Consider the following 144179-nt stretch of genomic DNA (forward strand, 5'->3'; position numbering starts at 1 on the left):
CTATAAATTCCCTAAAAATATGAAACCACGAAGGGGAGCCACAAAAATACTTTTCCGCCGCCGCAAGCTTCTACCTCCGCAAGATCCCATCTGGGGCACATTCTGGTGCCCTGCCGGAGGGGGGATTCGGACACGGAGGGCTTCTTCATCGACACCATTGCCTTTCCGATGATGCGTGAGTAGTTCACCATAGACCTTCGGGTCCATAGCTAGTAGCTAGATGGCTTCTTCTCTCTCTTGGATCTTCAATACAAAGTTCTCCATGATCTTCATGGAGATCTATCCGATGTAATCTTCTTTTGCGGTGTGTTTGTCGAGATACGATGAATTGTGGATTTATGATCAGATTATGTATGAATCTTATTTGAGTTTCTTCTGATCTCTTCTATGCGTGATTTCATATCCTTGTAATTCTCTTCGAGTTGTGGGTTTTGTTTGGCCAACTTGATCTATGATTCTTGCAATGGGAGAAGTGCTTGGTTTTGGGTTCATACCGTGCGGTGACCTCACCCAGTGACAGAAGGGGTAGCGAGGCACGCATCATGTTGTTTCCATCAAGGGTAAAAAGATGTGGTTTATATCTATTGCATGAATTTATCCCTCTACATCATGTCATCTTGCTTAAGGCGTTACTCTGTTTCTCATGAACTCAATACACTAGATGCATGCTGGATAGCGGTCGATGTGTGGAGTAATAGTAGTAGATGCAGAAAGTATCGGTCTACTTCTCTCGGACGTGATGCCTATATGTATGATCATTGCCTTAGATATCGTCATGACTTTGCACGGTTCTATCAATTGCTCGACAGTAATCCATTCACCCACCGTAATATTTGCTATCATGAGAGAAGCCTCTAGTGTACACTATGGCCCCCGGATCTACTTCACATCATATTTTCAGCCCTACACTTTTACTTTGTTGCACTTTCCGCCTTCAGATCTCACCTTGCAATGAATCGTGAAGGGATTGACAACCCCTTTGTAGCGTTGGGTGCAAGTTTGCTGTTTTTGCGCAGGTACGGTGGAGACTTGGCTTGATACTCCTACTGGATTGATACCTTGGTTCTCAAACTGAGGGAAATACTTACTGCTACTGTGCTGCATCACCCTTTCCTCTTCAAGGGAAAAACCAACGCAAGCTCAAGAGGTAGCACAAGCCTCCTTTGGAAATCACACCCTTATGCTGAAGGGGAAAAGAACAACAACGCTCCCTAATTTTCCCAATCCACACAATTTTTCTCCCTCCCTATGAAGGTGTGAAATGGATGCATAGAACATTGAGACAAGGCGAGAGGAAAACAAACAATGCAACAGGAAGATTAATTACCCGGGAGCTTCATAAGTAACTAAAAAAGTGGAATGAAGCCATACCACGACGGCTGTAACATCCCAAAATTATAAATTTTGGAATGTTAATATAATTATTAGATTGATTGATTGTTTGTTTGCTGAGTGACTGAAACTTGTGTGAAATTTGAAACTTTTCGAAACTTTTGAATGAGAGGGAATAAAATGACTTTCCCCCTTCCCCGGTGAATTCAAATTCAATCTTTTAAAAGCAAAGAGAGAAGATGACATGACTTCTTCAACCATAAAGAATTTGAACGGAGATATTTGCATTGAATTCTTTTGCATTTCCATTCGTTTTCTTCGTGCAAGAAATGCCGGGAAATACTGTCTGTCAAACAGAAAAGAGCGGAGGAACATGACCCTCAAATACCCGGGCATTTTGAATGTTATTTGCACCCTAAAACTTAGAGGGTCATTTGAAAATTATTGGCAAAAGAAAATAACCTTTTAGGCAATTTTGTGACAATAATTTTTTCTAAAGTTTTTATTTTTGCCGTGGAAAAATGCCCATCATTTATATTTTATTTTTCTCATAATTTTAGTATATAAAAACTCTTTATTCCGAATTGATTTGATTTCCTTTTTAACGTTTTAGTTTCCTAGTTTTGAAAATAGGAATAGAATCACTTTTATTAGGAAATAGGAGCTGGCCCAATTAAGACACTTTCCTATTTGGCCCAACCTACATCATCTCCTACCTCCATCTCTCCTTCACGTGACAGAAACTTGCCATCCATGGAGAGGAGAATCCCCACCTTCGGGATTCGCAAAATCCTTTCCTTCCCAGCGCCTCCCGTCGCCTCTATAAGAAGCCCCACGTCCTCCTCGTTCCATTCCCGTTGAAGCCCTCCCCTCTCCTCGCCCCTAGCTCGCGTGCCATCTCGCCGGAGTCGGGACCAGAGAGCTGCCAGAAAATTCACAGGAGCCACCTCACCTTCGGCCCCTGCACCACCCCTCCCTGCCGAGTTCTCCACCACTTCGGCCACCACCTCGCTGCACCACTCCTCCACCACCCCTCCACCGCCCCCTGCTGCTCCTCCCCTCCCCATCGCCACTGCCAGCGAGCAGCAGCACCACCAGCAGTTTTTTTCCACCTCGCCCCACCCCCCTGCACTCCCTCCCCTTCGCCCCCCCTCCCTGGAGCCCCCACCTTCGGCCCCCCCTCCACCACTCCTCCCGCCGTCCCCTCCCCACCCCACCGGCACCCCACCCTTCCCATCGGCTATAGCCAGCCACGGGAGCAGCCCCAACCGAGGTAACCTCTCCCTCCTTTCTTTTTTTACTGGTTTTGTTTTTTTAGTTGTAGCCCTTAGATCCATAATCTACGGTGTAGATTAGGAAGTACATACCTCTTCGGTTTAGATTAGAAAACCAGCGGTTTTTAATTCACTTATTCATTTAGCCAGCAAGTTTTACTAGCCCTCGGCCGTTTGCTCCTAACGTTGCAAGAAACGCCCCCGCAGCCTATCACAACATGCCACGTCTACCCCCTATTTGTTAGCTAGTCAACTTCAGTTTTTCTTTCTTACTTGCAAAAACAGAAAGTTTCTGTTTTGTTTTGGCCACAACTTTTGACCCCGAAGTCCAATGATAGTGATTCTTTTCCCAGTAGCTCACAAATGTCCTGTAGTTTTTAAAAACATATAATTTGTCTATGTTTGAAATTTTCAAATATAAGTTAGATCAGATTTAGTTTAAACCTTGTTTTGCTTATTCCAGGAGTTTAAAAATAGCTTTTAATTTGATTCCTTTTGGTACTGATCACTAGTGATCTTATTAATCAGTGGAAAAAATTTCAGATTTGTTTGAGTACTTTAGCGCACTATTGCATGTGAAATAATTTCTGTTTCAACTCTTTTAGGATTTCGGCTAATTCCTTTTCTATTTTTGTTTTAAAATATTTTCTTTATTATTTCAGAAAGATTATTATTGTTTTGTTTATGTTAGTTAACAGTAGTTTTGCAACAAGTTTTTATTTTATTTTTATTTGTTTTCATGAAATCAATTCTAGTTCCGTAGTAACGTGCAATTGTTTTCACCATTGTTTCAAATCCCGTTTGGGAATACTTTCAAAAACGTTTTGTGAAAAATACGTTATTTTATCTTAGTTAAACTTATATCTTAGTTCCTTGTTATTATTTTCTGTTAGACAAAAACTATTTAGTGTTTGACGTAGTAGAAGACTCTCTAGTCTTATTTGAAGTTTCCTTCGGTTTCCTATTCGCACTCTCTTTTGTTTTGATTGCTAGAATGATTGCTAGTATGAGTGCTTATGTGAATGATATGTTTGTTATATAGATTTCATCGGAGAGTGACGAGTAGTCTATCAAGTTATTTTCTCGAGAAATTCTTCTTCGTCAACATCACCACGCAAGTCACTTTGATCATACTATCACCTATGTTTTTATGCATCGTAGTTCTACCATCCTATGCCCAATTGCATGCTCCTTAGGTACTTGCAAACTTTAGTATAAGTTGTAGTATCATGTGGTAGGAACACAACAACCCCGATACTTGGCCCCGGGACGACAATTTCTTAATGCTATGCTTGAGTAGACGGGTTATCGGTTGAGTGTATATCACGAGTGATGCGAGGTTGATATAATAATCAAGACCGGTTAAGACAAGATTTTCAAGACCTCAGACGCAATGCAACTCTGGGTGAAGGACGGTTGATCGGCTCCCTGGAGAACCCAGTGGATGCCCGGGATGCTGGAGAGGCCATGTCATCCTGCGGAAAGCTTCACCCAGGCTCAAAGAGACGGACGGATATTTTCAAGACCCAAGGCTTACCTGCACAGCCACAAGTCATTATGGGCTCTCGCTTGGTTGGACAACGCGGCGACTCTGGACAGGCGGTGCTAGCAGATGTAGAAGAACGGTAGGAATGGATGGGCACCGACAGGGATTCAGAGGGACCTGTTGAAAGACCATGTTTTGATCATCCGGTCTTCAAACACCCTGAAGTGCGAGGACATACACGGAGGCGATCAAATCTTGTGGGGAACGTGTGCAAAACTCTGCAGAGTACTCAAACCTAATCGATTAGCCGTGTCCACGGTCATGGACGACTTGAGCCAAAGGAACTGAAGTTATCTGGATTTCTCAACACCATTATATATATATTTGATGAGGGTAATTATTGACAACTCGGGTACGAGAATTGGTTGGCGGAACCATCTCGTTAACAACAAACAATGTAGTAACATTTTTCTTTTAGCCCTCTCTTGATGTAGGAGAAAACTTGCTTTTCGCTAAAAACTTATAGCCCCACCTGCCAAATATGCATGTAGAGATAGTTGGTTATTATTTTACTCCTCTCTTATGTGACTTGCCGGCATATTCGATATGCTGACCTACACGGCTGCAACGTCTTATGTTGCAGATATTTTTCTTCGACGAGTAAGAGTACGATTCAGGGTTACGGTCTACACTCAACTTGCCGTTGGTGTTTATTGGGACTCCACTCCCTTGACTGCTTCCGCTGAAATATTTAAGGTATATATCAGTTTTACGCTATTTACATGTGATTGCACTTTGATATATACATTGATGTACTGTGTGTGCCAGCATACTGATCCAGGGATGGCACAGATACACAGAGGCTTGACTCGTTTTGAGTCGGGTCGCTACAGAAATGGTATCAGAGCACATGTTGACTATAGGACGTGACCCTAGAAACTGGAAATCTCTTAGGAAAGGATCTCTCTAAAGTTTTATTTCCAAGAACATTCTTTACCTCTCATCTCTTCTGACTTCATCAAATGTTATTTCTCACCTCCAATAGTTAGACAATACCCTTACCCCTTTGACCTCATGAAAAAATCAACGGAGTTCTACTTCAAAGTAAAGAGGATTTCACCATGCATTTGAAGAATTGAAGCTACACCCATTGAAGACTCTCAAGACCCGAAGAATTCAAAGACCCTGAAGCGTTCGAATGTTTATATGACCAGTAGAAGTCCAAACCCCAATTATATACCCATGTTAGTTACGATGATTTGTGAGCTGTCATTGGTGTGTGTTTTCCGACGGCCACAACTAAAACCTATTCTCAAAAATATTGTTTGTATTATGTGTATCTCCCTCCCTCTCTTACCCGTCTCATCCCCAAAACCTCCACCCTACCAGATGGAGTATGAAGCTGGACTTGTAGTCTCTGGACCAATGACCCAGCGGGAGGCTGAAATATGGATTCAGAACATGGAGAACCACTTCGGGAGCAACTTGATCTCAAGGAAGTATGAAGTGGAACACGCTCTTCAGTACTTTACAAAAAGTGCTGCAATCTGGTGGAAAATGCACCATGCCATACAAGGATTTAGTGGAGCAGAAACTTGGGACGAATTCAAGAAGACTTTGTTAAGATCCCGTCTCATTCGGAAGTGCTATGATAATCTGAAGGAGAAGACTTGGGCATGCAAGATCTGTGGAGAAATAGGACACACCCAGGAGGAACACAAGGATGGATGCACTCATTGTGAAGAAAATCACCCAGCTGAGGAATGCCCAACTAGTCAGGTGACTTGTTTCTTGTGTGAAGGAACCACCCACTACCCAGCGGCGTGTCACATTTACCCCAAGTATGCCTGAAACCCACAGACCCCGGGACTAACTAGGATCAAGTACTATCTTTTTGGAGAAGGAAACTTGTATCAGCAAACGTTTTCTTAGGAGCATACGACAACCTGAGAGTGGTGAAGAAACGATAGATGTTTTGTTCAGCTTGCAGAACCAATGGTTTATCCGAACTTCGTTCGTGGACAAGAGAAATTCTACAATGCTTGTGAGGACGTCCAAGTGTTAGAATACGAGATTCACTAAGCCTTATACAAGGTAATGATTTCAGTGCAACATGGCTTGGCCACCATGCCGACTTACTATTGTCATTCTCTTGCTATTCGGAATGGTAAATCTAAGAGACTTACCCATAGTGAGAGACGACGTCCTTTGAAGCTTTTGTTTGAGCCTTAGAATGGTATAATGAGAGCCCATGTACATGGCACTTGTTGTCACGCATAGGAAATTTTACGGTGAGGATGAAGCCAAGACCCTTCTCTCTGCAGGATAACCACAAATGCTAGACCACCATGAGAATCATCGATAGGTTATTTAGAATGGTCACGAGACTTGTCAGTTAAGAAGACCCAGTGACGGAAGAATCTTATATCAACAGAAGAACCCTCGATTTTGATGGAAACATTATGAATATAATAGAAGAACTTCACCAAAGAAGTTACCATGAAGAATGTGACGAGCGAGATGCCAAGACCCCAGAGGATTGTTAAAAATTTGAGCGACCAGTAACTCTCATTTTAAGTGTGGTAACACCCCACTTTGCAGGAGACTATATTTGTTGGAAGACCCCCCAAACCATAACCTTTTCTTTCTAGCCTCTTCGAATCTCGAGGACGAGATTCATTTTAAGTGTGGTAGTTTGTAACATCCCAAAATTATAAATTTTGGAATGTTAATATAATTATTAGATTGATTGTTTGTTTGTTTGCTGAGTGACTGAAACTTGTGTGAAATTTGAAACTTTTCGAAACTTTTGAATGAGAGGGAATAAAATGACTTTCCCCCTTCTCCGGTGAATTCAAATTCAATCTTTTAAAAGCAAAGAGAGAAGATGACATGACTTCTTCAACCATAAAGAATTTGAACGGAGATATTTGCATTGAATTCTTTTGCATTTCCATTCGTTTTCTTCGTGCAAGAAATGCCGGGAAATACTGTCTGTCAAACAGAAAAGAGCGGAGGAACATGACCCTCAAATACCCGGGCATTTTGAATGTTATTTGCACCCTAAAACTTAGAGGGTCATTTGAAAATTATTTGCAAAAGGAAATAAACCTTTTAGGCAATTTTGTGAAAATAATTTTTTCTGAAGTTTTTATTTTTGCCGTGGAAAAATGCCCATCATTTATATTTTATTTTTCTAATAATTTTAGTATATAAAAACTCTTTATTCCAAATTGATTTGATTTCCTTTTTAACGTTTTAGTTTCCTAGTTTTGAAAATAGGAATAGAATCACTTTTATTAGGAAATAGGAGCTGGCCCAATTAAGACACTTTCCTATTTGGCCCAACCTACATCATCTCCTACCTCCATCTCTCCTTCACGTGACAGAAACTTGCCATCCATGGAGAGGAGAATCCCCACCTCCGGGATTCGCGAAATCCTTTCCTTCCCAGCGCCTCCCGTCGCCTCTATAAGAAGCCCCACGTCCTCCTCGTTCCATTCCCGTTGAAGCCCTCCCCTCTCCTCGCCCCTAGCTCGCGTGCCATCTTGCCGGAGTCAGGACCAGAGAGCTGCCAGAGAATTCACAGGAGCCACCTCACCTTCGGCCCCTGCACCACCCCTCCCTGCCGAGTTCTCCACCACTTCGGCCACCACCTCGCAGCACCACTCCTCCACCACCCCTCCACCGCCCCCTGCTGCTCCTCCCGCTCCCCATCGCCACTGCCAGCGAGCAGCAGCACCACCAGCAGTTTTTTTTTCCACCTCGCCCCACCCCCCTGCACTCCCTCCCCTTCGGCCTCCCCCCTCCCTCGAGCCCCCATCTTCGGCCCCCCCTCCACCACTCCTCCCGCCGGCCCCTCCCCACCCCACCGGCACCCCACCCTTCCCATCAGCCATAGCCAGCCACGGGAGCAGCCCCAGCCGAGGTAACCTCTCCCTCCTTTCTTTTTTTTACTGGTTTTGTTTTTTTAGTTGTAGCCCTTAGATCCATAATCTACGGTGTAGATTAGGAAGTACATACCTCTTCGGTTTAGATTAGAAAACAAGTGGTTTTTAATTCACTTATTCATTTAGCCAGCAAGTTTTACTAGCCCTCGGCCGTTTTCTCCTAACGTTGCAAGAAACGCCTCCGCAGCCTATCACAACATGCCACGTCTACCCCCTATTTGTTAGCTAGTCAACTTCAGTTTTTCTGTCTAACTTGCAAAAACAGAAAGTTTCTGTTTTTTTTGGCCACAACTTTTGACCCCCAAGTCCAATGATAGTGATTCTTTTTCCAGTAGCTCGAAAATTTCCTGTAGTTTTTAAAAACATATAATTTGTCTATGTTTGAAATTTTCAAATATAAGTTAGATCAGATTTAGTTTAAACCTTGTTTTGCTTATTACAGGAGTTTAAAAATAGCTTTTAATTTGATTCCTTTTGGTACTGATCACTAGTGATCTTATTCATCAGTGGTAAAAATTTCAGATTTGTTTGAGTATTTGACCTCACTATTTCATGTGAAACAATTTCTGTTTCACCTCTTTTAGGATTTCGGCTAATTCCTTTTCTATTTTTGTTTTAAAATATTTTCTTTATTATTTTAGAAAGATTATTATTGTTTTGTTTATGTTAGTTAACAGTTGTTTTGCAACAAGTTTTTATTTTATTTTCATTTGTTTTCATGAAATCAATTCTAGTTCCGCAGTAACGTGCAATTGTTTTCACCATTGTTTCAAATCCCGTTTGGGAATACTTTCAAAAAAGTTTTGTGAAAATATGTTAATTTTATCTTAGTTAAACTTATATCTTAGTTCTTGTTATTATTTTCTGTTAGACAAAAACTATTTAGTGTTTGACGTAGTAGAAGACTCTCTAGTCTTATTTGAAGTTTCCTTCGGTTTCCATTTCGCACTCTCTTTTGTTTTGATTGCTAGAATGATTGGTAGTATGAGTGCTTATGTGAATGATATGTTTGTTATATAGATTTCATCGGAGAGTGACGAGTAGTTTATCAAGTTATTTTCTCGAGAAATTCTTCTTCGTCAACATCACCAGGCAAGTCACTTTGATCATACTATCACCTATGTTTTTATGCATCGTAGTTCTACCATCCTATGCCCAATTGCATGCTCCTTAGGTACTTGGAAACTTTAGTATAAGTTGTAGTATCATGTGGTAGGAACACAACAACCCCGATACTTGGCCCCGGGACGACAATTTCTTAATGCTATGCTTGAGTAGACGGGTTATCGGTTGAGTGTATATCACGAGTGATGCGAGGTTGATATAATAATCAAGACCGGTTAAGACAAGATTTTCAAGACCTCGGACGCAATGCAACTCTGGGTGAAGGACGGTTGATCGGCTCCCTGGAGAACCCAGTGGATGCCCGGGATGCTGGAGAGGCCATGTCATCCTGCGGAAAGCTTCACCCAGGCTCAAAGAGACGGACGGATATTTTCAAGACCCAAGGCTTACCTGCACAGCCACAAGTCATTATGGGCTCTCGCTTGGTTGGACAACGCGGCGACTCTGGATAGGCGGTGCTAGCAGATGTAGAAGAACGGTAGGAATGGATGGGCACCGACAGGGATTCAGAGGGACCCGTTGAAAGACCATGTTTTGATCATCCGGTCTTCAAACACCCTGAAGTGCGAGGACATACACGGAGGCGATCAAATCTTGTGGGGAACGTGTGCAAAACTCTGCAGAGTACTCAAACCTAATCGATTAGCCGTGTCCACGGTCATGGATGACTTGAGCTAAAGGAACTGAAGTTATCTGGATTTCTCAACACCATTATATATATATATTTGATGAGGGTAATTATTGACAACTCGGGTACGAGAATTGGTTGGCGGAACCATCTCGTTAACAACAAACAATGTAGTAACATTTTGCTTTTAGCCCTCTCTTGATGTAGGAGAAAACTTGCTTTTCGCTAAAAACTTATAGCCCCACCTACCAAATATGCATGTAGAGATAGTTGGTTATTATTTTACTCCTATATTATGTGACTTGCCGGCAAATTCGATATGCTGACCTACACGGCTGCAATGTCTTATGTTGCAGATATTTTTCTTCGATGAGTAAGAGTACGATTCAGGGTTACGGTCTACACTCAACTTGCCGTTGGTGTTTATTGGGACTCCACTCCCTTGACTGCTTCCGCTGAAATATTTAAGGTATATATATCAGTTTTACGCTATTTACATGTGATTGCACTTTGATATATACACTGATGTATTGTGTGTGCCAGCATACTGATCCAGGGATGGCACATATACACAGAGGCTTGACTCGTTTTGAGTCGGGTCGCTACAACGGCCCAAGGTATATAAGAGGAAGAAGATGAAGAAGGTTTCATGTGTTGTCTACTACAAAATTTTATTCTTATATACTTTGTTGGGCCTCCAAGCGTAGAGTTTTGTAGGACAGTAGCAATTTTCCCTCAAGTGGATGACCTAAGGTTTATCAATCTGTGGAAGGTGTAGGATGAAGATGGTCTCTCCCAGACAATCCTGCAATCAAATACAAGAAAACTCTCGTGTACCCAACACTCCCAATACAGTGGTAAATTGTATAGGTGCACTAGTTCAGCGAATAGATGGTGGTACAAGTGCAATATGGATAGTAGTTATAGGTTTTTGTAATCTGAAAATATAAAAATAGCAAGTTATCAAGTAACAAAAGTGAGCATAAACGGTATTGCAATGCTTGGTAATAAGGCCTAGGGTTCATACTTTCTCTAGTGCAATCTCCCAACAATGCTAACATAGTACAATCATATGATCATCCCTCAGTGTCCATAAAAGTATCACTCCAAAGTTCATAAGTAGCGGAGAACATAAGTTGAAATCGTTGTAGGTAGTAGAACCACCTCAAACTTATTCGTTCCGATCAATCTATTGAGCTATTCCTCTATCTGTCACAAATGGACCTAGAGTTCATACTAAAATAACACCAGTGATACACATCAATTAACCCTATGGTACATAGATACTCCAATGTCACTTCAAGTATCCGTGGATTAATTATTCGACATGCATCAAACAATTTCAGATTCATAATATTCAATCCAACACAAATAACTTCAAAGAGTGCCCAAGATTTATATCGGCTAAAGTAGGACAAGAACGTGTATCAATCGAGATGCATATATTACACCATTGTCACCACATGAGTCTGCAAGTTGACTAACAAAACATATATCAAGTGAACCAATAGAACACCACATTGTCACCACATGTATCCACATGCAAGACATACATCAAGTGATCTCAAATCTAATATTCGATACGACATACCAAAATATCATACAGAAAGATTCAATTCATCACATCAAGATATCAAGGGACAAACACCATATGATCCAACTATATTAACAAATCTCGTGATACATCAAGATAGTGACATCTCAAGAATACGAGATAGAGAGAGACCAGTCACAGAGCTACTCGTACATGCCCTCAGCCCCAAGGTTGAACTACTCGCTCCTCGTCATGGACACTGCCGGGATGATGAACATAGCCTCTGGTGATAATTTCCCACTCCGACAGGGTGTCAAAATAGGGTTCTAGATGAGTTTTGTTCGGTACAGAGGCTCACGGTGGCAGAGCAGAAGTTCTAGGTTAACTTTTGTGTTTTTGGTATTTAACTATTTGTAGGACTTTTTTGTCATTGGGATCACACTAAATGGAGCCACGAGGTGGTCCCAAGCCATCAAGGCATGCCCATGGGGGGTGAGAGTGCCCTTATGGCTTGGGGCACTTGGTGGCCCCCCTCCGGTGGTTCTTCTCTACGGTATTTCTCATATGTCCCATAAAAAATCATCAAAAAGTTTCGGTCGATTTCAAGAACTTTCATTTTCTGCACAAAAAAGCAACACCGCAGTAATTCTGCTAAAAACATGATCAGTCCAGATTAGTTCTAATTAAATCATATAAATTGCATAAAGACCATATAAAAGTATTGTAAACATAGGTGAATATGGCATGTATACTTCATAAATTATCGATACGTTGGAGACGTATCAGCATCCCCAAGCTTAATTCCCCTACTCATCCTTGAGTTGGTAAATGATAAAATAAATAATTAATGAAGTGTGAATGCTAGCATAGTTTACAAGTGTGATCAATGTTAATTCCAATCACTTTTCTAGCATCATAAACAACAACTCTTTTATCATAAAAATTCTCATGATCAAGTAGCAAGCTATTCACATCTTAAAGCATAGACCATAAACTTTCTTGAAAACTAGCAAACTATGTTTTCAGTCATCAAACAACTACAATTCATCTTATTTCCAGGAAGAGTCTATGTAAGAGCTTTGATTTAACAAATTCCACATACTCAACTCTTATTTAGTCTTCCATCGTTGTTAACACTCAAAGCATATTTTTATAACATACAGTTTCAGTCAAACACATAGAAAGATAGGGGTTTATGTTCCGCTCGCAACTTATTTATCTCATGGACAATGTTAACAATAATGAATCATGACCACCTATATTCAACATGATATATGTGTGTGGATCTTTCCCTACCACATGATGCTTGCCAACTAAAGAATTAATAGATTAGAATGGGGATGGACATTATTGACTTTTGCATAAAAGTAAATGCAGGAAAGTAAATACATAAAATAAAAGATAGACCCTTCGTAGAGGGAAGCAGAGGTTGTCATGCACTTTTTATTTTTGGATGTGCAAGCTCTTAATGGAAATGAACATCGCTCTATATTGCCCAATGTGATAGAAATCTTTATTATGCAGTTTGTTTCTTTTATTTCTTCAGCATCACAAGTTTGCACAAAGCTTATTTTCTCCTCCAATAAAAGATCATACATATTTAGGAGCAATTTTTATCCTTTTTTGCACTTGACAACTTACTTTAAGGATGCTATTAAATCCATAGGTAGATATGATGGAGTCTCATGGCAAGAAACTATGTTTAAGGGTTTTTGGATGCACAAGTAGTATCTCTATTTATTATAAATTTTTGGCTAGCAAAAGATCCTAAGCAAGCACCACATGGTAGAGGATCCATGACAATATAACTTCTATGTGAATAAAAATAAAAATAACCATTATATTGTCTTCCTTGTCCAACATCAACTATTTGATAAAGTTTGAAAATAATTAATGGAGCCTCACAATAAGAGAAGATGTCCAAGATAGTATATTTATATGTGAAATATGTCTTCCTTCAATATTCTTTCATGAATTCTTCAAGTGACCAATGCTATCTTTGCTAACTCTCAATAAATTTTATCGCTTATACTTCTTGCATGTGAAGTCACTACTCCCATGGGACAAGCATATGACGCATAATTAATTACACATTTACAACATTCAATGCATTCACATTTTCTCTTAGGATATAAGTGAAACATAAGAGTGAACATGAAGCTACTCTAAAAAATATATAAGTGAAGATCAATGAGTAGTTTAAAAATTAAGTAGCTATGTGATGACCCTCTCTCAATAAATATATTCAGATCCAAGAATTTTATTCGACCAACAAACAAAACAAAGAACACTCCAAGAATAGAACATATCATGTGGACAAATAAAAACATAGGCTCAACATAGGATAACCGATATTTGTTGACGAAGAGTGGTGGGATGCATAGCATCCCCAAGATTAAATGCTTGAGAATTCTTGTAATATTTACTTGGGTGCCTTGGGAATCCCCAAGCTTGAGCTTTTGTATCTCATTCAATCCTCTCATATTCCGGTTTCAACTAAGTCTCAAAAATTTCATCCACACAAAACTTCAAAAGAACTTGTGAGATTGGTTACTACACGTAAGAATAAATCAAACATTCATGTACTTCCAAGATAAGTTGCATAATTTTTCAACATTAGATATTGTATGATATCATTTTCACAATTTATATCTACCAATATAAGCCATGAAAACTCTAAGATAAGTAGATAACAAAACTATGGGAGCAATTTGTCCAAACAAAATAGACTATAGGAATTAATGTAAATAGTGTACTTTTGTAACTACAAAAGTTATGAACCATTAAAACATGATAAAGAATTTGTATGAAAGTATTGTGTATTTTTTTGACACTTTCCACATTCTAGTAAAATAAATAAATTGAAATACTAGAGCAAAAGTTTCTATTTTTACACAGCAAACATCAAACATGCAATTCAAGCATCCTAAAAGGCAATTCTACGAACTTCCTATTGAAAAACAAGGTTATCAATAACAGAAATACAACACTAACAAATTAAAATGACACTCCAAGCAAAACACATATCATGTGACGAATAAAAATATAGCTCCAAGTAAGATATATTGTTAGTGTTAAAGACGAAATAGGGGATGCCTTTCGGGGCATTCCCAAGCTTAGACGCTTGAGTCTTCCTTGAATATTACCTTGGGGTGCCTTGGGAATCCCCAGGATGAGGGTCTTACCACTCCTTATGCTCCTCATATCGGTATTTCACCCAAAACATGAAAACGTAAAATAACACAAAACTTAGCGGATCTTCGTAAGATGGGTTAGTGTAGTAAAGATAGATCATTCACTACCAAGACAAGATTAATAGTTGTTATCACATAATCCCTACTGTATTATATAGTTCCCATAATTTATATCACTAAATATAAGTTATGGAAACATTAAAACAAGCAAACTATGCATGCAAAACAGATTCTCTAAAAAAGAGAACATTCTCTAAATATCTAAACTTAAACTATATTTCCCTATTTTCAAAATTCTGAAAAATAGGAAAACACAGAAAATTTGCATAGAAAAACTTTGTAGAAATGTTAGAATGTTTTGAAAGTCCAGTAAATCAAAGAAATTCTATACTGCACATAAAAGTTTCTATTTTGCACAGAATCAAACTAACATTTATCCATACTATCCCAAAGGCTTTACTTGATAGTTTATGGATATAAAAGACACAAAACATGATTACAACATTATCTTAATCATGTGAACACACAAAAGCAGAACGTGTAAATATTTGGTTGTCTCCCAACAAACGCTTTTCTTTAAAGCCTTTTAGCTAGGCATGATGATTTCAATGACACTCACATAAAAGTAAAGAATTGAAACACAATGGGGCATCATGAAGCATATGATAAGCACATTTAAGACTAACCAACTTCCTATGCATATGGATTTTGTGAGCAAACAATTTATAGGAGCAAGAATCAACTAGCATAGGAAATAAAAGACACAAAACATGATTACAACATTATCTTAATCATGTGAACACACAAAAATAGAAAGTGTAAATATTTGGTTGTCTCCCAACAAGCACTTTTCTGTAAAGCCTTTTAGCTTGCCATGATGATTTCAATGATGCTCACATAAAAGTAAAGAACTGAAACACAATGGGGGCATCATGAAGCATATGAAATCACATTTAAGTCTAACCAACTTCCTATACATATGGATTTTATGAGCAAGCAATTTATGGGAGCAAGAATCAACTAGCATATGAAGGCAAAACAAGCATAACTTCGAGATTTTCAACACATCAACAGGAAACTTGAGATTATTGCAATTCCTAAAAGCATATGTTCCTCCCTCGTAATAATTTTTAGTAGCATCATGAAGGAATTGCACAATATAACCATCACATAAAATATTCTTTTCATGATCCATGAGCATAGAAACAGAACCGTCGGGATCTCTGGTGGTAGGTTGCCCGGCCTATCACGAAATAAAGGGAAATTTCAGAAACACAACCGCCTCGGGGTTTTGGGGGCGTTAAACCCTACCGTCAGGTAGATGGTGGTAGGTTATAACAACCTACCATCCCTAGTGAATAGCAGTAGGCACTTTATCCACGTCAGCAACACCCGATGACCGCCTGCCTGTGCCGTCAACCCTACCACCGAGGGGGGCGATGGTAGGTGGTTATACCCTACTGACATCCAATTTGACAGTCGAAAAAGGGTTCTATTTCGTTGAAGTTTCCGAAAAGGGTCAAAACACTCAATTCTCCCCTCCCCCATGAAGCACCGACCAAACGGTCCAATCAACACACAACCATCGAAGAAATCAACAACTTTATTTTGAGCAAAATCGGCGATCTTTATTGATTGACCAGAATGTTTACAGGAACTGCAACCCGATCATGAGGAAAACCTGACCAAATGTGCCTCCCAGGAAGGAGAGACACACCGAACCTAGCAAGTCTATGAGTATCAACATTAGCTGCTTGAGGTTCAAAACAAAAATTACATGACTCAAGTGCTTGACGATTAACTAAGATTTCCTTTATAATGCCTCCATCTTCTCCTCCTTCCCCATTTAGTATATGCTTCACACACCCTGGCAGTATGAAGCCACATGAACTCTTTGCAATCCAAGGTCTTGAGTTAGTGCAATAGCTTCTCGACACGCTACAACTTCAAGAATTGTCGGATCAACTAATCCTTGTATTGTGAGCACTGAGGAGCCAAGAAACTTACCCTCCTGACTCCTACATACAGCCGCTGCCGCTCCCATTTTGTGATGTGTTGACACTCCTGCATCCACAATAATTTTCACATGCCCTGCCGTAGGAGCAATCCATCTCCTCTGATCTGATTTTACTCTTCGATCAGTTATTGCATGACCTTTTGTATCATTGTCCAATTGGTCAAGTTCAGAGAGAAATCTATTGATGAAAGCCTGTGTTTCATAAGGACTTTGAGTAACATCCTCATGGATCAGTTTCCTCCTTGCGTACCAAACTGCCCACAAAGTGACGTCCATTCGAATAAAATCTCCATGTTTCAGGACTTCCATCATAGCAAACTGCCATGCCTTAGCAGACCCCTCTTTAGTCTCAATCATGTGTTCCAGCAGCTCCGGATCGACCAGTGCCCAAACAGAGCGCACCATTGTACACTCCTGCAGGCTATGGCGCCAAGAGTCCTGGGCACCACACACCCCACATACATCTCTCGTCGACATAATCCTGTTCTTCCTCACATCCTTTGTTGGGTTAGAATTTTTGGCTAGCCTCCAAAGGAACATCTTGATTTTAGCAGGAACCATAACCTTCCATAGAGAGACCCAAGCTTTGCTCATGCTGGTAACTTCGGACGACCCCGGACACCCTTCTAACCAGTCCTCCCTCCTCTTCTTTATTTCAACAATCATCTTATATGCTGACCAAACCAAGAAAAGTCCACTCTTTTCAAAACCCCATGACCAGAAATCATCCATATTTCTAGTACAAACAGGGATTTGTATGATAGCTTGTGCATCATGTGGCAAGAAAACATGTCTTATCATTCCTGCATTCCAACAAGCATTGCTCCGATCCAAAAGTTCTGAGACTAATTGTGGCGGTTGGGCTGTCAAGACATAAAATGCCGCATATTTTACTTCCGTGGAATCCAGTTCATATTCCAAATCTGTGTAGTCTAACCATTGCCCACTCTTCGGATCAAACCCATCTTTAATGTAGTTTTGCCTTCCACAACAAATCTCCATATTTGGGAAGGATTGTTGCCTAGCTCAGCCGACAGGAAATCCCCCCTGGGAAGTAAACATCCTGAAGGATTCTAGCGCTCAAAGTTTCTGAATTTTGTAGGATTCTCCAAGCCTGCCTAGCTAGAAGAGACAAATTAAAGATCTCGAAATCTCTAAAGCCCATACCTCCCATATAATTCGGCATACTTAGACAGTCCCAAGAGACCCAGTACAGCTTACGTTGGCCCCTTTTACTACCCCACCAAAAAGCTTTAATCATGGAAGTGAGGCTCTTACATAGTCCTCTTGGAAGCTTAAAACAAGCCATGGAGTACACCGGAATAGCTTGAGCTACTGATTTAATAAGCACCTCTTTCCCAGTTCCTGATAATAATTTCTCCATCCATCCCTGATTTTTGCTCCATAGTCTGTCCTTGAGATATTTAAAAGCACCATTCTTCGAGCTTCCCACATCAGACGACATACCAAGGTATTTCTCATTTAGTTGTTCACTAGGAACCTCAAGAACACTTTTTATTACCACCTGAATCTCCTCTGGACAACCCTTGATAAAAAAGATGGATGATTTCTCCTTGTTTATTCTCTGAGCCAAGGCTCTTGCATAAATTTCCAACAAACGGGACACCTCCTCTGCTCCGTCATTATTCGCTTTAAAAAACAGCAGGCTGTCATCTACAAACAACAAATGGTTAATCGATGGATCCGATGAAGCCACTTGTATTCCTGCAATATTGGATGACTGAACCCTGGATTTTAAAAGGCACGAAAGGCCCTGTGCTACCAGCAAAAAGAGGTAAGGTGAGATTTGATCCCCTTGATGGATACCATGAGATGGAGCAAACGCATCAAGTTTCTCTCCATTGAAAAGAATATAAAAAGAGACAAATGAAACCATTCCCATCACAATATTAACCCATCTCTGTGTAAAGCCCAGCGTCAACATAATAGCTTTCAGATAACTCCATTCGACTCTATCATAAGCTTTCATCATATCAAGTTTGAGCGTGCAATATCTATGCTTCTGAGCCTTATTACTCTTCATAAAATGCAGACACTCATAAGAAGCAATAATATCATCAGTGATTAAATGACCCGGAACAAAAGCCGACTGCTCCTCAGACATTATCTCACGTAGCACAACCTTCACATGATTTGCTACAACCTTAGAGCTGATTTTATACAGGACATTACACAAGCTTATAGGTCGGAACTAAGAGAGTAACATCGGATTTTTTACCTTGGGTATCAAAACTAGGATAGTCTTGTTGATATCCTTTGAACTCTACAACCCTTCCACTATTCTCAAAACCAATTTAGTGACTGATACATCTCCAACGTATCTATAATTTTTGATGGTTCCATGCTATTATCTTGTCAACTTTGGATGTTTTGTATGCATGAATATGCTACTTTATATCTTTTTTGGGACTAACCTATTAACTCAGTGCCAAGTGCCAGTTTCTGTTTTTTCCGTGTTTTTGACCTTTTTCAGAGAAGAATATTAAACAAAGTCCAAACGGAATAAACCTTGCGGGATGATTTTTTACATAACAGAAGATACGCATGGGACTTGAGAACCAAGGCAAAAGACCCCAGGGGAGGTCAAAAGCACCCTAGCCGTGGTCTGGGGGGCGCCTAGCAGGCTTGTGGGCCCCACGTGGCTCCTTTGCCCTACCTCTTTCGCCTATAAATTCTCTAAAAATCTAGAACCACCAGAGAGAGCCACGAAAATACTTTTCCGCCGCCGCAAGCTTCTGTCTCCGCAAGATCCCATCTAGGGACTGTTCTGGTGCCCTGCCGGAGGGGGATTCAGACACGGAGGGCTTGTTCATCAACACCATTGCCTCTCCAATGATGCGTGAGTAGTTCACCATAGACCTTTGGGTCCATAGCTAGTAGCTAGATGGCTTCTTCTCTCTCTTGGATCTTCAATACAAAGTTCTCCATGATCTTCATGGAGATCTATCCGATGTAACCTTCTTTTGCGGTGTGTTTGTCGAGATCCGATGAATTGTGGATTTATGATCAGATTATCTATGAATATTATTTGAGTCTCCTCTGATCTCTTATATGCATGATTTCGTATCCTTGTAATACTCTTTGAGTTGTGGGTTTCGTTTGGCCAACTTGATCTATAATCCTTGCAATGGGAGAAGTGCTTGGTTTTGGGTTCATACCGTGCGGTGTCCTCACCTAGTGACAGAAGGGGTAGGGAGGCACGCATCGTGTTGTTGCCATCAAGGGTAAAAAGATGGGGTTTATATCTATTGCATGAATATATCCATCTACATCATCTCATCTTGCTTAAGGCGTTACTCTATTTGTTATGAACTCAATACACTGGATGCATGCTGGATAGGGGTCGATGTGTGGAGTAATAGTAGTAGATGCAAAAAGTATCGGTCTACTTGTCTCGGACGTGATTCCTATATGTATGATCATTGCCTTAGATATCATCATGACTTTGCGCGATTCTATCAATTGCTCGAAAGTAATTCGTTCACCCATCGTAATACTTGCTATCATGAGAGAAGCCTCTAGTAAACACTATGGCCCCCGGGTCTACTTCACCTCATATTTTCAGATCTACACAATTACTTTGTTGCACTTTTCACCTTCAGATCTCACCTTGCAAATAATCGTGAAGGGATTGACAACCCCTTTATAGCGTTGAGTGCAAGTTTGTTTGTTTTTGCGCAGGTACATTGGTGCATCATCTTGATACTCCTACTGGATTTATACCTTGGTTCTCAAACTGAGGGAAATACTTACTGCTACTGTGATGCATCACCCTTTCCTCTTCAAGGGAAAAACCAACGCAAGCTCAAGAGGTAGCACAAGCCTACTTTGGAAATCACACCCTTATGCTGAAAGGGAAAAGAACAGCAACGCCCCCTAATTTTCCCAATCCACACAATTTTTCTCCCTCCCTATGAAGGTGTGAAATGGATGCATAGTCCATCGAGACAAGGCGAGAGGAAAACAAAGAATGCAACATGAAAATTAATTTCTTGGGAGCTTCATAAGTAACTAAAAAAGTGGAATGAAGCCATACCACGACGGCCCAAGGTATATAAGAGGAAGAAGACGAAGAAGGTTGCCTGTGTTGTCTACGATGCTTGAGTAGACCATAATTTCCAAGAAGACGAAGAAGGTATATAAGAGGAAGAAGACGAAGAGGAGGAAGACGACCATAATTTCCAAGTACCTAGTCAGCATGCAATTGGGCATAGGATGGTAGAACTACGATGCATAAAACATAGGTGATACATGATCAAATGACTTGCCTGGCGATGTTGACGAAGAAGAATTTCTCGAGAAATAACTTGATAGACTACTCGTCACTCTCCGATGAAATCTATATAACAAACATATCATTCACATAAGCACTCATACTACCAATCATTCTAGCAATCAAAACAAAGGAGAGAGTGAATAAGAATCCGAAGGAAACTTCAAATAAGACTAGGGAGTCTTCTACTACGTCAAACACTAAATAGTTTTTGTCAAACAGAAAATAATAACAGGGAACTAAGATATAAATTTAACTAAGATAAAATAAAGTATTTTTTTCACAAAACTATTTGAAAGTATTTCCAAACGGGATTTGAAACGGTGGAGAAACCAATTGCAAGTTATTAGAGAACTAGAATTGATTTCATGATAACATATAAAAATAAAAATCAAAACTTGTTGCAAACCTACTGTTAACTAACAGAAACAAAACATAATATTTCTTAAATATAAAAGAAAAATAATTTAAAAACATCTAAGGAAAGGAAATTAGTCACGATCCTAAAAGAGGTGAAACAGAAATTGTTTCACAAGAAACAATGAGCTAAAGTACTCAAACAAATCTGAAATTTTTACCACTGATAAATCAGATCACTCGTGATCAGTAGGAAAAAGAATTAAATTAAAAGCTATTTTTAAACTCCCAGAATAAGCAAAACAAGGTTTAAACTAAATCTGATCTAATTCAAATTTGAAAATTTCAAACATAGACAAGTTATATGTTTTTAAAAACTACAGAAACATTGTGATCTACTGGGAAACGAATCAACATCATTGGATATCTAGATCAAAATTTATGATCAAAACAAGATTGGAACTTTCTTTGTTTTGGAATTAAAACAGAAAAAGAAAAAACTGATTTGTGAACAGGGGGTCCACGTGGCATCTTCTGATTGGTCAGGGTGTGTGTGCTGCGGTGACTAACGGACGAACGGCCGCAACGTAAACAAAATCTCCCTGGCTAATATTAAGTGAAGAAAACCGTTCGGTTTTTAAATTAAAAGACCGAAGGGGTACGTGATATCTAATCTGATGCGTTCGTTTAGATCCGATGGCTACCAGGGGGTGGGGGGTGCTCACCGTGGGGAGTTGCTGGAGCTCCTTCTCCGGCGAGGCAGAGAAGGTGGCTGTCGACGGGGATGGCCCTCCGGCGGTCTCCGGCGGCGGCTGAGGTGACGGGGATGTTGCGGAGGAGCTCCGGCGTCCTAGGGGAGCGACGGCGAGGCGGGAGAGGGTCGGGGGCGTCGTGCTCGAGCTCCTCAAGTTCCTGGTGGCGGCCTTACTCCGGTGAGGCGGTGCGGTGGCGTGGGGCGAGGAGCTCGGGTGTTTGGTGGGAAAATGGGCAGCGGTGATGATGGGGGTTTCTCCGATGGTGTTGGCTGGGGCGGGGAGGTGCGGTAGTGGCTGGGGCGTCGTGGAGGATTTCCTACTGGAGCTTGGGCTCTAGCGAGGTATGAGGGCAGGGCGAGGTGGCTCTGGCGTGGGAGGAGGGGGCCGAGGGGGGGGGGCTGGAGGCGGTGGTTATATAGGGGCAGGGGGCGAGTGGAAGGAAGGGGGAGAGAGAATGGGGGGGGGTGATCCCGTGATCCAGGGGGTGGCGCCATGGAAAGGGGACGCGCTGGGGAAGGAAGGGGCACGGGAGAAAGAAGGAAAGAGGAAGAAGAAGGAAGGAAAGAAAAGAAAAGAAAAAAAGAAAAGAAAAAAAGAAAAGAAGAGGGGGTGGGTGCGCTGGGTGGGGAGGAGGTCCCGGTGGGAATCTGGCCCAGAAAAAAAAAGCCCTAGGGCGGTTTCCTACTAAAAGGAAAGAAGATTTCCTGATTTTGTTTCTCTTTTAAAACAGCAAGGCAAAAATAAAAGGAAACAAAATAAAAAGATTTATAGGGGGTATTATATACCAAAATTTTCAGAAAAATATTTCCTACTCGTTTATGATTTTTCCAACACCAAAATAAAAACTTAAAAAAATGTTTTTTTTCTGAAAAATCCCTAAGGCTTTTTTTAAATTATTTTCTCCACAAAGTTTGTGTTTCCTTGGCTCAAAATATATCAAAAGTGCCCCTGGTCATTTTGGAGGGTCATATTCCTCCTCTCTTTCTTGCTTGCATATAATTATTTTTTGGGGTATTTCTCGGGGAAGAAAAATAAAGAAGCAAGGGCAAATGTTTGAAAGAATTCAAATGCAAAACTCCGTTCAAATTCTTTATAGTTGAAGAAGTCATGTCATCTTCTCTCATTGCTTTTAATTGGATGAATTTGAATTTACCGGAGAAGGGGAAAGTCATTTTATTCCCTCTCATTCCAAAGTTTTGAAAAGTTTCAAATTTCACTCAAGCTTCAATCACTCAATCAAACAAACAATCATTCTAATAATTATTTTAACATCCCAAAATTTGGGATGTTACAAACCTACCACACTTAAAATGAATCTCGTCCTCGAGATTCAGAGGGGCTAGAAAGAAAGGTTAGGGCTTGGGGGTCTTCTAAGAAATCCAACTTCCGGCAAAGTGGGATGCTACCACACTTAAAATAAAGATCACTGGTCCCTCAAAATGTTTAACGATCCTCTGGGGTTATTGGCAACTGACTTCTCACAGTCTTCATATCTAATCCTTTGGTGATGCTCTCCCGCTATATTCATAACGCTTCCATCAAAATCGAGGGTTCCTCTGTGGATATAAGCTTCTTCCGTTACTGGGTCTTCTTTAACTGACAGTCTCGTGGTCAATTCTAAATAACCTATCAATGATTCTCATGGTGGTCTACCATTTGTGGTTATCCTGCAGAGAGAGAGGTCTTGTCTTCATCCTCACCGTAAAATTTCCTACGCGCGACAACAAGTGCCATGTACATGGGCTTTCATTATACCATTCTAAGGCTCAAACAAAAGCTTCAAAGAACGTCGTCTCTCACTATGGGTAAGTCTCTCAGATTTACCATTCCGAATAGCAAGAGAATGATAATAGTAAGTCATCATGGTGGCCAAACCATGTCGCACTGAAATCATTACCTTGTATAAGGTTTAGTGAATCTCGTATTCTAACACTTGGGCATCCTCACAAGCGTTGCAGAGTTCTCTTGTCCACGAACGAAGTTCGGATAAATCCAATGATTCTGCAAGCTGAACAAACGTCTCGTCTACCGTTTCTTCACAACTCCCAGGTTTTCGTATGCTCCTAAGAAAACCTTTGCTGAAACAAGTTTCATTCTCCAAAAAGATAGTACTTGATCCTTGTTAGTCCCGGGGTCTGTGGGTTTCAGGCATACTCGGGATTTCTCCACCTTTAATTTCCATAGTGTTTGAATCCATCATATTCTTGGGGTAACCATCATATAATAATAATCCTCAGACTTATTTTTGGTACACACTCCACTCTGTGGGATGCTTTTCGCTGGTGCGTTTACCATGAAAATGTATTGGTTCATCCATAAATCATACTCATTTCATAATCAATCCTTTATTACATCCTTAATTTCTTCTCAAAAAATTCAATTCAAAAGTACTCTATTACAATGCTACCATCCACATTGTTCGGTATGGTCAAGCATTTCTGCCAACTTTATTCATCTATCTCTCTTGGAGGTACTTTAGTTCCACTCAAACTTTCCGAGGTGCTCCTTGAAATCATCCATCTTTTGCTTCATCATGGTGGCCATTAGCTTCATCTCCATCATCTCCGCATGCACTTCACTCAGGTATTCCTGGGTATGACGGAGTCTTGCTTCAAGTATTTCTCCAATATGACGTATGGCTTCCATGGCAGCTTCACGAACAGCATCAAAGAAGGTTGCTCGTGGTACACGTGAAATGAAAAAGTATTGCCCATAGTCTTTGGACAAACTCCTTTCACATGGTGGAGGTGTACTTCCACATACCAAAGTTCTACTCCACTTTCCATGAATGGGTAGCCTTTGTAGACTGCATCTCCTTCAAGATGAATGTGCTTCATCATGTCCTTCAGGATTTTTGGGTAATCATGGTCACTGGTCAGGGTCATGATCGTTTCTGGGCCCTTGAGGAATGACTCGTAGAGAGTTGTCATCTGCAGGTGTCAGTAAATAGGTACTCAGAGGAATGTATATGTCTCCTTGGTAGTTATGGTACATTCCTACTCAGTGGATCCTGTGGGGTTTACCGATTACTACCAAACTTAAATGAATTATACTCATGCCTGCATAGACCATATTTTCTCATATCCTCATAATTGTTCAGAGATCTTTGTTCGAAGAGAAACAAAGCATATAGTTTCAACATAGGCAATCATGAGACAATTCCATTTATTCATGATGTTATTACAATCTCAGGGACTTCTGTTACAAAAAAATTCACTCCATGATCTCATGAAAAACAAGAGTTCTTCATATTACACTAATTGCCGCGGTCAAAACTTAACTACTCCTTTTTAGCTTTCTTCCTTTGTGGACAATCGCTAGCAAAATGTCCCGCTTCCTTGCAACGAAAGCAAATGAGTTCTGACAAGTCTCGAGGCATCTTAGTGTCTGCTTTTGCTCCTTGCGTTTCCGGCTTCCTTCCTGAGCACATGTATTTGTGGTGGCCAAATTCCTTACACTTGTAACATCTGACATGACTCAGGTCTATGTCTGCGGAGATTTGGCTCTTCCGAGGGTACTTTTTCTTCTTTCCGGACTTCTTTATTTTGGCTAGTTCTTCTATTTCAAGTGGATCAAACTCCACTTTTTCCGTCGGGAAGTTTCCCAGATACTCTTGGCTTCCCTTCATGCAATCCTGTGAATAATGTCCTTCTTCTCCACATGAGTAGCATCTATTGGAGAAAAATCTAGTCAGACCTTGTCCATCAGGGTCTTCAATATTTTCGTTCATCACCGGTTCTTCTAGAATCTTCTTCTTGAGGGTTTCCTTCACTGCATCTTTCTGCTGCTTGACAACTTGTTGCACCTTGGGGTAAATGTGACACGCCGCTGGGTAGTGGGTGGTTCCTTCACACAAGAAACAAGTCACCTGACTAGTTGGGCACTCCTCAGCTGGGTGATTTTCTTCACAATGAGTGCATCCATCCTTGTGTTCTTCCTGGGTGTGTCCTATTTCTCCACAGATCTTGCATGCCCAAGTCTTCTCCTTCGGATTATCATAGTACTTCTGAATAAGACGGGATCTTAACAAAGTCTTCTTGAATTCGTCCCAGGTTTTTGCTCCACTAAATCCTTGTATGGCATGATGCATTTTCCACCAGATTGCAGCACTTTGTGTAAAGTACTGAAGAGCGTGTTCCACTTCATACGTCCTTGAGATCAAGGTGCTCCCGAAGTGGTTCTCCATGTTTTGAATCCATATATCAGCCTCCAGCTTGGTCATTGGTCCAGAGACTACAAGTCCAGCTTCATACTCCATCTGGTAGGGTGGAGGTTTTGGGGATGAGACGGGTAAGAGAGGGAGGGAGATACACACAATACAAACAATATTTTTGAGAATAGGTTTTATTTGTGGCCGTAGGAAAACACACACCAATGACGGCTCACAAATCATCGTATCTAACATGGGTATATAACAAGGGTTTGGACTTCTAATGGTCATATAAATATTCGAACGCTTCAGGGTCTTCGAATTCTTCGGGTCTTGAGAGTCTTCAATTGGTGAAGCTTCAACTGCATGATGAAATCCTCTTTACTTTGAAGTGGGAGTCGGTTGATCCTTCACGTGGTCAAAGGGGAAAGGGCATTGTCTAATTATGTGAGGTGAGAGAGAACGTTTGATGAAATCAGAAGAGATGAGAAGTAAAATGTGTTCTTGAAAAGAAGATTTTTGAGAGATCCTATCCTAAGAAGTTTCGAGTCTCTAGGGTCACGTCCTACAGTCAACATGTGCTCTGATACCATTTCTGTAGTGACCCGACTCAAAACGAGTCAAGCCTCTGTGTATCTGTGCCATCCCTGGATCAGTATGCTGGCACACACAGTACATCAATGTATATATCAAAGTGCAATCACATGTAAATAGCATAAAACTGATATGTACCTTAAATATCTCAGCAGAAGCATTCAAGGGAGTGGAGTCCCAATAAACACCAACAACAAGTTGAGTGTAGACCGTAACCCTGAATCGTACTCTTACTCGTCGAAGAAAAATATCTGCAACATAAGACGTTGCAGCCGTGTAGGTCAGCATATTGAATATGCCGGCAAGTCACATAAGAGAGGGGTGAAAAGTAATCATCTATACTATATGCATATATGGCAGGTGGGGCTATAAGTTTTTAGCGAAAAGCAAGTTTTCTCCTACATCAAGAGAGGGCTAAAAGAAAAATGTTACTACATTGTTGGTGGTTAACGAGATGGTTCCACCAACCAATTCTCGTACCCATGTTGTCAATAATACCCACATTAATATTATTATTTGTGTTGAGAATTTCAGATAGCTTCAGTTCCTTTGGCTCAAGTTGTCCATGACCGTGGACACGGCTAATCGATTAGGTTTGAGTACTCTGCATAGTTTTGCACACGTTCCCCACGAGATTTGATCGCCTCCGTGTATGTCCTCACACTTCAGGGTGTTTGAAGACCGGATGATCAAAACATGGTCTTTCAACGGGTCCCACTGAATCCCTATCGGTGTCCATCCAATCCTACCGTTCTTCTACATCTGCTAGCACCGCCTGTCCAGAGTCGCCGCGTTGTCCAACCAAGCCAGAGCCCATAATGACTTGTGGCTGTGCAGGTAAGCCTTGGGTCTTGAAAATATCCGTCCGTCTCTTTGAGCTTGGGTGAAGCTTTCCGCAAGATGTCATGGCCGTCTCCAGCATCCCGGGTCATCCACTGGTTTCTCCAGGGAGCCGATCAACCGTCCTTCACCCAGAGTTGCATTGCATCACGAGGTCTTGAAAAGTCTTGACTTAACCGGTCTTGGTTATTAAAGTATCCTCGCATCACTCGTGATAAACTCTCAACCAGAATCCCGTCTACTCAAGCATAGCAATATGAAATTTGTCGTCCTGGGCCTAGTAACGGGGTTGTTGGGTGCCTACCACATGATACTACAATATGTAACCATAATTTCCAAGTACCTAGTCAGCATGCAATTGGGCATAGGATGGTAGAACTACGATGCATAAAACATAGGTGATACATGATCAAATGACTTCCCTGGCAATGTTGACGAAGAAGAATTTCTCGAGAAATAACTTGATAGACTACTCGTCACTCTCTGATGAAATCTATATAACAAACATATCATTCACATAAGCACTCATACTAGCAATCATTCTAGCAATCAAAACAAAGGAGAGAGTGAATAAGAATCCGAAGGAAACTTCAAATAAGACTAGGGAGTCTTCTACTACGTCAAACACTAAATAGTTTTTGTCTAACAGAAAATAATAACAAGGAACTAAGATATAAATTTAACTAAGATAAAATAAAGTATTTTTTCACAAAACTATTTGAAAGTATTTCCAAACGGGATTTGAAACAGTGGAGAAACCAATTGCAAGTTATTAGAGAACTAGAATTGATTTCATGATAACATATAAAAATCAAAATCAAAACTTCTTGCAAACCTACTGTTAACTAACAGAAACAAAACATAATCTTTCTGAAATATAAAAGAAAAATAATTTAAAAACATCTAAGGAAAGGAAATTAGTCATAATCCTAAAAGAGGTGAAACAGAAATTGTTTCACAAGAAACAATGAGCTAAAATACTCAAACAAATCTGAAATTTTTACCACTCATAAATAAGATCACTAGTGATCAGTAGCAAAAAGAATTAAATTAAAAGCTACTTTTAAACTCCGAGAATAAGCAAAACAAGGTTTAAACTAAATCTGATCTAATTCAAATTTGAAAATTTCAAACATAGACAAATTATCTGTTTTTAACAACTACAGAAAAATTGTGATGTACTGGGAAAAGAATCAACATCATTGGATCTCTAGATCAAAATTTATGATCAAAACAAGATTGGAACTTTCTCTGTTTGGGAATTAAAACAGAAAAAGAAAAAACTGATTTGTGAACAGGGGGTCCACGTGGCATCTTCTGATTGGTCAGGGTGTGTGTGCTGCGGTGACTAACGAACGAACGGCAGCAACGTAAACAAAATCTCGCTGGCTAATATTAAGTGAAGAAAACCGTTTGGTTTTTAATTAAAAGACCGAAGGGGTACGTGATATCTAATCTGATGCGTTCGTTTAGATCTGACGGCTACCAGGGGGTGGGGGTGCTCACCATGGGGAGTTGCTGGAGCTCCTTCTCCGGCAAGGCAGAGAAGGTGGCTGTCGACGGGGAGGGCCCTCCGGCGGTCTCCGGAGGCGGCTGAGGTGACGGGGATGTTGCGGAGGAGCTCCGGCGTCCTAGGGGAGCGACGGTGAGGTGGGAGAGGGTCGGGGGCGTCGTGCTTGAGCTCCTCAAGTTCCTGGTGGCGGCCTAACTCCGGCGAGGCGGTGCAGTGGCGTGGGGGGAGGAGCTCGGGTGTTTGGTGGGAAAATGGGCTGCGGTGACGATGGGGGTTTGTCCGGTGGCGTTGGCTGGGGCGGGGAAGTGCGGTAGTGGCCGGGGCGGCGTGGAGGATTTCCTACTCGAGCTTGGGCTCCAGCGAGGTATGAGTGCAGGGCGAGGTGGCTCTGGCGTGGGTGGAAGGGTCCGAGGGGGGGGCTGGAGGCGGCGGTTATATAGGGGCAGGGGGGCGAGTGGAAGGAAGGGGGAGAGAGAATCGGGGGGGGGGGGGGGTGATCCCGTGATCCAGGGGGTGGCGCCATGGAAAGGGGAGGCGCGCTGGGGAAGGAAGGGGCACGGGAGAAAGAAGGAAAGAGGAAGAAGAAGGAAGGAAAGAAAAGAAAAGAAAAGAAGAGGGGGTGGGTGCGCTGGGTGGGGAGGAGGTCCCGGTGGGAATCTGGCCCAGAAAAAAAAACGCCCTAGGGCGGTTTCCTATTAAAAGGAAAGAAGATTTCCTGATTTTGTTTTTCTTTTAAAACAACAAGGCAAAATAAAAGGAAACAAAATAAAACAATTTATATGGGGTATTATATACCAAAAATTTCAAAAAATATTTCCTACTCGTTTATGATTTTTCCAACACCAAAATAAAAACTTTAATTTTTTTTTCAAAAAAATCCCTAAGGCTTTATTTTTTTTGAAATTATTTTCTCCACAAAGTTTGTGTTTCCTTGGATCAAAATATATCAAAAGTGCCCCTGGTCATTTTGGAGGGTCATATTCCTCCTCTCTTTCTTGCTTGCAAGAAATTATTTTTCAGGGTATTTCTCGGGGAAGAAAAATAAAGAAGCAAGGGCAAATGTTTGAAAGAATTCGAATGCAAAACTCCCTTCAAATTCTTTATAGTTGAAGAAGTCATGTCATCTTCTCTCATTGCTTTTAATTGGATGAATTTGAATTTACCGGAGAAGGGGAAAGTCATTTTATTCCCTCTCATTCAAAAGTTTTGAAAAGTTTCAAATTTCACTCAAGCTTCAATCACTCAATCAAACAAACAATCATTCTAATAATTATTTTAACATTCCAAAATTTGGGATGTTACATCCCCGCTTGGTTTTGCCGTTGAGCATTAAATCTCTAGCTCTGGTTTGGGTTATATGGTTCACGGCCTCTACCACGTCCCCGCCCAAAGGCATAACCCCCGACCTCTGTGCCCCCCAAAGTTTCCTCTTCCAGTGTTTCTCGACATAGCAGTTTCTGCTAGAACAAATTCCCCCCACTAAAAAGTGGTCTCATCATGCTCTCCATCTCCACACTCTTCATGCCAATGGCCAAAATCGCCACAATTAAAGCAGAACGTTGGAAGCTTTTCATACTTAACCTCGTATCTAACTCTTTCTTCCCCTTTTCTCTGTAATGAACCGCTTTATCTTGGCATGAATGTCAGTCTTTACTTTGACCCTTACAAATTCGCCAAACAAGCCGTCTGGGAGTTTTAGTTGAATTTCCTCCACTACACCTATGCGAGCCGCCAAAGCTCGTACAACTGGTTCGGTCAGAAACTTATCTAGGAGGCGATGGTTCTGTGCCCAGACTGACAATTTGTCCAACCTGAAACTTGATGGGCTCTAAATCCATCATACTCCTCCATGATCACTGCCTGTCCCCTAAAGAGCCAAGGGCCTTCAACCATTGCTTTGTTCGAGTCCCCAAGGCATGCGAATTGCAAAGTAAACAAATTCTCCTTAACCTTTCGCCAGACCACTGTTGTGACAGCCCGAGACCGACGTTCTAGAAGATTCCCCTTTTGTTCCGTTTTCGCCGTGTGGCTTATTTTTATTTGTCGCATCATCATCGCATCATGCCCATCATCTGCATTGCATCGACATCCCGTTGCCGCTGGTTTTCGAAACTTGCATCCGCTATTAGTTGCCGGTTCTCTCTGTGTTCGTTGTTGCCCGTTCTGAGCCCAACCACACTCGCACGTGCCCGCTGCATCGTCAAATCCTTGTTTTAAAAGTGTGTATAAAACTTTCTCTGATTGGATTGAAACTTGGCCTGCGGTCTTATTTAGATATAGGTAGGCCGCCTGTCAAATTTCGTCGCAATCGGAGTCCGTCTGGTACCCGAACGGTCGTCCGTAGCGGCACCGTATTCGGTCTATCGTGGGACGTTTTTCGGTGTTTTAAAATTACATCGTCGGGTGCCGTTTTCCGTCTCGTCTCCGGCTAACCTAATCTACACGGCCACTTAGCCCGTCTCGCGTTCAAAACCGTCCGATTTAGATCGGGCGGTTGAAACCGGGGCGAAATTCTGCTAAACCTAGCCCCCCCATTGTTATAAATAGACCCCAAAACCTGCCTAATCTAGCCCCCTCTCTCACGTCCTCGTTTTCCGCGCCACCCCACCAAACCGTAGCCTCTCGCTCAGCCTCTCCTCCACTTCCAGCCGCCGGGCCCGCCCGAGCCCACGCGCGGCCCGTCCCGAGCCCATCTGGACCCGAGGCAGCCAACCCCTGCAGCAGCAGCCGAGCAGGACACTCGCCCTAGCGCGCCGCCTCGCCGCCCCCTCGCCCCCCGCGCCGTCCCTGGCCGCCTCCCGCCGCCGGCCGTACCCCGGTCGCCGGAGCGAGCCGCTGTAGCCAGCCAGCCCAGGCCCAGATCCCGCTGCGCAGCTCCTCTGTGCTGTCCTGGAGAGGCGCTGCCCCGTGCCATGCCCGCCGTGGTCGCCCGCAGTTTCATCCGTCGGCGGATCTAAGATCCCCGGGCGTGGATCCATCGGTTCCCTTCGTTCCTGTGTCGTTCCGTCCACTAGGGAGTCAGCGCTGCCGCATGCAACCCGCCGCCGGCATGGGAGCTCGAGGAGGTCGACTCCTCCCGCTCGCTGTGCCGTGGCCGCCTCGCTTCTTCCCTGGGCCGAGCGCCCCAAGCCCAGCCCCGCCAACCGCGCCGCGTTCCAGGCCTCCCCGCGGCCCATGTCGCCCCAGGCCCAGCGCCGCACCGCCCCAGGCCGCCTCCGCCTCTTCGACTTGGGCCGAGCCCATCTGGTGAGCCGCCCCTCTGCCCGCTATCTTCTGCCCAGAGCGCATTAGAGTATATTGCGCTTGCTGCAGATTCGGCCCAGTTAGGGATTTCGGCCTGAGTAGATATTCCCTATTATCCAGCGATTTATTTAATTTCAGGAGTTTGCTATATATTTCAAACGCGTGTAGATTTTAAACCATGCGTCGGTTCACAATTATTAATATATGAAGCTCATGTAGTTTTTCGTGTAGACTCATAATTTGCAACTTGCATACATATTTGAAGTGATTTGACTTGCCATATGCCTAGAAACGCGTGCTGTCCTAATAGCTTGCTTATCCCGTATTATTTTCGTGCCTGTCTGGATTGCTCGAATCCCATATATTAAATGCTCATGTTTTTAGGGACTCTTTGCCATGTATTTTGGAGTAGATGTTTGCATTTTTGCATGTAAGGTTCCGTCGCTAGTTCGTTATGTCGTGTTTAGGACATATTCTCGCATATTCGTGTGGCGTTATTTTTATTTTGCAACCCCTTATATTATACATGTTTTCGGGGTAGAAAAATTCATAAAATTTAACTGTGCATTTAGTTTTAGCTTTTGAGCAAGTTAGTGCGCGTGATATTTTACCATGTTGCCCTTTTGTTTATTTTGTGTGATTTAATCCGTGCATGATATGAAGGAGTTATCAACTAGAGATTTGTCCTTGGATATGTATGCTAGCCCCTGGTAATTTTGGTTGCAATAGAAATCCATGTTTAGGTGTTGCTTGCTTGTTCTAAACTTGTTAGAAAATAGTGCTTATTTGGAGATGCTGAAATATTTCTAAGTCTGAAATTTGTTATATTTTGTTGCTGTCTTTACATGAGTTTATTTGGTGATCTGTAGCTCTTTTGAGTTTGGTGCAATGGAGTTAGTTGTAGCCCTTAACATTCTCTAGCATGTTGTGAATTTTCATGCCATTTGGAGTCCTCTAGCATATAGTTTTGCTGCTGTCAATATGCCTTCAGATTGAAAACTGCACTATCTAAAACTGATATTTTCACTAAGTCTGAAACTGTGTGTGACATGCCATTTTGTGAGTTCTTTTCCTAGTGATCCATGCTTCCATGATAAATACTATTAGTAGTATGTGGTAGTGCATCTTGCCCTCTCCTGTCTCATGCCTTGCTTGAGCATGTTGGATTTGTCTAGGTAGTTGTTCTAGGGTGTAGAAAATGCTATGTGGCTGATTTTCGCAGATTATGTCTACTTCTTGTTTAGCTCGTAGTTGTTGAACCGTTGCTCCGTTTTGATTGTGTCCTATATGAAACTTGCTTAGAATCTCGTGTAATTTCATAATATCTTGCTGGTTGTATGTTTTGAAATGCTTGTGACTGTCGTTGCACACATATTGCATTCATGCCATCATATCTTACGACGTTCATATCTTTTGAACCGTAGCTCCGTTGGAGATGTTCTCTATGTATAAATTGATTGGAAAGATGGGTAGAATCACGTGAACCTATTTATTTTCTGTTTAACAGATATTTAAATGTGTTAGTTCTGATCTAGACTGAATTATAAATTAACGCATGAGGTCATCTTGGAGATGCTATATGTCATTTCCGACCTCATTTAAAATGCCTAGATAGGTTGATTAATTACGATTCACCTCTTGCCATGTTTAATCACATGTAATACTGCCGTGTACCTAATCAGGATAGAACTAAATAATTCGTATGTGGAGTTTCGTCAATATGCAACTCGTTGCATATTGAACTTCACTTATTGTGTAGTGTTTGATTGTTGTGAATCGACATGCCATGCCTTGCATATATTCAACTATTCATGCATCATATGTGGATTGCATCTTGTCGTGCATGTGCCGTGGTGAATATCTGTGTTGATGCTTGTTGCCGGTTTGCTTCGTCCTGATAGAGTTCCGCAAGCGTGTAGGAATGTGAGGACTCGTTCGACTACATCGGTTCGTCTGCTTCACGGAGTCATTCTTCTTCTCAACGGGATCTCAGGCAAGTTGACCATTTCCCCAAATACCATTACTATCATTTCCATGCTAGTTTTACCGTTTCTATCGCTATGTCTCGTTGCCTACCACCTGTTAAATATCAGCCTCTCAACATTGCCATCAAAACCTTCAACCTGATGACAACCTAGCAAACCACTGATTGACTATGTTACCGCTTGCTTAACCCTTGAATAGTGTTGCTAGTTGCAGGTGCAGTTGCTTCCATGTGATAACATGGGTTCCTTGTTATATCACCCTATTAAATGTTATTTAATTTAATGCACCTATACACTTGGTAAAAGGTGGAAGGCTTGGCCTTTCTAGCATGGTGTTTTGTTCCACCTTTGCCCCCTTAGTTTCGGCTACCGGTGTTATGTTCCATAATTGAGCGCTCCTAACACGATCGGGGTTGTTATGAGGACCCCCTTGATAATTCGTCTTAGATTAAAGCTGGTCTCACAAGGCCCAACATTGGTACTACATTTGCCCAACATAATAATTTTGTTAATACTAAAAAGCATAGTGCGTCATGATCCCGAGGAGTAATTCTACATAATACAGGGAGGACCAGTGCTGATGGTGCTGGTCCAAAACAGAGCACCGTGCGGGGCCAACTCGTGGCAACTCGGGAGATGTCTATCAGGCCACCGTATGCTTCGCTTATCCGTCGTGTCCTGGGAACGAGATATGTGGCTCCTATCGGGATCGTCGACACGTCAGGTGGCCTTGCTAGATTAGTTTTACCTTTGGCAAATGTCCTGTGCATCGGGATTCCGGTGATGCTTTGGGTAATCTCAGAGTAGAGGTTTTCCACTAAGGAGTCCGACGAGATCGCGAGCTTCGTGATCGACGATTTCTATGCGGCTTGTGGTAATTTGTGATGGACTAGTTGGAGCACCCCCTGCAGGGTTAAATATTTCGGAAAGCCGTGCTCGCGGTTATGTGGCAACGTGGAAACTTTGTTTAACACTGGTTCTAGATAACTTGAAGATAATTTAATTAAAACTTCCAACTATGTGCGTAACTGTGACTGTCTCTTTCGTGAGTTCCTGCTCTGATCGAGGACACAGTGGGGTTATGTATGACGTAAGTAGGTGTTCAGGATCATTCATTTGATCATTGTTAGTTCACGTCCGCTATGCGTAGATCATCCCCCTCTTTATTCTTGTACTCGTAAGTTAGCCACCAAATAAATGCTTAGTCGCTTGCTGCAGCCTCACCACTTATCCATATCTCACCTATTAAGCTTTTCTAGTCTTGCTACCTTTGGAATTGAGATTGCTAAGTCCCATGTGGCTCACGGATTACTACAACACCAATTGCAGGTACAGGTAAGGTGATTAAGACGCGAGCGCGTTGATTGTTCATTTGGAGCTGCTTCTTCTTCATCATCATCGATCTAGGATAGGTTCCAGGCCGGCAACCTGGGATAGCAAGGATGGACATCGTTCTCTTTCTCGTTTGTTTTCGTCCGTAGTCGGACCCTGCTCTTCTTCGTGATGTTTATGTATTGTACTGATGTGACTCTGATGTAGCTTGTGGCGAGTGTAAGCCAATTCCATATATCTCATCTTTTCAGTACATGTACTTGTAATGATATCCATTCTTGCGAAACGACGAGATGCGCTTCTATCCCTGACGAGGCCCTCATGCCAAATTAAAGATAGGATCGCATCTTGGGCGTTACAACTGTCCTCGCCAGATTCCACGCGCTTCTCATATCGGCCTAAAGAGCATTAGGACTAAAAGTTCTCTGCGTGTATACCCTAACAATTGCGAGCCACTTCGCGGGTGATCCTTCCTCCATCATCCCCTCCTCCCATATGAAATCGTCATCCTCTTCTTCATGTAGATTTAACCTAGCCAAGAGCTCCTCCGGTGTTTCTATCCCGCCGCCGATTCGAGAGGTGTCTCCTTCGTCCATCACACCGCTGATCGATCGCAGCACCTCACAAGGTTACAGCGATCCTCTGGAGGTAGGTGTAAATTCTGACGCCCGTGTCGATCGATCGCTGCACCTCACAAGGTTACGACGATCCTCTAGCGGTAGGTGGAAATTTTGGCACCGAAATCAGAAGCTCTGCGAAACCCTAGGCCTCGACCCTAGAAAAAAAACTAATTAAAGTTAACAAGAAATCAACAACTGCCATTCCGCCCACCACGTCTTGACCAAACGAAAAGACCACTAGCCCACAACTTGTTGGGTAACGTAGCAAAAATTCAAAATTTTCCTACGCCATACATAGATCTTCCTATGGAGAAACCAGCAAAGAGAGAGGAGTGAGAGCATCTTCATACCTTTGAAGATCTCTAAGCGGAAGCATTGCTAGAACGCGGTTGATGGAGTCGTACTCGTTGCGATTCAGATCGCGGTGTGATTTCGATCTAGTGCTGAACCACGACACCTCCGCGTTCAACACACGTGCAGCCTAGTGACGTCTCCCGCACCTTGATCCAGCAAGGAGGAGGGAGAGGTTGGGGAAGAGCTCCGGCAACATGACGGCGTGGTGGCGATGGAGCGACGAGGTCTCCCGGCAGGGCTTCGCCAAGCACCGTGGGAGAGGAGGGAGAGGAGAAGCAGGGCTGCACCGAGAGAGAGAGAGAATTGCGTATCTCCAATGGCCAAAACCTCCACTATATATAGGGGGAAGGGGAGGGGGGCGCACCCTTTAGGGTTCCCACCCCCAAAGGGTGCGGCAGCCCTAGATGGGAGGGGTGGCCGGCGACCAGGGGAGGAGAGGGGGGTGGCGCACCCCTAGGTGGGCCTTAGTCCCACCAGCGCTAAGGTTCCCCCATCTCTCTCTCGTGTGCCTTGGGTTGGGTGTGGGGGGTGCACCAGCCCACCCAGGGGCTGGTTCCCTCTCACACTTGTCCCTTGTAGCCTCCCGGGGCTGGTGGCCCCTCCCGGTGGGCCTCCAAAACCCTTCCGATGGTCCCGGCACGTTGTCGGTGGTGCCCGAAACATTTCCGGCATCCAAACCCATCCATCCTATATATCAATCTTTACCTCCAGACCATTCAGGAGCTCCTCATGACGTCCAGGATCTCATATGGGACTCCGAACAACCTTAGGTAACCTCATATAACAATTCCCTATAACCCTAGCATCATCGAACCTTAAGTGTGTAGACCCTACGGATTCGGGAGGCATACAGACATCACCGGGACACCTCTCCGGCCAATAACCATCAGCGGGGTTTGCATACCCATGGTGGCTCCCACATGTTCCACGATGATCTCATCGGATGAACCAAGGTGTCAAGGATTCAATCAATCCTGTATACAATTCCATTTGTCTATCGGTATAGAACTTGCCCGAGATTCGATCGTCGGTATCCCTATACCTTGTTCAATCTCGTTACCGGCAAGTCTCTTTACTCGTTCCGTAGCACATCATCCCGTGACTAACTCCTTAGTCACATTGAGCTCATGATGATGTTCTACCGAGTGGGCCCAGAGGTACCTCTCCGTCACATGGAGTGACAAATACCGATCTCGATTCGTACCAACCCAACAGATACTTTCGGAGATACCCGTAGTGCACCTTTATAGTCACCCAGTTACGTTGTGACGTTTGATACACCCAAAGCACTCCTACAGTATCCAGGAGTTGCACAATCTCACGGTCGAAGGAAAAGATACTTGACATTATAAAAGCTTTAGCATACGAACAACACGATCTAGTGTTATGCTTAGGATTGGGTCTTGTCCATCACATCATTCTCCTAATGATGTGATCCCGTTATCAATGACATCCAATGTCCATCATCAGGAAACCATGATCATCTCTTGATCAACGAGCTAGCCAATTAGAGGCTAGCTAGGGACACATTGTGATCTATTTATTCACACATGTATTACCGTTTCCCGTTAATACAATTATAGCATGAACAATAGACGATTATCATGAACAAGGAAATGCGATAATAACCATTTTATTATTGCCTCTAGGGCATATTTCCAACAGTCTCCCACTTGCACTAGAGTCAATAATCTAGTTACATTGTGATGAATCGAACACCCATAGCATTGTGGTGTTGATCATGTTTTTCTCGTGGAAGAGGTTTAGTCAACGGGTCTGCAACATTCAGATCTGTGTGTACTTTACAAATATCTATGACTCCTCTCTAGACCTGGTCTTGGATGGAGTTGTAGTGGCATTTGATGTGCTTGGTCTTCCGGCGAAATCTGGGCTCCTTGGCTATGGCAATGGCTCCAGTGTTATCACAGAAGAGTGTCATCGGACCTGATGCACTTGGAACCACTCCAAGGTCGGTGATGAACTCCTTCATCCAGATCCCTTCATGAGCTGCTTCCGAAGCAGCTATGTACTCCGCTTCACATGTAGATGCTGCCACGACGTCTTGCTTGCTGCTGCACCAGCTCACTGCCCCACCATTCAAAACATACACGTATCCGGTTTGTGACTTAGAGTCATCCGGATCTGTGTCAAAGCTAGCATCGGCGTAACCCTTTATGATGAGCTCTTCGTCACCTCCATAAACGAGAAACATCTCCTTAGTCCTTTTTAGGTACTTAAGGATATTCTTGACTGCTGTCCAGCGTTCCATACCAGGATCACTTTGGTACCTCCCTACCAAACTTATGGCAAGGTTTATATCAGGTATGGTACACAGCATGGCATACATTAGAGAGGCCACGGCTGAAGCGTAGGGGACAATACTCATCTTCTCTCTTTCTGATGCCCTCGTCGGTGACTGAGTCTTACACAATCTCATACCTTGCAAAACTGGCAAGAACCCCTTCTTCGAGTTTTCCATATTGAACTTCTTCAATATCTTGTCAAGGTATGTACTTTGTGAAAGACCTATGAGGCATCTCGATCTATCTTTATAGATCTTGATGCCTAATATGTCTGCAGCTTCTCCAAGGTCCTTCACTGAAAAACTCTTATTCAAGTAGGCCTTTATGCTCTTCAATAACTCTATATCATTCCCCATCAATAATATGTCATCCACATATAGTATGAGAAAAGCTACAAAGCTCCCACTCACTTTCTTGTACAGACAGGCTTCTCCATAAACCTGTATGAACCCAAATGATTTAATCACCTCATTAAAGCGAATGTTCCAACTCCGAGATGCTTGCACCAGCCCATAGATGGAGAGCTGGAGCTTGCATATATACCTTGTTAGCACTCTTAGGATTGAAAAAACCTTTTGGTTGCATTATATACAACTCTTCCTTAAGATACCCGTTAAGGAACGTTGTTTTGACTTTGCTGCCTCTTGAGCTTGCGTTGGTTTTTACCTTGAAGAGGAAAGGGTGATGCAGCACAGGAGCAGTAAGTATTTCCCTCAGTTTGAGAACCAAGGTAACAATCCAGTAGAAGAATCAAGCCAAGTATCGAGAGTACGTGTGCAAATACAAACGAGCTTGCACCCAACGCTATAAAGGGGTTGTCAATCCCTTCAAGATTGATTGCAAAGTGAGATCTGAAGGTGGAAAGTGCAATGAAGTAAAAGTGAAAGGCTGAAAATATGGTGTGAAGTAGACCCGGGGGCCATAGTGTTCACTAGAGGCTTCTCTCAAAATAGCAAATATTACAGTGGGTGAACACATTACTGTCGAGCAATTGATAGAACCGCCCAAAGTCATGACGATATCTAAGGCAATGATCATACATATAGGCATCAAGTCCGAGACAAGTAGACCGATACTTTCTGCATCTACTACTATTACTCCACACATCGACTGCTATCAAGCATGCATCTAGTGTATTGAGTTCATGATGAACAGAGTAACGCATTAAGCAAGATGACATGATGTAGAGGGATAAACTCAAACCAATGATGTAAACCCCATCTTTTTACCCTTGATGGCAACAACACGATGCGTGCCTCGCTACCCCTTCTGTCACTGGGTGAGGTCACCGCACGGTATGAACCCAAAACCAAGCACTTCTCCCATTGCAAGAATCATAGATCAAGTTGGCCAAACAAAACCCACAACTCGAAGAGAATTACAAGGATATGAAATCATGCATATAAGAGATCAGAAGAAACTCAAATAAGATTCATAGATATTCTGATCATAAATCCACAATTCATCGGATCTCGACAAACACACCGCAAAAGAAGATTACATCGGATAGATCTCCATGAAGATCATGGAGAACTTTGTATTGAAGATCCAAGAGAGAGAAGAAGCCATCTAGCTACTAGCTATGGACCCGAAGGTCTGTGGTGAACTATTCACGCATCATCGGAGAGGTCATGGTTTTGATGAAGAAGCCCTCCGTATCCGAATCCCCCTCCGGCAGTGCACCAGAACGTGCCCCAGATGGGATCTTGCGGAGACATAAGCTTGCGGCGGCAGAAAAGTATTTTCGTGGATCTCTCGCGCAGTTTTGGATTTTTCAGGAATTTATAGGCGGAAGAGATAGGGTAGACGAGCCATAGGGGGCCCACAAGCCTGCTAGGCGCCCCCATGGCCGCGCCTAGGGGGCATGTAGAGTCCCCTGGTGGCCTCTGCCTTGGTTCTCAAGTCCGTGCGTATCTTCTGTTCCGGAAAAAATCATTTCGGAAGTTTTATTCCGTTTGGACACCGTTTAAAATCCTCCTCTGAAAAGGGTCAAAAACACGGAAAAAATAGGAACTAGCACTTGGCACTCAGTTATTAAGTTAGTCCCAAAAAAGATATAAAAGGCATACAAAACATCCAAAGTTTGACAAGATAATAGCATGGAACCATCAAAAATTATAGATACGTTGGAGACGTATCAAGCATCCCCAAGCTTAACTCCCGCTCGTCCTCGAGTAGGGAAGTGATAAAGACTGAATTTTTGATGTGGAATGCAACCTGGCATAGTTGTCCTTTGTAACTTCTTTCATGTGACATGAATGTTCAGATCCGTAAGATTGACATGAAAACAATAATACTTCAAGCAAACTAGCAAGGTAATCATGAACTTTCAAAATAACAAGGCCAAAGAAAGTTATCCCTACAAAATCATATAGTCTGGCTATGCTCTATCATCCCCGCACAACTAATTTAAATCATGCACAACCCCGGTATTGGCCAAGTAATTGTTTTCACACTCTTACTTTCTCAAACCTTTTTTCAACTCTCATGCAATACATGAGCGTGAGCCATGGATATAGCACTATGGTGGGATAGAGTGTGGTGGTGGTTGTGAGACAAAAAGGAGGAGATGGTCACATTGACTCGGTGTATTAAAGGGCTATGGAGATGCCCATTAATAGATATCAATGTGAATGAGTAGGGACTGCAATACAAAGGATGCACTAGAGCCATAAGTATGTGAAAGCTCAAAAGGAGAACTAGTGGGTGTGCATCCAACTTTCTTGCTCACGAAGACCTAGGGCAATTTTGAGGAAGCCCATCATTGGAATATACAAGCCAAGTTATATAATGAAAATTCCCACTAGCATATGGTGGTGACAAAACAAGAGGCTCTCAATCCTGAAGAACATGGTGCTATTATGAAGCACAAGTGTGGAAAGAGATAGTAGCATTGTCCCTTCTCTCTTTTTCTCTCCTTTTTTTGTTTAGGCTCTTTGGCCTCTTTTTTCTCTTTTTTTATGGGGGCAACTTCGGCCTCTTTTTTTTATTTCCTCACATGGTACAATGCTCTAATAATGATGATCATCACACTTTTATTTACTCACAACTCAAAGCTTATAACGATGATGACTCTATAGGAAATGCCTCCGGCAGTGAACCGGGATGTGCAACGATCTAGCTTGGCATATGACATTGAAACATCTCGCTAGCTATCTTATAATCATGCAATGGAAATATGAGAGTGACGGCACAAGTCATGAGACGGAACGGTGGGAGTTGCATGGCAATATATCTCGGAATGGCTATGAAAATGCCATAGTATGTAGGTATGGTGGCTGTTTTGAGGAAGGCATATGGTGGGTTTGTGCAGCGGTGAAAATTGCGCGGTACTAGAGAGGCTAGCAATGGTGGAAGGTGAAAGTGCATCTATAATATGGACTCACATTAGTCATGAAGAACTCACATACTTGTTGCGAAAGTTTTTATTAGTAATCAAAACAAAGTGCTAAACGCATACTCCTAGGGGAAGGGTTGGTAGGTGTTAACCATCGCGCGATCCTGACCGCAACACAAAGGATGACAATCAATAGATCAACTATGCTCCGACTTCCTAACATAGCGGTTCACCATACGTTCATGTTACGGGAATCACTAACTTCAACACAGGTATTTCTAGATTCACAAGACCCTACTAACATAACTCTTAATATTACCAAATCCACGTCTCAAAACTAATTGAAAAGGATCAAACTTCTCTTTCTACTCAATGCACATTAAGATGGAAGTTTTATTGTATCCTCTTTGAACACCTATCACCTCTGGGACTACTTTCATAGCACAAGCCAACTACCAAGTTACGCACCATCGTGCTCTAAAAGAGCTAACTGAAGCACATAGAGCAACATTGTCTAGCTTAAAAGATATAAGTGAAGCACAATGAGCATTCTAGCAAATTCACGAATAGTGCATGTCTCTCTCAAAAGGTATGCAGCAAGGATGATTGTGACACAACAAAAAGAAAGGAATCATACGATACAAGAAGCTCCAAGCAAGACACATATCATGTGGTGAATAAAAATATAGCTCCAAGTAATTTTACCGATGGATTGAAGACGAAAGAGGGGATGCCATCCGGGGTATCCCCAAGCTTAGTCTTTTTGGTGTCCTTGAATTTGGCTTGGGATGCCTTGGGCATCCCCAAGCTTGAGGTCTTTCCACTCTTTATCCCTTTGTCCATGAGAACATCACCCAAAACTTGAAAACTTCACAACACAAAACTTAAACAGAAACTCGTGATATCATTAGCACAAGAAAACAAACTACCACCTCTTTAGGTACTATAGCAATCTCGATTTCTATTTATATTTGTGTTAGATTACTGTATTTTCACTTTTCCATGGCTAGTACCCCCCGATACTATCCATAGTTTCATCAAAACAAGCAACCAACACAACAAAAACACAATCTGTCAAAAACAGACCAGTCTGTAGTAATCTGTATACTTCTGTTACCTCAAAAATTATAAAAATTACGAAAGCCTGTGAAAAAGGCATATGAACCGGCAGAAAAAAGAATCATCTCAAAATCTCTTTCTGAGTAAAAATGAAAAATAATTTCGTGAGCGCAAAGTTTCTTTCTTTTTCCAGCAGGATCAAACAAACATCACCAAAACTAGTCATAAAGGTTTTGCTTGGCTCAAACACAAAAAACACAATCATAACAGAATTATGATGGTGTGGACGCAACAAAACATAAAGAAAAAGATAAATTCATTGGGTTGCCTCCCAACAAGCGCTATTGTTTAACGCCCTTAGCTAGGCATAAGGTGATGGAATCACGTATCGTCGTCTTTGGTACTCAAACCATAAGTAGCCCTCATCATGGATTCATAAGGCAATCTTATTTTCTTTCTAAAAAATGCTCCATGCCCTTATTCAAAGGAAAATGAAACATAATATTCCCTTCCTTCATATCGATGATAGCACCAATAGTCCTTAGGAATGGTCTACCAAGAATGATAAGGCATGTAGGATTGCAATCAATATCAAACACAATGAAATCCACGGGTACATAGTTCCTATTTGCAATAATAAGAACATCATTGATCCTTCCCATGGGTTTCTTGATAGTAGAATCCGCAAGATGCAAATTAAGATAGCACTCCTCAATCTCATTAAAGCCTAGAACATCACATAAAGACTTTGGAATGGCGGAAACACTAGCTCCCAAATCACACAAAGCATTGCATTCATAGTTTTTGATTTTGATTTTGATAGTAGTTTCCCACTCATCATGAATCTTTCTAGGAATAGAAACTTCCAACTCAAGTTTCTCTTCAAAAGATTTTATGATAGCTTCGACGATATGATCGGTAAAGGCCTTGTTTTGGCTATAAGCGTGTGGAGAGTTTAGCATGGATTGCATCAAGGAAATGCATTCAATCAAGGAGCAACTATCATAATTGAATTCCTTGAAATCCAAAGTAGTAGTTTCATTACTACTCAAAGTTTTGATATCTTCTACTCCACCTTCAATGCCTTTAGCATCAAGATAGATGGACTCCAAATCATTGGGGCGTTTTTCAACCAAAGTGGATTCATATCCAGCCCCATCATCATTAGGTTTGACACTAGAAAACAAGGATTCAATGGGAGTCACACCAAGCACTTTAAGATCTTCGTGATTCTTATCACGAGAACACGCCTTTCTAAGCCATTCATGTCTAGCACGAATTTGGGCGGTTCTTTCTTTGCTCTCATTCATGGAAACACGCATAGATTTCAAAGTTTCATCCATATTGATCTTGGGAGGAGCACATCTAACTTTCAAAGCATCAATATCACTAGACATTCTATCAACGCTCCTAGCCAAATCGTCAATTTTGAGTAGTTTTTCCTCTATGGACGCATTGAAAATCTTTTGCGAGTTGATAAACTCTTTGATATTACTCTCTAGATCAGAGGATAATTTATTGTAATTTCCATGAGTATTGTTGTAGGAGTTGCCAATGTTATTAGAGGGGTTACTAGGAAAAGGCCTAGGAACATAGTTTCCTCTAAAAGCATTGTTGTTGCCAAAATTATTCCTACCAACAAAATTAACGTCCAAGCTCGCATTACTACTCTCAATCAAGAAAGACAAGGGCATATCATTAGGATCTAAAGGAGCACTTCTACTAGCAACCAAATTCATTAACTCATCCATCTTAGCGCTGAATGAGTTAATTTCTTCTATAGCGTGTACCTTCTTACTAGTAGGTGGCCTTTCAGTGTGCCACTGAGAGTAGTTTATCATGATATTGTCTAGGAGTTTTGTGGATTCTCCGAATGTGATTTCCATGAACGTTCCACCTAAGGCGGAGTCCAAGATATTTTTAGAAGCGAAATTCAAGCCAGCGTAGAAGATTTGTATAATCATCCAAAGACTCAAGCCATGAGCAGGACAATTACTAATCATCAATTTCATTCTCTCCCGAGACTGTGCAACATGTTCATGATCAAGTTGCTTAAAATTCATGATATCATTACAGAGAGAGATAATCTTAGCTGGCGGAAAATACTTGGATATATAAGCATCTTTGCACTAGTTCCAAGAATCAATACTATTTTTGGGCAAAGACGAAAACCAAGTTTTTTGCTCGATCTCGCAACGAGAACGGAAAAAACTTCAATTTAATCACATCATTATCCACATCTTTCTTCTTTTGCATATCGCAAAGCTCAATGAAGAGGTATTAAGATGGGATGCGGCATCTTCACTAGGAAGGCCGGAGAATTGCTCTTTCATAGCAAGATTCACCAAAGCAGCATTGATTTCGTATGATTCTACACTAGTGGCAGGAGCAATCGGAGTAGTAATAAAATCATTATTATTAGTATTCGTGAAGTCACAAAGTTTGGTGTTTTCAGTCATGGTGACTTCAGCAAGAAAACAAGCACACAAGCGAACAGAAAGCAAGCGAGAGAAAAGGGCGAACGAAAAAGGCAAACAAAAAGGCAAATATTTTTGTAAATTTTTGTTTTTCAGAAGTGGGGGAGAGGAAAACGAGAGGCAAAAATTTTTTAAATGCAAGAGATGAGTTTGCGACACTTACTTGGATGAGCTTCACCTAGAACTTGATCCTCCCCGGCAACGGCGCCAAAAATCCTTCTGCTGCCTCTTGACCTTGCGTTGGTTTTTCCCTTGAAGAGGAAAGGGTGATGCAGCACAGGAGCAGTAAGTATTTCCCTCAGTTTGAGAACCAAGGTATCAATCCAGTAGGAAAATCAAGCCAAGTGTCCAGAGTACCTGCGCAAACACAAACGAGCTTGCACCGAACGCTATAAAGGGGTTGTCAATCCCTTCAAGATTGATTGCATAGTGAGATCTGAAGGCGGAAAGTGCAACAAAGTAAAAGTGTAAGGATGAAAATATGGTGTGGAGTAGACCCCGGGGCCATAGTGTTCACTAGAGGCTTCTCTCGAATTGGCAAATATTACGGTGGGTGAACAAATTACTGTCGAGCAATTGATAGAACCGCGCAAAGTCATGACGATATCTAAGGCAATGATCATACATATAGGCATCACGTCCGAGACAAGTAGACCGATGCTTTATGCATCTACTATTATTACTCCACACATCGACCACTATCCAGCATGCATCTAGTGTATTGAGTTCATGACGAACAGAGTAACGCCTTAAGCAAGATGACATGATGTAGAGGGATAAACTCAAACCAATGATGTAAACCCCATCGTTTTACCCTTGATGGCAACAACACGATGCGTGCCTCGCTACCCCTTCTGTCACTGGGTGAGGTCACCGCACGGTATGAACCCAAAACCAAGCACTTCTCCCATTGCAAGAATCATAGATCAAGTTGGCCAAACAAAACCCACAACTCGAAGAGAATTACAAGGATATGAAATCATGCATATAAGAGATTAGAAGAAACTCAAATAAGATTCATAGTTAATCTGATCATAAATCTACAATTCATTGGATCTCGACAAACATACCACAAAAGAAGATTACATCGGATAGATCTCCATGAAGATCATGGAGAACTTTGTATTGAAGATCCAAGAGAGAGAAGAAGCCATCTAGCTACTAGCTATGGATCCGAAGGTCTTTGGTGAACTACTCACGCATCATCAGAGAGGTCATGGTGTTAATGAAGAAGCCCTCCGTATCCGAATCCCCCTCCGGCAGGGCACTAGAACGTGCCCCAAATGGGACCTTCTGGAGACAGAAGCTTGTGGCGGCAGAAAAGTATTTTCGTGGATCTCTCGCGCAGTTTTGGATTTTTCAGGAATTTATAGGTGGAACAGATGAGCCACAGGGGGCCCACAAGGCTGCTAGGCGCCCCCTGATGTTTTTGCTATGTATCCCTTGCAGCGGCGCCAGAAATAGTTGTGTTGACGGCACCAGGAATCCTTCAGCTACGGCTACGCCTTAAGGGACTTCCTAGGCAAGTATGCAAAGGATTTCCCAAGTGGCCTTGGAGCCTTGCATTGGTGTTCGCTCGAAGCGGAATGGATGATGTAACACAGCGACGGTAAGTATTTCCCTCAGTTTGAGAACCAAGATATCAATCCGGCGGAAGAGTATCTCAAGATCCTGCACAAACACAAAAGCTTGCACCCAATGCTATGAAGGGGTTGTCAATCCCTTATAGATTGTTTGCCAAGTGAGAACTGAAAGCAACAAAGTAACAAGCAAAGTAAAAGCGGAGATGTAAACGATGGATGTGAATAGACCCGGGGGCCGTAGTGTTTACTAGTGGCTTCTCTCATGAAAGCAAATAGACGGTGGGTGAACAAATTACTGTCAAGCAATTGATAGAACTGTGCAGAGTCGTGACAATATCTATGCAATGATTATTTCTATAGGCATCACGTCCGAAACAAGTAGACCGATACTTTCTACATCTACTACTATTACTCCACACGTCGACCGCTATCCAGCATGCATCTAGTGTATTAAGTCCATAAGAACAGAGTAACGCCTTAAGCAAGCTGACATGATGTAGAGGGATAATCTAAAACCAATGATAAAAAACCACATATTTTTACCCTTGATGGCAATTGCTTGATGTGTGCCTTGCTTCCCCTACTATCACTGGGAAAGGTCACCACATGGCAGAAACCAAAACCAAGCACTTCTCCCATTGCAAGAATCATAGATCTAGTTGGCCAAACAAAACCCAAGACTCGGAGAGACTTACAAGGATATCAAATCATGCATATAAGAAATCAACAAAGACTCAAATATATATCATAAATAATCTGATCACAAGTCCACAATTCATAGAATCTCGACAAACACACCGCCAAAGAAGATTACATCGGATAGATCTCCATGAAGATCATGGAGAACTTTGTATTGAAGATCCAAGAGAGGGAAGAAGCCATCTAGCTACTAACTATGGACCTGTAGGTCTGAAGTGAACTACTCACGAGTCATTGGAGGGGCGACGATGATGATGAAGAAGCCCTCCAACTCCAAAGTCCCCTCCGACAGGGTGCTGGGAAGGGTCTCCAGATGAGATCTCGCAGAAACGGAAGCTTGCGGCGGCGGAAAAGTATTTTTGAGGCTCCCCTAATTTTTTGCGGAATATTTGGGAATTTATAGGCCAAAAACCTAGGTCAGGGGGCGGCCAGGGAGGCCACAAGCCTGCCCACTGCCGCCTTCCCCCTGGTGGCGGAGTGGGGACTTGTGGGCTCCCTGGAGCCCACCTGGCTTGGCCCAAAAGCCCCCTGGAATTCTTCAGTTCGGGAAAAAGTCATTTCGGAGTTTTTCTTCCGTTTGGACTCCGGTCCAAAATCAGATCTGAAAAGAGTCAAAAACACGGAAAAAACAGGAACTGGCACTTGGCACTGAATTAATAAGTTAGTCCCCAAAAGATATAAAAAGGTACATAGAACATACACAGAAGACAAGATAACAGCGTGAAACCATCAAAAATTATAGATACGTTTGAGACGTATCACCCCCCTCCCCCCGGCCGCGCCTAGGGGGCATGTGGAGTCCCCTGGTGGCCTCTGCCTTGTATCTCAAGTCCGTGCGTATCTTCTGCTCCGGAAAAAATCTTTTTGGAAGTTTTATTCTGTTTGGACACCGTTTAAAATCCTCCTTTGAAAAGGGTCAAAAACATGGAAAAAACAGGAATTGGCACTTGGCACTGAGTTAATAAGTTAGTCCCCAAAAAAAGATATAAAAGGCATACAAAACATGCAAAGTTTGACAAGATAATAGTATGGAACCATCAAAAATTATAGATACGTTGGAGATGTATCAGAAGTCCATTTGCCAAATTTCATAATCATGAAAAGCGGCAATTGCTAACATGATTCAGACTGACTTTAGCTTCGCTACGGGAGAGAAGGTCTCATTGTAGTCAACTCCTTGAATTTGTCGAAAACCCTTTGTGACAAGTTGAGCATTATAAACGGTCACATTACCGTTTGCGTCAGTCTTCTTCTTGAAGATCCATTTATTTTTCATGGCTCGCCAATCATCGGGCAAGTCCACCAAAGTCCATACTTTGTTCTCATAGATGGCATAGATGGATCCTATCTCAGATTTCATGGCCTCAAGCCAGTTGTTGGAATCCGGGCCCGCTATCGCTTCTTCATAGTTCGAATGTTCACTGTTGTCTAACAACATGATCTCCATCACAGGGTTGCTGTACCACTCTGGTGTGGAACGTACCCTTGTGGACCTTCGTGGATCAGTAGCAAGTTGATCCGAAGCTTCATGATCATCATCATTAACTTCCTCTTCAGTTGGCGTAGGCGCCACAGGAACATCTTCCTGTGCTGCGCTACTCTTCGGTTCGAGAGGAGGTACAATTACCTCATCAAGTTATACTTTCCTCCCACTTACTTCTTTAGAGAGAAACTCTTTCTCTAGAAAGGATCCGTTCTTGGCAACAAATATTTTACCTTTGGATCTAAGATAGAAGGTGTACCCAATAGTTTCCTTAGGGTATCCTATGAATACGCATTTCTCCGCTTTGGGTTCGAGCTTTTCTGGTTGAAATTTCTTCACATAAGCATCGCAGCCCCAAACTTTTAGAAACGACAGCTTAGGTTTCTTGCCAAACCATAATTCATACGGTGTCATCTCAATGGATTTAGACGGTGCCCTATTTAAAGTGAATGTTGCAGTTTCCAATGCGTATCCCCAAAATGATAGCGGTAAGTCGGTAAGAGACATCATAGATCGCACCATATCTAATAAAGTGCGATTACGACATTCAGATACTCCGTTACGTTGCGGTGTGCCACGCAGCGTCAGTTGTGAGACAATTCCACATTTCCTTAGGTGTGTTCCAAACTCGTGACTCAAATATTCTCCTCCACGATCAGATCGTAGACAGTTTATTTTCTTGTCACGTTGATTCTCAACCTCACTCTGAAATTCCTTGAACTTTTCAAATGTTTCAGACTTGTGCTTCATCAAGTAGATATATCCATACCTACTCAAATCATCGGTGAGAGTGAGAACATAACGATAGCCACCACGAGCTTCAACGTTCATTGGACCACATACATCAGTATGTATTATTTCCAGTAAGTTGGTTTCTCTCTCCATTACTCCTGAGAATGGAGTCTTAGTCATCTTGCCCATGAGGCACGGTTCACATGTGTCAAATGATTCAAAGTCAAGAGACTCTAACAGTACACCAGTATGGAGTTTCTTCACGCGTTTGACACCGTTATGACCAAGGCGGAAGTGCCACAAGTATGTGGGACTATCATTATCAACCTTACATCTTTTGGTATTCACACTATGAATATGTGTAACATCACGATCGAGATTCATCAAGAATAAACCATTCACCAGCGGAACATGACCATAAAACATATCACTCATATAAATAGAACAACCATTATTCTCTGACTTAAATGAGTAGTCGTCTCGCATTAAGCAAGACCCTGATACAACGTTCATGCTCAAACTGGTACTAAATAACAATTATTAAGGTTTAAAACTAATCCCGAAGGTAGATGTAGAGGCAGCGTGCCGACGGCGATCACATCGACCTTGGAGCCATTCTCGACGTGCATCGTCACCTCGTCCTTAGCCATCCTCCGTTTATTCCGCAGTTCCTCCTTTGAGTTGCAAATATGAGAAACAACATCGGTATCAAATACCCAGGAGCTACTACGAGCGCTGGTAAGGTACTTGGGGAAGTTCCGCTTCCAGTGACCGTTTCCCTTGCAATAGAAGCACTCATTCTCAGGCTTGGGTCCATTCTTTTTCTTCTTCCCGGCAGCTGGCTTACCGGGCGCGGCAACGACTTTGTCGTCTTTCTTGAAGTTCTTCTTACCCTTGCCCTTCTTCAAACTGGTGGTCTTATTTACCATCAACACTTGATTCTCTTTCTTGATTTCTACTTCTGCAGATTTCAACATCGAGTAGAACTCAAGAATGGTCTTCTCAATCCCTTGCATGTTGTAGTTCAGCACAAAACCCTTGTAGCCTGGTGGAGAGACTGGAGGATTCTGTCAATTACAGCGTCATCCGGAAGTTCGACTCCAAGCTGAGTCAGACGACCGTGCAACCCACACATTCTGAGTATATGCTGACTAACAGATCTGTTCTCCTCCATCTTACAGCTAAAGAACTTGTCGGAGACTTCATACCTCCCGACCCGGGCATGAGCTTGAAAAACTAGCTTCAACTCCTGGAACATCTCATATGCTCCGTTTTGCTCAAAACGCCTTTGGAGCCCCGTTTCTAAATTGTATAGCATGCCACACCTAACCAGAGAGTAGTCATCACTCCGCGTTTGCCAGACGTTCTGAACATCTTGGGCTGCCGCGGGAACAGGAGGGTCACCTAGCGGTGCATCAAGGACATAAGCCTTCTTGGATGCAACGAGGATGAGCTTCAAGTTGTGGACCAAGTCCGCATAGTTGCTACCATCATCTTTCAACTTGTTTTTCTCTAGGAACGCGTTGAAATTGAGGTTGACAGGTGCGTTGGCCATTGGATCTACAATATTTGTAAAGACAACTTTTAGACTAAGTTCATCTAATCAAATTATGTATGAACTCCCACTTAAATCGACATCCCTCTAGTCATCTAAGTGTTGTGTGATACATGTGGACTAACCCGTGTCCAATCATCACGTGAGACGGACTAGTCGTCGATGGTGAGCATCTTCTTGGTGATCGTATTCAACCATACGACTGATGATCGACCTTTCGATCTCTCGTATTCGAGGCCATCTCTGTACATGCTAGGCTCATCGAGTCAACCTAAGTGTTTCGCGTGTGTAAATCTGGCTTACACCCGTTGTATGCGAACGTTAGAATCTATCACACCCGATCATCACGTGGTTCTTCGAGACAACGATCCTTCGCAGAAGTGCACACTTAGGGGAATATATTCTCAAAATTTTATGAGGGATCACCTTATTATGCTACCGTCGTTCTAAGAAATAAGATGAAAAACATGATAAACATCACATGCAATCATATAGTGACATGATATGGCTATTATCATCTTTGCTCCTTCGATCTCCATCTTCGGGCATCGCATGATCATCATCGTCACTGGTGTAACACCATGATCTCCATCATCATGATATCCATCATTGTGTCTCCGTGAAGTTGTCACGCCAACTACTACTACTACTACAGCTAACCATTAGCAATGAAGTAAAACTAGTAAACACATGGCGTTGCATCTCATACAATAAATAAAGACAACTCCTATGGCTCGTGTCTGTTGTCACACTCATCAACATGCAAGTCATGAATCTTATTACAAGAACATGATCATCTTATACATCACACATGTAACATCACATCCTTTGGCCATATCACATTGTAGGGTAACGTAGCATAAATTCAAAATTTTCCTACGCATATTCAGATCTTCCTATGGAGAGACCAGCAACGAGAGAGGGGTAAGAGCATCTTCATACCTCTGAAGATTGCTAAGCGGAAGCGTTACTAGAATGCGGTTGATGGAGTCGTACTCGCGGCGATTCTGATCGCGGTGTGATTACATTCTAGTGCCGAACTACGGCACCTCCGCGTTGAACACACGTGCAGCCCGGTGACGTCTCCCGCACCTTGATCCAGCAAGGAGGAGGGAGAGGTTGGGGACGAACTCCAGCAGCACGACGGCGTGGTGTCGATGGAGAGACGAGGTCTCCCGGCAGGGCTTCGCCAAGCACCGGCAGAGAGGAGGAGGAAGAAGGGCAGGGCTACGCCGAGGGAGAGGGAGAAGTCTGCCTTCCAAGGGCCAAAACCCCTCTCTATTTATAGGAGGAGGGGGAGGGGGTGCGTCACCCCTAGGGTTCCCCCTAGGTGGTGCGGCAGCCACCAGATGGGAGGGGGGGCGGCGGCCAGGGCAGGGAAAGAGGGGGGCGCGCCCTAGGTGGGCCTTGGGCCTCCCCTGCGCCTAGGGTTCCCCCCTTCCCCCTTCTCTAGTGCGCATGGGCTGGGTGGGGGCGCACCAGCCCACCTAGGGGCTGGTTCCCTTCCCCACTTAGCCCATCTAGCCTCCCGGGGTCGTTACCCCCCTTGGTGGACCCCCGGGGCCACCTCCGGTGGTCCCGGTGGTCCCGGTACGTTACCGGTGATGCCCGAAACACTTCCGGTGTCCGAAACCATCCGTCCTATATATCAATCTTTACCTCTGGACCATTCCGGAGCTCCTCGTAACGTCCGGGATCTCATCCGGGACTCCGAACAACTTTCAGTAACCTCGTATAACAATTCCCTATAACCCTAGCGTCATCGAACCTTAAGTGTGTAGACCCTACGGGTTCGGGAGACACGTAGACATGACCGAGACACCTCTCTGGCCAATAACCATCAGCGGGGTCTGGATACCCATGGTGACTCCCACTTGCTCCACGATGATCTCATCGGATGAACCACGATGTCAAGGATTCAATCAATCCCGTATACGATTCCCTTTGTCTGTCGGTATAGAAATTGCCTGAGATTCGATCGTCGGTATACCAATACCTTGTTCAATCTCGTTACCGGTAAGTCTCTTTACTCATTCTGTAGCACGTCATCGTGTGACTAACTCCTTAGTCACATTGAGCTCATGATGATGTTCTACCGAGTGGGCCCAGAGATACCTCTCCGTCACACGAAGTGACAAATCCCGATCTCGATTAGTACCAACCCAACAGACACTTTCAGAGGTACCCGTAGTGCACCTTTATAGTCACCCAGTTACGTTGTGACATTTGATACACCCAAAACACTCCTACGGTATCTGGGAGTTGCACAATCTCACGGTCGAAGGAAAATACACTTGACATTAGAAAAGCTTTAGCATACGAACAATACGATCTAGTGCTATGCTTAGGATTGGGTCTTGTCCATCACATCATTCTCCCAATGATGTGATCCCTTTATCAATGACATCTAATGCCTATGATCAGGAAACCATGATCACCTATTGACTAACGAGCTAGCTAACTAGAGGCTTGCTAGGGACACATTGTGATCTATTTATTCACACATGTATTACTGTTTCCTGTTAATACAATTATAGCATGAACAGTAGACTATTATCATGAACAAGGAAATATGATAATAACCATTTTATTATTGCCTCTAGGGCATATTTCCAAGAGTCCCCCACTTGCACTAGAGTTAATAATCTAGTTACATTGTGATGTATCGAACACCCATAACATTATGGTGTTGATCATGTTTTGCTCGTCGAAGAGGTTTAGTCAACGGGTCTGCAACATTCAGATCCGTGTGTACTTTACAAATATCTGTCACTCCACTCTGGACATGGTCCTGGATGGAGTTGTAGCGGCGTTTGATGTGCTTCGTCTTCCGGGGAAACCTGGGCTCCTTGGCTATGGCAATGGGCCCAGTATTATCACAGAAGAGTGTCATTGGACCCGACGCGCTTGGAATCACTCCAAGGTCGGTGATGAGCTCCTTCATCCAAATTCTTTCATGAGCCGCTTCTGAAGCAGCTATGTACTCCGCTTCACATGTAGATGCTGCCACGACTTCTTGCTTGCTGCTGCACCAGCTCACTGCCCCACCATTCAACACATATACATATCCGGTCTGTGACTTAGAGTCATCCGGATCTGTGTCGAAACTAGCGTCGACGTAACCCTTTACGACGAGCTCTTCGTCACCTCCATAAACGAGAAACATTTCCTTAGTGCTTTTCAAGTACTTAAGGATATTCTTTACCGCTGTCCAGTGTTCCATATCAGGATCACTTTGGCACCTCCTTACCAAACTTATGGCAAGGTTTATATCAGGTCTGGTACACAGCATGGCATACATTAGAGAGCCCACGGCTGAAGCGTAGGGGACATAACTCATCATCTCTCTATCTGCTGTCGTGGTCGGCGACTGAGTCTTACTCAATCTCATACCTTGCAAAACTGGCAAGAACCCTTTCTTTGAGTTTTCCATATTGAACTTCTTCAATATCTTGTCAAGGTATGTACTTTGCGAAAGACCTATGAGGCGTCTTGATCTACCTCTATAGATCTTGATGCCTAATATGTATGCAGCTTCTCCAAGGTCCTTGATTGAAAAACTCTCGTTCAAATAGGCCTTTATGCTCTCCAACATATCTATATTATTGCCCATCAATAATATGTCATCCACATACAGTATGAGGAAAGCTACAGAGCTCCCACTCACTTTCTTGTACAGACAGGCTTCTCCGTAAACCTGTATGAACCCAAACGCTTTAATCTCCTCATTAAAGCGAATGTTCCAACTCGGAGATGCTTGCACCAACCCATAGATGGAGCGCTGGAGCTTGCACACTTTGTTAGCACCCTTAGGGTCGACAAAACCTTCTGTTTGCATCATATACAACTCTTCCTTAAGGTTCCCGTTAAGGAACGCTGTTTTGACGTCCATTTGCCAAATTTCGTAATCATAAAAGGCGGCAATTGCTAACATGATTCGGACTGATTTTAGCTTTGCTACCGAGAGAAAGTATCTTCGTAGTCAACTCCTTGAATTTGTTGAAAACCCTTTGCAACAAGTCGAGCTTTATAAATGGTTACATTACCGTTTGCATCTGTCTTCTTCTTGAAGATCCATTTATTTTCTATGGCTCGCCGGTCATCGGGCAAGTCCACCAAAGTCCATACTTTGTTCTCATACATGGATCCTATCTCGGATTTCATAGCTTCAAGCCATTTGTTTGAATCCGGGCCCGCCATCGCTTCTTCATAGTTTGAAGGTTCACCGTTGTCTAACAACATGATTTCCATCACAGGGTTGTCGTACCACTCTGGTGCGGAGCGTGCCCTTGTGGACCTTCGCGGTTCAGCAGTAACTTGATCCGAAGTTTCATGATCATCATCATTAACTTCCTCTTCAGTTGGTGTAGGCGCCACAGGAACAACTTCCCGCGCTGCGCTACTATCCTATTCGAGAGGGGGTGTAATTACCTCATCAAGTTCTACATTCCTCCCATTTACTTCTTTCGAGAGAAACTCTTTCTCTAGAAAGGATCGGTTCTTGGCAACAAAGGTTTTACCTTCGTATCTAAGATAAAAGGTATACCCAATAGTTTCCTTAGGGTATCCTATGAATACGCAATTCTCCGCTTTGGGTTCGAGCTTTTCTGGTTGAAGTTTCTTCACATAAGCATCACAGCCCCAAACTTTAAGAAACGACAACTTAGGTTTCTTGCCAAACCATAGTTCATACGGTGTCGTCTCAACGGATTTAGACGGTGCCCTATTTAAAGTGAATGATGCAGTTTCTAATGCGTATCCCAAAATGATAGCGGTAAGTCGGTAAGAGACATCATAGATCATACCATGTCTAATAAAGTGCGATTACGACGTTCAGACACTCCGTTGCATTGGGGTGTGCCAGGTGGCGTCAGTTGTGAAACGATTCCACACTTACTTAGGTGTGTGCCAAACTCGTGACTCAAATATTCTCCTCCACGATCAGATCGTAGACATTTAATTTTTCTGTCACGTTGATTCTCTACCTCACTCTAAAATTCCTTGAACTTTTCAAACGTCTCAGATTTGTGCTTCATTAAGTAGATATACCCATACCTACTCAAATCATCGGTGAGAGTGAGAACATAACGATAGCCACCGCGAGCTTCAACGTTCATTAGAACACACACATCAGTATGTATTATTTCCAATAATTCGGTTGCTCTCTCCATTATTCCTGAGAATGGAGTCTTAGTCATCTTGCCCATAAGGCACGGTTCGCATGTGTCAAATGATTCAAAATCAAGAGACTCTAGTAGTCCATCAGTATGGAGCTTCTTCATGCGCTTAATGCCGATATGACCAAGGCGGCAATGCCACAAGTATGTGCGACTATCATTATCAACTTTACATCTTTTGATACTCACACTATGAATATGCGTAACATCACGATCGAGATTCATCAAGAATAAACCATTCACCAGCGGAGCATGACCATAAAACATATCACTCATATAAATAGAACAACCATTATTCTCTGACTTAAATGAGTAGCCGTCTCGCATCAAGCAAGACCCTGATACAATCTTCATGATTTAAGCTGGTACTAAATAACAATTATTAAGGTTTAAAACTAATCCCGACGGTAGATGTAGAGTTAGCGTGCCGAAGGCGATCATATCGACCTTGGAACCATTCCCAACGCGCATCGTCACCTCGTCCTTGGCCAGTTTCCGCTTATTCTGCAGTTCCTGCTTTGAGTTGCAAATGTGAGCAACAACACCGGTATCAAATACCCAGGAGCTACTACAAGCGCTGGTAAGGTACACATCAATAACATGTATATCACATATACCTTTAACGTTGCCGGCCTTCTTGTCCGCTAAGTATTTGGGGCAGTTCCGCTTCCAGTGACCTTTTCCCTTGCAATAGAAGCACCCAGTCTCAGGCTTGGGTCCATTATTTTTCTTCTTCCCGGTATCTGGCTTACCGGGCACGGCAACAACTTTGCTGTCTTTCTTGAAGTTCTTCTTACCCTTGCCTTTCTTGAAACTAGTGGTCTTGTTGACCATCACCACTTGATGCTCTTTCTTGATTTCTACTTCTGCAGACTTGAGCATCGAGTACAACTCGGGAATGGTCTTCTCCATCCCTTGCATGTTGTAGTTAAGCACAAAGCCTTTGTAGCTTGGTGGGAGAGACTGGAGGATTCTATCAATTATAGCATCATTCGGAAGTTCGACTCCAAGTGAAGTCAGACGATCGTGTAACGCAGACATTTTGTGTATGTGCTCACTGACAGAACTGTTCTCCTCCATCTTACAGCTAAAGAACTTGTTGGAGACTTCATATCTCTCGACACGGGCATGATCTTGAAAAACTAGCTTCAGCTCTTGGAACATCTCATATGCACTGTGTTGCTCAAAACGCCTTTGGAGCCCCGTTTCTAAACTGTATAACATGCCACACCTAACCAGAGAGTAGTCATCACTCCGCGTTTGCCAGACATTCAGAATGTCCTGGGCTGCTGCGGGAGCGGGAGGGTCACCTAGCAGCGCATCAAGGACATAAGCCTTTTTAGCTGCTTCAAGGATGAGCTTCAAGTTGCGAACCCAGTCCGCATAGTTGCTACCATCATCTTTCAGCTTGTTTTTCTCTAGGAATGCGTTGAAATTGAGGTTGACGTTGGCCATCTACAATATTTATAAAGACAACTTTTAGACTAAGTTCATGACAATTAAGTTCATTTAATCAAATTAAGTATGAACTCCCACTTAAATCGACATCCCTCTAGTCATCTAAGTGATACATGATCCATGTTGACTAACCCGTGTTCGATCATCACGTGAGACGGACTAGTCACCATGGTGAGCAACTTCATGCTGATCGTATTCAACCATACGACTCATGTTCGACCTTTTGATCTCGTGTATTCAAGGTCATGTCTGTACATGCTAAGCTCGTCGAGTCAACCTAGGTGTTTCGCGTGTGTAAATCTGGCTTACACCCGTTGTATGCGAACGTTAGAATCTATCACACCCGATCATCACGTGGTGCTTCGAGACAACGATCCTTCGCAACGGTGCACACTTAGGGGAATACGTTCTCGAAATATTAAGAGGGATCATCTTATTATGCTACCGTTGTTCTAAGCAATAAGATGTAAAACATGATAAACATCACAATGCAATCATATAGTGACATGATATGGCCATTATCATCTTTGCTCTTTCGATCTCCATCTTCAAGCATCGCATGATCATCATCGTCACCGGCGTGACACCATGATCTCCATCATCGTGTCTCCGTGAAGTCGTCACCCCAACTACTACTATCACTACTACTATAGCTAACCGTTAGCAATGAAGTAAAAGTAGTAAGCACATGGCATTGCATCTTATACAATAAATTAAGACAACTCCTATGGCTCCTGCCGGTTGTCATACTCATAGACATGCAAGTCGTGAAACCTATTACAATAACATGATCATCTCATACATCATACATGCAACATCACTACTTTGGCCATATCACATCACATGTCAAACCCTGCAAAAACAAGTTAGACGTCCTCTGATTGTTGTTGCAAGTTTTACGTGGATGATTTGGGTTTCTAGCAAGAACGCCTTCTTACCTACGTGACAGCCACAACGATGATATGCCAAAGCTATTTACCCCTCATAAGGACCCTTTTCATCAAGTCCAATCCGAATAGAGTGGGAGAGACAGACACCCGCTAGCCACCTTTATGCACAGTGTGCATGTCTGTCGGTGGAACCAGTCTCACGTAAGCGTACGTGTAAAGTCGGCCCGGGCCGCTTCATCCCACAATACCGCTGGAAAAGAATAAGACTAGTAGCGGCAAGAAAATTTACAAATCATCGCCCACAACTTTGTGTTCTACTCGTGCATAGAATCTACGCATAGAAAACCTGGCTCGGATGCCACTGTAGGGTAACGTAGCATAAATTCAAAAGTTTCCTACGCATATTCAGATCTTCCTATGGAGAGACCAGCAATGAGAGAGGGGTAAGAGCATCTTCATACCTTTGAATATCGCTAAGCGGAAGCGTTACTAGAACGCGGTTGATGGAGTCGTACTCGCGGCGATTGAGATCGCGGTGTGATTCCGATCTAGTGCCGAACTACGGCACCTCCGCGTTCAACACACGTGCAACCCGGTGACGTCTCCCACACCTTGATCCAGCAAGGAGGAGGGAGAGGTTGGGGAAGAATTCCAGCAGCACGCCAGCGTGGTGTCGATGGAGAGACGAGGTCTCCCAGCAGGGCTTCGCAAAGCACCGGCAGAGAGGAGGAGGAAGAAGGGCAGGGTTGCGCCGAGGGAGAGGGAGAAGTGTGTCTCCCAAGGGCCAAAACCCCTCTCTATTTATAGAAGGAGGGGGAGGGGGTGCGCCACCCCTAGGGTTCCCCCTAGGTGGTGCGGCAGCCACCAGATGGGAGGGGGGCGGCGGCCAGGGCAGGAAAAGAGTGGGGGCGCGCCCTAGGTGGGCCTTGGGCCTCCCCTGCGCCTAGGGTTCCCCCCTTCCCCCTTCTCTGGTGCGCATGGGCTGGGTGGGGGCGCACCAGCCCACCTAGGGGCTGGTTCCCTTCCCCCACTTAGCCCATCTAACCTCCCGGGGTCTTTGCCCCCCTTGGTGGACCCCCGGGGCCAGCTCCGGTGGTCCCGATACGTTACCGGTGATGCCCGAAACACTTCCAGTGTCTGAAATCATCCGTCATATATATGAATCTTTACCTCTGGACCATTCCGGAGCTCCTCGTGACGTCCAGGATCTCATCCGGGACTCCGCACAACTTTTGGTAACCTTGTATAACAATTCCCTATGACCCTAGCATCATCGAACCTTAAGTGTGTAGACCCTACGGGTTCGGGAGACAGGCAGACATGACCGAGACACCTCTCTGGACAATAACCATCAGCGAGGTATGGATACCCATGCTGGCTCCCACTTGCTCCATGATGATCTCATTGGATGAACCACGATGTCAAGGAGTCAATCAATCCCGTATACAATTCCCTTTGTCTGTCGGTATAGAACTTGCCCGAGATTCGATCGTCGGTATACCAATACCTTGTTCAATCTCGTTACCGGTAAGTCTCTTTACTCGTTCTGTAGCACGTCATCGTGTGACTAACTCCTTAGTCACATTGAGCTCATGATGATGTTCTACCGAGTGGGCCCAGAGATACCTCTCCGTCAAAGGGAGTGACAAATCCCGATCTCGATTCGTACCAACCCAACAAACACATTCAGAGGTACCCGTAGTGCACCTTTATAGTCACCCAGTTACGTTGTGACGTTTGATACACCCAAAGCACTCCTACGATATCTGGGAGTTTCGCAATCTCATGGTCGAAGGAAAAGACACTTGACATTAGAAAAGCTTTAGCATACGAACAATACAATCTAGTGCTATGCTTAGGATTGGGTCTTGTCCATCACATCATTCTCCCAATGATGTGATACCGTTATCAATGACATCTAATGTCCATGATCAGGAAACCATGATCATCTATTAACTAACAAGCTAGCTAACTAGAGGCTTGCTAGGGACACATTGTGATCTATTTATTTACACATGTATTATTGTTTCCTGTTAATACAATTATAGCATGAACAATAGGCTATTATCATGAAAAAGGAAATATGATAATAACCATTTTATTATTGCCTCTAGGGCATATTTCCAACACACATCACTTGTCAAAACCTGCAAAAACAAGTTAGACATCCTCTAATTGTTGTTGCAAGTTTTACATGGCTGATTTGGGTTTCTAGCAAGAACGCCTTCTTACCTACGTGACAGCCACAATGTTGATATTCCAAAGCAATTTACCCTTCATAAGGACCCTTTTCATAAAATCCAATCCGACTAGAGTAGGAGAGATAGACACCCGCTAGCCACCTTATGCACCGTGTGCATGCCAGCCGGTGGAACCTGTCTCACGTAAGTGTACGTGTAAGGTTAGTCCGGGCCGCTTCATCCCAAAATACTGTCGGAAAAGAATAATACAAGTAGTGGCAAGCAATTGACAAAATCAGCGCCCGCAACCTTTGTGTTCTACTCGTGCAAAGAATCTACGCATAGAAAACCTCGCTCTAATACCATTGTTGTGCAACGTAGCAAAAATTTAAAATTTTCCTACGCCATACATAGATCTTCCTATGGAGAAACCAGAAACGAGAGAGGGGTGAGAGCATCTTCATACCTTTGAAGATCGCTAAGCGGAAGCATTGCTAGAACGCGGTTGATGGAGTCGTACTCGTTGCGATTCAGATCGCGGTGTGATTCTGATCTAGTGTTGAACCACGGCACCTCCGCGTTCAACACACGTGCAGCCCGGTGATGTCTCCCGCACCTTGATCCAACAAGGAGGAGGGAGAGGTTGGGGAAGAGCTCCAACAACACGACGGCGTGGTGGCGATGGAGCGACGAGGTCTCCCGGCAGGGGTTCACCAAGCACCGTGGGAGAGGAAGGAGAGGAGAAGTAGGGCTGCGCCGAGAGAGAGAGAGAATTGTGTATCTCCAATGGCCAAACCCTCCACTATATATAGGGGGAAGGGGAGGGGGGCGCACCCTTTAGGGTTCCCACCCCCAAAGGGTGCGGCAGCCCTAGATGGGATGGGTGGCCGGCGGCCACGGGAGGAGAGGGGGGTGGTGCACCCCTAGGTGGCCTTAGGCCCACCAGCGCTAGGGTTCCCCCCCTTCCCTCTCTGGTGCGCCTTGGGTTGGGTGTGGGGGGTGCACTAGCCCACCCAGGGGATGGTTCCCTCTCACACTAGTTCCATGTAGCCTCCCGAGGCTGGTGGCCCCTCCCGGTCGGCCTCCGGAACCCTTCCGGTGGTCCCGGCACGTTGTCGGTGGTGCCCGAAACATTTCCGGCGTCCAAACCCATCCATCTTATATATCAATCTTTACCTCTGGACCATTCTGGAGCTCCTCGTGACGTCCAGGATCTCATCCGGGACTCCAAACAACCTTCGGTAACCTCTTATAACAATTCCCTATAACCCTAGCGTCATCGAACCTTAAGTGTGTAGACCCTACGGGTTCAGGAAGCATGCAGATATGACCGAGACACCTCGCCGGCCAATAACCATCAGCGGGGTCTGGATACCCATGGTGGCTCCCACATGTTCCACGATGATATCATTAGATGAACCACGATGTCAAGGATTCAATCAACACCGTATACAATTCCCTTTCCCTATCGGTATAGAACTTGCCCGAGATTCGATCATCGGTATCCATATACCTTGTTCAATCTCGTTACCGGCAAGTCTCTTTACTCGTTCTATAGCACATCATCCCATGACTAACTCCTTAGTCACATTGAGCTCATGATGATGTTCTACCGAGTGGGCCCAGAGATACCTCTCCGTCACATGGAGTGACAAATCCCGATCTCGATTCGTACCAACCCAATAGATACTTTCGGAGATACCAGTAGTGCACCTTTATAGTCATCCAGTTACGTTGTGACGTTTGATACACCCAAAGCACTCCTATGGTATCCGGGAGTTGCACAATCTCACGGTCGAAGGAAAAGATACTTGACATTATAAAAGCTTTAGCATACGAACAACACGATCTAGTGCTATGCTTAGGATTGGGTCTTGTCCATCACATCATTCTCCTAATGATGTGATCCCGTTATCAATGACATCCAATGTCCATGATCAGGAAACCATGATCATCTATTGATCAACGAGCTAGCCAATTAGAGGCTTGCTAGGGACACATTGTGATCTATTTATTCACACATGTATTACCGTTTCATGTAAATACAACTATAGCATGAACAATAGACGATTATCATGAACAATAAAATATGATAATAACCATTTTATTCTTTCCTCTAGGGCATATTTCCAACACAACTGACGAACACGATCCATAGCACTGACCCACTAAGGCCCTGTTTGTTTCAGAAGTCCCAGGAGTTTTTTTAGTCCCAAGTAAAAAGTCTCTAGTCCCTACCTGTTTGTTTCCATGGAGTAAACAGGGACTACCGGTCATTAAATGGTATGCAAAAAGACCATATTACCCCTAGTAATGTACTAGAAGTTATTAAATGACATGCTAAAAGTAGGGGCACTATTGGAAAAAGTGCCAAAAAATTCCCAAAAAGACCCTCCCATAGGGACTTCTTTCTTTAGTCCCAAATACCTCCTTTGAGTCCCTAAAAGTCCCTCCTATTTGTTTCGCATGGGACTAAAAGCGAATTTTTTTAGTCCCTACACCAAAAAGTTCCTCGAAACAAACACCCCCTAAAAGCAACTCTAGCAGACCCGTGATACGTCTCCGTCGTATCTACTTTTCCGAACTCTTTTGCCCTTGTTTTGGACTCTAAGTTGCATGATTTGAATGGAACTAACTCGGACTAACGCTATTTTCAACAGAATTGCCATGGTGTTGTTTTTGCGCATAAATAAAAGTTCTCGGAATGACCTGAAAATTTACGGAGAATGTTTATGGAATATATAAAAAATACTGGCGCAAGAATCAACGGAGGAAGTGGAGCTGTGAGCCCACAAGCCCACTGATGACCCACAAGTATAGGGGATCATTCGTAGTCCTTTCGATAAGTAAGAGTGTCGAACCCAACGAGGAGCAGAAGGATCTGACAAGTGGTTTTCAGAAAGGAAATATCTGCAAGCACTGAAATTATCGGTAACAATTGATTGTGTGGTGAGATGATTCGTAGCGAGCAACAAGTAGCAAAAGTAGCAACGGTGAAGCAAAGTGGCCCAATCCCTTTTGTAGCAAGGGACAAGCCTGGACAAAGTCTTATAGGAAGAAAAACGCTCCCGAGGACACACGGGAATTTCTGTCATGCTAGTTTCATCAGGTTCATATGATTCGCGTTCGTTACTTTGATAGTTTGATATGTGGGTGGACCGACGCTTGGGTACTGCCCTTACTTGGACAAGCATCCCACTTATGAATAACCCCTCTCGGAAGCATCCGCAACTACAAAAGAAGAATTAAGACAAAGTCTAACCATAGCATTAAACTAGTGGATCCAGATTAGCCCCTTAGGAAGCAACGCATAAACTAGGGTTTAAGCTTCTGTAACTCTAGCAACCCATCATCTACTTACTACTTCCCAATGCCTTCCTATAGGCCCAAATAATGGTGAAGTGTTATGTAGCCGACGTTCACATAACACCACTAGCGGAAAAACAACATACAACACATCAAAATATCGAACGAATACCAAATTCACATGACTATTATTAGCATGACTTATCCCATGTCCTTAGGAACAAAAGTAACTACTCACAAAGCATAATCATATTCATGACTAGAGAGGTAATGAGTAGCATCAAGGATCTGAACATAAACTCTTCCACCAAGTAATCCAACTAGCATCAACTACAAAGAGTAATCAACACAACTAGCAACCTTACAAGTACCAATCGGAGTCGCGAGACGGAGATTGGTTACAAGTGATGAACTAGGGTTTGTAGATGAGATGGTGCTGATGAAGATGTTGATGGTGACGAGTCCCCTCCAATGAGAGGAGTGTTGGTGATGACGATGGCGCGATTTCCCCCTCCGGGAGGGAAGTTTCCCCGGCAAGATCGTCCTGCCGGAGCTCTAGATTGGTTCTGCTCAAGTTTCGCCTCGTGGCGGCGGCGAATCCATGAAAAAGCTCCTCCCTCTTCATCTAAACCTTGCAAAATAAGAGGGAAAAGGCATAAGTATTGTACCGTGAAGTGAAATAATAGACCAAGAAGCGATAAATATCAACATGAAAACATGATGCAAAATGGACGTATCACCCACCAGGCGCAGGCCCCCAGGCCGCGCCTGGCCGGCTTGTGGGGCCCGCAACGCTCCACCGCCTCCAATCTCCGCTTTATTTAGTCCGTCTCGCCCGGAAAAAAATCAAGGAGAAGAGTTCATCGCGTTTTACGATACGGAGGCGCCGCCACCTCCTGTTCTTCATCTCGAGGGCAGATCTGGAGTCCGTTCTTGGCTCCGGAGAGGGGAAATCATCACCATCGTCAACACCAACCTTCCTTCATCGCCAATTCCATGCTGCTCTTCACCGTTCGTGAGTAATCTCATTGTAGGCTTGCTGGACGGTGATGGGTTGGATGAGATCTATCATGTAATCGAGTTAGTTTTGATGGGGATTGATCCCTAGTATCAACTATGTTCTGAGATTGATGTTGCTACTACTTTGCCATGCTTAATGCTTGTCACTAGGGCCCGAGTGCCATGTTTTCAGATCTGAACCTATTATATTGTCGCCAATATATTTGTGTTCTTGATCCTATCTTGCAAGTTGTAGTCACCTACTATCTGTTATGACCTGGCAACCCCGGAGTGAAAACAGCCGTAACCACTCCCAGAGATGACCATAGTATGAGGAGTTCATGTATTCACCAAGTGTTAATGCGTTGGTCCGGTTCTTTATTAAAAGGAGAACCTTAATATACCGTAGTTTCCATTAGGACCCCGCTGCCACGGGAGAGATGGACAATATATGTCATGCAAGTTCTTTTCCCTAAGCATGTATGTCTACATACGGAATACATGCCTACATTAGAATGACGAACTGGAGCTAGTTACTTATCTCTCCGTGTTATAACTGTTACATGATGAATAGCATCCGGCATAATCATCCATCACCGATCCAATGCCTACGAGTCTTTTCCTACTGGTCCTTGCTACGTTACTTTACTCTGCTGCTGTCACTGCTGCTATTGTTACTCTGTTGCTACTGCTGTTACTCTACTGCTACTCGTTACCGTTGCTACTGCTGCTATCACCCTACTTTGCTACTGATACTTTGCTGCAGATACTAAATCTTTCAGGTGTGGTTGAATTGACAACTCGGCTGCTAATACTTGAGAATATTCTTTGGCTTCCCCTTGAGTCGAATCAATAAATTTGGGTTGAATACTCTACCCTCAAAAACTGTTGTGATCCCCTATACTTGTGGGTTATCAAGACCCTTTTCTGGCGCCGTTGCCAGGGAAGCCAAGTCAAGAATATTCTCCCATCAACGTGCCTTTTTCTGGCGCCGTTGCCGGGGAAGCACAACTATATTCTTTGAGTCACTTGGGATTTACGTCTACCGGTCACTATGAAGAATTTGAGAGATCCAAAAACCAAAGTCTTGCCCTCAACTACGAGGACAGGTAAGGAACTGCCATCTAGCTCTGCGCTTGATTCACCTTCAGTTATGAGTAAGTTCGTGACACCACCTCCTGCTAGAAATCTTGATATGTCGCCTGTGCCTGATGATGCTATGCTTGATACTTCTTTGCCACTAGGTGCATTCCTTGATGCACAAATTGCTAGAGTTGCTGCTAGATGTGATGATACTTCTGAAACTGCTGATACTATTGAAGTAGAACCTTCTATTTTTCCTGCTAGAGCTACCTCTCCTAGATATGAATTGCATGATATGCCTGAGTGTTATGTTATGGAGGGAGAGATAGCTGAGGATTTTCTTGCGTGTAAGGATAGCTATGATGTTGAGAATTTACTGCGCAAGTGGAAAGAAAAATCTTTGAACGCTAGGATGAAGTACGACCCAAAGTTTGCTACTTCGCCTATCTTTGTGACCGATAAGGATTATGAATTCTCTGTCGACCCTAAGTTAATCACTCTGGTCGAATCTGATCCTTTTCACGGTTATGAGTCTGAAACGGTTGTAGCCCATCTTACCAAACTGCACGATATAGCCACCCTATTCACGAGTGAGGAAAAGATCCGCCACTACTATATCCTCAAGTTGTTTCCTTTCTCGCTAAAGGATGATGCTAAGAACTGGTTCACTTCGCTTTCTCCTGGTTGTGTGCGTAGTCCCCAGGATATGGTCTACTACTTCTCTGAAAAATATTTCCCTGCCCATAAGAAGCAAGTTGCCTTGCAGGAAATATACAACTTTGTGCAAGCTGAAGAAGAGAGTCTCCCACAAGCTTGGGGGAGGCTCGTCTAGCTACTGAATGCTTTGCCTGATCACCCTCTCGAGAAGAATGAAATACTTAATATCTTCTATAATGGACTTATCGATGCTTCTAGAGACCACCTAGATTGTTGTGTCGGTTGTGTTTTTAGGGAATGAACTGTATAACAAGCTGAGATCCTATTGAATAACATCTTGTGCAATGAGAATGCTTGGACTATTCCCGAACCACCTCCTAAGCCAACTCTGAAGAAAAGAGGTATTTTGTTCCTCAGTCTTGAAGACATGCAAGAAGCTAAGAAATCTATGAAAGAGAAAGGCATTAAATCTGAAGATGTAAAAAATCTACCACCTATCGAAGAGATCCATGGTCTTAATAACCTGATACAGGTAGTAGAGGTAAATTCTCTTCGTAGATTCGATGAGAGTGATACTCCTTTTGATAAACCTGTTAGCTTATGCTTGGATGAATTTCTTAACTTTGTTGCCAAACAACAAAGTTTCAATGATTATGTTAGCAGACAATTGGAACAGAATGCTCATATGCCTAGTCATTTAAGTGCTTGTGTGGACAGAAACATCAATGATCTGAAGCTCTTGAGTAAACATGCCTCTATGGTTACTACTCAAGTAGAACAAGTACTTAAAGCTCAGAATGACCTGCTCAATGAGTTGAATGACAATTCTGCTAGAGTCGTCACTAGAGGCGGTAGAATGACCCAGGAACCTTTGTATCCCGAGGGTCATCCGAAGAGAATTGAATAGGATTCTCAAGGAGTTAGCACTGATGCACCTAGTCATCCTAGGAAGAAGAAGAAAGATGATAGGAACCTGCACGCTAGCAACCCTGTTGCTGCTACACCTGAGAGTCCAAACGATGTCTCTGTCTTTGATGCCGAAACACAATCTGGTGATGAACATGAGCCTAATGATGATATCAATAGTGATGTTCATGAAGATGTTCAACCTAGCAATGATAAGGATGTGGAGATTGAACCTAGTGTTGATCTTGATAACCCACAACATAAGAATAAGAGATACGATAAGAATGATTTCGCTGCTAGGAAGCATGGTAAAGAAAGGGAACTATGGGTTCAGAAACCCATGCCCTTTCCTCCCAAACCATCCAATAAAAAGGATGATGAGGATTTTGAGCGCTTTGTTGAAATGATCAGACCTATCTTTTTGCAAATGCGTTTGACAGATATGCTCAAAATGTCTCCGTATGCTAAGTACATGAAAGATATTGTGACTAATAAGAGGAGGATACATGAGGTTGAGATTTCCACCATGCTCTCTAATTATACCTTCAAGGGTAGAACTCCTAAGAAACTAGGTGATCCTAGAGTGCCCACTATACCTTGCTCCATTAAAGGCAACTATGTTAGAACTACTTTATGCGATCCTGGAGCCGGTGTTAGTGTTATGCCTCTCTCTCTTTATCGTAGGATTGAACTGGATAAGTTGACACCCACCAAAATCTCTCTGCAAATGGCCGACAAATCAACTGCTTTCCCTATCGGCATTTGCGAGGATGTGCCTGTTCTGGTTGCTAATGTCACTATCTTAACAGACTTTGTTATTCTAGATATTCCCGAGGACGATGACATGGCGGTCATCCTTGGAAGACCCTTTTTAAAAACTGCAGGGGCTGTTATAGATTGCAACAAAGGCAATGACACTTTCCATGTCAACGGTAATGAGCATACGGTGCACTTTCCGAAGAAACAATATCGAGAACATTGCATCAATGCTATCGAAAAAACTTCATCGATTCTTATTGGGAGCTTTGAATGCCCTATTCCTCCTATTAAGATGAAGTGTGATTTGCTTGTTGGGGAGATACACATCCCCATTAAGGTAACCTAGTGACTATTCGAAAATTCTCTGTTTTCTTTTGCGATTCAAAAAAGTTTGTCAAGGAGACTTGATCAACCTCATTGACAGATTTCTTTCGATAACCATGAGACGGAGAATCAAGGAGTCACAAACCTCTGTTCCAAGCTTTCACCTTCGGTTGATTAGAAGAAAAATGATAGATTTAGTTTATTTTTCCCTGCTTTCTGTTTTAGCGTCTCATAGAAAAGTAGCCCAAAAATAAAAGTTCTCCGAACGTCCTGAAAATCAAGTATGGTTTTTTTGGAATTTTTGAAAAATACTAAGACGAGGAGCTAGTGTGGGGGCTGCACCAGTGGGCCACAAGCCGTGGAGGCGCGGGCACCCCCTGGCCACGCCACCCAGGCTTGTGGGGCCCACATGCACTGATACGTCCATTTTTCATCATGCTTCCATATTGATATTTATCGCTTTTTGGGCTGTTATTTCACTTCACGGTACAATACTTATGCATTTTTGCTCTTATTTTGCAAGGTTTACATGAAGAGGGAGAACGCCGACAGCTGGAATTCTGGCCTGAAAAAGGAGCAAGTTTGAGATACCTATTCTGCGCAACTCCAAAAGCCGTGAAAATCAACGGGGAATTATTTGGAGTTTATGAAAAATACTGGGCGGAAGAAGTGCGAGAGGGGCGCCACCAGGAGGCCACAAGCCTGCCAGGCCCAGCCTACCCCCCTGGCCGGGCCTGGGGGCTTGTGGGCCCCCTGTTGCCCCTCTGGCGCTCATCTTTTGCTATATGAAGGGTTTCGTTCCAAAACAAAATCAGAAGAGAGCTTTCGGGAGGAGCCACCGCCGCCACGAGGCGGAACTTGAGCAGAACCAATTTAGAGCTTCGGCAGGACGATCCTGCCGGGGAAACTTCCCTCCCGGAGGGGGAAATCATCGCCATCGTCATCACCAACACTCCTCTCATCAGAGGGGACTCATCACCATCAACATCTTCATCAGCACCATCTCATCTCCAAACCCTAGTTCATCACTTGTAACCAATCTCCGTCTCACGACTCTGATTGGTACTTGTAAGGTTGCTAGTAGTGTTAATTACTCCTTGTAGTTGATGCTAGTTGGATTATTTGGTGGAAGAGTTTATGTTCTGATCCTTGATGCTACTCATTACCTCTCTGGTCATGAATATGATTATGCTTTGTGAGTAGTTACTTTTGTTCCTGAGGACATGGGATAAGTCATGCTAATAGTAGTCATGTGAATTTGGTATTCGTTTGATATTTTGATGTGTTGTATGTTGTTTTTCCTCCAGTGGTGTTATGTGAACGTCGACTACATAACACTTCACCATTATTTGGGCCTAGAGGAAGGCATTGGGAAGTAGTAAGTAGATGATGGGTTGCTAGAGTGAGAGAAGCTTAAACCCTAGTTTATGCGTTGCGTCGTAAGGGGCTGATTTGGATCCACTAGTTTAATGCTATGGTTAGACTTTGTCTTAATTCTTCTTTCGTAGTTGTGGATGCTTGCGAGAGGGGTTAATCGTAAGTGGGATGCTTGTCCAAGTAAGGGCAGTGCCCAAGCGCCGGTCCACCCACATATCAAACTATCAAAGTAACGAACGTGAATCATATGAACATGATGAAAACTAGCATGACAGAAATTCCCGTGTGTCCTCGGGAGCATTTTTCCTCCTATAAGACTTTGTCCAAGCTTGTACCTTGCTACAAAAGGGATTGGGACACTTTTCTGAACCGTTGCTACTTTTGTTACTTGTTGCTTGCTACGAATCACCTCACCATACAATCACTTGTTACCGATAATTTCAGTGCTTGCAGATATTACCTTGTTGAAAACCACTTGTCAGATCCTTCTGCTCCTCGTTGGGTTCGACACTCTTACTTATCGAAAGGACTACGATAGATTGCCTATACTTGTGGGTCATCAAGACTCTTTTCTGGCGCCGTTGCCGGGGAGTGAAGCGCCTTTGGTAACTGGAACTTGGTAAGGAAACATTCATATAGTGTGCTGAAATTCATTGTCACCTGTCACTGTGGAAACTAATCCTTTGAGGGGCTTGTTCGGGGTATCTTCACCTCGAACGGAAGCACACAGAGTTGCTCCTCAACCTCCTGCACCTACTGAAAATATTTTCTTTGCATTTCCTTCGGGTATGCTTGAGAAACTGTTGGCTAATCCTTTTACAGGAGATGGAACATCACATCCAGACTTGCATCTAATCTATGTAGATGAAGTTTGTGGTTTATTTAAGCTTGCAGGTTTGCCCGAGGATGAGGTCAATAAGAAGGTCTTTCCTTTATGTTTGAAGGATAAGGCGTTGACATGGTATAGGCTATGTGATGATACTGGATCATGGGACTACAATCGGTTGAAATTGGAATTTCATCAAAAGTTTTATCCTATGCATTTAGTACATCGTGATCGGAATTATATTTATAATTTTTGGCCTCGTGACAGAGAAAGCATCGCTCAAGCTTGGGGGAGGCTTAAATCAATGTTATATTCATGCCCCAATCATGAGCTCTCGAGAGAAATTATCATTCAGAACTTCTATGCTCGGCTTTCTCATGATGATCGCACCATGCTTGACACTTCTTGTACTCGTTCTTTTATGAAGAGAGATATTGACTTCAAATGGAATTTATTGGAGAGAATTAAACGCAACTCTGAAGATTGGGAGCTTGAAGAAGGTAGGGAGTCAGGTATGAATTTCTAGTTTGATTGCGTTAAATCCTTTGTTGAAACAAATACTTTTTGTGACTTTAGCGCTAAGTATGGACTTGACTCTGAGATAGTAGCTTCATTGTGTGAATCATTTGCTGCTCATATTGATCTCCCCAAAGAGAAGTGGTTTAAATAGCATCCTCCTTTAGAAGTCAATGTAGTTAAACCCAATCGAGTTGAAGAGAAAGTCATTGCCTACAATGATCCTATTGTTCCCAGTGCTTACATTGAGAAACCACCTTTCCCTGTTAGGATAAAGGATCATTCTAAAGCTTCAACTGTGATACGTAGAGGCTACATTAGAACACCTACACCCCATGAGCAAATTAGAGTTGAACCTAGCATTGCTATTATCAAAGATCTTCTGCCCGACGATGTTGAGGGACATAATATTCACTTCTGTGAAGATGCTCCTAGAATTGCTAAACCTCATGCTAGAGACAAACATAGGCTTGTTGTTGGCACGCATAATGTTTCTGTTAAGATAGGAGATCATTGCTATCATGGTTTATGTGACGTGGGTGCTAGTGTTAGTGCAATACCTCAATCCTTATATGATGAAATCAAAGATGAGATTGCACCTATTGAGATAGAGCCTATTGATGTCACTATTCAGCTTGCCAATAGAGATACTATCTGCCCTGTGGGAATTGTTAGGGATGTTGAAGTCTTGTGTGGTAAAACGAAGTATCCTGCTGATTTCCTCGTTCTTGCTACCGCCCAAGATATCTTTTGTCCCATCATGTTTGGCAGGCCCTTCCTCAATACCGTCAATGCTCATATTGACTGTGAGAAGCATAATGTCACTGTTGGCTTTGAAGGTGCGTCACATGAGTTCAATTTCTCCAAGTTTGGTAGACAACCTCATGAAAAAGGGTTGCCTAGTAAGGATGAAACTATTGTCTTAGCTTCTATTGTCGTGCCTCCTACTGATCCCTTAGAGCAATACTTGTGTTGGCATGAAAAGTATATGCATATGGATGAAAGGGATGAGATAGATAGAGTTGTCTTAGAACAATATCCTATCATTAAGAATAATCTGCCTGTTGAACTGCTTGGGGACCCACCCCCGCCAAAGGGTGATCCTGTGTTCGAGCTTAAATAGTTGCCTGATACTCTTAAGTATGCTTATCTTGATGAAAAAGAGATATATCCTGTCATAATTAGTGCTAGCCTCTCAGAGCATGAAGAAAATAAATTACTAAAAACTCTGAGGAAGCATCGTGCTGCTATTGGATATACTCTTGATGATCTTAAGGGCATTAGTCCCACTCTATGCCAGCACGAGATTAAAACTGATCCCGATTCCAAACCAATTGCTGATCATCAAAGGAGATTAAATCCTAAGATGAAAGAGGTAGTAAGAAAATAAATACTAAAGCTCCTGGAAGTAGGTATTATCTATCATGTTGCTCATAGTGATTGGGTGAGTCCGGTGCATTGCGTCCCTAATAAGGGAGGCATTACCGTTGTCCCTAATGATAAGGATGAATTGATCCCACAGAGGATTATTACTGGCTATAGGATGGTGATCGATTTTAGAAAATTGAATAAAGCCACTAGGAAATATCATTACCCTTTTCCTTTTATCGACCAAATGCTAGAAAGACTGTCTAAACACACACACTTCTGCTTTCTAGATGGTTATTCTGGTTTCGCCCAAATACCAGTTGCATAATCTGATCGGGAGAAAACCACTTTCACCTGCCCTTTCGGTACCTTTTCTTATAGATGTATGCCTTTTGGCTTATGTAATGCACCTGCCACCTTTCAAAGATGTATGATGGCTATATTCTCTGACTTTTGTGAAAATATTGTTGAGGTTTTCATGGATGACTTCTCCGTTTACGGGTCTTCTTTTGATGATTGCCTCACAACCTTGATCGAGTCTTGCAGAGATGTAAACACACCAAACTTGTCTTGAATTAGGAGAAGTGTCACTTTATGGTTAATGAAGGCATCGTCTTAGGACATAAAATTTCTGAAAGAGGTATTCAAGTCGATAAGTCTAAGGTTGATGCAATCGAGAAAATGCCATACCCTACAGGTATCAAGGGTATAAGAAGTTTACTTGGTCATGCTGGTTTCTATAGAAGGTTTATTAAAGACTTCTCTAAGATTTCTAGGCCTCTTACCAATCTCTTGCAAAAGGATATCCCTTTTCTTTTTGACGATGATTGTGAGGAAGCCTTCAAAATACTTAAGAGGGCTTTGGTAACTGCACCTATTGTTCAACCACCTGATTGGAACTTACCTTTTGAAATCATGTGTGATGCTAGTGATTATGTTGTTGGTGATGTTCTAGGGCAACGAGTTGATAAGAAGTTGAATGTTATTCACTATGCTAGTAAAACTCTAGACAGTGCCCAAACAAACTATGCTACTACGGAAAAGAATTTTTTAGCAGTCGTGTTTGCATGTGAAAAGTTCAGGTCTTACATAGTTGATTCCAAAGTAACTATTCACACTGATCACGCTGCTATTAAGTACCTCATGGAGAAGAAGGACGCTAAACCTAGACTTATCAGATGGGTTTTCTTGCAACAAGAGTTTGATTTGCACGTTGTCGACTGGAAGGGTGCTGATAACCCCGTAGCAGATAACTTGTCTAGGTTGGAGAACGTTCTTGATGACCCACAACCAATTGAAGATAGCTTTCCCGATGAGCAACTGAGTGTCATCAATGCTTCACGTAGTGCACCGTGGTATGCTGATTATGCAAACTATATCGTTGCCAAATATATACCACCTAGTTTCACGTACCAGCAAAAGAAGAAATTCTTCTTTGACTTGAGACATTACTTTTGGGATGATCCTCACCTTTATAAGGAAGGAGTAGATGGTGTTATTAGATATTGTGTACGTGAACATGAACATGAAAAGATCCTACAGAAGTGTCACTTCGAGGCCTACGGAGGACACCATGTGGGAGATAGAACTGCACACAAGGTATTGCAATCAGGTTTCTATTGGCCCACTCGCTTCAAGGATGCCCGTAAGTTTGTCTTGTCTTGTGACGAATGTCAAAGAATAGGTAATATCGGTAAACGTCAGGAAATGGCTATGAACTATTCACTTGTCATTGAACCATTTGATGTTTGGGGCTTTGATTATATGGGACCTTTTCCAAAATCCAACGGGTATACTCATATCCTAGTTGTTGTTGATTATGTCACTAAGTGGGTAGAAGCTATTCCCACTAGTAGTGCTGATCACAACACCTCTATCAGGATGCTTAAGGAAGTTATCTTCCCTAGATTTGGAGTCCCTAGATATCTAATGACCAACGGTGGTTCACATTTCATTCATGGTGCTTTCCGTAAAACGCTTGCTAAGTACGATGTCAACCATAGAATTGCATCTCCCTATCACCCTCAGTCCAGTGGTCAAGTAGAGCTAAGCAATAGAGAGATTAAACCGATTCTGCAAAAGAGTGTCAACAGGTCTAGAAAGTATTGGTCTAAGAAGCTCGATGATGCACCGTGGGCTGATAGAACTGCCTATAAGAATCCCATGGGCATATCTCCGTACAAAATGGTGTATGGTAAAGCATGTCATCTACCTCTTGAGCTAGAGCATAAGGCTTATTGGGCAATCAAAGAACTCAACTTTGATTTCAAACTTGCTGGTGAGAAGAGGTTATTTGACATTAGCTCGCTTGATGAATGGAGAACTCAGGCATATGAAAATGCCAAGTTGTTCAAAGAAAAGGTAAAGAGGTGGCATGATAAGAGGATACAAAAGCGTGAGTTCAATGTAGGTGATTATGTCTTGCTATGTAATTCTCGTTTAAGATTCTTTGTAGGCAAGCTTCTCTCTAAATGCGAAGGTCCCTATATTGTTGAGGAATTATATCGTTCCGGTGCTATCAAGATCAACAACACGGAAGGTAATTGTCCGAGAGTTGTAATTGGGAAGAGAATCAAGCATTACATCTCAGGTACTCCCATAAATGTTGAAAGCAATTTTATCAATACCATAACTCCGGAGGAGTACATAAGGGATATTATTAGCCTGTTTCAGACTCCGAAAACGAAGAGGTATGCGATTCGGTAAGTAAACCGACTCCAAAACTTTTCCCGTAGCAATTTTCCTCCGTTTTGCAATATTTGAAAAAATAGAAAAAATTAAAGTAGTTCGGAAAGTGCACGAGCAGGCGATAAGCCTAGTAGGCCCGACCTACCCCCCTGACCGGGCCTGGGTGGCTTGTGGCGACCTTGTGCGCCTCCCGAACTTCGTTTTCGTGCGGAGTACTCCTTCTGGTCTGGAAAAAATCATTATATATTCTCCCGAAAGGTCTGACCCTCGTATCACGCAAATTCCCTCCGTTTTCGTTTCGAGCTTGTTTCTGCTGCAGATCTAGATCGCTATGACGTCCCCAAAAGCTCCGAAGGACAAGATCTTGGAGAAGGTCATCAATCCTTACCTAGCGGGAGTGCTGCAACACCCTCAATCTATCAAGATGCATGAGGGGATGTTGCACATCCCTGATGTTGAGGGCCCCAAGAAGACCGGAAGCGTGGAGACGAGGCTCGAAGCAATGGAGCAACAGGTCTTCAAGTGCCAAGGGATGGTGGAGCGTGGACTCAACGCCAACCACATGATGATCATGGAGTTCACCAACAAGCACAAGATTGATGCCAATGACATTGGGAAGCACTTCTTGTCACAGCTCTGGTTTCACCTTGTTTAACAAGCATTCATGCATGCATATTTAAACTCTTTTGTTTTTCTTTTGGGAAGTGATCAAGCCAAATGAGTTGAAATTGACACAAAGGCAATAAAAATATTACCTTAAAAGGAACCAGAAAAATGTTCCAAATATTTGGGAAAATAGTGACACGGAATAAATTTGTCAAACCAAATTTTAGGTCACAGGAACATTTTGAAAAGGATTTTTGATTTGATCAAATAACTGTTTGGAATGGAGTTATTTTGTTTTCTTTTAAAATAAAAGTTTCAAAAATGTTGAAACTATTATGTGGCATTAATTATCTTTATCTCTGTCACATAACACTAATTTAGGGTTTTATAAATTATTTAAAATTTTTATTTAAAACCTAAACCTAAATGCGAGAAAGAAATACAAACAGAAAAAGGAAAAACAGAGGGAAGAAACTTACCTGGCGCCTACCTGCTGGCCCAGCCCACCAGGGGGGTCTCCCCTGTTGTCTTCCTCCTCGTGCCAGAAGGCACACGAGAAGGAAGGCACGGCGCCCCCTCGCCACCTCCTGCTTCCACCTCCTCCCTGCGTGCCTGCCTCGTCGCCCTCCTCTCCCTTATCTTTGCGCCACTGAGCCGTCCTGATCTCCCCCTCTCCAGTCTCTCCCCTATCTCTCTGCTTATCCCTCCCCCATGGATTCCAGCGAGGGCGTCGCCGCCGTCAGTCGCAGCCGCAACCTCAGGCTTCCCCTCGCCTCCTCGAGAAGACCAGAAGGAGCCCCTCATTGCCTTGCTCCTCATCCCCACTAGAATCGGGCCCGGGAGCCTCGGAGCGCCGCCACTGCCGCCATCTTCCTCATCTCTGGCCGCCGGATGCCGTCGTCGATTCGCTACCAGCACGGCCTCCTTGAGCGTTCCGAGCCGCCAGTCGAGCCCCCCGTGAGCCACCGGTTCCATTTTTCCTCTTCTCGCAGTCGTTCGTCCCCTCTAGCACCAGTTCTGAAGAACCCGAGATCCGGTCGCCGAACGAGCTCGTCGCCGGCACCTCCTCCGGCCACCCTAGCTTTGCTGCTTAACCTTGAAAGAACGGTTGCTTCGCCAGCTTCGCGTAGCCGCAAACCGCGCCCGATTTGGTGCCCTGTAGCGTGTTTTAGGCCAACTCCGGCGAGCCCTCTGCCGCGGTTTTGGTCGTCGCCGAACACATTCCGGTGGGGGCCGACGTGGCCAGTAGTTAGCCAGTACTAACCACCACCCCTAGCCGCTGCCAGTGGGCCCCAGGGTGGGTAAAAACCCAGTTAGGGGCTGGTCAACTTGGGGATTAGCCTCTGGTCACTGACGAGTGGACCCCACTGGTCAGATTTGACCTGGCCCAGCCCCTGTTGACCAGAGACGTCACTGTGACGCAATAAAGGATTTTCTAATATAAAAGAAATTCCAGGAAATTGCTAAAACTTGTAAAAATCATATAAATTAAAATATAAGTCGGATGAATATAATTTATATATGAAAAACGATCAGAAAAATCCAAAGAATCTGATTATGGCATTTTCATGCATGTTTGAAAAAGTTAACATCACCAAATAAGCAAAATGATGAATAGGGTAAATTTAATAAATAGTTTGGAGTTGGAATTTGATTCCTATTTGAATTCCACTTCAATTACTATATTCAAACATTGAGCTAGCAAAACTCAGCACCCCAATATGCCATCTTCATGCATGTTAAAACAAGTTTACCTGAGCATCGGGCCGAATCAATTAAAAGCGTATGCGGAAAATACCATGTTGAAGTGATATTTGAATTCAAATTCAAATCCAACTTCAACTTAAGAAATGATAGCCACGTTAGCCCTGCCACCTTTCATTTCATGTCTTGAGCATGCATCATAGTGTTGCATTTCCGTGAAGTAATTGTTGTTCTTTCTTGTTTGCCGGTGTTGTTCCCTCTCGGTAAACGATGTTTCCGACGATGTGATCGTTGACATTGATGAAGACTCATTGCTATCTTCAAACGTGTCAGGCAAGCAAACCCCCCTTGAGCATATTGATATAAACCCACTCTCTCGCTCCTGCTCTCTTTTACTGCATTAGGACAATCACGATTTAACTGTACATGTTATCGGTAGTTGAACCCATTCCTTTGCATGACCTGATTTTGTCACAGTAAATAGTTGAAACCACTTAGCATGAGTAGAAACTGCTTGAGCCTTGTTGTGCTTACTCATCCATGCTTGTTTACAATGCCTGCTATGCTTAGAGTCATGTTGGGTCTGACCCATCTGGATGATGAATCGGAATGGTTGTGTTCATGTCCTACAGTGTGAGAGTAAAAGTGTGAATCCGATTTGGTAAAGGTAGCGATGAGAGGCCATGTAGGAGTACATGGCGGGTTGTCTCATTGAGACCGTCCTTAAGAACTGAGTTATGTGTGTGTTATCCAAGACAAGATACTACCACACATTGGGATACTTAATTGACCCTCTTGTCTTATTAATCGCCTAGATCTCTGTCCAGGAGTTGCAATTAGTTTCTGGTGTTTGTAGGAAAAGTGTTGGCGGCTGTGTTTAGCTCTGCCCGACGGGGTAGGCTTCTCTGCGGTAGATACAAAGTGGCACGGTGTACCAAGTGGCACCCGGATGGTGGGCTTGGGAACCCTGCGCACATCGTTTGGGGCCGTAGAGGAAACCTCGGCCGGACTTCCTTGCGGGTTCAGTCTCAAATAGGCGATAAACCTGGACTAGGGTCTTGTGTGGTTAACGGTCGTGGCCGACACCCACGCCAGTGCTTCCGCTTGAAGGTTGCCGAGATGCATGACGTGCATATGGTGCTAAGTGGTGGGAGCATGTGTGAAGAAGTATACCCCTGCAGGGTGATTCAATCTGTTAGAATAGCCGCGTCCTCGGATATGGACTACTTGGAAACATTACGTGGTACATAGACAATTTAAATGGATACTCTAAAACATGCAAGATAAGTGTGAGTGCTATGGAAGGCTTTCTTTTAGGGAGACGAGAGTTGATCCATAGTGGTGTATTGCATTGGTGAATATGTGGACTCGTGTGCGCTATCCCACCTCAAAGAAAGAACTTGTAGTCGTAGTACAGGTTAGCCAGGAGTCAAAGCTGGCTTGCTGCAATCAAACCCCACAATCCTTCCATTGAAAGATGATGCATATGTAGATAGTTCTCATGTAAGACTTGCTGAGTACCTTTGTACTCACGGTTGCTTTATTTATGTTTTTGCAGAGAAGACTTAGACTCATTAAAAGGTTCTACGCGATGTGTTCGATGTTGACCGGAATAGCTTGGGAATCCCAGACAGAGGTCTGGCTCCTTTGGTAGGGTCGTAGTAGCTTTTCAGGCTCTTCCAGCCACTTCAGTAGATGTCTGTACCCAGACATGAATTGCTTCCGCTTGTTGTTTGTATGACTTGAGTGTCGAGTCACGAGACCCCTGTTTGTAATATCATACTATGTTGACTCTTATGAGTCTTTAATAAATGCTTGAGTCATAGAGTTATGTTGTGATGCCATGTTGTATCTACACATATTGTGCATAATGTGTGTATGTTTGAAATGCATTATATGTGTGGGATTCGACACCTAGTTGTTTGCCTTTAGTAGTACTCTTTACAGCGAAATGCCTCTTTGTGGTTCCATCAGGCCTTGGTAGCTTGCTACTGCTCGGAACACATTGATTGACCGGCATGTATCCTTCTTTGCTGCTGTGTATGTCCCCTCGGGGAAATGTCACATGGTGTAATGGAGTCTTTGTAGCTTGCTACGACTCGTCTATACACGCTGATGACCGACACCTGCTTTGCTGGGTTATGTATGCCTGTCCCTGTACGGATGTACCACTTGGGTTTATAACTAGTCATGTCGACCCGGGTTCTTTGTCGTTTGAACGCTAGCAACATATTCATATACGTGAGCCAAAAGATGCAAACGGTCCCGGCCAAGGTAAGGTGGCAGTCGTGGAGTTTACCGTGCGTGAGGCCGCAAAGTGATGTGATGTGTTACAGGTTGGGTTCTTATGACTCAGGATCAGGGTCCCGACACCTCTCCAGGCTCTATGATAGGATTGATCACCTCCAAGCCCAGATCTATGACCTACAGAACCAAAACTATGAGTATGAGTATAGATTTAAATCAATACGGTTGGCTGCAGATTGAGGATTCCGGAGACTCGTTCATCTTTCCATGATGGAGCACCTATGCCTTGGAAGACGGAGGATCAAACTCATGTTGCATCCACTCCACCACCATCACCTCCAAAGGAAGACAACTGAGAAGGGGTATGGGCAATCCCCTTGGCTTGTGCCAAGCTTGGGGGAGTTGCCCCAGTATCGTATCACCATCACATATTTTGCCTTTACCTTTGTTTTAGTTTGTTCCTTTTCAGTTTTCTCTTTCTCTAGTAGAATAAATGTCTTAGTGTTTTAGGCTTGAGTTTTGCTTTGTGTCACCCCCTATGTATTCGAGCTCGTGAGCCATATAATAAAGAGTGTCTTAGTTGAACGGCTTTGCCTCTTGCCATGATCAAAAGATTGAGAAAGAACAGAAGCATGAAAGCTCATGTAGTGATCTTATGGGAAGTGATGGCTTCACATATAAAAAGAATTATGATTGAAACTTGCTGAGGGTAGACAAACGTAGACCTTGGTCATTGTTGCAATTAATAGGAAGTGATAAAGAAGGAGAGGTTCACATATAAATATATCATCCTTAACACCATCTATGATTGTGAACACTCACTAAACTATTACATGCCTAGAAGTAGATGTTGGACAAGGAGGACAACATAATGAATTGTGTTTGTTTGGTTCCGAACAATGTTATATGATTAGAGATCCCTTAGCATGTGACGGTTGCTTCCACCTCATATTAGCCAAAACTCCCGCACCGAGTAGAGATACTACTTGTGCATCCACACACCTTCAACCCAGTTTTGCCATGAGAGTCCACCATACCTACCTATGGATTGAATAAGATCCCTCAAGTAAGTTGTCATCAGTGCAAGCAATAAAAATTGCTCCCTAATATGTATGATCTATTAGTGTGTGGAAAATAAGCTTTGTACGAACCTGTGATGAGGAAGACATAAAAGCGATAGACTGCATAATAAAGTTCTTTATCACAGGAGGCAATATAAAGTGATGTTCCTCCGCACTAAGAGGACACGCATCCAAACCTCAAAAGTGCATGACAACCTCTGCTTCCCTCTACGAAGGGCCTATCTTGTACCTTTACTTTTTGCCCTTGAAAGAGTCATGGTGATCTTCACCAATTCCTTGTTTCGCCTTTATCTTGGCTAACGTCATATGCTAGGGAAAGATCTATATTCATATGTCAACTTGGAGGTAAGTATTCATGAATCATTATTGTTGACATTACCCTTGAGGTAAGCAGTTGGGAGGCAAAACTATAAGCCCCTATCTTTCTCTGTGTCCAGCTGAAACTTTGATCTCATGAGTACCACGTGAGTTGTAGCAATTGTAGAGAACGAAAAGATGATTGAGTATGTGGATTTGCTTTACAAGCTCTTATTTGACTCTTTCTGTTGTTGTGATAAATTGCAATTGCTTTAATGACTAAAGGCTTTCGGTTGTTACTTCTTGGTAAGGTTCTTGATCCATACTTTACTTTGTGAAGGTATTATCACTTTTGCATGAGAGATTATATGTTGGTATTGTTGTTCTAATCATGATCATGATGCCTGCATGTTCATATCTTGTTTTGTCGACACCTCTCTCCCTAAACATGTGGTCATGTTTATTGATCTAGGCTTTCGCTTGAGGACAAGCGAGGTCTAAGCTTGGGGGAGTTGATACGTCCATTTTGCATCATGCTTTCATGTTCATATTTATCGCTTTTTGGGCTGTTATTTCACTTCACGGTACAATACTTATGCCTTTTCCCTCTTATTTTGCAAGGTTTACATGAAGAGGGAGAACGCCGACAGCTGGAATTCTGGCCTGAAAAAGGAGCAAGTTTGAGATACCTATTCTGCACAACTCCAAAAGCCGTGGATATCAATAGGGAATTATTTTGGAATTTATGAAAAATACTGGGCGGAAGAAGTGCCATAGGGGCACCATGAGGAGGCCAGAAGCCTGTCAGGCCCGGCCTGTTGGAAATATGCCCTAGAGGCAATAATAAATTAGTTATTATTATATTTCTTTGTTCATGATAATCGTTTATTATCCATGCTATAATTGTATTGATTGGAAACACAATACTTGTCTGGATACATAGACAAAACACTGTCCCTAGTAAGCCTCTAGTTGACTAGCTCGTTGATCAAAGATGGTCAAGGTTTCCCGACCATAGGCAAGTGTTGTTACTTGATAACGGGATCACATCATTAGGAGAATCATGTGATGGACTAGACCCAAACTAAATGAACGTAGCATGTTGATCGTGTCATTTTGGTGCTACTGTTTTTCTGCATGTCAAGTATTTATTTCTATGACCATGAGATCATATAACTCACTGGCACCGGAGGAATACCTTGTGTGCATCAAACGTCAGAACGTAACTGGGTGACTATAAAGGTGTTCTACAGGTATCTCCGAAGGTGTCCGTTGAGTTAGTATCGATCAAGACTGGGATTTGCCACTCCGTGTGACGGAGAGGTATCTCGGGGCCCACTCGGTAATACAACATCACACACAAGCCTTGCAAGCAATGTGACTAAGTGTAAGTCACGGGATCTTGTATTAAGGAACGAGTAAAGAGACTTGCTGGTAACGAGATTGAAATAGGTATGCGGATACCGTTGATCGAATCTCGGGTAAGTAACATACCGAAGGACAAAGGGAATGACATATGGGATTATATGAATCCTTGACACTAAGGTTCAACTGATAAGATCTTCGGAGAATATGTAGGATCCAATATGGGCATCCAGGTCCCGCTATTGGATATTGACCGAGGAGTACCTCGGGTCCTGTCTACATAGTTCTCGAACCCGTAGGGTCTGCACACTTAAGGTTCAGTGACGTTTCGGTATAGTTGAGTTATAGGTGTGGTAACTGAAAGTTGTTCGGACTCCCATATGAGATCCAAGACACCACGGGGAGCTCCGGAATGGTCCAGAGGTAAAGATTGATATATAGGAAGTCCTGTTTTTGTCACCGGAAAAGTTTCGGGCTCATCGGTAGTGTACCAGGAGTGCCGGGAGGGGTGCCGGGGACCATCGGGTGGGGTGTCACGCCCCAAGGGGTCTCATGGGCTATGGGAAGAGATAAACCAGCCCCTAGTGGGCTGGAATAAGTTCCCACCAAGGCCCATAAGGTTTGAGAAGGAAAAAACACAAGGTGGAAAGAGTTTCCAAGTGGGAAGGTGGAATCCTACTCCAAGTAGGATTGGAGTAGGACTCCTCCACCTCCAATTTTGGACAAACCTTGAGGTTTTGAGGCTGCCTCCTCCCCTCCCTCCCTCCTATATATACTATAGGTATTGAGGGTTTTTGAGACACAACTTTGCCACGTGCTGCTCGACCCTCTACCACGCAGTTTTTCCTCTAGATCGTATTTCTGCGGAGCTTAGGCGAAACCTTGTCGGAGTAGATCATCACCACCACCGGTGCGCCATCACGCTGCTGGAGAACTCTTCTACCTCTGCACGCCCTCTTGCTGGATCAAGAAGGTGGAGATCGTCATCGAGTTGTACGTGTGCTGAACGCGGAGGTGTCATCCGTTCGACACTAGATCGGTACGGATCATGAAGACGGATCACAAGACGGTTCCTAAGACGGATCGCGAGACGGTTCGTGGGACGGATCATGGGACGGATCGTGATGAAGTTCATGGTATGTATCGTGATGAAGTTCGTGGGATGGATCGTGATGAAGTTCGCGGGACGGATCGTCATGAGATAGTACGACTACAGCGATCTGAATCGCAGAAATGTTCCACTACATCAACCGCGTTATATACGCTTCCGCTTAGCGATCTACAAGGGTATGTTGATATAATCTCCTCCCGTAGATGAACATCACCATGATAGGGCATCGTGTGCGTAGGAATTTTTGTTTCCCATGCAACGTTCCCCAACAATGGCATCATGAGCAAGGTTCATGCGTAGATGTTATCTCCAGTAGAACACAAAAGTTTTTGTGGGTGGTGATGAGTGATTTGCCGCCCTCCTTAGTCTTTTCTTGATTCCGCGGTATTGTTGGATCGAAGCGGCTCGGACCGACATTACTCGTACGCTTACGAGAGACTGGTTTCATCGCTACGAGCAACCCCGTTGCTCAAAGATGACTGGCGAGTGTCAATTTCTCCAACTTTAGTTGAATCATATTTGACCAAGGAGGTCCTTGAAGAGAGGTTAAATAGCATTTCATACATCTCCGTTGTGGTGTTTGCGTAAGTAAGATGCGATCCTACTAGATACCCATGGCAACCACGTAAAACATGCAACAACAATTAGAGGACGTCTAACTTGTTTTTGCAGGGTATGCTTGTGATGTGATATGGCCAACGACGTGATGTGATATATTGGATGTATGAGATGATCATGTTGTAATAGTTAATATCGACTTGCACGTCGATGCTACGGCAACCGGCAGGAGCCATAGGGTTGTCTTTAAACTAATGTTTGTGTTTGCAGATGCGTTTACTGTATTGCTAGGACGTAGCTTTACTAGTAATAGCATAGCATACACGACAACCTCGATGGCGGCACGATGATGGAGATCATGATGATGGGGATCATGGTGTGGCGCCGGTGACAAGAAGATCATACAGGTGCTTTGGTGATGGAGATCAAGGAGCACTTGATGATGGCCATATCATGTCACTTATGAATTGCATGTGATGTTAATCCTTTATGCACCTTATCTTGCTTAGAACAACGGTAGCATTATGAGGTGATCTCTCACTAAAATTTCAAGATGAAATTGTGTTCTCCCCGACTGTGCACCGTTGCGACAGTTCGTCGTTTCGAGACACCACGTCATGATCGGGTGTGTTAGACTCAACGTTCACATACAACGGGTGCAAAACAGTTGCACACGCGGAACACTCGGGTTAAACTTGACGAGCCTAGCATGTGCAGACATGGCCTCGGAACACAAGAGACCGAAAGGTCGAGCATGAATCGTATAGTTGATATGATTAGCATAGAGATGCTTACCAGTGAAACTATTCTCGACTCACGTGATGATCGGACTTGAGATAGTGGATTTGGATCATGTACCACTCAAATGACTAGAGAGATGTACTTTTCGAGTGGGAGTTCTTAAGTAATATGATTAATTGAACTAATTATCATGAACATAGTCTAATGGTCTTTGAGAATTACGATGTGGCTTGCGCTATAGCTCTACAGTTTTTATATGTTCCTAGAGAAAATTTAGTTGAAAGTTGATAGTAGCAACTTTGCGGGCTGAGTCTGTTAAACTGAGGATTGTCCTCGTTGCTGCGCAGAAGGCTTATGTCCTTAATGCACCACTCGGTGTGCTGCACCTCCAGCATCGTCTGTGGATGTTGTGAACATCCGACATACACGTTTCTGATGACTACGCGATAGTTCAGTGCAAAATACTTAATGGCTTAGAAGCAAGGCGCCGAAGACGTTTTGAAACGTCACGGAACATAAGAGATGTTCTAAAGAGATGAAATTGTAATTTAATGCTTGTGCCCTTGTTAAGAGGTATGAGACCTCCGACAAGATTCTTTGTCCACGAAGTAAAGGAGAAAAGCTCAATCGTTGAGCGTGTGCTCAGATTGTGTGAGTACGACAATCACCTGAATCAAGTGGGAGTTAATCTTCCAGATGAGATAGTGATGGTTCTCCAAAGTCGCTGCCACCAAGCTGTGAGAGCTTCGTGATGAACTATGACATATCAAGGATAGATACAATGATCCTTGAGCGATTCGCGATGTTTGACACTGTGAAAGTAGAAATCAAGAAGGAGCATCAATAGTTGATGGTTAGTAAAACCACTAAGTTTCAGGAAAGGCAAGGGCTAGAAGGGATACTTCGTGAAACGGCAAAACAGTTGCTGCACTAATGAAGAGACCCAAGATTAAACCCAAACCCGATACTAAGTGCTTCTGTTATGAGGGGAACGGTCACTGAGGCGGAGCTACCCTAGATGCTTGGTAGATAAGAAGGCTGGCAAAGTCGAAAGAAGTATATTTGATATACATGATGTTGATGTGTACTTTACTAGTACTCCTAGTAGCGCGAGGGTATTGGATACCGGTTCGGTTGCTAAATGATTAGTAACACGAAATGAAAGCTACGGAATATACGGAGACTAGCTAAAGGCGAGGTGACGATACGTGTTGGAAGTGTTTCCAAGGTTGATAATGATCAAACGTCGCACGCTCCCTCTACCATCGGGATTGGTGTTAAACCTAAATAATTGTTATTTGGTGCTTGTGTTAAGCATGAACATGATTGGATCGTGTTTATTGCAATACGATTATCATTTAAAGAGAATAATGGTTACTCTATTTGCTTGAATTATCACCTTCAATGGTATATTGAATCTCGATCGTAGTGTTGCACATGTTCATGATATTGGTGCCAAAAGATACAAGGTAATGATGATAGTACCACTTACTTGTGGCACTGCTGCTTGAGTCATGTTGGTATAAATTGCATGAAGAGGCTCCATGCTGATGGATCTTTATACTCACTTGATTTTGAATCACTTGTGACATACAAATCATACCACATGAGCAAGGCCTTGTTTTCATTGAGATGAAACAAGATAGTAACTTGTTGGAAGCAATACATTTTGATGTATGCAGTCCAAAGGGTGCTGAGGCACGCAGTGGATATCATTATGTTCTTACTTCAATGACGATTTGAGTAGATACAGGAGTATTTACTTAATGAATCACAAGTCTGAAATGTTGAAAAGGTTGAATTCTGTTTCAGAGTGAAGTTCGTCGTAACAAGAGGATAAACTGTGTACGATATGATCCAAGAGATGAATATCTGAGTTGCGAGTTTTGGTACACAGTTAAGACAATGTGGAAGTTGTTTCACAATTCATGCCACCAAGAACACCATGGTGTGATGGTGTCATAGCCGCGACCAATTTGATATGGTGCATACTATGATGTCTCTTATCGAATTACCACTAGCATTTATGGGTTATGCATTAGAGACAATTGCATTCACTTTAATTAGGGCACCGCGTATTTCCGTTGAGATGACACAGTATAAACTATGGTTTGGAGAAACCTAAGCTGTCTTTTTTTAAAGTTTGGGGCTGCGATGCTTATGTGAAAAAGTTTCAGTCTGATAAGCTCGAACCAAAGCGGATGAATGCATCTTCATAGGATATCCAAAACAGTTGGGAGCATCTCCTATCTCAGATCCGGAAGCAAAGTGTTTGTTTCTAGAAACGGGTCATTTCTCAAGGAATGGTTTCTCTCGAAAGAATTGAGTGGGAGGGTGGTAGAACTTGATGAGGTTATTGAACCATCACTTCAACCAGTGTGTAGCAGGGCGCAGGAAGTTGTTCCTGTGGTGCCTACACCAATTGAAGTGGAAGATGATGATGGTGATCATTAGAGCTTCGGATCAAGTTACTACAAACCTCGTAGGTCAACAAAGGTCGCGTACTACACTAGAGTGGTACGGTAACCCTGTCTTGGAGGTCATGTTGTTGAGCAACAATGAACCTACGAGTTATGGAGAAGCAATGGTGGGCCCGGATTCCGACAAATGGCTGGAGGCCATGAAATCCGAGAGAGAATCCATGTGTGAGAACAAAGTGTAGACTTTGGAAGAACTACTTGATGGTCGTAGGACTATTAAGTAAAGATGGATCTTTATAAGGAAGACAGGCGATGATGGTGAAACGTCACCATTAAGAAAATCTCGACTTGTCGCAAGGATGTTTTCCGACAAGTTCAAAGAGTTGAGTATGATGAGACTTTCTCACTCATAGCGATGCTAAAGGTCTGTTGGAATTATGTTAACAGTTGATGCATTATTTATGAAATATTGCACATAGGATGTCAAAACATTGTTTTCCTCAACAAAAAGGTTGTATGTGATACAACCGGAAAGTTTGTCGATCCTAAAGATGCTAACAAGTATGCAAGCTCCAGCGATCCTTCTTCGGACTGGTGCAAGCATCTCGGTGTTGGAATATATGCTTTGATGAGTTGATCAAAGCTTTTGGGTTTATACAAGGTTTGTGAGAAACTTGTATTTCCAAAGAAGTGAGTGGGAGCACTATAGAATTTCTGATAAGTATATGTGGTTGACATATTGTGGATCAGAAGTAATGTAGAATTTCTGTAAAGCATAAAAGGTTGTTTGAAAGGAGTTTTTCAAAGGAATACCTGGATTGCACTACTTGAACGTTGAGCATCAAGATCTATGGAGATAGATCGAAACGCTTAATAGAAGTTTCAACAAGATGCATGCCTTGACAAGTTTTTGAAGGAGTTCAAAATAGATCAACAAAGAAGGAGTTCTTGGTTGTGTTGTAAGGTGTGAATTTGAGTAAGACTCAAAACCCGACCCCGGCAGAATAAAGAGAATAGGCGAAGGTCGTCTTCTATACCTTAGCCGTAGACTCTAAAGTATGCCATGCTGAGTACCGCACCTGATGTGTGCCTTGCTACAAGTCTGTTCAGAGGTACACAAAGTGATCCAGGATTGAATCACTGATCAGCGGTCAAAGTTATCCTTAGTAACTAATGGACTAAGGAATTTTTTTCTCGATTATGGAGGTGGTTAAAGAGTTCGTCGTAAAGGGTTACGTCGATGCAAGCTTTGACACTAATCTGAATAACTATGAGTAGTGAAACAGATTCGTATGGTAGAGTAGATATTTGGAATATTTCTGAATAACACGTAGTAGCAGCATCTATAAGATGACATAAAGATTTGTAAAGCTCACTTAGATCTGAAAGGGTTCAGAACCGTCGACTAAAACCTCTCTCACAAGCAAGACGTGATCAAACCCCAGAACTGTAAGGGTATTGGATTCGTTAGAAACACATAGTGATGTGGACTAGATTATTGACTCTAGTGCAAGTGAGAGACTGTTGGAAATATGCCCTAGAGGCAATAATAAATTAGTTATTATTATATTTATTTGTTCATGATAATCGTTTATTATCCATGCTATAATTGTATTGGTTGGAAACACAATACTTGTGTGGATACATAGACAAAACACTGTCCCTAGTAATCCTCTAGTTGACTAGATCGTTGATCAAAGATGGTCAAGGTTTCTCGACCATAGGCAAGTGTTGTTACTTGATAACGGGATCACATCATTAGGAGAATCATGTGATGGACTAGACCCAAACTAAATGAACGTAGCATGTTGATCGTGTCATTTTGTTGCTACCGTTTTTCTGCGTGTCAAGTATTTATTTCTATGACCATGAGATCATATAACTCACTGGCACTGGAGGAATACCTTGGGTGCATCAAACGTCAGAACGTAACTGGGTGACTATAAAGTTGTTCTACAGGTATCTCCGAAGGTGTCCGTTGAGTTAGTATGGATCAAGACTGGGATTTGTCACTCCGTGTGACGGAGAGGTATCTCGGGGCCCACTCGGTAATACAACATCACACACAAGGCTTGCAAGCAATGTGACTAAGTGTAAGTCACGGGATCTTGTATTAAGGAACAAGTAAAGAGACTTGTTGGTAATGAAACTGAAATAGGTATGCGGATACCGACGATCGAATCTCGTGCAAGTAACATACCGAAGGACAAAGGGAATGACATACGGGATTATATGAATCCTTGACACTGAGGTTCAACTGATAAGATCTTCGGAGAATATGTAGGATCCAATATGGGCATCCAGGTCTCGCTATTGGATATTGACCGAGGAGTACCTCGGGTCATGTCTACATAATTCTCGAACCCGCAGGGTCTGCACACTTAAGGTTCGGTGACGTTTCGGTATAGTTGAGTTATAGGTGTGGTAACCGAAAGTTGTTCAGAGTCCCAGATGAGATCTAAGACGTCACGAGGAGCTCCGGAATGGTCCGGAGGTCAAGATTGATAAATAGGAAGTCCTGTTTTGGTCACCGGGAAAGTTTCGGGCTCATCGGTAGTGTACCGGCAGTGTCGGGAGGGGTGCCGGGGACCATCGGGAGGGGTGTCATGCCCCAAGGGGTCTCATGGGCTATGGGAAGAGATAAACCAGCCCCTAGTCGGCTGGAATAAGTTCCCACCAAGGCCCATAAGGTTTGAGAAGGAAAAAACACAAGGTGGAAAGAGTTTCCAAGTGGGAAGGTGGAATCCTACTCCAAGTAGGATTGGAGTAGGACTCCTCCACCTCCAATTTCGGCCAAACCTTGAGGTTTTGAGGCTGCCTCCTCCCCTCCCTCCCTCCTATATATACTAGAGGTATTGAGGGTTTTTGAGACACAACTTTGCCATGTGCTGCTCGACCCTCTACCACGCAGTTTTTCCTCTAGATCGTATTTCTGCGGAGCTTAGGCGAAGCCCTGCCGAAGTAGATCATCACCACCACCGGCGCACCGTCATGCTTCCGGAGAACTCTTCTACCTCTCCGCCCCCTCTTGCTGGATCTAGAAGGTGGAGATCATCATCGAGTTGTACGTGTGCTGAACGCGGAGGTGTCGTCCGTTCAGCACTAGATCGGAACGGATCATGAAGACGGATCGCAAGACGGTTCCTGAGACGGATCGCGAGACAGTTCGCGGGACGGATCATGGGATGGATCATGATGAAGTTCGCGGTACGGATCATGATGAAGTTCGCGGGACGGATCGTGCTGAAGTTCGCGGGACGGATCGTGATGAGATAGTACGACTACGGCCATCTGAATCGCGGAAACATTCCACAACATCAACCGCGTTATATACGCTTCCGCTTAGCGTCTACAAGGGTATGTGGATCTAATCTCCTCTCGTAGATGAACATCACCATGATAGGGCTTCGTGTGTGTAGGAAATTTTTTGTTTCCCATGCAACGTTCCCCAACACGGCCTACCCCCCTGGCCGGGCCTGGGGGGCTTGTGGGCCCCCTCTTGCCCCTCCGACGCTCATCTTTTGCTATATGAAGGGTTTCGTTTCAAAAAAATGAGAAGAGAGCTTTCGGGAGGAGCCGCCGCCGCCACGAGGCAGAACTTGAGCATAACCAATCTAGAGCTCCGGCAGGACGATCCTGCCGGGGAAATTGCCCTCTCGAAGGGGGAAATCGTCGCCATCGTCATCACCAACACTCCTCTCATCGGAGGGGACTCATCACCATCAACATCTTCATCAGCACCATCTCATCTCCAAACCCTAGTTCATCACTTTTAACCAATCTCTGTCTCACGACTCCGATTGGTACTTGTAAGGTTGCTAGTAGTGTTAATTACTCCTTGTAGTTGATGCTAGTTGGATTATTTGGTGGAAGAGTTTATGTTCAGATCCTTGATGCTACTCATTACCTCTCTGGTCATGAATATGATTATGCTTTGTGAGTAGTTATTTTTGCTCCTGGGGACATGGGATAAGTCATGCTAATAGTGGTCATGTGAATTTGGTATTCGTTCGATATTTTGATGTGTTGTATGTTGTTTTTCCTCTAGTGGTGTTATGTGAATGTCGACTACATAACACTTCACCATTATTTGGGCCTAGAGGAAGGCATTGGAAGTAGTAAGTAGATGATGGGTTGCTAGAGTGATAGAAGCTTAAACCCTAGTTTATGCGTTGCTTCGTAAGGGGCTGATTTGGATCCACTAGTTTAATGCTATGGTTAGACTTTGTCTTAATTATTCTTTTGTAGTTGCGGATGCTTGTAAGAGGGGTTAATCATAAGTGGGATGCTTGTCCAAGTAAGAGCAGTACCCAAGCGCCGGTCCACCCACATATCAAACTATCAAAGTAACGAACGCGAATCATATGAACATGATGAAAACTAGCATGACAGAAATTCATGTGTGTCCTCGGGAGCGTTTTTCCTCCTATAAGACTTTGTCCAGGCTTGTCCCTTGCTACAAAAGGGATTGGGCCACTTTGCTGCACTGTTGCTACTTTTGTTACTTGTTGCTTGCTACGAATCACCTCACCATACAATCACTTGTTACCGATAATTTCAGTGCTTGCAGATATTACCTTGCTGAAAACCACTTGTCAGATCCTTCTACTCCTCGTTGGGTTCGACACTCTTACTTATCAAAAGGACTACGATATATCCCCTATACTTGTGGGTCATCATGCACACCCTCCACTCATTCTAGCTCCCGTCTGCTTCTCCTACCTCCAGAAAAAATCGTTTCGCAGCTCAAACCCGTGTTCTTGCTCTTCTTGCTGGGATTTTCGATCTCCTTGCTCAAAGCACCATTCTCCGAACTGTTTTGGGGAAATTACTCCTTGGTAAGTGACTCCTCCATTGGTCCAATTAGTTTTTGCTCTAGTGCCTTATACTTCGCGTATTTTTGCTGCCTTGGTGACCCTGTTCTTGAGCTTTGCATGCTAATTTTAGCTGGTCCCAAGTAGTTTTGATGCGTAATATGGCCTCTAGCCACTTGTAGGAGTAGTTTTTATGAGTTTTGTTGAGCCTTGTTCACTTTTCCTTAGAGTCACTAAAAATTTCAGAAAATTTCAGAGATAGAAAAGGGAAAAGATGAGGAGGTTCTTAAGAGGCTATTCAAGCCGTGACCCCAAGGATGATGGAAGTGAGAAGAAGCCCAAGTATCCGGTCCCTCGAGTTGCAGAAGTTCGAGCGTGCGAATGGCCAAGCGATGTGTTCTTACGCGCCGCCGGACTTTATGAGGACTTTTATCACTTGGTGGAGAACGCAGGCCTTACCGCCTTCGTTGAAGATAAGTGTCCGCAATACCTCCTCCTCACTAATATTTTCGTGCAAAGCTTTAACTTCTATCCAAGGAAGAATCCTCCTATGGTTGAGTTCAAATTATATGATATCCCCCAGTGCATGTCACTCCATGATTTTTACAATGTTTGCAAATTACCTTATGTTGGGGATATTCAAGAACCTCGTCCATGGGACTTGGAGGCTTTCATAGATACTATTGTTGTAGGAGAGGAGAGAGGAGTGTCTTGTGCTAGAGCTGCTAGCATACATTTTCCCGTGCTTCGGTACTTCTCACTATTCGTGGGAAAATGTTTGATTGGCCGTGGGAAAGCTGGTTCCCTTAGCTCCCCAGATCTTGCGGTCTTGCGCGAAGCCCTTTATAATGATAAAACTTATAGCTTGGGCGCTATATTATCTCAACGGTTGAACACGAACCGTTCTAATGGCATTGTCTACGGAGGTATCTATGCTACCCGTCTTGCCAGACACTTTGAGATACCTTTTAGACTGGACGAGGAAGAAGAGATTCTTCTTCTCTGGAGATATCTAGAGTATGATAGCGTGGTTTGCCATGACTTTCTTGATAGAGATATAAATAGAAGGATGATTTATAACCTGGTATTTAATCAGGGTACTCGTGAGACTAATACTTTGCCTGCTCCTTCTTTGTTCAATCTTCATGCAGGTAGGTACATTATTATGCCCTCGGACATCTACGCATATTGGGGCTTAGCCCAACCACAGGTGCCCGTGCCCGAGCCACCAATCGAGTACTAGACGCCAGTTTATCAGTGGGAGCCAGAGGAGCTCACACAGCAGTGGCATCCTCAGTCCACTCCGGAGTACCCCGGAGCTGGTTATTTCTCTCCTTGGGAGTAGACCAACTTAGGCCAAAAGCCTAAGCTTGGGGGAGTACGTATTTCTCACCGACTTTACATTCTTGGTTATGCTTTCACTTTGTTTGTCGGTGTTCACACTTTGCCACTGTATCATCCATGCGACTACCTCCGTCCAAGTATATAGGGCATGCGCGTAGTTCTAGGTTGTCAATTTAACTAGCTAAATATATATTATATGTGATAAAAAATACATATTTAGAAACTACGTTCTCACATGAATCTAATGATATATTATTTATTACATATAATATATATTAAACTAGTTAAATTGACAACCTAGAACTACGCGCATGCCCTATACACTTGGACGGAGGTAGTAGTTTATTTTCTTTTTCTCGTTTTATTTTCGTGTGTCTGCCTAGTTTGAGAAAACCCAAAAAGATTTTCTTTTTCTTCTTTTTCTTGTTGGGAGCTTTCCCGTTTAAATAGTTTTCTTTTTCTTTGGGTCAAGGTAGAAGACCATGGTTACAATGTTTAGTGGCTCTCGCATGCATACCTGTTTATCTGTTAAAGAGCCATATTACTTTGTCTTCTCCTTTGTGTTTGCCTGCAGATTCCAGCTTAGTCCAATGCACGAGCACTCTTATTATTGTTCACATCATTCGGTCGTGCAAGTGAAAGGCAATAATGACGATATATGATGAAGTGACTGAGCCTGGAAAAGCTGGTATGAACTCGATCTATTTTGTTTTTGTAAATTTTTGTAAATATGACTAGCTCATCGTTCCTGATTCAGCTTTGTTGTGAGAGAAACATGTTTGCAATGACAACTTAGAGATCATAGTTTCTGATGCCAGGCTTAATTAGCTAGGAGCTTATAATGGTTTGCCATGGTTGCCAACATGAATTTTGAGATGACTATGATGTAGTATGATAGGATGCTATCGTCCTTTGAATGTTTCAAGTGGCTTGACTTGGTGCATGTTCATGCATGTAGTTGAAACAAAATCAACATAGCATCTATGATATTCATGTTCATGGTCATTTATGTCCTACTCATGCTTGCATTCAATGTTAGTTAATCTCAATGCATTTTGATGACTGTTATCGCTCTCTAGTTGGTCGCTTCCTAGTCTTTTGCTAGCCTTCACTTGTACTAAGCGGGAATACTGCTTGTGCATCCACTTCCATAAACCCAAAGTTGTTCCATATGAGTCCACCATACCTACCTATATGCGGTATCTACCTGCCGTTCCAAGTAAATTTGCATGTACCACTCTCTAAACCTTCAAGAAATAATCTGTTTTGCATGCCCAAACCGCTCATGTGGTGATAGGGGGCTATTAGTATCTTCCATGCTAGGCGTGTTATCCTCGATATGTGTTTATTCACTATCATTCACGAGAAAGGGGTCGGTAATTGGAATTCCCAGTTCCATGCTCAAACCGAAAAGATAATTGCAAACAAAACTCCCCCTGGATTGATGTTGGTATGGACGGCACCTGAGGATTCGGCTAGTCGTGGAGTGTGATTGATCGGTGGTGGGGGAGTCAAAATTTACTTTTTTGTTTGGGAACCGCCTATAGCATGTGTAGCGTGGAAGATGGTGAGAACTCTTAGTCATTGCGTTGACAATGAAAGCATGCCACCCAAAATTATTATCTCTGTTTTCAAAGCTTGAGCTCTAGCACCTCTGCAAATCAATGCTTCCCTCTGCGAAGGATTTGTCTATTTATGTTCCTATTGAGTCATCCTCTTCTTATAAAAGCACCAATTAGAGAGCACCTCTGTCATTTTTATGCTTTGCTTTTAACTGTGATGAGTATGACTGTGACTGGATCTTCTTTGCCATGAATTACAATGTTTAGTCAACCCTTGGTCTTTGAAGGTGCTCTCCATTTATGTTTTGCGGTCTCAGAAAGAGCTAGCGAGATACCATATGTTTGTACTGCTTCATGATTGTTTTGATTGAAGTGTTGACGTTTGAGACTTATTATTATTTTCTCGCTAGTTGATTATGCCATCGATATGAGTTTACCGTGAGACCTAGATGTCATTTGCTTATGTGGTTAGCTTGTGATCTTGCTGAAATTCTGGTTATGAGTTAGACATAGTTGCAACAACAAGATCAAATAGGGTTCGTAATTTTTTTTTTCTTTTGTCTCTTTCAGTTTGTCAACTGAATTGCTTGAGGACAAGCAAGGCTTTAAGCTTGGGGGAGTTGATACGTCTCTGTCGTATCTACTTTTCCGAACTCTTTTGCCCTTGTTTTGAACTCTAATTTGCATGATTTGAATGGAACTAACCCGGACTAACGCTGTTTTCAGCAGAATTGCCATGGTGTTGTTTTTGCGCAGAAATAAAAGTTCTCGGAATAACCTGAAAATTTACGGAGAATTTTTGTGGAATATATAAAAAATACTAGCGCAAGAATCAATGGAGGAAGTGGAGCTGTGCGCCCACAAGCCCACTAGGCGCGGGCCCCCCTAGCGGCGCCTGTCAGGCTTGTTGGGCCCACAACGCTCCATCGCCTCCAATCTCAACTCTATTTAGTCCCTCTCGCCCGGAAAAAAACAAGGAGAAGAGTTCATCGCGTTTTACGATACGGAGGCGCCGCCACCTCCTGTTCTTCATCTCGAGGGCAGATCTGGAGTCCGTTCTGGGCTCCGGAGAGGGGAAATCGTCGCCATCATCATCACCAACCTTCCTTCATCGCCAATTCCATGATGCTCTTCACCGTTCGTGAGTAATATCATCGTAGGCTTGCTGGACGGTGATGGGTTGGATGAGATCTATCATGTAATCGAGTTAGTTTTGACGGGGATTGATCCCTAGTATCCACTATGTTATGAGATTGATGTTGCTACTACTTTGCCATGCTTAATGCTTGTCACTAGGGCTCGAGTGCCACGATTTCAGATCTGAACCTATTATGTTATCGCCAATATATGTGTGTTCTTCATCCTATCTTGCAAGTTGTAGTCACTGATACGTCTCCAATGTATCTATAATTTTTTATGGTTCCATGCTATTATCTTGTCAACTTTGGATGTTTTAAATGCATGAGTATGCTATTTTATATCTTTTTTGGGACTAACCTATTAACTCAGTGCCAAGTGCCAGTTTCTGTTTCTTCCGTGTTTCGGGCCCATTTTCAGACGGAGTCCAAATGCAATGAAACTTTATGATGATTTTTTTTGGACCAAAAGAGACCCCCGAAGCTTTGGAAGAAGGCCAGAAGAGCCACGAGGGAGTCACAAGCCCTAACGCCGCCACCACCCCTGTTGGGGATATTACCTGTTAATAACCCGCCCTAGTTGGGTCAGTTCACCAAATCAGGCGATTCATCTGGGCATGGTTTGGGCCTTGGCCTGGCAAGACCGAAGGTTGTATGGCGGTTTATAATTTCCGGAAGGTCTCCAAGCTTTGGAAGATGGCGACTTGGAGACCGTAGAGGTCACGATTTGTAGAAAGGAAAGTACCCTTGTAAACCCTAGGGGTTCAACCTGTATATAAAGGCGAGTCCCAGGGAAGAAGAGGGCAGGTTAGAAATCATCGAGTGCTAGGTTTGGCGAGTTACGCCCTCCTTGTAATCGAATCCACATCAATACAACTCAAAGCAGGACGTAGGCTTTCACCTCCTCACGAGGGGCCGAACCTGGGTAAATCTCCGTGTCTCTCCTGTTCAACCCCTTTGAGTCGCCACCAAGGTGCGATGGTTCCAGTACTAAGTCCTTTCACGAGGACATCTGCCGTGACAAAACCACGACAGTTGGCGCCCACCGTGGGGCCTACGCACGGTGGAGTTGAGTTCTCAAAGGGAGCCCTACCAGGGTTTGGGAGTTACGCGACGGGGCTCATGACCCGGAGCCGCCGCGGGAAGACCTACATCGACAACCGGCAATGGGGGCCCGAGGCGGATTCGATCGAATCTGGTTACAGGATTCCCTTCGGCAAGATCAACATCTTCATCGGCATGATCGGTTCATCCGTGCCTGAGCCGGACATCTCCACCGACATCGTCGAGCCGGCCAGGTACGTCCGCCCAGTAGTGACGCCAAATCTGACTCGCCCGGTCTTTGTTGGGTTCACGCAAGGATCAGAGGAGCCAGAACACTCGGCATCCCAAGAAACTACACCAATCAACACTAATGACGAGTCGTCCATGGGCGACTCAGATTCAATCCGGTCTCTACATGGGGATTGTCTTGGGGGCTTGTTGCTGGCCATGAACCCTGAAGTCCTCGACCGAACCCGCCGCCAGATCGCCATTTATATGGCGGGGGCGACTCAACCCTCGCAAAACCCGACAGGAGGCGATGGGACCGGCGAGACGTCTAGAAGCCCGGCCGCTGTCCTGGTGGAATTAGCGGCGGAAATCACAAGGCTGATGGCGAAACTCAGAGAGGCAGTGGCAAAAGCTCATCGGGATGCCGAAGTGGAGTCCGCCAGGATCGAGACTCAGCAAGCTCAAATTGCGGCCGAAAGGATTCGCTTAAATACTGACAACTGGCGGCTCGAAAGACACCAACGCGCATCCGACGCCGTCCATCAACGGAGACACCAAGGTTGCCTGCCCCATGATCTCAACCCGACCTGCCTGTTCGATACTCCACGAACCCCTGGGGCAGGAGCCGCCCCAGGGGGAGGACCGGGTCAACCGCCTAACCCGCCGGTTCAGACAATTGAGGATCGCGTTCCCCGATTTCGGACGCCTCAAGGCCACTTTTCCAACCCGATGGACAACGTCCTTGCTGCAACTCGCCATCTAGAATCTCTTCCGATTCATGGCAACACTCCTGCCGAGATAGAAGCAAGGAACGCGATTGAGATGTTGAAGACGGCGGTGGTTCAAAACGCCCAGTTTTCACACAGCCTAGATAGGCTGCATTCCACTCCCCAGGCGAGTTACACCAGGAGTCGGCCAGAGGACCAGCCCGCCGTAAATAGCGGGCCGCAACCTGTCCCTCAGGACAACCCACCTGATCATCAGAACCCGCCGGGCCGGGATCTCCCGAACATCCAAATCGCCCTGGCCCCTCTCGTCGGGAGCGGTGGGCGAGTGGGGTGCCATGCTTGGCCCCCGCCCTTCGCAACGAAAGAATGCCCAAAGATTTTAAGGCACCAAGAAAGGTGCCTAACTACACCCAGGAACTTGAGCCGGCATCGTGGGTCGAAAGTTATGAAATCGCCATGGACATGCTCGACGTGAACGAGGCAGTTTGCGCCAGATACTTCACGATGATGCTCGAGGGGTCAGCACGTACTTGGTTGAAAAACTTACCTCCCAACTCCATCCAGACCTGGGCCGAGTTGATAAGTTCACCAAGTGGGTTGAGGCGGAACCTATTGGAGCTTGCGATGCGGAGACAGCGGTCAAGTTCTTGAAGAAGCTGATCTTCCGGTCTGGATATCCACACAGTATCATTACTGATAATGGTACTAACCTGTCCCAAGGGGCGATGCAGGAGTTTTGCCGTCGAGAACATATCCGGCTTGATGTTTCTGCGGTCGCTCACCCACAATCTAATGGGCAAGCGGAACGGGCGAATCAGGAGGTTTTACGAGGAATTAAGCCCCGACTCATGGTTCCCCTGGAGAAAACCCCAGGATGTTGGGTCGAAGAATTGCCTTCAGTGCTGTGGAGTATCCGGACCACCCCGAACCGGTCCACGGGTTTCACCCCTTTCTTTTTGGTCTACGGAGCAGAAGCCGTTCTTCCTACTGACATAAGGCATGACTCACCTAGAGTCGCCGCATACGTGGAGCAAGACAATGAGCTGGCGCGTCAAGACTCCTTGGACGCCTTAGAGGAGGCACGTGACTTGGCTGCGGCCCGTTCGGCCATCTATTAGAAGGATCTACGGCGTTATCACAACCGTCGGGTTAAGAGCCGGACCTTTCAGGAAGGCGACTTAGTTCTTCGGTTGATACAAGATCGTGCTGGCATGCATAAGTTGTCACCACCATGGGAAGGACAGTTCGTCGTCAGCAAGAATCTTCGCAACGACTCTTATTATCTGGTGGATCTTCGGCCTAACCGGCCAACCACGGAGGCTGAGTCTACTCGCCCCTGGAATATTGCCCACTTGCGGCCTTATTACACTTGAGCTCTTAAGCTCTGCATTTTGTAAGTTTTTCAGTTTCATTATGAAGTAATAAAATTAAAATGCTCCCCGACTTGGGGGCTTCCTCATTGAGATCAATTTTGTCATCTTGTTGCGACCTTATGAGCCGACAGAATTATTATCTTAGGGTGGCGCTTGAGCTTTCTGACTCGCCCATCCTGTCGCGACCTTATGAGCCGACGAAACCATCATCTAGGGTGTGCGCTTGAGCTTTATGACTCTCCCCATCCTGTCGCGACCTTATGAGCCGACGAAACCATCATTTAGGGTGTGCGCTTGAGCTTTCTGACTCGCCCCATCCTGTCGCGACTTTATGAGCCGACGAAACCATCATTTAGGTTGCGCGCTTGAGCTTTCTAACTCGCCCCATCCTGTCGCGACCTTATGAGCCGACGAAACCATCATTTAGGGTGTGCGCTTGAGCTTTCTGACTCGCCCCATCCTGTCGCGACCTTATGAGCCGATGAAACCATCATTTAGGGTGCGCGCTTGAGCTTTCTGACTCGCCCCATCCTGTCGTGACCTTATGAGCCGACGAAACCATCATTTAGGGTGTGCGCTTGAGCTTTCTGACTCGCCCCATCCTGTCGCGACCTTATGAGCCGACGAAACCATCATTTAGGGTGTGTCCTTGAGCTTTCTGACTCGCCCCATCCTGTCGCGACCTTATGAGCCGACGAAACCATCATTTAGGGTGCGCGCTTGAGCTTTCTGACTCGCCCCATCCTGTCGCGACCTTATGAGCCGACGAAACCATCATTTAGGGTGCGCGCTTGAGCTTTCTGACTCGCCCCATCCTGTCGCGACCTTATGAGCCGACGAAACCATCATTTAGGGTGTGCGCTTGAGCTTTCTGACTCGCCCCATCCTGTCGTGACCTTATGAGCCGACGAAACCATCATTTAGGGTGCGCGCTTGAGCTTTCTGACTCGCCCCATCCTGTCGCGACCTTATGAGCCGACGAAACCATCATTTAGGGTGCACGCTTGAGCTTTCTGACTTGCCCCATCCTGTCGCGACCTTATGAGCCGACGAAACCATCATTTAGGGTGCGCGCTTGAGCTTTCTGACTCGCCCCATCCTGTCGCGACCTTATGAGCCGACGAAACCATCATTTAGGGTGCACGCTTGAGCTTTCTGACTTGCCCCATCCTGTCGCGACCTTATGAGCCGACGAAACCATCATTTAGGGTGCGCGCTTGAGCTTTCTGACTCGCCCCATCCTGTCGCGACCTTATGAGCCGACGAAACCATCATTTAGGGTGTGCGCTTGAGTTTTCTGACTCGCCCCATCCTGTCGCGACCTTATGAGCCGGCGAAACTATCATTTAGGGTGTGCGCTTGAGCTTTCTGACTCGCCCCATCCTGTCACGACCTTATGAGCCGACGAAACCATCATTTAGGGTGTGTGTTTGAGCTTTCTGACTCGCCCCATCCTGTCGCGACCTTATGAGCCGACGAAACGATCATTTAGGGTGCGCGCTTGAGCTTTCTGACTCACCCCATCCTCTCGCGACCTTATGAGCCGACGAAACCATTATCTAGGGTGGCGCTTGAGTTTTCTTACTCGCCCCATCCTATCGCGACCTTATGAGCCGACGAAATTGCTATTTTTCATTTTCCTTCCCAGCACTGTCACAAAGTTTTCTAAACCTTTTTCCTGATTCATCTTAAAAATATTTGTTATCATTTATTTGATTTCACATATGTTTTTCAAGCTTAAAACAGGTTGATGATCAAGATCAATTCATCCATGGCGTATTAAGCATTATAAAGAATTTTTAAACACCGGATCCAGTATTTCAAATCGCCTTAAGGGTGACATAAGGATTCTTTTCGAAAGTATCACAAAAGCAGTACCGATTCCTAAAGGAGACCTATTACATGGCTCTTAGGGCCAAATCAATGAAGCTTATTCTGCTGGCGCCCTTGGATCGTTTTCCTGCGAGCTTTGGCCGACCTCAATTTGCAAGTCGCCTAGTACCCAGTTGCACTTGGCCAGAGCAGCGAAGTCATCCTCATCGGTCAGGATTGATGAAAGATCTGCGTCCAAGTCAAAAGGGTTCTTGGGTCACCGTGGAGTTAAGCTGGTCGTCACAAAGGTTGGCGGGTTGACCTTCTTGTTCTTACTATCATAAGCAGCCTAATACTTTGATAAGTCCAGACTTGCAGCAAGTTGAGTTGCCGCTAGCCGGGGGTCCTTGAAGACACGCTGATAGTCCTCTTCGACGAATTCTGACCCGTCATCCTTGAGTTGAGGAAAGCCCGCTGCTACTTCTTCCGGGTTGATCTCTGGAGCATACGCTAAGCAGCGACTTAATGTAGTCAGCACTCCCTTCTGGGCGGCTGACCGTGTCAACTCGCCAATCTGGGGAGGAAGCATGGATAGGCAGCCAAGCATCTTCTTTATGGAGGTTATAGGCTCCTTGGCGCCCATCACTGCTTTAACAGTTAGTATGCTGCCGGTATACAGCTGCTCTGTCAGCGTGTAAATCGCCTTCAGCATCAACACGCAATCATCCTGAAGATTGGCGGCTCTTGGACCTGTGCAAGGGGTAATGATAATCAGCGACTCGGGATAAAGAGTTATTGGTTTAAACAAAGATCAAAGTTTTGAGTATTTTACCAAAGACGGCTTGCGCCATGTTTGAGATATGACGTTTCAAGCCAGATAGCTCTTGTTGCACAGTAGCCAGCTTTGCTTCAGCTTTCTCTGCTCTTTTTGTTGCAACATCTTGGTCAGCTTGAGCCCTTTTTAAATCGGCTTTTAGTTTTTCCATCTCAGCTAAGACCAATTGATACTTCTCCTCCGACTTGGTTCGGGCATCTTGCTGATCAGATAAGTTTTTCTTTAAGTCGCCAAGTGCTGATTCAGTCTGAATAAGAGTTTCCTGTTGAAGTACATGATAAGGGGCAAGTCTCAGAACTATTGCAAGCAATATCCCTGACACTTGGGGGCTAATGTATAAAAAAAAATTAGATAAAATTATACAGCATCAAGACCCGGCTCATCTTTCAACTGATGACCCGGCCCTTGGGGGTTACTGCTCGAAAGTTTTTCTAAATAATCAAGTCCCGGCTCATCTTTTTACTGATGACCCGGCCCTTGGGGGTTACTGGTCAAAAAAAATTCTAAGTGATCAAGACCCGGCTCATCTTTTTACTGATGACCCGGCCCTTGGGGGTTATTGGTCGAAAGTTTTTTTCAAATAATAAAGTCCCGGCTCATCTTTTTACTGATGACCCGGCCCTTGGGGTTAATGGGGATAATATAATATATAAACAGAGCTTACCTCATGTTTATTTTTTAGCATCCGGAGCAGGCTTTTCTCCATCTCATAACTCGCCTCCAGGCGACTTGCAAAACCATAGCAGAGTTCTTTGAATTCCAGATGTTCATATTCAGAAAGCTTAGCCTTGGAGAGTACAGGTTCAGGAATGGTTTGAGAGGATGATGGCGCATGCTTTGACAAAACCGTTGTAGCCGGTTTAGAGAAGCTGGTGCTAGTGATAATTACAGCATCCGGGTCTTCTGCTGTTGTCAATGGACTTGGCGGCTTAGGGGCATCCGTTGTGTCCTTGGGCGAGCTAGGAAGATCCATTTGATCCTCAAGCTCGTCTTGATCCGGGTCATCTTGGATCGAGGCTGACTCTTTGATGGGCTCTGAAATTATGATAGGAGTTGACCCGCTGGTCTTCCTCTTCTTCGCATGTGCCCTTAAAGAGGGGAGCGGCGCATTAAAGAACTGGAAATTTATTACCCTCGGATTCAAAGTAAAATTATCAAAGGACTTACCCAGGGACTCGAATCATTGGCGGAAGTGTCGACATTACTGAGTCGCCAGATGTAGGAGGAGAATTCTGCAAGAATTATACGTCAAAGATATAGGCGGGTTACAGATGTGATCCAATGAAACATGAAGAAGTGTTGTTCATGGGTACCTCATTTGGTTTCCTCTTGTTCTTTGCTGGTAAGCCGGACACCAGATCACCGGAATGACTTCGGGTCTTCTGATTTGAAGTATGTTGTGCTTTCTTCAGTAGAAAATTTGGGTCCAAACAAGCATTTGGATGTGAGAAGGGAACTTTCCCACAAATTCGCCTGGCCGGCTTAGGTGGAGAAGGAGATTAATCGGAGGAAACAGAAATTACCTCTACAGAATCCTCCTGGCTTTCGTTGTCTTCATTCTATTCAAAGAGAGGTAGAGACATAAATACAAAGTTAATGGTAGCGGATGGCGAGTGAAAAGAGGAGAGGTTTTTACCTCTGAAGGTGCGTTGCCGACTTGAGATTCATCGGCTTCGGATGGCTCGGCCACAGCAGCTTTGCCCTTGCCCTTGGTTTTCTTTGGGGGCGGCTTAGCTTGCTTCATGGCTGGCCTTTTGGGTTTCTTGGACCAAAATTTATCACCTTTCTGGAATGGCATATGTTATAAAAGGACACAATTTGAATGAAACATAAGAAGTAAAGACAAAAGGCGGTTCAAAATTGCTTACCTTGGGCGCCGGATTAATTTTGCAGAAGGGTTTTAGGCCGATTTGGCCGCATTTTCCCGCAGGCTCGCCGGTCAGCTTCTTGATGATGGTGACAATATCCTTTTCCGTTAAAGCCGTATGGAAATAACATTGAGGATGATCTAAGGTGCCATCAAATTCGCACATTAGCCCGTCCCAGCGACTCAAAGGGAGGATGCGCCATTCGACCCAGCAGCGGATTAAGTCGACCCCAGTAAGGCTGTTGTTTGTCAAAGATCTTAACTCGGACAATACTGGGATAAAATCTGATTCCTCCTCTTCGGTGAGCTTGTCCGAAAGCTTGAAATTCGTTGGAAGGCGATCTTTCCTATAGCCGAGAAGCTTGTTTTCGCCTGCGAGCGAGGTCTCTTGACAGTAGAACCAAGACTCGCCCCAGCCTTTGGGATGGCTTGGCATGGCGAGTGAGGGAAACGGGCTATCCCTGCGGCGCTGAACATTTACACCGCCAAGTTCCAGGATGGGACCATTGTGAAATTCCGTTTGGCGATTTAAGTGGAAAAAGTACCAGAATAAGGGAACTGAGGGTTCCATCCGCAGGTAAGCCTCACAGAACACTTGGAACTGGCATAGGTTACTTACCGAATTAGGTCCCAGATCCTGGAGGCGGACGTTCATGAAAGCTATGGCGTCTCTAAGGAACTTTGATCCGGGCGGCTTAAAACCTCGCTCAAGGTGTTTGACGAAAACGACTATCTCCCCTTCTTTGGGGTTGGGGAGATCCTCTCCGAACCCGGTACGCCAACCGATAACATCCTGAGGGTCCAAATTGCCCGTTTTCACATAGTCTGCTAGTATGGTATCGTCGACTTTGGTAGGGAGCCAGTCACTTTTGAAGACGGTGCCCATGCTACAAAGGAGTAAAGTAAGGGTGAATTTACACGCTTGAACATCTACCGTAAGAGGTGAAATAATTTCGTTTGACTCGCCAAGTAATTTGTTCATGGACTGAGGAAAAATCTTGAACCGCCATATAAAGATCCGGGTCGGGTTGCTATGGCGACTTATGAAGTTTGGCTACTCACGAGAGTTGTGTCTTAAAGCATCGGAGACATTTGATTAAAACGGTGAAGTGTGAAGACTACAAACAGCTTTTATGCAACGAGCGGTAAATTATGGATCTACTGGACAGACGAAAATACATGAGGAAAATGACTGGATACGGCAACTTACAACCAGGATGAGATAATGTTGTTGGTTTGATGAAACACTGCTCTAAACATGCAAATCGAGGGCGGATAAGTGAAGATATTAGAGGCATTGGTTTTCTCGTTGTCATCAATCTATACTTATACTAATTATGGACTCTCTAGAAATTCCCACGTTAATTAGATTTTAAGAGCCGTTAATCTGGTGGGACCAAATTATTACGGTTTAGATTGACTCACGGTAAAAAAAATACGGTTGATCTCTCCAATGAGAAAAAAAACTAACTTATCTCCTAGAAGGAAAAACTGACTTATATCTCTCCGGTGATCCAATCTCTCACGTATAAAAACTAACTTATCCTTGAGAAAAAATACCGTCTTATCTCTCTCCCATGATCCAATGTCACGTATAGCTAAGAAACTCACATAAAGAGCCGTTAGTCTAGTAGGACCATATTATTACGGTTTAGATTGACTCGGAGTAAGAAAAAATATGGTTGATCTCTCCCATGAGAAAAAAACTAACTTATCTCCCAGAATGAAAAACTGACTTACCTATCTCCGGTGATCCAATCTCTCACGTATAAAATCTAACTTATCTATACTACTATTAAACAATCCAACAAGAATTACACTACAGACACCCCATCAAACGCCCCACAAAAAAACCAATCAGCACCCCACGATTAATCCCACAGATCTTAATCTAACATCCCTCGTACTAACTAATCAAGGATAGGTAACAAATATTCGGGAAGGCATCAAGAACACGGCAGTGATGAACTTCGGAAAGGGATGGGGATCTGCTCTTAAGTGAGCGGTGACCTAACCTGATGGGTTCGGCCGGAGGTGGTCGACGGCGACGAAGGCTGTTGGAGGAGCACGAAAGTCTCGGTTGGGCGCGGAGATCTTCGGCGGCGACGAAGTGCCTCGCAACAGCGAGGTGGTCGACGACGGTGAGATGGTCGATGGCGGTGAGCAGCTCGGCCGCGGTGAAGTGCTTGACGTTGACAAGATCTTTTGGGCGGGCCAAAGCTTTCGGGCGACGACAGGAACTGCGGTCGGCGGCGGAGCTCTCGGAAGGCAATAAGGGTTTTCTCGTTGTGATAATGGGGAGAAGATTGACAAGACTGGTGGGTGGAATGCGCCAGACCTGTCCCCCCACCTATTTAACAGGGCGGGCGCTGGAATCGAGGCGCCGTGAGCGGGAACCGCCGAAGGATAAAAAGATTCGCTATAATGACGCTCCGAAAATTTTGGGATAGCAATATCAAAGGATCCATTAGGATTACGTCAGTCTTTTCCGGAATTCAAGGGATAAGAAGATGCCAACGAGAAATGATTTGGCGATTTAAGTTTTTCCACGGCAGATGGCGGGTTAAAGTTTCTGACGTATAGAGAAGGATGAAGAATGAATCGCCTTTAACTGAGCGAAAATATTGGCATGAAGAGAATTCAAGTCAATTTGGGGCCTAATGTTGGGGGATATTACCTGTTAATAACCCTCCCTAGTTGGGTCGGGTCACCAAATCAGGCGATTCATCTGAGCGTGGTTTGGGCCTAGGCCTGGCAAGACCGAAGGTTGTATGGCGGTTTATAATTTCCGGAAGGTCTCCAAGCTTTGGAAGATGGCGACTTGGAGACCGTAAAGGTCACGATTTGTAGAAAGGAAAGTACCCTTGTAAACCCTAGGGGTTCGAACTGTATATAAAGGCGAGTCCCAGGGAAGAAGAGGGCAGGTTAGAAATCATCGAGTGCTAGGTTTGGCGAGTTATGCCCTCCTTGTAATCGAATCCACATCAATACAACTCAAAGAAGGACGTAGGCTTTCACCTCCTCACAAGGGGTCGAACCTGGGTAAATCGCCGTGTCTCTCTTGTTCAACCCCTTTAAGTCGCCACCAAGGTGCGATGGTTCCAGTACTAAGTCATTTCACGAGGACATCTGTCGTCACAAAACCACGACAACCCCCGTAGGTGGCGCGGGGCAGGCTTGTGACCTCCTTGTGGGCCCAACCGATGTAATTCCACCGCCATAAATTCCTATAAATTCAGAAACCTCCAAAAAGAAACCTAGACCGGGAGGTCCGCCACCGCAAGCCTCTGTAGCCACCAAAAACCAATATGGAGCCCGTTCCGGCACCCTGCCGGAGGGGGAATCCATCTCCGATGGCCATCTTCATCATCCCGGCGATCTCCATGACGAGGAGGGAGTAGTTCCCCCTCGGGGCTGAGGGTATGTACCAGTAGCTATGTGTTTGATCTCTCTCTCTCTCGTGTTCTTGAGATGTCTTGATCTCGATGTACCGTGGGCTTTGCTACTATAGTTGGATCTTATGATGTTCTTCCCCTCTCCCTTCTTGTAATGAATTGAGTTTCCCCTTTGAAGTTATCTTATCGGATTGAGTCTTTGAGAACACTTGATGTATGTCTTGCACGTGTCTATCTGCTATGATAAACTTGCGGGTTCGTGACATTGGGAACCTATGCATATGGGTTGGCACACGTGGATTCATGTGAGTACTTGATGTATGTTTTGGTGATCAACTTGCGGGTTCGTGACATTGGGAACCTATGCATAGGGGTTGGCACATGTTTTGACTCTCTCGTAGAAACTTTGGGGCACTCCTTGAAGTTCTATGTGTTGGTTGAATAGATGATTCTGAGATTGTGTGATGCATATCGTATAATCATTCCCACGGATACTTGAGGTGAAAATGGAGTATCTAGGTGACATTAGGGTCTTGGTTGATAAGTATCTTAAGGTGTTATTCTAGTACGAACTCTATGAAAGATTGAACGGAAAGAATAGCTTCGTGCTATTTTACTACGGACTCTTGAATAGATCGATCAAAAAGAATAACTTTGTGGTGGTTTCGTACCCGACAATAATCTCTTCATTTGTTCTCCGCTATTAGTGACTTCAGAGTGACTGTTTGTTGCATGTTGAGGGCTAGTTATATGATCCAATTATGTTATCATTGTTGAGAGAACTTCGCTAGTGAGAGTATGAACTCTAGGCCTTGTTTCCACGCATTGCAATACCGTTCATGCTCACTTTTAACATTTGTACCTTGCTGTTTTTGTAATTTCAGATTACAAAAACCTATATCTACCATCCATATTGCACTTGTTTCACCTTCTCTTCGCCGAACTAGTGCACCTATACAACTTACCATTGTATTGTGTGTGTTGGGGACACAAGAGACTCTTTGTTATTTGGTTGCAGGGTTGCTTGAGAGAGACCATCTTCATCCTACGCCTCCCGCGGATTGATAAACCTTAGGTCACCCACTTGAGGGAAAATTGCTACTGTCCTACAAACCTCTGCACTTGGAGGCCCAACAACGTCTACAAGGAGAAGGTCGCGTAGTAGACATCAGTCACCTACTATGTGTTATGACCCGGCAACCCCGGAGTGACAATAGCCGGAACCACCCCCGGAGATGAATATAGTATGAGGAGTTCATGTATTCACCAAGTGTTAATGCATTGGTCCGGTTCTTTATTAAAAGGAGAACCTTAATATACTGTAGTTTCCATTAGGACCCAGCTGCCACGGGAGAGATGGACAATAGATGTCATGCAAGTTCTTTTCCCTAAGCACGTATAACTACATACGGAATACATGCCTACATTAGATTGACGAACTAGAGCTAGTTACTTATCTCTCTGTGTTATAACTGTTACATGATGAATTGTGCTATGGCAATAGACAACAGCGCCAGCAATTGACACGTTGACGGAGACTAGGCTTGCGTTGGTTTTTCCCTTGAAGAGGAAAGGGTGATGCAGCACAGGAGTAGTAAGTATTTCCCTCAGTTTGAGAACCAAGATATCGATCTAGAAGGAGGGTCTCGTCAAGTCCAGAGTACCTGCGCAAACACAAACAAGCTTGCACCCAATGCTTCAAAGCGGTTGTCAATCCCTTCAAGATAGTTTGCAAAGTGAGATATGAAGGCGGAAAGTGTAACGAAGTAAAAAAGTGTAAGGCTGAAAATATGGTGCGGAGTAGACCCGGGGGCCATTGTGTTCACTAGAGGCTTCTCTCAAAATAGCAAATATCACGGTGGGTGAACAAATTACTGTCAAGCAATTAATAGAACCGCGAAAAGTCATGACGATATCTAAGGCAATGATCATACATATAGGCATCACGTCCGAGACAAGTAGACCGATACTTTCTGCATCTACTACTATTACTCCACACATCGACCACTATCCAGCATGCATCTAGTGTATTGAGTTCACGATGAACAGAGTAACTCCTTAAGCAAGATGACATGCTGTAGAGGGATAATCTCAAACCTATGATGAAAACCCCATCTTTTTACCCTTGATGGCAACAGCATGATGCGTGCCTCGCTACCCCTTCTGTCACTGGGTGAGGTCACCGCACGGTATGAACCCAAAACCAAGCACTTCTCCCATTGCAAGAATCATAGATCTAGTTGGGCAGACAAAACCCACAACTCAAAGAGAATTACAAGGATATGAAATCAGGCATAAGAGAGATCAAAAGAAACTCAAATAAGATTCATAGATAATCTGATCATAAATCCACAATTCATCAGATCTCGACAAACACACCGCAAAAGAAGATTATATCAGATAGATCTCCATGAAGATCATGGAGAACTTTGTATTGAAGAACCAAGAGAGAGAAGAAGCCATCTAGTTACTAGCTATGGACCCGTAGGTCTATGGTGAACTACTCACACATCATCGGAGAGGTCATGGTGTTGATGAAGAAGCCCTCCGTATCTGAATCCCCCCTCTGGCAGGGCACCAGAACGTGCCCCAGATGGGATCTTGCGGAGACACAAGCTTGCGGCGGCGAAAAAGTACTTTCGATGATCTCCTGATTTTTTTTTGGGATTTTTAGGGAATATATAGGCGCAACCCCTAGGGCAAAGGGTGTCAAGGGGGCCCACAAGCCTGTGGGCCGCGGCCTCCCCCCTGGCCGCGGGGTGGGGCTTGTGGGGCCCCTGGGGCCCCCTTCCTTGGCTCTCAAGTCTCCTGATCTTCTTCCGTTACAGAAAAATTCTTTTCAGGGATTTTATTCCGTTTGGACTCCATTTCAAAATCGCCTCTGAAAGGGGTCAAAAACATGGAAAAAACAGGAACTGGCACTTGGCACTGAGTTAATAAGTTAGTCCCAAAAAATATATAAAAGGCAAGCAAAACATCCAAATTCTGACAAGATAATAGCATGAAACCATCAAAAATTATAGATACGTTGGAGACGTATCGAGCATCCCCAAGCTTAACTCCAGCTCGTCCTCGAGTAGGGAAGTGATAAAGAATGAATTTTTGATGTGGAATGCTACCTAGCATAGTTGTCCTTTGCAACATCTTTCACGTGTCATGAATGTTCAGATCCGTAAGATTCAAAACAATAGTTTGCTATTGACATGAAATCGATAATACTTCAAGCAAACTAGCAAAGTAATCATGAACTTTCAAAATAACAAGGCCAAGGAAAGTTATCCCTACAAAATCATATAGTCTGGCTATGCTCCATCATCCTCACACAACTAATGTAAATCATGCACAACCCCGGTATTGGCCAAGTAATTGTTTACGCACTCTTACTTTCTCAAACTTTTTATAACTATCACGCAATACATGAGCGTGAGCCATGGATATAGCACTACAGGTGGAATAGAGTGTGGTGGTGGTTGTGAGACAAAAAGGAGGAGATGGTCACATTGACTCGGCGTATCAAAAGGCTATGGAGATGCCCATTAATAGATATCAATGTGAATGAGTAGGGATTGCCATACAATGGATGCACTAGAGCTATAAGTATGTGAAAGCTCAAAAGTAGAACTAGTGGGTGTGCATCCAACTTGCTTGCTCACGAAGACCTAGGGCAATTTTGAGGAAGCCCATCATTAGAATATACAAGCCGAGTTATATAATGAAGATTCCCACTAGCATATGGTAGTGACAAAGCAAGAAGCTCTCAATCATGAAGAACATGGTGCTATTATGGAGCACAAGTGTGGAAAAAGATAGTAGCATTGTCCCTTCTCTCTTTTATCTCTTTTTTTTAATTGGGCTCTTATGCCTCTCTATTTTCTCTTCCTTTTTTTGGGCTCTTTGGCCTCTTTTTTTTCTATTTCCTCACATGGGACAATGCTCTAATAATGATGATCATCACACTTTTATTTACTCACAACTCAAAATGATGATGACTCTATAGGAAATACCTCCGCAGTGTACCGGGATGTGTAATGATCTAGCATGGTGTATGACGTTGAAACATCTCGCTAGCTATCTTACGACCATGCAATGGAAATATGAGAGTGACCGCACAAGTCATGAGACGGAACGGTGGGAGTTTCATGGCAATATATCTCGGAATGGCTATGAAAATGCCATAGTAGGTAGGTATGGTGGCTGTTTTGAGGAAGGCATATGGTGGGTTTGTGTACCGGCGAGAATTGCGCGGCACTAGAGACGCTAGCAATGGTGGAAGGTGAAAGTGCATCTATACCATGGACTCACATTAGTCATCAAGAACTCACATACTTGTTGCAAAAGTTTTTATTAGTAATCGAAACAAAGTGCTAAACGCATACTCCTAGGGGAAGGGTTGGTAGGTGTTAGCCATCGCGCGATCCCGACCTCAACACAAAGGATGACAATCAATAGATCAATTATGCTCCGACTTCCTAACATAGCGGTTCACCATACGTGCATGCTACGGGAATTACTAACTTCAACACAAGAATTTCTAGATTCACAACACCTTACTAACATAACTCTTAATATTACCGAATCCACGTCTCAAAACTAATTGAGAGGAATCAAAACTTCTCCTTCTACTCAATGCACATGAAGATGGAGGTTTTTACATCCTCTTTGGGTACCTATCACATTTGGGACTACTTTCATAGCATAAGCCAACTACCAAATCACGCACTGTCGTGCTCTAAAAGATATAAGTGAATCACAAAGAGCAAAAGTATCTAGCTCAAAAGATATAAGTGACGCACTATGAGCATTCTAGCAAAATCACGATGAGTGCATGTCTCTCTCTCTTAAAATGGTGTGCACCAAGGATGATTGTGACACAACAAAAAGAAAAGCCTCCTAAGATACAAGACGCTCCAAGCAAAACACATATCATGTGGTGAATAAAAATATAGCTCCAAGTAATGTTACCGATGGATTGAAGACGAAAGAGGGGATGCCTTCCCGGGGCATCCCCAAGCTTAGGCTTTTTGGTGTCCTTGAATTTGGCTTGGGATGCCTTGGGCATCCCCAAGCTTGAGCTCTTTCCACTCCTTATCTCTTTGTCCATGAGAACATCACCCAAAACTTGAAAACTTCACAACACAAAACTTAAACAGAAACTCGTGATAACATTAGCACAAGAAAACAAACTACCACTTCTTTTGGTACTGTAGAAACCTTGAATTCTATCTATATTGGTGTTGGGCTACTGTATTCTCACTTTTCCATGGCTAATACCCCCCGATACTAAACATAGTTTCATCAAAACAAGCAACCAACTCAACAAAAACAGAATCTGTCAAAAACAGACGAGTCTGTAGAAATCTGTATACTTCGTATACTTCTGGTACCTCAAAAAATCTGAAAAATTACGATGGCCTGGGCAAAAGGCATAAAACCAGAAGCAAAAAGAATCAACTCAAAAGCTCTTTCTGAATAAAAATGAAAAATCATCTCGTGAGCAAAAAGTTTCTGTCTTTTTCCAGCAGGATCAAACAACCATTACCAAGACTAGTCATAAAGGTTTTGCTTGGCTCAAAAAAAAAGAAACACAAAAAACACAATCACAACAGAATTGTGATGGTGTAGACGTAACAAAACAGAAACAAAGATAAGTTCATTGGGTTGCCTCCCAACAAGCACTATTCTTTCACGCCCTTAGCTAGGCATAAAAGCGATAGAATCACGTATCGTCGTCTTTGGTGCTCAACCCATAAGTGGCCCTCATCATGGATTCATAAGGCAATCATATTTTATTTCTAGGAAATTTTCCATGCCCTTCCTTAAAGGAAATTGAAATCTAATATTCCCTTCCTTCATATCAATGATAGCACCGATAGTCCTTAGGAAAGGTCTACCAAGAATAATAGGGCAAGTAGGATTGCAATCAATGTCAAGCACAATGAAATCCACGGGTACATAGTTCATATTTGCAATAATAAGAACATCATTGATCCTTCGCATGGGTTTATTGACAGTAGAATCAGCAAGATACAAATTAAGAGAACACTCTTCAATCTCATTAAAACCCAGAACATCACATAAAGACTTTGGAATCGCAGAAACACTAGCACCCAAATCACACAAAGCATTGCACTCATAGTTTTTGATTTTGATTTTGATGGTAGGTTCCCACTCATCATGAAGCTTTCTAGGGATAAGACTTCCAATTCTAGTTTCTCTTCAAGAGATTTTATCATAGCTTCGACGATATGATCGGTAAAGGCCTTGTTTTGGCTATAAGCGTGTGGAGAGTTTAACATGGATTGCATCAAAGAAATGAATTCAATCAAGGAGCAACTATCATAATTGAATTCCTTGAAATCCACGGTAGTAATTTCATTACTACTCAAAGTTTTAACATCTTCTACTCCACTTTCAATGCTTTTAGCATCAAGATAGATGGACTCCGAATCATTGGGGCACTTTTCAACCAAAGTGGATTCATATCCAGCCCCATAATCATTAGGTTTGACACAAGAAAACAAAGATTCAATGGGAGTCACACCAAGCACTTTAAGATCTTCGTGATTCTCATCACGAGAACACGCCTTTTTAAGCCATTCATGTCTAGCACGAATTTGGGCGGTTCTTTCTTGGCTCTCAATCATGGAAACACGCATAGCTTTCAAAGTTTCATCCATGCTGATTTTGGGAGGAGCACATCTAACTTTCAAAGCATCAACATCACTAGACATTCTATCAACGCTCTTAGCCAAATCGTCAATTTTGAGTAGCTTTTCCTCTATGGACGCATTGAAAATCTTTTGAGAGTTGATGAACTCTTTGATATTATTCTCTAGATCACAGGGTAATCTATTGTAATTTCCATGAGTATTATTGTAGGAGTTGCCAAAATTATTAGAGGAGTTACTAGGAAAAGGCCTAGGAACATAGTTTCCTCTAAAAGCATTGTTGTTGCCAAAGTTATTCCTACCAACAAAATTAACGTCCAAGCTAGCATTGCTACTCTCAATCAAAGAAGACAAGGGCATATCATTAGGATCCAAATGAGCACTTCTACTAGCAACCAAATTCATTAACTCGTCCATCTTAGCACTCAACGAGTTAATTTCCTCTATAGCGTGTACCTTCTTACTAGTAAGTGACCTTTCAGTGTGCCACTAAGAGTAGTTTGTCATGATGTTGTCTAGGAGCTTTGTGGCTTCCCCTAACGTGATTTCCATGAATGTTCCACTTGAGGCGGAGTCCAAGATATTTCTAGAAGCAAAATTCAAGCCAGCGTAAAAGATTTGAATAATCATCCAAAGACTCAAGCCATGAGCGGGACAATTTCTAATCATTAATTTCATTCTCTCCCAAGATTGTGCAACATGTTCATGATCAAGTTACTAAAAATTCATGATATCATTACGGAGAGAGATAATCTTAGCCGGCGGAAAATACTTGGATATATAAGCATCTTTGCACTTATACCAAGAATCGATACTATTTTTGGGCAAAGAAGAAAACCAAGTTTTTGCGCGATCTCGCAACGAGAAAGGAAAAATGCTTCAATTTAATCACGTCATTATCAACATCTTTCTTATTTTGCATATCGCAAAGCTCAATGAAGGTATTGAGATGGGATGCGGCATCTTCACTAGGAAGGCCGGAGAATTGCTCTTTCATAACAAGATTCAGCAAAGCGGCATTGATTTCGTATGACTTTGCACTAGTGGCGGGAGCAATCGGAGTACTAATAAAATCATTATTATTAGTATTCGAGAAGTCACAAAGTTTGGTGTTTTCATTCATGGTGACTTCGGCAAGCAAGCAAGCACACAAGGAAACAAAGAGCAAGCGAGAAAAAAGGGCGAATGAAAAGGCGAACGAAAAAGGCAAATTGTGAAGTGGGGTTGAGGAAAACGAGAGGCAACTGGCAAACAAAGTAAATGCAAGAGATGAGTTTGCGACACCTACTTGGATGAGTACTTGACTTGATCTTCCTCCCCGGCAATGGCGCCAGAAATTCTTCTGCTACGGCAACAGATAACAGCGTCAGAAATTGACACATTGACGGAGACTGGGCTTGCGTTGGTTTTTCCCTTGAAGAGGAAAGGGTGATGCAGCACAGGAGTAGTAAGTATTTCCCTCAGTTTGAGAACCAAGGTATCGATCCAGAAGGAGGGTCTCGTCAAGTCCAGAGTACCTACACAAACACAAACAAGCTTGCACCCAACGCTTCAAACGGGTTGTCAATCCCTTCAAGATTGTTTGCAAAGTGAGATCTGAAGGCGGAAAGTGCAACGAAGTAAAAAGTGTAAGGCTGAAAATATGGTGTGGAGTAGACCCGGGGGCCATAGTGTTCACTAGAGGCTTCTCTCAAAATAGCAAATATCACGGTGGGTGAACAAATTACTATCGAGAAATTGATAGAACCACGCAAAGTCATGATGATATCTAAGGCAATGATCATACATATATGCATCACGTCCGAGACAAGTAGACCGATACTTTCTGCATCTACTACTATTACTCCACACATCGACCGCTATCCAGCATGCATCTAGTGTATTGACTTCATGACGAACAAAGTAACGCCTTAAGCAAGATGACATGATGTAGAGGGATAATCTCAAACCAATGTTGAAAACCCCATCTTTTTACCCTTGATGGCAACAACACGATGCGTGCCTCGCTACCCCTTCTGTCACTGGGTGAGGTCACCGCACGGTATGAACCCAAAACCAAGCGCTTCTCTCATTGCAAGAATCATAGATCTAGTTGGCCAGACAAAACCCGCAACTCGAAGAGAATTACAAGGATATGAAATCATGCATAAGAGAGATCAGAAGAAACTCAAATAAGATTCATAGATAATCTGATCTTAAATCCACAATTCATCGGATCTCGAAAAACACACTGCAAAAGAAGATTACATCGGATAGATCTCCATGAAGATCATGGAGAACTTTGTATTGAAGATCCAAGAGAGAGAAGAAGTCATCTAGTTACTAGCTATGGACCTGTAGGTCTATGGTGAACTACTCACGCATCATCGAAGAGGTCATGGTGTTGATGAAGAAGCCCTCCGTATCCAAATCCCCCCTCTAGCAGGGCACCAGAACGTGCCCCAGATGGGATCTTGCGGAGACAGAAGCTTGCGGCGGCGGAAAAGTACTTTCGATGATCTCCTAATTTTTTTAGGATTTTTAGGAAATATATAGGCGCAACCCCTAGGGCAAAGTGTGTCCAGGGGGCCCACAAACCTGTGGGCCGCAGCCTCCCTCCCTGGCCACGGGGTGGGGGCTTGTGGGGCCCCTGGGGCCCCCCTGTCTTGGCTGTCAAGTCTCGTGATCTTCTTCAGTTACGGAAAAATTCTTTTCAGGGATTTTATTCCGTTTGGACTCCGTTTCAAAATCTCCTCTGAAAGGGGTCAAAAACATGGAAAAAACAGGAACTGTCACTTGGCACTGAGTTAATAAGTTAGTTCCAAAAAATATATAAAAGGCATGCAAAACATCCAAAGTCTGACAAGATAATAGCATGAAACCATCAAAAATTATAGATACGTTGGAGACGTATCAAATAGCATCCGGCATAATCATCCATCACCGATCCAATGCCTACGAGTCTTTTCCTACTGGTCCTTGCTACGTTACTTTCTGCTATTGTTGTCACTGCTGCTACTGTTACTCTATTGCTACTATTGTTACTCTGCTGCTACTCGTTACCGTTGCTACTGGTGCTATCACCCTACTTTGCTGCAGATACTAAATCTTTCAGGTGTGGTTGAATTGACAACTCACGTGCTAATACTTGAGAATATTCTTTGGCTTCTCTTTGAGCCGAATCAATAAATTTGGGTTGAATACTCTACCCTCGAAAACTGTTGTGATCCCCTATACTTGTGGGTTATCAACCCCGCAAAATCTCGACCCGCAAAACGTGTTTGCGGTTTCACGAAGATCGCGTTTGCGGGTCGAAAACATGCGCGACCGAACAAAAACCGTAGATGAAACTACATAATTTAAAAATATTGTTTTCGCGGGAAGTTCATACTACATACTACATATATTTTACATGATCAAGCACTGCAAACACTAGTTCATACTACATACTACATCAATACTAGTACTAGGGGTGGGGATCTGACGGCGGCAAGCTCGCGTCCATGGACGAGGCCTCCGAGGAGCTCAATCCTCCTCGCCGGAGCTGCAGAGATCGATTTACATCGCCCTCTGCTCCTCGCGGATGCGCCGCCACTCGTCGTCCTTCGCCTTGGCGGCGAGGTTGGCCTCGACCGCCTGCCGCCACTGGAGGTCTTCGATCTTCTCGTCGTGGCGCCGACGCTCCGCCTCCTCGTGCATGCTACGCTCGGCAATGGCGGCCGTAACCGCGTCCACGTCGGCGACGAAGTCCTCCGGCCCGACGACTCCGCGGCGGCCGAGCTCCTCTGGCTCCTCCTTGACGGGGACGAACTCGACGTCCTCCGGTTCCTCTGGCTCCTCTGACCACTTCCTCTTCACAGGGAGAAGGCGCGCGGCGGAAGAGGAGGAGCTCCCGGCGTAGGAATAAGCTCTCGCCGCCGAGGACGAGCCCGCGGCCGAGGACGGCGTACGGCCATGCCGACGGTCGTACTCCTCCGTCTCCCGGACGAGGAAGCTCGGCCGCGGCGAGAGGCCGCGGTTGGTCCACCTCTTTGCTCCGCGCTTCCTCGCGGCGTCGGAGCGGACGCGCCGCTTGCGCTCGGGGTCGTTGCCGCCGCGGGATCTGCTGGTGGAGCCGCGTCCGGAGCTCCACATGCGGCCCCACATGGCAGTTGGAGGCGGAAGGTAGTCGCCGGCGGCGAGAAATGTGGAGAAGGGGGGTGGGGAATTGCGTGGCTCGGCGACGGCGAGGGATAGGGTTTCGACCCGCAAACGCGTCGCGGAACCATAGATATAATGGTCGGGGCGTGCGGTTTGCGGGCCGCCCTAAAAATTTACGGGCCGGATGAGTATGCGGGCTCTATTTTGATCAAAAAAATGAACCGAACCCGCATACTCGCCGGAATTTTACGGGTTTGCGTCTTTTGCATGGTCTGCTAGAGTTACTCTAACAACATGATCCCATAAAACAGTAGGCGCCCCTCTACAGGCCCAAGGAGGCGACCTGGTCAAAATTGACTGCCTCAATCGAGATTAATAGCCTTAAGGCCTTCCGTAATGGTAGTATCTTGGCACAATATCATAGGCAAAATGCTGACGTGGCACTATATTTATTAAGGAAAGAGGAGGTTGTTGTATCTTATTTAGGATACGGCTCTTGCACGGTATCATAGGCAAAATAACTTGTTAGACCAATCACATATTAGTATGAGGCCAAAATCATTAAATACATGCTTACTAAGATACGACACTTAACATACAATACATTAGGATGGTTGTATCTAACGATCGTATACTATCTAGGATACCGCGCTAAGAGACAATGCATTACGGAAGGCCTAATTCATTGTCAACATTTTAAAATTAAAAAGCATAGTGTTGTAGTAGAGGATTTTCAAATTAAAAAAATTCACAATGGTACGCTTTCCAAAAAGGTGTTTGCCTGCGTGCGCCGTCCGGGAATGTGCATATCTCGGCGGAGATGCGTTCTGCGACCACGAAACCACCAACCGCATGCCGTCAAACAAAAAGCAAACAAATCACCAACCAGAGGACAAGATCACCAGAGCCTCCATCCGCAAAAGAAACAAGACCGGCAAATGGCGCCATGCCGGCGCCCGTACCGCCGATTGGTTTCCGAAGACGGCGACGAGGACGCTTCGGTGTGCGCACACGTCATCGCGGAAGCTCCCGCTTCTAGAAACCAGCTCGAACCCTGGATCCACACAGCTTCGAAACGACCGCTCGTGTAACATCTGCGTCCACGTAGGTCTCCGCGCCCGCGACTGCGACTCACACGCCCGTTCGGTAGCTCACGTGTCGCCATGCGTAACAGAAGATGGCCCCGTCCCGTCCCGGGAGGAACACACGCATGTGTGGCCCTCTGTGTACGGTAACCCCACGTCCCTTATCACGTCCTGGCCTCGCCACCACTCGATGGTTCCTTTCGCTTGGCGCCACCTCCTCCTCTACCTTCTCAACTTCTCTCCTTCCTCCTACACGCACACACCTCTTTTCTTTTTGCTACTCATACATGCACACCGATGAGCAATTTTTCATCCATGCACATCTCTCCGCCGCCTGTCACGTCCGATGTCCTCAGCATAGCGCTAAGCTTACTCGTGGAGACGACATCGGTCGTGCCGTACGCCGTACGCGTCACAAAAACTCACGGACGACCGTCTCCTAGGTGTCTCACAGCCACTGACCAGCCACGCTACAATTAACCTTCTTAATTCACACAGCTGTGCTGGGCGCCGTTACCACCGTCGCTAGCTATATATAGCTGCCGTCGCGGAGCAAGCGAGCCAGAGATACGCCGTGAGGAACACTAGAGAAGATGGCGGCGTCGGAGCTGCACTTCCTGCTGGTGCCGCTGGTGGCGCAGGGACACATCATCCCGATGGTGGACCTGGCGCGCCTCATCGCCGCGCGCGGGCCGCGGGTCACCGTGCTCACCACGCCCGTCAACGCCGCGCGCAACAGGCCCGCCGTCGAGAGCGCCGCGAGGGCGGGCCTGCGCGTCGGCCTCGCCGAGCTGCCCTTCCCCGGCCCGCGCTTCGGGCTGCCGGAGGGGCTGGAGAACGCCGACCAGATGGTCGACCCGACCATGTACATCAAGTTCTTCCAGGCCATCTGGGGGATGGCCGAGCCGCTCGAGGAGTACGTCCGGGCGCTGCCGCGCCGGCCTGACTGCCTCATCGCCGACTCCTGCAACCCGTGGACGGCTGGCGTGTGCGCCGGCCTCGGCATCCCCAGGCTGGTCATGCACTGCCCCTCCGCCTACTTCCTCCTCGCCGTGCACAACCTGTCCAAGCACGGCGTGTACGACCGCGTCGCCGACGACATGGAGGAGTTCGAGGTGCCGGACTTCCCGGTGCCCGCCGTTGGAAACCAGGCTACGTTCCGTGGCTTCTTTCAGTGGCCCGGCGTGGAGAAGGAGCAGCGCGATGTGCTCGACGCCGAGGCCACTGCCGACGGCCTGCTCGTGAACACGTTCCGCGGCATCGAGGGCGTCTTCGTCGACGCCTACGCGGCGTCCCTCGGCCGGAGGACGTGGGCCGTCGGGCCGACGTGCGCCTCGAGGTTCGACGACGCCGATGCCAAGGCCGGCCGCGGCAACCGCGCCGACGTCGACGCCGGCCGCATCGTCTCATGGCTCGACGCCCGGCCGCCGGCGTCCGTGCTCTACATCAGCTTCGGCAGCATCGCGAAGCTGCCGGCGAAGCAGGTCGCCGAGCTGGCGCGCGGTCTGGAGGCGTCGGGGCGGCCGTTCGTGTGGGCCATCAAGGAGGCCAAGGCCGACGCCGCCGTGCAAGCGCTGCTGGACGAGGAGGGGTTCGAGGAGCGCGTCAAGGACAGGGGCCTCCTCGTCCGAGGCTGGGCGCCGCAGGTGACCATCCTCTCGCACCCGGCGGTGGGCGGCTTCCTGACGCACTGCGGCTGGAACGCGACGCTGGAGGCCATCTCCCACGGCGTGCCGGCGCTGACGTGGCCCAACTTCGCCGACCAGTTCTGCAGCGAGCGGCTGCTCGTGGACGTGCTCCGCGTCGGCGTCAGGTCCGGCGCCAAGCTGCCCGTCATGAACGTGCCCGCGGAGGCCGAGGGCGTCCAGGTCACCGGGGCCGACGTGGAGAGGGTGGTCGCCGAGCTGATGGACGGCGGGCAGGAGGGGGCCGCGAGGAGGTCCAGGGCCAAGAAGCTCGCCGAAGAGGCCAGCGCGGCCATGGAGGACGGCGGGTCGTCGTACACCGACCTGGAGTACATGATCCGGCACGTATCGGAGCTGTCGAGGACGAGGGGCCACGAGCACGGGTGGGGCACGAGCTCGACGTCCCTGCTTTCCGCTGCGGCGGAGCTTGGAATTGGAAGCAAGAACGGCGCCGCCAAGAAGATGGAAGCCGCCGACGCTGCGTTGTCAGTGCACTCCTGAGCTGCATGTCGCCATGATCATCAAGTTGTATCATAGGATGATAGGATGCTGTATCGTACAACAATTCTTTTCAACGGTCGATACCACCATGTTGAAGTAGCCAATTCGTCCATGTATATGATTGCTACTCGCTTATAAACAATGAAGTGTATCTTTGGCGTCACTTCACGAATCAGTCAATCCATATGGACAGTTCTAGTAGTTTGAAAACCAATTTGCAAAACACAACCATATCTGGGCAATCGGGGAAATATGTGATTAATCAAGCCCGCGAGACGGCCACCAAAAGCCCACACGCAAGTCCCTCTCTTGAGCTAGATGAGCTGATGGCGGAATTCAAAAAAAGTTCATCAAATTAAACGTTCATCAAATTTCATCAAATAAACGTTCATCAAATTTCATAAACGTTCATCAAATTTCAAATTGTGTTCGTAGATTCCAAAAAATGGTCATAAAATTTAAAATCTGTTCATTGAATTCAAAATTTGCTCATCCATTTTTTCAAAAAAAAATGTTGAAAACTAATTTTGTTCATCAAGTTCAAAAAATGTTCATCAAATACAAAAAGATGTTCATCATTATTAAAAAATGCTCATAAAAATGTTCATTCTTTTGAAATAGTGGAGATTTTTTGAATTCAAGAACTGTTTTTTAATTCGATGAACATTTCTTTTAATCCGTGCATGCTTTTGAAAGTTAGTATTCTTTTCGAAATCTCGAAAAAAGGATAACCGTGCACCACAAATGTGCCGGCCTAGAAGGATGCGCAAGGAGCGCGCGCGGGGGCGGGGCGGGGGGGGGGGGGGGTTGCGTGCAGCCGATTCCCGGCATGCGGGGCGCGTAATAGGAGCTCCCGGTCATACTGGCTAGGCAACGACGCTCACTGTCGATCATAGTGGAGTCGGACTGCGCCATAACCCATGGCGGTGGACGTGATCAAGGAAAAAGAAAACGAACAAAACACCTCATGCTTCTCTATAGGTGGGAAGCTTAGCTTGTGGCAAATTGATAGGGGTGTGAATGTTGTTCGCCAAGTTCGGTTTATCTAGCACTCGGACAACAGGATGGCTGCCTTTGGGACCGGGCAATATTTTTGGGTTGTGTCTTACAAAACGTAGAGCTATTTCTTGATCAACATATTCATCCTTTTTGAGAAAAGAAAAGATAGAAGTTGCGCATCAATGCATTATGGACCAGCCGAGCTATTTTTCAACAAGAAAATGAAGCTCGAGCCCGTTACAAATTACCTTTTGGGTTGCACATCAAGGCTTGTTCCTGGCCCAAAGTACAAGCGTAACTCAATCCGATCGGCAATTTTTGGGTCGGAATGTTTGCCCATGCCAAATTTCTCTCTCTAAGAAGAAAGAGGACTAGGTTTTTTTTTGCTTGTCCGTCGAGATCTGTTTGAATCCTAGGCTCTTCTCTAACCAGATTTGTTTGAGCCCTAGGATCTTCTTAGATAGCACACCCCTTGTGCGCCCCCACACTATTTTCTATCCTTTTCCCCGTGGTCTCGCCCACATCGCATTTCTTGCGTTATCCTTGAACCATCGAGAATCGTCGTTCCCTTGGTCAATGTTAGACATCGTATTGGCGGCGGTATCCCACGAGAGAACAACGCAGGGTGAAGGGGTTGAAGACGACGGAAGGTTGTGAGGGGACTGGAGAATATGGCTCGTCGGCAGGAAGTAGCACCCGCGCCTCCGGCCAATGGTGTGACGCTAGCCAGCTCCAACTCACCGGTCCCTATGTATGGTTGCTTCCTTGCGGTCAAATCAATGCCCAACCTAGTGAGCCCATTTTTTGTTCATCCTTAAAATGTGTTTTGCCCGTTTAATGTTGTGAATAATTGTGTTATATATGTACCAATGTATAGAAGCATGTAGTGTCAGTTATGCCATTATGTAACAATAAGTACAATGTACAAACTATGATTAGGCTTGTGTGGTGTTAGTCATATCCTACTTATATAGCAATTGTTTGATTAAATCCTTGTGTTGAGAACCTCCTCAAGACACCGCAAATGTGTTGGGGAACGTCGCATGGGAGACAAAAAAATTCATACGCACATCCAAGATCTATCTATGGAGATCAACATCTACGAGAGGGGGAGTGCATCTACATACCCTTGTAGATCGCTAAGCGGGAGCATATATAACACGGTAGACGTAGTCGTACTCTTCACGATCCAATAGCGATCTGATCCTATCTAGTGCCGAATGAACGACACCTTTGCGTTCAGCACACGTGCGGCTTGATGACGTCTCCTCCTTCTTGATCCAACAAGAGAGGAAGGAGAAGTAGATGGGATCTCAACGAGCACGACGACGTGGTGGAGATGGTGGTGGATCAATCCCGGCAGGGCTTCGCCAAGCGAACGAGGAAGAACGGGAGAGACGGTAGGCTGCAGGGCGTGGGAATTGTTGTGTCTAGCCCTACCCCTCTCCTCTAATATATATAGGAGGCAACGGGTAGGTTCAGGTCACAGCCCTTGGCCCCTCCTCCAAGGAGGGCCGATGGCTAGGGTGGCGTCCTCCCTCCACAAGGAAGGGAGAAGTCCCCCTCCTCCAAGGCACCCTCGTGGTGCCTTGTCCCCTTGGGACTGAAAGTGCGTTATATCGACTAGAGGGAGGGGTGAATAAGCGATTTTTATGAACTCGTCACTCAGGAAATTCCTTGTGAGGAAAGTCCTCGGTCATGAAGTAAGTATAGCAAAATAAGTACTCAAGCAAGCGTGCAAAATAGCGATGGCATAGTCGTCAGAGTGAAATGAAACATTCGGTTTGCACCAATAGTGTGTTCACGACATGCAGGTGAAGAAGAAGTTAAGTGAAGAATTTGGGGTGAGGAAATTGAGAAAGTTTTCAGTCAAATTCTTCAAACAGTAACAATCAAAGTCATCAACATACAACAGAGGAAATGAAAAGGTTGAGGAATTAGAACCAGGGGTGCTCGATGAAGACAATGGTTTGATGACCCAGTTTCAACTACTGTGACAGTCGTATGTCTCGTTTGTGCGGCTTGGCATTTAAACCAAAGAACACATAGTCCTGACCGTATTTCTTCGCGCACACACGAATTTCGTCACTATCAAAGTCTTCAGAGGAAATACCAAAGTCTTCAGTTAAAGACATACATTTTTAGGGGTCGATATTGTTCGAATAGCTCAAACTCCTCAGCAACTTATAGAGCGTGTGTACACTCACAAACATATCAGTCTCTTAACCTACAATTCTACAATACACCAAAATCACTAAGGGGCACTAGATGCACTTACAATCTCCCCCTTTTGGTGATTGATGACAAATAAGTTAAGTTTTTAACGAGATATGAAGTGTAAGTATAGAGTTTGAGGATTTTGAATGCAAGATATTGAGAAACTCCCCGTGAAGATGTGCATATTTGAGGAATTTGGCTTGGACTGCAAATGCACATTGAGGAATTATACCATGGAGATCTCCCCCTATATCTTGTAATCCATGCAGGCATTTGACATATACCATGAGGAAATATGAAATGCATGATGGAAAGTGGAGTTTCATGAATTTAAGCATGCGTGCATTAATCAACATGAGGAATAAGCATGCGAAAAAAATGGTTCAAATGTGTCACACCACCACCGGGGCATAAGTTTACAACTCATACAACCAAACACTTCATAAGAACGAGAGTTGTAACTTAAATAAAATATAGTTCAAGAGCCCATAAAGTAATAAAGTAGACCCGCTTGAAGACTAACCGATACATCTCCAATGTATCTATAATTTTTGATGGTTTCATGCTATTGTCTTGTCAAACTTTGGATGTTTTGCATGCCTTTTATATATTTTTTTGGGACTAACTTATTAACTCAGTGCCAAGTGCCAGTTCCTATTTTCCCATGTTTTTGACCCCTTCAGAGGAGGATTTTAAACGGAGTCCAAACGGAATGAAACTGCCAAAAAGATTTTTTCCGAAACAGAAAAAGATCGGGAAGCCTGAGAATCAGGGCAGGAGGTCACCAGGGACGCCACAAGCCCCCTAGCCGCGGCCAGGGGGCGCCTCCCAGGCTTGTGGGGCTCCTTGAGCCTCCTCTGCCCTAGGTCTTTCGCATATAAATTCCCTAAAATCCCAGAAAAAATCAGGAGATCATCGAAAGTACTTTTCCGCCGCCGCAAGCTTCTGTCTCCGCAAGATCCCATCTGGGGCACGTTTTGGTGCCCTGCCGGAGGGGGGATTCGGATACGGAGGGCTTCTTCATCAACACCATGACCTCTCCGATGATGCATGAGTAGTTCACCATAGACCTACGGGTCCATAGCTAGTAGCTAGATGGCTTCTTCTCTCTCTTGGATCTTCAATACAAAGTTCTCCATGATCTTCATGGAGATCTATCCGATGTAATCTTATTTTGTGGTGTGTTTGTCGAGATCCGATGAATTGTGGATTTATGATCAGATTATCTATGAATCTTATTTAAGTTTCTCCTGATCTCTCTTATGCATGATTTCATATCCTTGTAATTCTCTTTGAGTTGTGGGTTTTGTTTGGCCAACTAGATCTATGATTCTTGCAATGTGAGAAGTGCTTTGTTTTGGGTTTATACCATGCGGTGACCTCACCAAGTGATAGAAGGGGTAGCGAGGCACGCATCATGTTGTTGCCATCAAGGGTAAAAAGATGGGGTTTTCATCATTGGTTTGAGATTATCCCTCTACATCATGTCATCTTGCTTAAGGCGTTACTCTGTTCGTCATGAACTCAATACACTAGATGCATGCTGGATAGCGGTCGATGTGTGGAGTAATAGTAGTAGATGCAGAAAGTATCGGTCTACTTGTCTCGGACGTGATGCCTATATGTATGATCATTGCCTTAGATATCGTTATGACTTTGCACGGTTCTATCAATTGCTCGACAGTAATTTGTTCACCCACCGTAATATTTGCTATTTTGAGAGAAGCCTCTAGTGAACACTATGGCCCCCGGGTCTACTCCACACCATATTTTCAGCCTTACACTTTTACTTCGTTGCACTTTCCGCCTTCAGATCTCAGTTTGCAATCAATCTTGAAGGGATTGACAACCCCTTTATAGCGTTGGGTGCAAGCTCTTTTGTGTTTGCGCAGGTACTCTGGACTTGACGAGATTCTCCTACTGGATTGATACCTTGGTTCTCAAACTGAGGGAAATACTTACTGCTCCTGTGCTGCATCACCCTTTCCTCTTCAAGGGAAAACCAACGCAAGCAAGTCTCCGTCAACATGTCAATTTCTGGTGTTGTTGTTTGAGAAGTAGCAGAAGGATTTCTGGCGCCGTGGCCGGGGAGTATCAAGTCAAGAACTCATCCAAGTAAGTGTCGCAAACCCATCTCTTACATTTACTTTGTTTGCCAGTTACCTCTCAGTTTCCTCTCCCCCACTTCACCAATTTGCCTTTTTCGTTCGCCTTTTCATTCGCCCTTTTCTCCCGCTTGCTTTCTGTTCGCTTGTGTGGGATAGTCTACCTGTCCTCATGGCTAGATCCACCACTTCGAACGATACATCCTAGAACGAAGTTCTCAATTTCAAACAAATTGAGGGAGAAAACTTAAAGGGCGCTTGGTATAGGATTTGCAATGCTGAGAGTAGATCTACTCATAAGCAATTAACTACCGTCCTGCTTCGCAGCTTTTATGTGGGTGTTTCTCCTTGGAATAGGTACATTCTTGACACCATCGTAGGTGGAAATTTCTTGGGTAGCCATGCCGTTGATTCTTATGGAGCTGTAATAAATTTTGTAGGCTCACCCCCACTCATGGTTAATGGAACTACCTTAACTCTGGAACATGTGATGCGTAGGATGAATGTCATTGAAAATAAAGTTGCTATGATCGAGCTTATTGAGAATTTGGATAAAATGATCCACGATCAAATCACTCAGTACGGATCCAAGGTAGGAATGATTTTGAAAAATTTAAAGGAGAAGGAACCCACAGTTAACGAAAAACTAGGTCATGATTTCGCTAGGATTGGCAAACTAGAGGATGTTATAACCAACTTGGGTTCCTCTTTTGCCGATGTGCAGAATACTCCAATTTTTGCCCATAATAAGGTCACCAAGTCTGTTTTTGTTCCCAAAAATAGTGGTGGATCATCTAGCAAGAAAGATGAAAACCTTAATATGATAAGTGATCACGCTACTTATGGTTTGAGCACCAAAGACGAAGATACGTGATTCTATCACCTTATGCCTAGCTAAGGGCGTTAAACAATAGCGCTTGTTGGGAGGCAACCCAATGAATTTATTTATTTTTCTTTCTGTTTTGTTGCATACACACCATCATAATTCTGTTATGATTGTGTTTTTTGTGTTTTTTTGTGTTTGAGCCAAGTAAAACCTTTATGACTAGTCTTGGTGATGGTTGTTTGATCCTGCTGGAAAAAGACAAAAAAATCGCTCACGAGATGATTTTTCATTTTTATACAGAAAGAGATTTTGAGTTGATTCTTTTTTATGCTGGTTGATATGCCTTTTTCCCAGGCAGTCGTAATTGTTCAGAATTTTTGAGGTACCACAAGTATACGAAGTATACATATTGCTACAGACTGGTGGTAGTTTGTTTTCTTGTGCTAATGTTATCACGAGTTTCTGTTTAAGTTTTGTGTTGTTCAGTTTTCAAGTTTTGGGTGATGTTCTCATGGACAAAGAGATAAGGAGTGGAAAGAGCTCAAGCTTGGGTATTCCCAAGGAATCCCAAGCCAAATTTAAGGACACCAAAAAGCCCGAGCTTGGGGATGCCCCGGGAAGGCATCCCCTCTTTCGTCTTCAATCCATCGGTAACATTTCTTGGACCTATATTTTTATTCACCACATGATATGTGTTTTGCTTGGAGCGTCTTGTATCTTAGGAGTCTTTTCTTTTTGTTGTCTCACAATCATCCTTGCTGCACACCTTTAGAGAGAGACATGCACTCATCGTGATTTTGCTAGAATGCTCATAGTGCTTCACTTATATCTTTTGAGCTAGATAATTTTGCTCTATGTGCTTCACTTAGATATTTCAGAGCACGGCGATGCGTGACTTGGTAGTTGGATTATGCTATGAAAGTAGTCCCAAAGGTGACAGGTACCCAAAGAGGATACAAAAACCTCCATCTTCATGTGCATTGAGTAGAAAGAGAAGTCTTGATTCCTCTCAATTAGTATTGAGATGTGGATTTGGTAATACTAAGAGTTATGTTAGTAGGGTGTTGTGAATCTAGAAATACTTGTGTTGAAGTTAGTGATTCCCGTAGCATGCACGTATGGTGAACCGCTATGTTAGGAAGTCAGAGCATAATTGATCTATAGATTGTCATCCTTTGTGTTGCGGTCGGGATCGCGCGATGGTTAACACCTACCAACCCTCCCCCTCGGAATATGCGTTTAGCACTTTGTTTCGATTACTAATAAAAACTTCCGCAACAAGTATGTGAGTTCTTCATGACTAATGTGAGTCCATGGTATAGATGCACTTTCACCTTCCACCCTTGCTAGCCTCTCTAGTGTCGCGTGTTAGAGCATATATCTCCATATGTGGTTTTGGTAATTAATGACAATTCCTATGGACTAATGGTTGCCTTAAGGTACATTTATAGGATTTGTCCATAGGCACTTCTTGAAGTCCATCTGTTGGGTTCAAGGAGTTTATATGATGACCAAGATGGTATTCAAGGTATTATCCAAAGAATGGTCATAGAGACACATGGTTGATCAAGATCTCAGACAAAGAGTAAATCAAGATGATCAACACACAAAGCGTACAAGATGTACCTAGAGGGATCAAGTGATCCCATGGTATGGTAAGCATTGTCCATTACGTGTTTGTGTACTAACCCATAGTCTTCGTGAGAGTTCTATGTGGGGGTTAGGTGTGTTTCCATGGGCTTGCGTCAAAGGGAAGATCTCATACAACCCATGAAGTATGACGTCAAGTTGTGATCGTCATAGAGACACATGGTTGATCAAGATCTCAGACAAAGAGTAAATCAAGATGATCAACACGCAAAGCGTACAAGATGTACCGAGAGGGATCAAGTGATCCCATGGTATGGTAAGCATTGTCCATTACGTGTTTGTGTACTAACCCATAGTCTTCGTGAGAGTTCTATGTGGGGGTTAGGTGTGTTTCCATGGGCTTGCGTCAAAGGGAAGATCTCATACAACCCATGAAGTATGACGTAAGTTTTTATCGTCAACAAGATTGCAATGTGCAAGTTCAAGTGGATCAGCATGAAGATATCATGCTTGAAGCTTGCCGTCCATTGTGGTGGCAATGGACTTGTGAAGATATGCTGAAGAGTGGCTCACCCACAGTGAGTATGGGGGAGCAATCAACTAGTCTTCATCAAGCCAACACAATCAACAAAGGTGGTCCATCTTGAGGAAGCCAAGATCATCATCATCTAGCTCAAGAGGACGAGGTGCAAGGTATAGGTTTGCCCTTGATAGGTTTTCTGTTTAGGATAGATTGCTATACTATCAAGGGGGGCTCTCAAGTGAGTAGCTTGATCGTATCGTTCGTTGAGAGCTCAAACCATTTGCATCCTTGCATCATACTTCTTGGTTCTTGTTTGGTGTTTCTCTTTGTGAGTTTTAGAGCTTATGGTCATCTTCGTGACAAGCTCGAGTTCATCGAAAACGGAGTCCATATGCATCTACTATGATGTTTTCGATGTTAGAGTTTTCGCCGGTTCTTTATTCATAGAGGACTCACATCTCTATATCGTTGGCATTTTCATACCTGAATCCAACAAGCTTGGGTTTGCTCAATTCGGAGCTCGTATGCGAAAGTTATGGCTGTTTCAGTGGCAAGCGGTAGTACCGCTGGACCTAGCGGTAGTACCGCTGGCTGGCGGTAGTACCGCCCCTGGTCAGCGGTAGTACCGCTCCAGGTGCTTAGTACCGCCTGCCTAGCGGTTGTTCGTGGACGGACCTTTTTGCGAAGACTTTCTTGGCGGTGGTAGTGCCTTTGCACTACCAGGGGCCCAGCGGTAGTACCGCTGCAACCAGTGGTAGTACCGCTAGTCGGCGGTAGTACCGCTAGTCGGCGGTAGTACCGCCCCCTGGTCAGCGGTAGTACCGCTGGAGTGCCAGCGGTAGTACCGCTGCAGCCAGTGGTAGTACCGCTGGGCTCGGGCAAAAAGTGGGGGTAACGGTCTGATTCCTTCCCCCCATTATATAAAGGGGGTCTTCTTCCCCCTTGGTCTTATCTATCCGTTGAGCTCTTGTTCTACCTCCATTGTTGACATTCTTAGAGCTTGCTTACTCTCAATTCCTCCAATGATTCTTGCTTGTTCTTGAGGGAAAAGAGAGAGGAGATCTAGATCCACATCTCCACCAATCACTTTCTCCTCTATGTGAGGGGAACCCCTTGGATCTTGATCTTGGAGTTCTTTGTGAGCTCCTTGTTCTTCCTCTCATATTTCTCCATAGCTTTCATTGTTGTGGAAGGATTTGAGTGTGAGGGACTTGACCACTTCGTGTGTTCTTGCCATTGCATTAGTTGCATCGGTTTGAGTTCTCCACGGTGATACGTGGAGGTGAGAAGTTGAGAAGCTTACTACCTTTGGTACTTAGTACCCTAGATATTGTTCTTCGTGGATGCTTTGGCGTCCTAGAAGCTTGGTGCTGTCTCGGAGCTCAATCATTGTGGTGTGAAGCTCCGGGAAGCGTCGGGGTCTCCAATTAGGTTGTGGAGATTGCCCCGAGCAATTTGTACGGGTACCGGTAACCGCCCCCAAGGGTTGCCACGTGTACGGGTTCGGTGACCGCCCCCAAGGTTTGCCATTTGTACGGGTTCGGTGACCGCCCTCAAGGGTCCCTTAGTGGAATCACGACATCTTGCATTCTGCGAGGGCGTGAGGAGATTACGGTGGCCTTAGTGGCATCTTGGGGAGCATTGTGCCTCCACACCGCTCTAACGGAGATTAGCATCCGCAAGGGTGTGAACTTCGGGATACATCATCGTCTCCCCGTGCCTCGGTTATCTCTTACCCGAATCCTTTACTTATGCACTTTACTTTGTGATAGACATATTGTTTATTGTAATATATCTTGCTATCACTTAGTTGTTTATCTTTCTTAGCATAAGTTGTTGGTGCACATAGGTGAGCCTAGTTGTTTGTAGGTTCTGTGCTTGACATATTAAACGTTAGTTTTATTCCGCATTTGTTCAAGCCTAAACCTTAATTATTTTAAAGCGCCTATTCACCCTCCCCCTCTAGGCGACATCCACGTCCTTCCACCGTGCAATTCTCACCGGTGCACAAACCCACCATATACCTTCCTCAAAACAGCCACCATACCTACCTACTATGGCATTTTCATAGCCATTCCAAGATATATTGCCATGCAACTCCCACCGTTCCGTCTCATGACTTGTGCCGTCACTCTCAGATTGCCTTTGCATGATCGTAAGATAGCTAGCGAGATGTTTTAACGTCATACGCCAAGCTAGATCATTGCACATCCCCGTACACTGCCGGAGGCATTTCCTATAGAGTCATTTCTAAGATTTGAGCTGTGAGTAAATAAAAGTGTGATGATCATCATTATTAGAGCATTGTCCCATGTGAGGAAATAAACAAATAAAAGAGGCCAAAGAGCCCAAGTAAAAAAAGGGAGAGAAAAAAGAGGCCTAAGAGCCCAAATAAAAAAAGAGAAAAAAAGAGAAGGGACAATGCTACTATATTTTTCCGCACTTGTGCTTCATAATAGCACCATGTTCTTCATGTTTGAGAGCCTCTCGTTTCGTCACTACCATATGCTAGTGGAATCTTCATTATATAACTTGGCTTGTATATTCCAATGATGGGCTTCCTCAAAATTGCCCTAGGTCTTCGTGAGCAAGCAAGTTGGATGCACACGCACTAGTTCTCCTTTTGAGCTTTTACATACTTATAGCTCTAGAGCATCCTTTGTATGGCAATCCCTACTCATTCACGTTGATATCTATTAATGGGCATCTCCATACCCCTTTGATATGCCGAGTCAATGTGACCATCTCCTCCTTTTTGTCTCACAACCACCAACACACTCTATTCCACCTATAGTGCAATATCCATGGCTCACGCTCATGTATTGCGTGATAGTTATAAAAAGTTTGAGAAAGTAAGAGTGCGAAAACAATTACTTGGCCAATACAGAGGTTGTGCATGATTGCTACATCAACAAAAGTCCTTCCCCGGTAGTGGTGCCAGAGATCCTTCTGTCGTCTCTTGAGCTTGCGTTGGTTTTTCCCTTGAAGAGGAAAGCGTGATGCAGCACAGGAGCAGTAAGTATTTCCCTCAGTTTGAGAACCAAGGTATCAATCCAGTAGGAGAATCTTGTCAAGTCCAGAGTACCTGCACAAACACAAAAGAGCTTGCACCCAACGCTGTAAAGGGGTTGTCAATCCCTTCAATATTGTTTGCAAAGTGAGATCCGAAGGTGAAAACTGCAACGAAGTAAAAAGTGTGAGGCTGAAAATATGGTGTGGACTAGACCCTTGGGCCATAGTGTTCACTAGAGGCTTCTCTCAAAATAGGAAGTATTACGGTGGGTGAACAAATTACTGTCGAGCAATTGATAGAAGCGCGCAAAGTCATGACGATATATAAGGTAATGATCATACATATACGCATCACGTCCGAGACAAGTAGACCGATACTTTCCTCATCTACTACTATTACTCCACACATCGACCGCTATCCAGCATGCATCTAGTGTATTGAGTTCATTACGAATAGAGTAACGCCTTAAGCAAGATGACATGATGTAGACGGATAATCTCAAACCAATGATGAAAACCCCAGCTTTTTACCCTTGATGGAAACAACAAGATACGTGCCTCGCTACCCCTTCTATCACTGGGTGAGGTCACCGCACGGTATGAACCCAAAACCAAGCACTTCTCCCATTGCAAGAATCATATATCTAGTTGGCCAGACAAAACCCACAACTCGAAGAGAATTACAAGGATATGAAATCATGCATAAGAGAGATCAGGAGAAACTCAAATAAGATTCATAGATAATCTGATCATAAATCCACAATTCATCGGATCTCGACAAACACACCGCAAAAGAAGATTACATCGGATAGATCTCCATGAAGATCATGGAGAACTTTGTATTGAAGATCCAAGAGAGAGAAGAAGCCATCTAGTTACTAGCTATGGACCCGTAGGTGTATGGTGAAATACTCACGCATCATCGGAGAGGTCACGATGTTGATGAAGAAGTCCTCTGTATCCGAATCCCCCCTCCGACAGGGCACCAGAACGTGCCCAGATGGGATCTTGAAGAGACAGAATCTTGCGGCGGCGGAAAAGTACTTTCGATGATCTCCTGATTTTTATGGAATTTTTGGGGATATATTGGCGCAAAACCTAGGTGAAATGAGGTCCAGGGGGCCCACAAGCCTGAGGGCCGCGGCCTCCCCCCTGGCCGCAGGGTGGGGGCTTGTGGGGCCCCTGGGGACCCCCTGCCTTGGCTCTCAAGTCTCTTGATCTTCTTCCGTTACGGTAAAAATCTTTTCGGGGATTTTACTCCGTTTGGACTCAGTTTCAAAATCTCCTCTGAAAGGGGTCAAAAACATGGGAAAATAGGGACTGGCACTTGGCACTAAGTTAATAAGTTAGTCCCAGAAAATATATAAAATGCATGCAAAACATCCAAAGTTTGACAAGATAATAGCATGAAACCATCAAAAATTATAGATACGTTGGAGACGTATCAAGCATCCCCAAGCTTAACTCGTGCTCGTCCTCGAGTAGGAAAGTGATAAAGAAGGACTTTTTTATGTGGAATGCTACCTAGCATAGTTGTCCTTTGCAACTTCTTTCACGTGACATGAATGTTCAGATCCGTAAGATTCAAAACAATAGTTTGCTATTGACATGAAAACGATAATACTTCAAGCAAACTAGCAAGGTAATCATGAACTTTCAAAATAACAAGGCCAAAGAAAGTTATCCCTACAAAATCATATAGTCTGGCTATGCTCCATCATCCTCACACAACTAATGTAAATCATGCACAACCCTGGTATTGGCCAAGTAATTGTTTCTGCACTCTTACTTTCTCAAACTTTTTATAACTATCACGCAATACATGAGCGTGAGCCATGGATATAACACTATAGGTGGAATAGAGTGTGGTGGTGGTGGTGAGACAAAAAGGAGGAGATGGTCACATTGACTCAGCGTATCAAAAGGCTATGGAGATGCCCATTAATAGATATCAATGTGAATGAGTAGGGATTGCCATACAAGAGATGCACTAGAGCTATAAGTATGTGAAAGCTCAAAAGGAAAACTAGTGGGTGTGCATCCAACTTGCTTTCTCACGAAGACCTAGGGCAATTTTGAGGAAGCCCATCATTGGAATATACAAGCCAAGTTATATAATGAAGATTCCCACTACCATATGGTAGTGACAAAGCAAGAAGCTCTCAATCATGAAGAACATGGTACTATTATGAAGCACAAGTGTGGACAAAGATAGTAGCATTGCCCCTTCTCTCTCTTTCTCTTTTTTTCATTTGGGCACTTAGGCCTCCTTTTTTTATCTTTTTTTGGGCTCTTTGCCCTCTTTTTTTATTTCCTCACATGGGACAATGCTCTAATAATAATGATCATCACACTTTTATTTACTCACAGCTCAAAGCTCAAAATGATGACGACTCTATAGGAAATGCCTACGGCAGTGTACCGGGATGTGCAACGATCTAGCATGGCGTATGACGTTGAAACATCTCGCTAGCTATCTTACGATCATGCAATGGAAATATGAGAGTGACGGCACAAGTCATGAGACGGAACGGTGGGAGTTGCATGGCAATATATCTCGGAATGGCTATGAAAATGCCATAGTAGGTAGGTATGGTGGCTGTTTTGAGGAAGGCATATGGTGGGTTTGTGCACCGGCGAGAATTGCGCGGCACTAGAGGGGCTAGCAACGGTGGAAGGTGAAAGTGCATCTATACCATGGACTCAGATTAGTCATGAAGAACTCACATACTTGTTGCGGAAGTTCTTATTAGTAATCAAAACAAATTGCTAAACGCATACTCCTAGGGGGAGGGTTGGTAGGTGTTAACCATCACGCGATCCCGACCTCAACAGAAAGGATGACAATCAATAGATCAATTATGCTCTGACTTCCTAACATAGCGGTTCACCATACGTGCATGCTACGGGAATCACTAACTTCAACACAAGTATTTCTAGATTCACAACACCCTACTAACATAGCTCTTAATATTACCAAATCCACATCTCAAAACTAATTGAGAGGAATCAAGACTTCTCTTTCTACTCAATGCACATGAAGATGGAGGTTTTTGCATCCTCCTTGAGTACCTATCACATTTGGGACTACTTTCATAGCATAAGCCAACTACCAAGTCACGCACCGCCGTGCTCTAAAAGATATAAGTGAAGCACATAGAGCAAAAGTATCTAGCTCAAAAGATATAAGTGAAGCACTATGAGCATTCTAGCAAAAATCACGATGAGTGCATGTCTCTCTCTCTCAAAAAGGTGTGCAGCAAGGATGATTGTGACACAACAAAAAGAAAAGGCTCCTATGATACAAGACGCTCCAAGCAAAACACATATCATGTGGTGAATAAAAATATAGCTCCAAGTAATGTTACCGATGGATTGAAGACAAAAGAGGGGATGACTTCCCGGGGCATCCCCAAGCTTAGGCTTTTGGGTGTTCTTGAATTTGGCTTGGGATGCCTTGGGAATCCCCAATCTTGAGATCTTTCCACTCCTTATCTCTTTGTCCATGAGAACATCAGCCAAAACTTGAAAACTTCACAACACAAAACTTAAACAGAAACTCGTGATAACATTAGCACAAGAAAACAAACTACCACTTCTTTTGGTACTGTAGCAAACTTGAATTCTATCTATATTGGTGTTGGGCTACTGTATTCTCACTTTTCCATGGCTAGTACCCCCGATACAAACCATAGTTTCATCAAAACAAGCAACCAACTCAACAAAAACAGAATCTGTCAAAAACAGACCTGTCTGTAGCAATCTGTATACTTCGTATACTTCTTGTACCTCGCAAAATCTGAAAAATTACGACGGCCTGGACAAAAGGCATATCAACAAGAAGCAAGAATAATCAACTCAAAAGCTCTTTCTGAATAAAAATGAAAAATCATCTTGTGAGCGAAAAGTTTCTGTCTTTTTCGAGAAGGAGCAAACAACCATTACCAAGACTAGTCATAAAGGTTTTGCTTGGCTCAAACACAAAAAGAAACACAAAAAACACAATCACAACAGAATTGTGATGGTGTGGACACAACAAAACAGAAAGAAAAAGATAAATTCATTGGGTTGCCTCCCAACAAGCGCTATTGTTTAACGCCCTTAGCTAGGCATAAAAGCGATAGAATCACGTATCGTCGTCTTTGGTGCTCAAACCATAAGTGGCCCTCGTCATGGATTCATAAGGCAATCTTATTTTCTTTCTTGGAAAGTGTTCCATGCCCTTCCTTAAAGGAAAATGAAATCTAATATTCCCTTCCTTCATATTAATGATAGCACCGATAGTCCTTACGAAAGGTCTACCAAGATTAATAGGTCATATAGGATTGCAATCAATGTCTAGCACAATGAAATCCACGGGTACATAGTTCCTATTTGCAATAATAAGAACATCATTGATCCTTCCCATGGGTTTCTTGACAGTAGAATCAACAAGATGCAAATTAAGAGAACACTCTTCAATCTCATTAAAACCCAGAACATCACATAAAGACTTTGGAATCGCAGAAACACTAGCACCCAAATCACACAAAGCATTGCATTCATAGTTTTTCATTTTTATTTTGATGGTAGGTTCCCACTCATCATGAAGCTTTCTAGGGATACAGACTTCCAATTCAAGTTTCTCTTCAAGAGTTTTTATCATAGCTTCGACGATATGATCGGTAAAGGCCTTGTTTTGGTTATAAGCGTGTGGAGAGTTTAACATGGATTGCATCAAAGAACTGCATTCAATCAAGAAGCAACTATCATAATTGAATTCCTTGAAATCCCCGGTAGTAATTTCAATACTACTCAAAGTTTTAGCATCTTCTACTCCACTTTCAATGCTTTTAGCATCAAGATAGATGGACTTTGAATCATTGGGGCACTTTTCAACCAAAGTGGATTCATATCCAGCCCAATAATCATTAGGTTTGACACATGAAAACAAAGATTCAATGGGAGTCACACCAAGCACTTTAAGATCTTCGCGATTCTCATCACGAGAACACGCCTTTTTAAGCCATTCATGTTTAGCAAGAAATTTGGGTGGTTCTTTCTTGGCTATCAATCATGGAAACACGCAAAGGTTTCAAAGTTTCATCCATGTTGATCTTGGGAGGAGCACATCTAACTTTCAAAGCATCAACATCAGTAAACATTCTATGAACGCTCTTAGCCAAATCGTCAATTTTGAGTAGTTTTTCCTCTATGGACGCATTGAAAATCTTTTGAGAGTTGATGAACTCTTTGATATTACTATCTAGATCAGAGGGTAATCTATTGTAATTTCCATGAGTATTGTTGTAGGAGTTGCCAAAGTTATTAGAGGAGTTACTAGGAAAAAGCCTAGGAACATAGTTTCCTCTAAAAGCATTATGGTTGCCAAAGTTATTCCTACCAACAAAATTAATGTCCAAGCTGGTGTTGCTACTCTCAATCAAAGAAGACAAGGGAATATCATTAGGATCCAAAGGAGCACTTCTACTAGCAACCAAATTCATTAACTCGTCCATCTTAGGACTCAACGAGTTAATTTCTTCTATAGCGTGTACCTTCTTACTAGTAGGTGACCTTTCAGTGTGCCACTGAGAGTAGTTCGTCATGATATTATCTAGGAGTTTTGTGGCCTCCCCTAACGTGATTTCCATGAACGTTCCACCTGAGGCAGAGTCCAAGATATTTCTAGAAGCAAAATTCAAGCCAGCGTAAAAGATTTGTATAATCATCCAAAGACTCAAACCATGAGCGGGACAATTTCTAATCATTCATTTCATTCTCTCCCAAGATTGTGCAACATGTTCATGATCAAGTTGCTTGAAATTCATGATATCATTACGGAGAGATATAATCTTAGCCGGCAGAAAAATACTTGGATATATAAGCATCTTTGCACTTATCCCAAGAATCGATACTATTTTTGGGCAAGTTTTTGCGCGATCTCGCAACGAGAAAGGAAAAAGCTTCAATTTAATCACATCATTATCCACATCTTTCTTCTTTTGCATATCGCAAAGCTTAATGAAGGTATTGAGATGGGATGCAACATCTTCACTAGGAAGGCCGGTGAATTGCTCTTTCATAACAAGATTCTGTAAAGCGGCATTGATTTCGTATGACTCCGCACTAGTGGCGGGAGCAATCAGCGTACTAATAAAATCATTATTATTAGTATTCAAAAAGTCACAAAGTTTGGTGTTTTTATTCATGGTGACTCCGGCAAGCAAGCAAGCACACAAGCGAACAAAGAGCAATCGAGAAAAAGGCGAACGAAAAAGGCAAACGAAAAAGGCAAATTGGTGAAGTGGGGGAGAGGAAAACGAGAGGCAACTGGCAAACAAAGTAAATGCAAGAGATGAGTTTGCGACACTTACTTGGATGAGTTCTTGACTTGATCCTCCCCGACAACAGCGCCAGAAATCCTTCTGCTACGTCAACAAAAGTCCTTCCCCGACAGTGGTGCCAGAGATCCTTCTGTCGTTTCTTCAGCTTGCGTTGGTTTTTCCCTTGAAGAGGAAAGGGTGATGCAGCACAGGAGCAGTAAGTATTTACCTCAGTTTGAGAACCAAGGTATCAAACCAGTAGGAGAATCTCATCAAGTCCAGAGTACCTGCAAATACACAAAAGAGCTTGCACCCAACTCTGTAAAGGGGTTGTCAATCCCTTCAAGATTGTTTGCAAAGTGAGATCTGAAGGCAGAAAGTGCAACAAAGTAAAAAAGTGTGAGGCTGAAAATATGGTGTGGAGTAGACCCTAGGGGCCATAGTGTTCACTAGAGGCTTCTCTCAAAATAGCAAGTATTAAGGTGGGTGAACAAATTACTGTCGAGCAATTGCTAAAACCGCGCAAAGTCATGACAATATCTAAGGCAATGATCATACATATAGGCATCACATCCAAGACAAGTGGACCGATACTTTCTGCATCTACTACTATTACTCCACACATCGACTGCTATCTAGCTTGCATCTAGTGTATTGAGTTCATGGCGAACAGAGTAACGCCTTAAGCAAGATGACATGATGTAGAGGGATAATCTCAAACCAATGATGAAAACCCCATCTTTTTACCCTTGATGGCTACAACACGATACGCGCCTCGCTACCCCTTCTGTCACTGTGCAAGGTCACCGCACGGTATGAACCCAAAACCATGCACTTCTCCCATTGCAAGAATCATAGATCTAGTTGGCCAGACAAAACCCACAAATCGAACAGGATTACAAGGATATGAAATCATGCATAAGAGAGATCAGGAGAAACTCAAATAAGATTCATAGATAATCTGATCATAAATCCACAATTCATCGGATCTCGACAAACACACCGCAAAAGAAGATTACATCGGATAGATCTCCATGAAGATCATGGAGAACTTTGTATTGAAGATCCAAGAGAGAGAAGAAGCCATCTAGTTACTAGCTATGGTCCCGTAGGTCTATGGTGAACTACTCACGCATCATCGAAGAGGTCATCGTTTTGATGAAGAATCCCTCCGTATCAGAATCCCCCCTCCGGCAGGGCACCAGAACGTGCCCAGATGGGATCTTGCGGAGACTGAAGCTTGCGGCGGCGGAAAAGTACTTTGGATGATCTCCTGATTTTTTTGTGGAATTTTTGGGGATATATAGGCGCAAAACCTTGGGCAAAGGAGGTCCAGGGGCCCCACAAGCCTGAGGGTCGCGGCCTCCCCCTGGCCGCGGGGTGGGGGCTTGTGGGGCCCCTGGGGACCCCCTGCCTTGGCTCTCAATTCTCCTGATCTTCTTCCGTTACGGAAAAAAATCTTTTCGGGGATTTTATTCCGTTTGGACTTCGTTTCAAAATCTCCTCTCAAAGGTATTAAAAACATGCAAAAAACAGGAACCGACACTTGGCACTGAGTTAATAAGTTAGTCCCCAAAAATATATAAAAGGCATGCAAAACATCCAAAGTTTGACAAGATAATAGCATGAAACCATAAAAAATTATAGATACGTTGGAGACGTATCAATGATTTACATTAGTTGTGTGAGGATGATAGAGCATAGCCAGACTATATGATTTTGTAGGGATAACTTTCTTTGGCCTTGTTATTTTGAAAGTTCATGATTACCTTGCTAGTTTGCTTGAAGTATTATTGTTTTCATGTCAATAGCAAACTATTGTTTTGAATCTTACGAATCTGAACATTCATGTCAAATGAAAGAAGTTGCAAAGGACAACTATGCTAGGTAGCATTCCACATCAAAAATTCATTCTTTATCACTTCCCTACTCGAGGACGAGCAGGAGTTAAGCTTGGGGATGCTTGATACGTCTCCAACGTATCTATAATTTTTTATGGTTTCATGCTATTATGTTGTCAAACTTTGGTTGTTTTGTATGCCTTTTATATATTTTTTTGGGACTAACTTATTAACTCAGTGCCAAGTGCCAGTTCATGTTTTGTCCATGTTTTTGACCCCTTTCTTAGGAGGATTTTAAACGGAGTCCAAATGGAACGAAACTGCCAAAAAGTTTTTTTCCAAAACAGAAAAAGATCGCGAAGCCTGAGAATCAGGGCAGGAGGTCACCAAGGACCCCACAAGCCCCCTAGCTGCGGCCAGGGGGGCCACGCCTACCAGGCTTGTGGGCTCCCTCGGCCTCCTCTGCCCTAGGTCTTTCGCCTATAAATTCCCTAAAATCCCAAAAAAATCAGGAGATCATCGAAAGTAGTTTTCCGTCGCCGCAAACTTTTGTCTCCGCAAGATCCCATCTCGGGCACGTTCTGGTGCCCTGTCGGAGGGGGTATTCGGATACGGAGGGCTTCTTCATCAACACCATGACCTCTCCGATGATGCGTGAGTAGTTCACCATAGACCTACGGGTCCATAGCTAGTAGCTAGATAGCTTCTTCTCTCTCTTGGATCTTCAATACAAAGTTCTCCATGATCTTCATGGAGATCTATCCGATGTAATCTTCTTTTGCGGTTCGTTTGTCGAGATCCAATGAATTGTGGATTTATGATCAGATTATCTATGAATCTTATTGAGTTTCTTCTGATCTCTCTTATGAATGATTTCATATCCTTGTAATTCTCTTCGAGTTGTGGGTTTTGTTTGGCCAACTAGATCTATGATTCTTGCAATGGGAGAAGTTCTTGGTTTTGGGTTCATACCGTGTGGTGACCTCACCCAGTGACAGAAGGGGTAGCGAGGCACGCATCATGTTGTTGTCATCAAGGGTAAAAAGATGGGGTTTTCATCATTGGTTTGAGATTATCCCTCTACATCATGTCATTTTGCTTAAGGCGTTACTCTGTTCGTCATGAACTCAATACACTAGATGCATGCTGGATAGCGGTCGATGTGTGGAGTAATAGTAGTAGATCCAAAAAGTATCGGTCTACTTGTCTCGGACGTGATGCCTATATGTATGATCATTGCCTTAGATATCGTCATGACTTTGCGCGGTTCTGTCAATTGCTCGACAGTAATTTGTTCACCCACCGTAATATTTGCTATTTTGAGAGAAGCCTCTAGTGAACACTATGGCCCCCGGGTCTACTCCACATCATATTTTCAGCCTTACACTTTTACTTCGTTGCACTTTCCACCTTCAGATCTCACTTTGCAATCAATGTTGAAGGGATTGACAACCCCTTTATAGCGTTGGGTGCAAGCTCTTTTGTGTTTGCGCAGGTACTCTGGACTTGACGAGATTCTCCTAGTGGATTGATACCTTGGTTCTCAAACGAAGGGAAATACTTACTGCTCCTATGCTGCATCACCCTTTTCTCTTCAAGGGAAAAACCAACGCAAGCAAGTCTCCATCAACGTGTCAATTTCTGGCGCTGTTGTTTGAGAAGTAGCACTAACTCATATTTCTCCCCCTTTGTCATCAAGTGACGAAAAGGGACAAAACTGAGGAGTAACGCCCTTGAGAATATCACTTTGTTGGTGGAGGAGGAGCATTGGGTCGTTCGTTGCTGTTGTGTCATCACGATCTTCAGCTTCATGAGATGTGAGCGTTGCAGAAAATGAGTTGGCCACCAATTGAGGAACTGGAATTTTCTTGAGGTTCTTCTTGGGCGGCTAGGACCAGTCAAAGTCTGGCTGGAACTCCATTTCAGTGAGTTCCTTAGAGGTCTTGAGGTGAGACCGAGTGGCCCATGTGCGGTCGAAGAACTCATGAAGATAATAGTGATGTTTCCTGAGAGCATTGTGAGTCGCATTGAAATCTTTCACAATAGCACCAAACTGACGCTTTAACTATTTGTGGTTGCGATCAACCTTCAGATGAAGACTTAGCAAGAGCTCAC

At 44.0% G+C, this 144179-nt stretch overlaps 1 protein-coding gene across 1 annotated transcript; it reads left to right on the forward strand.

The window, feature by feature from the left end:
- The first annotated feature begins 120702 nt into the window (after window positions 1-120702).
- LOC123413053 (UDP-glycosyltransferase 73C5-like) lies at window positions 120703-122856 on the forward strand. Its single transcript, XM_045105996.1, has one exon. It carries the CDS (start codon window positions 121054-121056, stop codon window positions 122644-122646), a length of 1593 nt encoding a protein of 530 aa, XP_044961931.1. The 5' UTR covers window positions 120703-121053; the 3' UTR covers window positions 122647-122856.
- Window positions 122857-144179: the final 21323 nt, after the last annotated feature.

This window comes from Hordeum vulgare, chromosome 7H (assembly GCF_904849725.1).
Source record: "Hordeum vulgare subsp. vulgare chromosome 7H, MorexV3_pseudomolecules_assembly, whole genome shotgun sequence".
In the NCBI taxonomy this organism is placed as follows: Eukaryota; Viridiplantae; Streptophyta; class Magnoliopsida; order Poales; family Poaceae; genus Hordeum; species Hordeum vulgare.

Bases quoted from the DNA above. Each gene is read 5' to 3' on its own strand.
- LOC123413053 (XM_045105996.1), top strand. From the start codon at position 121,054: ATGGCGGCGTCGGAGCTGCACTTCCTGCTGGTGCCGCTGGTGGCGCAG.